General features: G+C 51.0%; 3 protein-coding genes across 4 annotated transcripts; all 3 read right to left on the bottom strand.

Annotated features, from left to right (window-relative positions):
- Positions 1–21,739: 21,739 nt before the first annotated feature.
- Positions 21,740–27,164, bottom strand: HLX (H2.0 like homeobox). The gene is made up of 4 exons (XM_004613059.2): positions 26,522–27,164; positions 25,600–25,779; positions 24,589–24,773; positions 21,740–22,506 (listed from the first exon to the last, which is right to left on the bottom strand). Exons 1-4 carry the CDS (start codon positions 27,096–27,098, stop codon positions 21,976–21,978), a joined length of 1,473 nt encoding a protein of 490 aa, XP_004613116.2. The 5' UTR covers positions 27,099–27,164; the 3' UTR covers positions 21,740–21,975.
- Positions 27,165–77,851: 50,687 nt separating this feature from the next.
- MTARC1 (mitochondrial amidoxime reducing component 1) lies at positions 77,852–98,504 on the bottom strand. Its single transcript, XM_004613020.2, has 7 exons — positions 98,203–98,504; positions 93,050–93,223; positions 85,317–85,479; positions 84,235–84,375; positions 81,777–81,838; positions 81,635–81,706; positions 77,852–79,344 (listed from the first exon to the last, which is right to left on the bottom strand). Exons 1-7 carry the CDS (start codon positions 98,472–98,474, stop codon positions 79,218–79,220), a joined length of 1,011 nt encoding a protein of 336 aa, XP_004613077.2. The 5' UTR covers positions 98,475–98,504; the 3' UTR covers positions 77,852–79,217.
- Positions 98,505–99,954: 1,450 nt separating this feature from the next.
- Positions 99,955–121,337, bottom strand: MTARC2 (mitochondrial amidoxime reducing component 2). 2 transcript variants are annotated; one of them, XM_055144769.1, is made up of 8 exons: positions 120,887–121,337; positions 115,824–115,997; positions 112,898–113,060; positions 112,033–112,173; positions 105,329–105,390; positions 105,184–105,255; positions 102,925–103,070; positions 99,955–100,948 (listed from the first exon to the last, which is right to left on the bottom strand). In XM_055144769.1, exons 1-7 carry the CDS (start codon positions 121,156–121,158, stop codon positions 102,947–102,949), a joined length of 1,008 nt encoding a protein of 335 aa, XP_055000744.1. In that variant the 5' UTR covers positions 121,159–121,337; the 3' UTR covers positions 99,955–100,948; positions 102,925–102,946. The 2 variants fall into 2 exon arrangements, with proteins under 2 accessions (XP_055000744.1, XP_004613115.2); XM_004613058.2 differs by having other exon boundaries at positions 99,955–100,970; positions 120,887–121,336.
- Between the last annotated feature and the right edge of the window lie 20,712 nt (positions 121,338–142,049).

The following is a 142,049-nucleotide window of genomic DNA, read 5'->3' as shown; positions in this document are numbered from 1 at the left end:
CTGGAAGAAACAGCATTTGTTTTGAAATGTAAAGGTTGGATGGGAAAGAATGCCAGCCGAATGGTAAGAAGAAAGAATAATTTATTATGAAGCTTGGGATGTCTTAGAAAAAAAAGAGAACCAGCATGCGATCTCAAATGGTGACAAATGTCAACCCAGTCAACACCAGACTCTTTGACCCTAGGAGCTAATAAGAGAGTATGGAGAGCTAGGCATAAGTCTTCTTACTGTGTGGCAAACATACTGAGACAACCAGGTGATGGCATTTAAGCACTGAAGTGCCAACCTGTAGAAACACTGCCTTTGATCAGGATTTTCGTCCAGGACAGAAGCTGTAGTGCAAGAAAGACCATCCTGACCTTCAGAAGAGGTAGAAATGTCTTTCTCCTTAGGCATGGCCATCATGGGCAAAAGGAACTCCTTGAAGACAGAGGTCATGCTTGCTCATCTGGGTGTTCTCTGCAACACCTGACAGCAGGGAAGAAATTCTTCACTGTGAAGTTCACGTCCCCACCTGGTTACAGTGAATTCCTGACTCCACTCACCACTCGACACCCCTTACTGTCCAATCTGGGATGTGCTCTGCCCTCTCTTTCTTTGAGACCTCTGAAGACACTTTGAACTGAAAAACATTTACAGTCTCAACCGAGACGTGGTTTCTTCCAAGAGGCTTTCTCCGACCTCACTTCTGCCCTCAATAATCCCTTTACCTTGCCACGCACTGTAGCCTCTGACCTTGATTCCGTTTCCTCTTGACTCTAAGTTCTGGGGGAAGAGGAGCAAAAATGTCCTTATTTGTTGGTGCTTTCTTAGTAGAATAGTTCCTGGAACATAACCCTTTTGTCCATAATAAATATAGGTGGAATGGACTCATCCTAAGAACCCATGCTGGGATGGTTGGATAAAGAAACTAATGGCATGTATAGAATACAACTTGGCTATTCAAAAGAAAATGAAATTACAACTTTTGGGACAACATGGGAGCAACTTGAGGTGATTATGCTCTGGGAAGTTAAGAAATTTGATTCATGTGTTGAATATAAATGGCCAATGTAAATGAACTGACAAAGTTTTCAATAATGATTATCTATGAACAATATGGCAATTACCAGAAAGGAAAGTGAAAGGAGCCAAAAGGAATAGGTGAAGGTGGGCATCTGGATGGGGTTATTACACTAGAATTTTGTTGGTGGGTGTGATAAGACTTCTGCACAAAAAGACATGTGAAATTCGGCTAGGAGTAATTCCTGAGTGCATGAGCCAGGAGTGACCCCTGTGCATCGCCAGGTGTGACCCAAAAAGCAAAAAAAAAAAAAGACATGTAAAATTGTGTCCCCAAATTGTTCAGTATTATACGGTAATGTTGTTTTAAAGTTTGTTTGAAATATATATAAATTAAAAAACATAGAGTCCATAGCTATCATGTGTCTATACATATATGTATGTATTTATGTATGTATATATGGGAAGTAGTGTGCTAGGGTGCTTCCCTTACAGGTGGCCAACCTGGGCTCAATTCCCAGCACCACCTATGGTCCCACCAGGAGTGATTCCTGAACACAGAGGAGTAAATAATTTTTCCAGGAGTAAGCCTGGAGCACCACTGGGTGTGGCAGAAAAACAAAACAAAAGCAAATACATACACACACACATATATACATATATATATATGCTTTCACATCCTTCAACAGCTCCTTTACATCACATATTATGTGAAGCCAAGAATTTCTGCATCACAATACATGAATTAAACATTTTACTTTGGGGCTGGAGCAATAATACAGCAGGTAGGGCATTTGCCTTGCACGCGGCCAACCTGGGTTCGATTCCCAGCATCCCATATGGTCCCCTGAACATCGCCAGGAGTAATTCCTGAGTGCATAAGCCAGGAGTAACCTCTGTGCATCGCCAGGTGTGACCCAAAAAGAAAAAAAAAACATTCTACTTTTAAAAAGGATTTAAGGGGGCTGGAGTGATAGCACAGTGGGTAGGGCGTTTGCCTTGCACTCGGCCGACCCGCGTTCGATTCCCAGCATCCCATATGGTCCCCTGAGCATAGCCAGGAGTAATTCCTGAGTGCAGAGCCAGGAATAACCCCTGTGCATCTCCGTGTGTGACCCAAAAAGCAAAACATATATAATAATAATTAAAAAATAATAAAATAAAAAGGATTTAAGCTAAAGAACCAGGGAGCTAGCTCACTAAAGCAGTGGCCAGAGCAATAGAGAAATAGCACAGTGAGGAGGGCCTTTTCCTTGCACAAGGTAGACAAAGGTTGAATTCACAGGACCTCATATGATCCCCCAAGTACTGGTAGGAGTGGTTCCTGAGCAGTCAGTGGTAAGCCCTGAACATCGCTAGTTATGGCACAACCCACAACAACCCTCTCCCCCAAAGAAGAGTACGGAAGCTAATATTTTACATACAGGAGACCAGGTTTGATCCCGGACACCATATGGTTTCCTAAGTAGCACAAGGATTGATCCCCTAGCTCTGAGTCTGGACAAGCCCCTGAGTACCAACTATTTCCCCCCACCAAAAAAGAGAAGGTTTAAGCTAAGGCTAACAAAATAACAGAAAACTCTTCTCCATGTGACTGGGTAGATTGAAAAGGAGACATCAGCAGAGGGGCTACTCTAGAAATTCCTGTAAAATGTCTAGAATTTCTCTCAGTTGCCCAGAACTCTGCCTTGCACACACCAATGGTCCTGGCTTGTGATGGAGATAAGCCCCAAATCATGCCAGCAGGACCCAGTGTGGCCAGTATCACCCCACCAGGCAGAGGCAAATATCTCCCCTAATCTCTCCTAATCCTGGGAGGATTCTGTTTTTCTCGGGTAAGCACAGGGCACACCACCGTGGAGGAGAAACCCATGAACTGGTCCAGGGCTTCAATGCCAAGGCCAGCCAAGGCAGACTAGGCCATGCACAACTGACTCATAGACTTGATTGTTTTGAAATGAGGAAATAGCTCCCCCCCACCCCACTCCTCTCATCTAACAAAAAGAGGTGAACCAACCAAGATTCAAGCAGTAAGGACTAATCCTTGAAAGACCCAGATCTCAGAGCTGCAACTAATGCCAGGGTAAAGCTCCACATGCTCCAGGTGATGCCGGGTTAAAAGGAACCCCCAGGCCATCCTAGACTCGGGAGAAAGACGTGAGTGGGCAGCTCTGGGAGGGCAGGCTGGCCAGGGCAGGGAGAGATAACTAGCTCACCTTGGGGCTGTCAGCCCATACTTTGGATGTGGCTCACAGAATTTTTAGCTCCAGATCCTCCCTCAAGGCAGCTGCCTTCTTCACCCCTGCCCAGTGGCAGCTGCTTGAGGTCCCCTCAAATACAACAGCCCAGAAAGTTCTCTAGGGGTACCTAGGAAGCATCCTCAGTGCAGGTGTTTTTTCCTATGTCCCCACTTCCTTCTCCAGTCTATCTAAATCATGAAGAAAAAAATTCTCTGCCTCCTCAATCATGAAGGAAAAAATCCTCTCTCCCCAATTCTCTTCTCTTATCTATCCAAATCATGAAGAAAAAAGTTCTATCTCTTCAACTGGATGCCAGAGAGTGACCCCCAGAAGGGGCAGTTGACCCAACAGGGCTAGAAGGTCACAGGCAGTGGCTCAACAGAAAGGTCTGTGTCAGAGCTGCAAGCCCCTTCCTTCTCCATGGGCTCACCATGTCCCGCACAGAAGTGAAAGCTTTGCTAGGAGTCCTCCCCAGTGGATAGATAACACATCCTTTGCTGTCACTTTGCCATGTTGCTCCTGCTTCTGCCTAAACAGCCCTGGGTGGTGGGTGGATCAGTGCAATAAGAGCATTTGGCAAAGAGCCAGCCGGCTGCTTCCAGACTTCTATCCTTCTGTGCTTCTTGCACCCGTTCTCCCAGCCCTAACTATCCCCAATCCCCTCATTCCAGATGTCACCTTCAAACATGGACCATGACCTTGGTCGACCTCTGCCCCCACAGGCCCATTATGACATCATTGCGCCTACCCTGTCACCACGGGGCTCACCAAGTCTGACCCCTCTCTATCGATTCGCCCGGAGTCATTTATCACCCGGGGGGTTGATCCCTCATGTCTGAGTAAGCACAAGACCTATTTCATCAAGACATCTGACACTTCCCTTTGAAGGGTGAACAATGACAGAACATATGGATGCCGCTACTTAACATCTAAAGCTGCCTGGTGGCCCTGAAATTGCCCGCCCTGGAGCCCGGCTCCGTCTCCCACTGAACAGACCTTTACCATTTTAACTCATTCATCAGCAATTCCAACTGCTTCGGTTGGTGCACTCCACATAGCTATAGTTATGTCATGCTTGGTTCTGGGGCTCCTCCCTCTAAAGTTCCTGGTCCCCACGCAAGGCCTAATCCAGACCTGTCATCCTTCCCTCTGATGGCCCCAGCAGCTGCTGTTTCTTCCTCCTTAGGACTGCGGTTGCCCGTGAACAGAAGGAACCCGCCACCTAATTTCCATGCTAAATCTGTGCGTGCATGATCTTTCCTTGAAACCGTAGCAGGGAATGGAGTCCCACTACCTCTTACACCAAATTGATTTAATGTCTTCTGGAGGAGGGAGTGAGCTCATCCGCTCTCGCTTTCGACTTCAAAAGGCCAACTGTCTCATTAACCTAATTGCCCGACTTTCAGGAACTTGCTTAAATTCCCAACTAATGGATGACCATTTCTGTCCAAACAAGACATTTTAAAGCATTCCCACTAAAAAGAAATTGCTCTCAACCATGACGGATGGACATCTCCTTTAGAGGATTATGACAATAAGGATGGTCGATTTGCTTCTAAAGCCTGAGAAATCTTTCCAAGAAAGATACAAGTGACAAATTTGCATAGATTACAAACTGGAAGCTGTTCTCAGGCATGGCAGTTTGAAAAGTTGGCCATTCAACCAAACTACACTGAAGTAAAATGACAATTTAATGTAAGTACCCTGAAACATGCATCCTTTATGGGGAGTGGGAAGGAGGTGGGGGGGGGGGGAATCCCTTCAGAAAAAGAATACTGCATTACCATCAGCCCCTATTGGCTATTCAACCTAATAAACTCACTCATGATAAATTTCTCGTCAATGAGGATTCCTTGCTGTGGCTGCTTCTGCAAGCTTCAGTGACAGTGCAGGAGGCAGGAGATTGAATTATTGGTTAGATTCATTTTATTGGTTTGAGCTTAGGGGGGCAGTGGGTTATATGAAAGATTCTTTTCATGTTTTCTTTTTTTTTATCCCCCTCAAGAAGCAGCTGGTTTTGTCTTTAGTTTCAAATGTCAATTAAAAAAGAAATGCAGGCACTCATTGGAAGGCAGGAATTTGTATGTAGGGTTTCCCCAAAACACCTGATGTCAATCCCAGTCCAGCTTTCCAGGAAGGAGTTGGTCCAGTCTCCACTGAGAGAAGGAAAAGAGAAGGGGGAGGGAGAGGAAGAAGTAGAGAAGGAGGAGGAGGAGGGGGGGAGGAGGAGGAAGAGGCATGGCATAAAAGTATACCCCTCCAAGAAAGGGAAGTGGGTACCAGTTAGGAAGTGACAAAAAAAAAAAGAAAAAAAAACTCTGAAACGTATGGGCCAGGTCTGGGTGTAGGCAGCCTGGCCCACAGTCCCAAGGGCTCACTTACCATAACCCAAACCAGGCCTCCAGGCCCCTTGCTGGGGTAAACTAGGTTTTAAGTTTCTGTCTGGATATGGCAGCTTTGGTATTCGAGGTATCCCCATTCAACTGTGAGGCTTCAGAACACTACAGGGTTTCTGAAGACAAGATATTCAGCAGAATTTCCTGCCACTGAACTGTTCTGGCCCAAGGAGAGGGGGCCTGGGGCTGAGTTCAGTGTGGTTGACTCCATGCCTAGGGTCCTATTACTCAGTCCCTTTCATGTCGTCCAAACAGCGCTTTTCTGCCTTTCGAAGCATACTAGGGATAGGAAAGAGAAACCTAAAGCCTGCTGGGGGATTTGGTCAGGGGGTCCTCTCAGGCTCTCTCCTCTCACCTGCAGGAACACACACACACACAGCAATTTGTGTCTGTGCACTGAGCAGCCAGCGTCTGTGTGAGAACCACCTCCAAAAGGTAATTGTCTGGGCTGTAACAATAGCATTTGCCTTGCATGCGACCGACCCGGGTTCAATTCCCAGCATCCCATATGGTCCCCTGAGCACTGCCAGGAGTAATTCCTGAGTGCATGAGCCAGGAGTAACCCCTGTGCATCTCCGGGTATAACCCAAAAAGCCAAAAAAGAAAAAAGGATTAAAAAAAGGACAAAAGGTAATTGTCTAAGATCATAATCTCAGCCCATGACTGGCAGCTGTCCAAGATTTCTGCATGCCCCTACCCCTCAGACTCCCCTCATCCTGCTGCTTCTCCAGATCCAACCTCCTGTCCCACTTCACAGGTAGTATACATGGGCAGAGACCAGGGCGAGGGCAGGGACAAGGCAAGAGAGCCCAGGGGGCTCCTCTTCCTCCTGCTCCCTCCCTCTTGGGACTAAGACACCTTTATGACCCTCCTCACTCCTGGATGTCTTCTGATTGCCAGCCCCAGGCTCTAACAGCTCCATTGCTTCTGCAGGAAGCTGAAGCACAATCCCCAAATCTAACCAGTTCCTAATCCCTGGAGCCTTATTACCTTTAGCACACATGGTTAAACAAAAAATCCTGAGACAGAACCCCGTGACAGTGAGAATACAGAGGCTATACAGAGGTTTGTCTTGTATGTGGTCAGCCCCAGCTCTGTTCCCAATACCTCATAATGTCCCCCTGAGCACCACCATGAGTGGTCTCTGAGCACGGAGATAAAAGTAGCTCCTGAGCACTACCAGGTCTGACTCAACTTCCCCAAAATAATTTATTTTAAAAAATAATGATGAAAAAGATTATCCTGATTTATCAGAAGAAGAGAGTGTCCACTAAATGCAACCACAAGCATACTAGCAAGAGGCAATGAGATGCTAAAGAAAGATTCTGGGAGCAGAGGAGCTAACTGGAGTGCCAGACACAAGCCCAGGACCATGGGCAGCAGAGGAGGCAAAAGAGGCAAGGCAGAAGGTAAGGGAGATTCTGCCTCTGGAGGTTCCAGAAAGAATGGGCACTGCTGAACCTTGAGTCAAGCCTGCAGAAATTCACTTCAGACTTCTGGCTGGAAGAGAACCAGCCTCCAGAAACAGGGCTTTGTGCCACTTAAGCTCCAAGTCTGAAGTCATTTGTGATGGTCTCTCTAGGAAGCTAAGACCACCCACCAAGCCTTAGACCCAGGAAGGCTATGGTTTACCAATGGTTATTCATTTCCTCAATTCTTGTGGGTTCCCTGAATCCTGTCCAGACTCCTCAGGACATAGGTTCCCTTGAAAAATACCTTTTCAGAAGCTGCTGAGGATATTTTCCGTTTCCTGCAGGATCTTCCCTAAAATATCTTTCTTGATTCCGAAAGGAATTTCAGATAGAGCTATAAGCTTAAGAATTAAGGTATTTATGGCGCTGGAACGATAGCACAGTGAGTAGGGCATTTTCCTTGTACAAGACCGATCCGGGTTCGATTCCCAGCACCCCATATGGTCCCCCAAGCACCACCAGGAGTAATTCCTGAGTCGAAGAACTAGGAGTAACCCCTGTGCATCACCGGGGCATGATCCAAAAAGCAAAAAAAAAAAAAAAGATGTTTAAAATACATAGATACACAGTACAGTAAGATTTTCTTAGCAAAAAGGTCTGGGAGAAAAAGAAAATAAGGATTAAAACATAGAGATAGATGTTGGTTTCTAAAAATGCATGCCATCTAGCCTTGAACCTGCTAAAAGTTACCTGAGCTTCTCAGTAACCATGAAATGACAAAAAGCATAACAAATTTTAGCTCACTACTTCTCAAACTAGTCTTGAACTAAGATTCCCTGGCTACCCTGTTAAGCATTTAATATCCAGTCATCTCCTCATGCTAGACCTACCAAACAGAACGGAGTGGAGAAAACAGTAAGAAAGTGAATGTTAACCCTCAGACAAAAACAGCATCTGCAAGATAAGATAAGGGAATTCATTGATAATGCTGAAACTGGTAGGGGGTCTGGGGGCAGGGGAATCGGGACATAGGAGGAGATCCACTGTCTCAAGAATGGAGATGTATCTCCAACGCAGGCTGGAAATGTGACTCAGTGGTATAGAGCACATATCCTGCATGTGTGAGGCCCTGAGTTCAATCCCCAACACCGGGGGGGGGGGGGGGGGGAAAGCATGTTAATCTGCCAATCCAATCAGGTCTTGCTTGGACACACTGGATTACATGTCCTGTAGTTGTAAGGGAGACCTTAGTACAAGCCAGACTGATCATGAATTGGATTCAAAGAGAAATGCTAGGATAAGATAAGAATCCCACAGAAAACAGAGCCCTATCCCTGATCAAACCATGTGTGCAGTCCACTTACCCTTTTCATTTTTTCAGTCATAAAGATCAGTAGCAACATACATTTGCAACATACATACAAATGGCCCTAGGAAGTGTTATATATAGTTAAATCAGTGGAGAAAGACAAACACCAGGTGCTTTCATTCCAATGAGACAAGTAAAGAAAACAAAGCCCTGAGCAACATAAACAAAATCAAACTTCTAAAATATAAGATCAATTGTGCCAGAGATATAACACAGGGGTGAAGGCACTCGCCTACGTGCTGCCAACCCTGGCTCAGATACCAGTGCCATACATGGTCCTCCCAGGGGTTACTCCTGAGCAGACCCTGAGCACCACCCACAAATAAATAAATATTATAAAACCAATTAGTAGTTACCACAAAGAAAGAAAATAAAGGGAGAGTAAATATAGTTAAGGCAGCTAGGAGAACGGGCACATATACACAATAATAGACACTTCCAGGCCTTTACTGGAGAGTTGTTGGTTGTCATTATGCACAGCTGAAGTGCATAATTTTATAATGGTCATTAAAAACATTTTTATGTAAGCAGTAATCTTTTTTCCTGGGTATGTTCCCTATTTGGGGGGGGAGGGGCGGTTGGATGACAAACTGCACCAGACTAAGCTTGTGCATACTTCTGGATCTGTGCTCAGGATCACTCCTGGTGGTATTCAGGGAACCATATGTGGTACTGGAGATAGAACTCAGGTCAGTGGCATGCAAGACAAGTAACTTACCCATGCTACTATCTCTCCAGTCCCTATTGGGTATGCACACTAGCTTTAAAAACACACTACACAGACACCTACAGAATAATATGTACTACATTGTATTCTCTGGCAATTTCCACTGAGAATTCATTTGTAGGAGGGGGAAATGCAGAAAGCAAATTCTTGGAGAGAATGAGGAGAAAGCTACCCAAAGAAAGCAATTAATTATCTTTTTTAACAGCTATTACTATTTGTGGCAAGTTTTTCCCTCTCCTCCTGCCAGCTACACCAAAGCCTTGCTAAATATTCTGTTTTTTTCAGTCCTCCTAATCAGAGGCTTATCCCTGGGTCTGCATATGCAGAGATGACTCTGCTATTATAGAAACAACCTCTCAAGCACTTCCTAGAAAATAACCCTTCAGGAATCCAAGGCATCATTCATTCTGAAACCCAAGAGAAGCTGTTATCTGGGAATCAGTCACTCCTTGAAACTTCCTTCCTTCCCAGGGTGTCTCCAGTGCCTAGTCTGGAAGCTGTTGTAGGGTACAAAGAGAAAATGGCACAGTCCACAAAACCAGGTTACAACTGGGGACTCTCTCTGATGGATCGGCACTCTCAGCCCACTGAGAATCACTGACTATTTGAATCACTGACTAATTGATTTCCAAACTGGAACCATTATGCCTCCTCCACCTCTCTCCAGAGTTCATTATTAATATCTATTGCCCCAATTTTATAATGGTTTACAAAAACATTTTATATTTCTACATCAGTTTTTGCATTTTATAAAAGCAAGAACCAATGCTCAGAGTGAGGAGAATGGTTCAGGGTCACGGGGACAGTCATCAGAGCCCACAAACACATCTGCACCCCGGTTTCAATGTTTGTCTCAAAGGTGTAATCTTTATTTGCCTTTTCTTCTTTTTTTTTTCTTTCTTACGATAGTACCAGGGATAGAACCCAGGCCAGACCCTAGCTTGGAGCCACATTCCCTGCCCCCAAAGCAGGATCTGTACTATAGAGGGAGAATCACAAACAGTGTTGGCCTCAGAATTTCTTTACAATCTTAACTTCTACTGAAGATGCTTGAAGACAGTGGTCCCAGGACTGTATCTATTTTCCACTGGTGCTGGGCAGTAGAACTCTAGGGATAGAAACTGTCTATTTGCTGCACCAACAGAACAACCAATCAACCATCCTCGAAGAGGTGAAATGGGCTGGTGGGACTAAGGAAACGTTTCACTTGAATTCATTTGAACATCCACAGAGAGGGAATACATGAATAAATTAATAGCCACAGAGACAGAGGACATGGGATTTTTTTAATGATTAAATATAAAACTGAAGCCTGTTTAAGACCCTTAGCTATGATTCAGCCCTATTTTGTTCTCTTAAGAGTCATTGAAAAGTCAATGACCTTTTATTTGAAAATAGTGTCGACCCCAGGGATATCTGAAATGTTCTCAGAGTCCTTAGGAGCCTGAGCCATGCTGTGAGCTTCAGGAACTGCTGAGACTTCAACTCTCAGATGCTGGGGAGGCTCGCGCTGTCACCCATTCGGATCTCAAGCTCCCTCTTCCACAGACAGTGACCACTGCCCAGAGCCTAGTTTGATATCTTGCTCACAGATTCAATCTTCAGAGGGAAACCGGAGGATCCAGAGAGGACCCCCAAGCTCGCCCTGCAGGGAGTGAATTTTCTGTTGGGGTGGGCGGGGGAGGTGTCCAAGTTCCTTAAGGCAGCAGAGACCAAATAGTGCAGTTGGAAGGAGAGGCGAAAAGTGAAATTCAAGCTGCTGGAAAGGATGCCCCGGCCCCTTCTCCCTGGAGTCTCCCACTTCTCCCCTCCTTCTGGCAGGCAGGAAAGGGGAGGCTGTTGTAGGCAGAGAGCAGAGGGCTTCAGAGGATCTTGTGGGGCAACTCAATCAAAGAACTTTTCTTCCCACGGACAAAGCCAAGAATATCTTAATGGCTTTTTCCTGATTGAGAAACAAATCTGTTAATGTATGGCCCAGTCTCAAAGCAGTTCTGTCAGACCTGCCTAATCTCTTTTTTTTTTTTAAAGTCTCAAACTGCCACAAATTTTCATCTTCTCACTCATGTTCCTGTTCATCAGACTTCCACTCCCGTTTGGTTTGGTTTGGTTTGGTTTGGTTTGGTTTGGTTTGGTTTGGTTACACTCCTTTTACCTGCTTTCAAAAAAATCCGGCACCTTAGTCATTGTCCCTGGTGGGTGGATTAGAGAAGCTAATACCTCGATGTGCAACTCCCCTCTGCCCCACTCCCCAGCCTGTAGAAGACAGCAAAAAATAACTGGAGGGCTGGTGTCTCCCAGGTCACCCCTGCACCATCTGCCACCGCCTCCCCCCAAACGTGTGTTTTAATGCATCCAGAATTTGGATTCCTAGAGCTTCCAAATGCGTTCTGGGAGAGGTTGGGGGGTTAGGGGCCCAACCGCTCACTCCCTAAATCAAAAGCGAGCAGAGGGTGAGAGGCCGGCGTCAGAGAGACTCACACGGACTCCTGCCAGGAGTAATTAGCACGCGGGGGCGGGTGGGGGGGGAGGTGCTGTGAGGCTGATCGCTATATGACTAGTATTTATTGCCTTTATTGCCGAGGCCACCCAGAGGGCCAACCCGATGACCTAGTCCGCGGCTCCCAGCTCTGTCCGCTGTCCGTGACTGTGTAGGACTAGCATAACACAGGGGCTTTCTCGGGAAAGGCAGCCAGCTCTCCCCTACCTGGCTTGGAGCTCCCCCTGAGGCCTGGGTTTCTTGGACCTTACCTATTTAGACCACTAAGTACTTGTTTCATGGATCAAAGGGGATAGATGTTATTCCCCAAAATTATTTGTCCTTCCAGTATTTAATTCAACTGTTCTGGCCAGGGTTTATTCACCTACATAATGGGAATAACGACTGCAATCCCCCAAGTGGGACCCGATAATAAGCAAAGAGATGGATAACTCACCTAAAGTTCTAAGAGTAGTGGCCAGCCCCAAAGGGCTGCAACTTTTACCTCGTGTAAATTAGAGGGGTGAAGAGGGGAGTGGGGGTGGGGGGTGGAAAGGAGGTGCAAACCTTTAGGCTAAACCACCCCTCCAGGTGCATTACGAGTCACACTCCTTGGCCAAAGTGCTGGCGACTGCGTTAGTAAAGGCGCCTGTCAAAGACGTCAGGTCCTACAGTTCCTTGAGCCGGTATGGAAGGACAAGGGCGATGGAGGTGTGCACCCTGCGGGGAAAGACGTGTGGGCGTGAGGTCGCGGCCGCCTAACTCTGCGCACTTGGGGCCACACAGCCCCGCGCTGGTCCTGGAATCCCGCCTCCTGCCCCCCACCACACACACACACACACACACACACACACACGAAGGTTAAAAAGCTATAGCATAGCGGGTAGGGCGTTCGCCTTGCCGCGGCCAAACCGGGTTCGATTCCCAGCATCCCATATGGTCCCCCCCAGCACCTCCAGGAGTAATTCCTGAGTGCATGAGCCAGGAGTGACCCCTGTGCATTGACGGATGTGACTCAGAAAATAAATTTAAAAAGCGTGGTTAGGGGCTGGAGCGATAGCACAGCGGGTAGGGCGTTTGCCTTGCACGCAGCCGACCAGGGTTCAAATCCCAGCATCCCATACGGTCCCCTGAGCACCGCCAGGAGTAACTCCTGAGTGCATGAGCCAGGAGTGACCCCTGTGCAGTCAGGTGTGACCCAAAAAGCAAAAATAAATAAATAAATAAATAAATATAAATAAAAATAAATTAAAAATAAAAAGCGTGGTTAAACGAAGGCGCCCTTGCCCGCCTCCACTCTCTCCTCCACTTCTGGGTGGAGAGATGAAAGTTCTAGAAACCGCGCACGCTTTCTCGGTGCTTCTAGCCCTCCTTTCTCTTTCTTGTACCACCCGGCCACCCCCAGGTCTGGCCTCCCAGTGGTTGGCAGCCTCCTCCAGCCCCAGCCTCTTCCGTCGCAGTCAACCCGAGTCCCATGGCCACCCCGGGCGGGGCCCTTGCAGAGACCGGTAGGCTGGGGACGCGGCCGGGCGTCGCCGCCTGGAGCTCTCTGCCAGCGGCCGCAGGGAGCCGCGCCCAAGCGCCGGGCCGGGCGCGGAGAGGCGGGGAGGCGGGGAGCGGGGAGGCAGCCCCAGAGCGCGGCGTCGGCGGCGGGGAGGGAATTTATGATCTGTGTACACTTTCTGGCTCCAGGAGCCCCACGCTCCGGGACGAGGCCCGGCTCCCACGCGGCCGGGAGCTGGGGCCGCAGGCGCCGAGCCCACCGACGGTGCCCACGAGTCTGCGCTCTGCGCGCTCCGGCTGTAAACGAAAGTCCGGGCAGAGCCGGGGCGCGTGCCCTGGAAACGCACTCCCAAACGCGGGCAACACCGCTGCAGCCTCCGAGCCCGCGGGGGCCTCTTCGCACGGCTGTCAACCAAGTCCACAGGACAGGGCGTCCCCGCCGCGCGCTTTAGCTAGCAGTGCAGCAAAAACTCATCCTGTTTGCCATCTACACTCAGAATACAAGTCAGATATTTGCAATAATGATCCAAATAATGCATTTTTAAAAAATAAGCAAAGTTTTTCCTTGTTTCTTTTGTTATTTCAATTTCCCGAAGCCAATCCGTCAGCAAGAATGCCTGGATCGAATTAGCCAGTCTCTACTGGAGATATTCGAGTGGACTGGAGTAACATTTAAGCCCTGTGACCCTGAAGGTTAAATGAGATACAAGTCTTGCTTGAAAACTGGGGGGCAGGGAGGCTGTCTTTTGTCATACTCTCACGTGCACACGTGTAGGAGATTTCAAACCGGATGAAGACAGACAGCGATCCTGGTAAGTGTTAGTAGTCATCCCACCTTCTGCTTTCAGGAAAAGCAATTCTGTGCGCCACACCCTGAGTGGTGGGGGAGATGCTCACTCCTATTCTATAGCAGATGCTGGAGAAGGTGGGGAAGAGCCAGCTGGAAGTAGAGGCTGGTGCCACCTCCACACATACACACTACCTCCATCTGCAACAGGAGAGCTGAAAGAGAAGGGGAAAAATTGGGGGGGGGGCGGTGAAGAAATCTCTCCATTGCTAAAACGTGTAGTTCTGGCTTGGGGATGCACCTCAGGGCACCTTCAGCTAGCTCCATCTAGAACCAAATACCCTAATCCAGTGTGTGGATGCCAGGAGTGTCCCTGTGTTGTCAAGGACGTCTACATGGCCTGAGTGTCCTCTTGGCTCCTCTGGGGAAGATAGCATCATTCACTATGCTTTGAGGTACTAGAAACCAGTCTTAGGAACCTCTCTACATCACCTGCCCTGTCCCCGTGGCCTGTGCTAGGGTCTACCTGCAGCCAATCCAGCCTGGCTCCAGGACCTCTTAAAAAAACCCTCTTGAAACCCTTAACAATGTCCAGAGCAAAAAAAGAAGGTGGAGGATGAAAAATAGAAAGACGTGGGTCCACCTGAGGAAGGAGGCTTGGGAACGTGCAGACCCAGGGAAATTAGGCATTTTGCTTTACAATGCAGCCCAGCCATGGAGGGCGTGCCCAGGCCACCTAAACCCTAGCTGGGTCAGCTACATAAAATTTTGACCGAGGGAGGTGTTAGGTGCCTTGTTTTCTAGCTTTTCAGTGCAATTTCTTGAACCACAAAATTCCCTGCTCAGCCAAGGAGAGAAGTCATTGACATGGTGGCCAGAGCGTACCTGTACCTGGAGTGTTTGGCTTAGACCCACCCTAGGAACCCCACCCGAGCGCTGCACTGAAGTAGAGACCAAGCGGAGGGAGGTCCAGTCCCAATGGCTGCTCTGGGTCCTGGATCTGGATGGTCCTCAGGGAGGCTGAAGGTGGAAGAAGGGAGAAAGACCCAGAAGGTCCAACTAGACCGTAGCTAGTGGCCAATGGACCCAGCCCTGCGAGCTCCAAAGGCAAGAGAATTTGCCTGCAGGGCTCAAGTGAGCAGGGAGGGTCCCCACCAGCTTGCCCACTCCCCAGGGGGTTCGGTGGGTGCTGACATAAGAAGCCCATATGTTCATCCGTTGGTGGCTTCATTCGTGCCTTCTCTACCTCTAGGTACTGAGAATTGTGCGGGGTGCACTTTTGATTTGGGGGCCATGCGTGGATGTGCTCAGGGGCTTATTCTGAGCCAGGCGCAGGAGACCATAGGCAGTTCCAGGGATCGAACCCAGGTTAGCGCGTGTGCGGCAAGCACCTTACCTTTCTCCTTCACTCCCCTCCCTCCCAGGGGTGCACTGTTGACCACATTGGGTGGTACCAAGAAATAAAGGGCTCTCTGGAACCTGAGCGAGGCTGAAAGGTCTGGTCCGGAATCACCTATGGCTGGCGGGTGGAAATGGGAACTTAAGACCCGAGTCCGGCGGGCGGCTCTGCGTGGCGAAGGCAAGGGGCGGCTCACCCTGGCCGGTCCCCTAGCCCGCCCTGACTGCGCTCGGCCTTGGAGCTCCCAGTGCCCGAGACGCTCAGGCCAACCCCAGTGGCCTCCACCTCATTGGGTGCGGGGGGGCGGAGCAGGGCGTGTTCCGGCCCCATTCAGGAGCGTCTTGGACCGCTAGCCTCGGAGGAATCGCTTGTGCCGCTCGCGCGCCAGGGCGGTTGCGCTCTGATGCGGGACCTTTGTGTTTCCTCAAGTTAGCTTCTCCCAAAGTCACCGCTCCGTTTGCTCCTGGTCTGGGTGTCCGCGTTTCTGCCGTGTTGAAAGTGTAATCCACGCGATCCTGTAGGTTCCGGCGAGCCCCTGATGCTGTAAATAACCACGAGAGCCGTAATTCTTGTGTTATTCGTTGATTCGATAAAAAGTGTGCGGAGCGCTTGTCGTGTGGCAGGCGCCTTGCTAAGGGCTAGAGTTTCTTCCAGCTCGCACAGAGCCCAGAACGGCCCTGGCCTTTCGAGGAGTCTGCTCCTTTGACAAAGACCGCAATAGGGTGTTTGCCTTGCTCGCGGCCAGCCCGGATTCATGCCCCAGCACCCCCGCCAGGAGTGATTCCTGAGTGCAGCGCCTGGAGGAAGCCCGAAGCACCGCAGGGTGTGGCCCCCAAACAAAGAGAAAAATAGGAGAAGGAAAAAGAAAAAAAGACAGTGCCATAGAACTCTTTCCATTTTAAGATCCTTTTCAATTCATTAAGAACTTAATGAAAGTGAAATGCTATTTTTTTCCTACACCGTCTGAAGAGCAGACAAACATTATTTCCTCCCGGAACCCCAGATACTTTCTTAAGGTTCCCTTAAACCGTAAGTGCCAGAAATCAGAAATCCCTTTTCCCTACAATTCCAAGGATAACTCCCAACCACACCCATGAGCATTGTGTAGAGTATTTGCTGTGTGTGCAGGGCACCGGGTGGTGTCCTCAAGTACCCCTATGAGCTTGTCACTTGCATGTGTCCCCCTCCCCATGCTCCTCCAATAGGTCCAAGTACTCTGGGCCACTCTTAAGGGAACCTGGGGACATTCTGACTGTCCTTCCTCTTGGAGGCTTTGGTTTCTTAGAGCATGAGAGTTTTCTTGCAGTTTTTTGTTTTCCAACTACCTAGGTTCAGAGAAATTCAGTAAACAGGGCAATGAGCAACTGAACAGATTGGAGGTCAGGGAAAGGTGGTTTAAGGGGTTGGAGTGTGCCCTATGTGGGCTGGATTCTGCACCACAGTACAGTTCTGGGTTCTGTACCCACAATAAGCTCCGTCACCAGTGGCCCCAAAACTAAAAGTCAACGAATATAGCCACATCTTGGCCATTAGTCCAAATTGGATGCTGTCCATCCCTCCCATATCCCATTTATGGACCACATACTCCTGGCAGCAGTTTGTGAGTTGTGGACCTCAAATTGTTTCTTCACTTACCTGCCAGGAAATGGAATGAAGTTAAACGGTTCCATTTCTCAAGGTCATGAATGGATGAATGAATGTGTTCCCATAATGGAGTAGTCAGGTATGTTCATTCTCATGAATTTTAAAGCCTTCTCTGCCCACTGGCCTCTTCCTCTGAAAGAGCCCACAGGGTCAGAGAATCCAGAGTGCCACACATGTTTAGGAGGTATCTTCACTGCCTCCACACCTCTCCGTACCTTGTCTGTGCAAAAAAACTGTCAGCCTGGGCTGAGGCTGAACCACAGGGCAGGAGGGAGGGAATCACCCCTACAAAATCCCCAATGTCAGCAACCACACACCATAGCTGAAAAAGGAACACAGGGAAGATCCCATAGGTGGTGGGTTGTGGCCCCAGCTGGGGGGATGCTATTTTCAAAACCAAATTTGCTAAGTAGGCTGCACAGAAGGAAAGACTGAAAGATGTCATGGAATTCCACGGGAACATTGATGGAGAAGGGCGAGATAAAGGAGGTGCTGCAGCTGAGGTCAACCACTTTAGAAAGTGCTTCTTGTACCCCTTCTAAAGCCATCAAGCCTTGGAATCCCATTCTCCCCAGAATGCTGCAGATAGGTCCTGTGAGTCCCACAAAAGCCCAGTTTTCAGTCTGTGGGAGGCAGGTGCTAGATGCCAATCCCCAGGGGTTCCAGCACTTCCTTTCCAGGGGTCCTGTTCGGAGGCAAAAAAAAAGAGCCTCCATTATCTCCTCCATAAAATGGGGGAGTCTAATGCACTGGAAGTGCTCATACCCCTGCAGGACATCTGCCCTTTATTTCTAAAGGCACCAGGATTTGAGATCACCTGACTATCAGAAGGACCCAGAAATAGTGGGGAAAGTGCCAGCAGTCTGTGCTTTGGGGGGCACTGCTCACCCCCTACACCCTCACACACCCCTCCCTGCCTGTGAAACAGTTAGAAGTTACTTGGAGATTTTACTATCCCTAAGCATGGCTGGGCCTGGGTCACCCGCAGTGAGGCTCTGAGGGAGCTGTGCACGTGAACTCCACTCTGCTCAAGGCTGGCACATCTCCTGAGTTTCAGAGGCCCCCACACCTGCCATCACAGTCCCCCTGAATGGCAAGACTTGCACCTTCGCAGAGGCCTGGGGTGTACACCATTCACACTTCTCCAGGCCCAAGAAAGGGACTCTAGGGACATGCATTTAGACCATCTGTCAAGTCTGGGGAGGCACTGACCTCACTGTACCCTGCAGACTCTTCCTCCTTAAACAGGGGGGTGACAGGCCAGTGCACATTCGTAGCAGTAGGACTAACCCCAGCCACCTCATAAACCCCCAAAGTATGTCTGAGATCTGCCTAAGCTTGGGAGAGGGGGTGGGGAGGGTGTTGTAGAACAGATCCAAACCCAAATGGGTTGAAGGCAGAGAGATTGAAGTTAACAACTGAAATGCACACACCCCCAGGAGATCCCATGCTGCTTGGTCCCACTCCTCCAGACCCAAAGGTTCAAAATCCTAGGATCTCCCTCCACATTCCAGGGCTAGGGATCCTAGAACACATGGGAGTGGGCATGAAGGACTCTGGAATTCCTTAGGCCCCCCTCTTGCTGAGAGTAATCTAGCACCCTACCCAGCACCCCACAAGAAAGTCTGGCTTGAGGGAGCAGCCATGAGAGATGAGTCTCTGAAATGAAAAATTATCCCCGGGCGGGGGTGGGGGGCTAGGCGTTAGAGCATTTTGTAACAGGACTGAATCTGAGCAACTCTTCCCACCCTCCCAGGCCCCAATTACTGGAACTCTTATCAGGGTTGAGAGAAGTAATGGGGAGCATCTCTCCACCAGACCAGATCAGCCTTGCAGATCCACACAGCTCTGCCTTCGTGGCCGCACTTCCCCCGCCCCACCCGCCCCCATGCCTGGTACAAGGTGCTGAGGTAGACAAACGCAGGCAAGGCAGACAGTGTTTGCGGGCTGGGGCACGCAGCCTGGTACAAGGAAAGTTTGAGAGAGCAGAGCCCAGTCCTCAAGCAGGCAGAGTCCGGCGGTGTGGAACTCCCGGCTCTGCTTGGGCTGGGGAAGAAGAAACTGGATTTGTGTGGCTTGGCCCACAAGGTGCCCAAATAGCAGTGCGCTGTTTCTCACGTGGCTCGGAGTCTGCGTCTCTTTGTGCTGCTTGTGTTTGAAGTATGTGTGTATGTGTGCGTGCGTGCGTGCGTGCGTGAGTGCGTGCGTGCGTGCGCGCGCTGCTGGCCCTCGGTTTGCAGGCCCTGAACTGTGTCTGAGTCACCTTGCCCACAAGTTTAGCGCCATCAGGACCCCTGCTCTGAGCAGAGTTGCTGGTTGCTGCTGGAAGGAAAGCGATCTTGGATGGCATTTTCGGGTGGGGGGCGGGAGGTGGCTGGGGGCGCAAATCCCCTCAGGTTGGCGGGGTAGGGCTCCATAACGCGCCCTCCCCCCAGGAGCCCCATCCCTGCAGACCCTGGCGACCCTGCACGCCCGCCTTTCTCCCGCGCCTGAGACACATCGGCCTGGCGTGGAGAATGTCTGGCAGCCGCGCCGCTGACGGATGAGCGCCAGCGGGAAGATTCCCGAGCAGCGCCTGGAGAGCCTCCGGGACGCAGACACCGGCCGCCAGAGGAGGAAACTTCGTTCCACGCCGCTCTCCTTCCCAGCGAGCTTGAAACCTCCGGGGCTGGGGCTATTCCGTTCCTGTGAACACGTGTAAGCACGCGGGAGGAAAAGCCCCGGTCGAATTTCGCCAGAGGATTTCAGAAAGGAAGGTGGGCTGGAGAAGAAGGAATGCGTCCTGAGAGCATTGAGGGGTGTCCCATCTCCCACCCCATGTGCCCGCCAGCAGCTCCTCGGAGTCCTCGAGTCTGGCAGAATCTGGCCAGCGTCAGCCAAGGTCTCTCACCTATCCTCAATTCCTTACTGCCGCGGAGAGATGCTTTGGAAACCTGGGACCCAGGTAGAGCAGGGCGGCTGCGGGTTGGGACAATGGTTGGATGCGGTTTGCAAAAAGCAACAGCACTCACTCCTCTACCCTTTTCTCCATTGCTGCCCCTCACTGAGCATAAATACTGCCCTGAGGTCTCTGCAGTACAAAAATTGGGTTTAAATGCGTGAAGATTCCTTGATCTTGGGACTTCCTGGTTTCCAGATTTTCTTTAGGGGGCTCAGGGAGCGCTGATGGGACTGAAGGGAACCAGTTTCCATAAGGAGGGCTCTGCATTAGCGGTAGCAGAGCCAGTGGAGAGCTGGGAACAGTTAACACAGCCAGGGGCCAACCATAGTCGTGCTGCTCCCAAAACTGGCTTCACATTTAGGGATAACAGCCTACTCACTGGAGCGTCACATCTGAAGTCTTCCTAAGCTTCAGACCTTCCTCTGCTTTTGCCCGACCCTGACAGTCTCCCCTCTCCCAACGATGCACATTCCTCTAGGGATTCAGCTGGAGGCAGGGAGGTCAGTTGGAGCAAGAAAGTTATGCCTCCTTTCGGGAGGTTTGGGACTCTGGGATTTGTTTGCCCAGGCATCTGGCTACATCAGACTGGAGAAGGCTAAAACGGGGCCCTCAAGTCAGCCCTTGTGTGGAACACAGGACTTTGAATGTGCGCGATCTGATGGGTCCCAGTGGGGTTGAAGCTTAGTGATGCCTGGAGCCTTCCTCACTCGGCCCAGGGGACCTCACTGACCTCGGCATGTTCTGGGTCACCAACTCCACAGCCCACTTTAAGTGACAACTGACTCCCTGTGTAGATACTGGGCCTGGAAAAGCCCCACGCCCATGCCCCAGCTTCAGTGTCAAACACAGAGGGGATCTGATTTGCCGCCAGGGTCTGTTTGTTCTCAGAGCTTCCAAAATAGCTTTGTACCTACTCCGTGGACCACTTCCTACACTGGAGGATTAGGAGACTGGGAGGGGTCGGGTCTGGGTGAAAAGTTTGACTCTGCAATTTTTGAAGTCAACCAATCTTCAACTGTGGTGATAGACAGATTAGCGACCTTCCAGCTGCAATAGAACAAGGGGATCACTTCTCAACTTTTCCTCCAAGGATCAGGGCAAAAATTGCTCAACCCTGCACTCAAGTGGCAGTCAGTCACCAAGCTGGACTCCTACCAAGCTGTACAACTTACCAAATTGAACCTGGACTCGTGTTAACTGGGAGGAGGTGGGGGCAGTTTTAGACCCCTCCCTAGCCCGGTATGGGCCAGGACAGTCAAACCTTTCTGACACGTGATTGTTTTATCAACTCTCACAGGCAGATAGATGGGGTGGGGTTTGAGGGGACACTGCTTCAACCCCTACCTCATGAAGGGGGAGTGGGGTGGGGTGCTGCCTGGCAAGGTACCAAGCATTGACCAGCTCGCTGCTACCCCAGGCCCAACATCACTGAAGCAGTACCACCCCACGGAAGTGGAGTGTGCATTACAAGGCACTGTCCCTGAAAGAGCCACCTCCCCTCCAGCTTGCCCGGCTGACTCCATAGCCAACTGGGGACTGAACTAAACTACACACGTGAGCCTCCAGGTCACGTCTAGGAGACCTTTGACCTGCTTAGCGCAAAGCATCCCCAACCCCTACATATGCACACAGTAACTCCGGTTTAAGCTCTGGTGGCTCCTTCCCAGTTACTGCCAAGGGTAGTTTTGGGACTGGGGCATCCTAGATCCAGTTTCAAACACCTCCTCAGCCCAGCTAGCCAAGCGGCCTTTACAAATCGTAGTAAACGTTTTATTTACAAATATGAGGCGTCCGAAGTGCAGCAACGTCTTGGCACCACGACCCCTGGTGCGCGAGAATTTTTCGTAAAAACACGTCACAGTGTGAGTGAGAGGCTTGCAAGGGGTGAGGGGTGAGTGTTCGGTGGGCATTGGGTGCCTCGGCCAGGTACGGAGACCCCCGCCCCAACTCTGCTCGGCGCAGTGAGGGCTGCACCCAGGGGTCTGCGCGGGCCCGAAATCAACGTGCCTGCAGAGACGCCCGGAGGATGCACAGCGCCGCGCCTTCGGTCAGCCCCAGGCCCCTGCGCTCCTGTCCAGTCTATAGACCGCCGAGGGGTGCCTGGGCGGGCTCGGGGCTTGGCGGGGCGCTGCTGGCGGCGGGCTGCGGCTCCGGGAGCAGCTCGGCCGCGCCGCTACTTAGGCTGCCGGAGGCCCCCGCGCTGGAGCTGCCGCCGCCGCCGCCGCACCCGCTGCCCAGGCCGCCGAAGCCGAAACTGCCGCCGCCGCCGCCGCCGCTGCTGCCGCTGCCGCCGCTCCCCGCGCCGCCGGCCGCGAGCAGGGCGCCGGACGCCGGGGCCTTGATGACCGTGGTCGGGGGCAGGGCCCGCTCGACGGCGGCGGCCTCAGTCCGCTCCGTGTCGCTGGTGGCCAGGTCCAGGGACTCGGAGTCGCTGCTCTCGCTCTCCGCCTCGCCCTCCGAGCGGCTGGGGCTCCGCTCCTCCGCCTCGCCGTCCCCGGCCACCGCGCCGCCCGACGGCTTCTCGCCCGCCTCCTTGTCTTTGTCCTTTTGGGCCTGGGCTTCCTTGGAGTGCCGCCACTTCATGCGCCGGTTCTGGAACCACACCTTCACCTGCGCGCCGCCGCCGCCGGGAACAGCAGAAGGGACAAGGAGATAAGGCACGGGCTCTCGCCCCAAACCCACCTACGCCGTCCCCAGCCACCACCCCACCCCCGCCCCGCCTAGCAAGGAGGGCGCGCACCGTTAAGCACCCCACCCGCGCCCCCTGCGCTGCACCTTGACCCTAGACCTGGGGCTGCGTGAGGCGCTGGGCCCTGGAGAGGGTGGCCGGGGAGAAGGGAGGGATGCTGGCTTAGGGAAGCCCACTAGGGCCGGCTCTCAAATTGCCGCACTACCGCCGGCAGCCTGAGAGTATTCTTGAGGAAATACGCTTCTGTCTCCAGCACAGAGGAAGGACTGCTCCTCTCAATGGATTTGGGGGTGGAGGGGTGGGCCACACCCTGTGATGCTCAGGGTTTACTCCTGGCTATGCTCAGGGGATGATACGGGATGCTGGAGATCAAACCTAACAGGGTCACGTGGAAGGCAAGCGCCCTACCCACTGCACTATCACTTCAGCCACATCAATAGATGTTTCTTAATAACGCTCTTTCAGGAGCTCCTGAGAAATCTGATGTAAATATAGACCACTCACCCAGATGGGTTCGGGTAAACTAAACATGGTGCACCCAATTTCAAGACTAAAAAAAAAAAAATCACAATCCTGCTAAACTGGTCCTCCTCCACTGCCACTCTTCAAGGGAGTCCCTACAAAAACAGCACATTTTTAAAGAATCATGGGAGCAGAGAAGGGATTGGAAGGTAATTCGTGTGGGGGTGGGGGGGGTGGGAGGGTGTCACACTGAACCTTCTGTAGCATTTCCTGAACAGAAATACTCAAACACTAACCTAAGGATCTGCCCCAAGCCCAGGACTGAGGGAGCTCCCAGCAGGCCAAGAAACTGCAGGAATTAAACCTGCCCGTAGTGGAGGAAGGAGGTGGCGGTGGGTGCGTGGAGGGATGGGGAGGAGAATGGATATAAATATATATATGATCCCCCTGAGGAACCCGAGGGTTCCACACAAACTCCAGCCTCCCTTTTAAAAATAACATCCACAGGGGCTGGAGAGATAGCACAGCGGGTAGGGCGTTTGCCTTGCACGCGGCCGACCCGGGTTCAAATCCCAGCATCCCATATGGTCCCCTGAGCACGGCCAGGGGTGATTCCTGAGTGCATAGCCAGGAGTAACCCCTGTGCATCGCCAGGTGTGACCCAAAAAGCAAAAAAATAAAAAAAAAAATAACATCCACAGCTGGTGGAGGACTTTGCTGGGGAGGGGACCATGTAAGGAAGACAAGGTGCAGGTGGGGGCCCCGAAGCCCTTCTCTGGGCACACTCAGCAGCCAGGGGGCTTGCTAGAACAGGTCCCCTCAAGTTTTCAAAAATCAGAAGGGAAACAAAAGCAGAGGTTCTCTCTTGCACTTAAAAAGAAAATAATTGTAGGCAGTCTTTTGTTGTTGTCTGGGAGAAATGTTGGGGCTGCAGGGCCAGTGGAATGACTGCTGGCTCGGCGCCCTCCAAGAACATCTTTCCCCCTCCTCCCCCTCAAGGCCACAATCCTCCACCCTGGATTCTGTTCCGTGTTTATGCTGCTTTGGAAATGATGGAAATGCAACTGACTTCGAGCACTCCAAGAGGACTCCTCATCCTACAGGGGCTAAGTAATTCTGTTTGAAATGATGTTTTCACTTCCTCACACTGCGATTTCACAATCCAGCAGCAGGAGGAGGGAGGGGGGAGGAGAGAAGGAAAACACGCGCGCGTTCACACACACACACCAACAATCTCTTAACTTTATATTCTGGTCTCTTCTGAAATAAACTGCCTCCTATGCAAATGGCGTTACAGTTAAGTAGTACATTATTATTATCTCCCATGGCCTGTTTACTTTCTCAGCGGTTCTTTGGCCTGTTGGCCAAAATAAACACGCAGGGCCTATTGACATACATCTTCGGGGATGGGCCTCTGTCTCTGTTGCCTTGAGTTGAGAAATCCCCCAGGTCTCGTGAAATCCAAGACTCTCCTTCCACAGTACTAGGAGGGGAGATGGCTTCGGAGAGGTTGTGCGTGGGCCCAGCCCCTGACGGCTTACCTGCGCGTCGGTCAGGCCCAGCATTGCCGCTAGCTGCTTTCGGTCTGGCTTGGTCACGTACTTCTGAATCTCAAACCTCTTCTCCAGGCCTTTCCTCTGCAGGTTGGAGAAGACTGCCCGGGACCAGGAGCGCTTCCTCTTGTAGGTCTGCGGCATGGTGTCCTTGGTGAGTACTGCGTAGGGACCTGCGGCCAGAGAGAGCCCACGGCCCTGTGAGTGTCCCCTGCCATTGCTGCCCGTGGGCCCTGGGGCTCACTACATTGCAGCTGCTGACAGGGTTTGGGTATGTATGTCTGTGTGTGTGTGACTATCAGGAAAGCTCTTAGTCACTTAGGGCGTGAGTGAACAGTAGGCAAAAGGCCTGTCGGCTTAATACCGCCTAAAACAAATTCCTGAACATCAGGAGAAGAGGTGAAAAGTGGCCCTTGGGATCTAAATAATCAAGATGACAGTTTCTCTCTCTCTCTCTCTCTCTCTCTCTCTCTCTCTCTCTCTCTCTCTCTCTCTCTCTCTCTCTCTCTCTCTCTCTCACACACACACACACACACACACACACAGAGTCTGTGTCTGTGTCTTTGCATGAGTGTACATTTGCCTACATGCCCACTGGGGCAACCAACCTCTTAGGGCAAAACTACTAAGGTTACCCCCAAAATGTGTGCCTGTAGATTAGTAAATCTGTCTGGACACTGCATACTCATCACACCCTTTCCCTGATGGTTAAGAAATGTGCCCCGCCCCAGTCCAAGCACTTTTTAGCTCCCCTATACCCCCTTTCCACCCCAAGCTCTCTCCAGAGGGTCAACTTCTTCACGGACTTGGACACCTCCCGGACCACTCGGGGATTGCCACACTGCCAGGAGCCTGTCCTCCCTACGGTTCTGGGTACCTCCTGTACCCGCTCTGATATTGCCACATTGCCAGGAGCCACCAAGGCCACAGAGCAGCTCCCTCCCCACCCCCACCCCCAGTTTCTCTCCATCCACCCTGAATATGAGAAGGGTTCCCTACCTGGAAATGTGTCTTGAAACTGATGCTGCACTGAGTTTCTTGGGTTGGAGCTTAGGGGATTCAGGATGGCTGAAGCCTCACTGATGGGCTCTAGAGACGCGAAGAATTGGCCGGTGGAAGGCTGCAGGCTGGGGAGACGAACCCCTGCAGGCCGGCCACTGGTGAGCAGGGACGTCAGATCTGGGGACCAGGGAGAAAAGCCCTTTACACCTGGGGAACTCCACACATGCCTGCCTTGCTCCTCTCCTCTAGCCCTTCTCCTCCCCAAGGTTCTCCCCAAGTGCAGTCAGGAGACACCCACTCTCCTGACAGCTACCCACGGGCCAGAGCCCTGTACTGACCAGCATGCCCTGTCCTCCTGACAGCAAGAAAAGAGCTTCGAATTCAGACCCCAAATGAAGTCCCTATCAGGCACTTTCAAAAGCCCCCACACTGCACCCCATTAGAAAGAAGCCCCTCAGTGTTGGGGGAGAGGGGAGTGTCAGAGATGATTTTATCTACATTCCTTGGGTGAAATTAGATAAAGGGGTTATCCCTCAAAGCGCTCTCTCCCTGAGCATATAGAGTCTCTCTCAGCCTCTGGATACGCCATCAAAAGGGGGCGAAAAGCCCGCTAGAGCCGTTTGGCAAATATTTGCGCCAACCGTTGCAGCGAATATAGATTCTCTGGGGATTATTTGGAAAGCGGCTGGCCCCGAAGCCGTTTTTCCTTTTTTCCCCCCTTTAAACTTAGAGCAGGTGGGTTTTAAACCTAGTGCGTGGTTGTCTTCTTACAGTTAAGTGCCTCTCCCGCACATTACCCATTTGTCCTTAATCATAAAAGCACTCGGAGGCACCCCAGACTGGCCCGGGGATGGGGGCTGAGCGCGCCCCGGGACAGGCTCGGCCCCGCCTGCCGCCGTCTCTCGCCTCCAACACCTACCTCTTAGCGTGTTGCCTTCCTTGACTTTGGGGTCAAATTCTGCAGACAGAATGCGGTCGATCCCAAATTTGAGGTCCTTGCTGGAGGGCGCGGGGACCGAGCCGCTCTGGTGGGGGTTCGGAAGCCCTCGGGCCGGGGCCGCGGAGGGCTGAGGCTGCTGCGGGGCGCCGGGCCGGGCCGGGGGCTGCGTTTGCGGCGGCTGCGGTGGGTGATGGTGGTGGTAGGCGGCGGAGAGTGGGGACAGCCGCGGCGGGAAGCCTGCCGGGACTTCGGAGGGCGCCACCACCGGCGTGGGCCGAAGCGGGGACCGGGCGGCCGTCTGGAAAGAGGCGTGCGGGTGAGCCGAGCCCAAGTGCGCGGTGAGGGCGGCGGCCGAAGCCCCCACCAGTCCCTCCGGAGCCGCCCCCGGCTCCCCGACGCCGGCGTGCAGGATGTCCGCGATGCAGAAGGAGGGCTTCTTGACGGCCGCGGGGTCCAGCGGGAAGGAGCAGCCGCCCGGGCCGGCCGAGGAGCAGTACGCGGCCGACCAGAGGCTGAAGTTGGAGGCGTAGAAGGGAGCCAGCCCGGCGGCGAACATCCTGGCGGGCGGCGGCGAGCGGCCGCCGCGGCCTGGCCGGGCCGGCGCGGAGCTCGGGCAGGGGCGCGCCGAGTCCCGCCCCGGCGATCGGCTTTCGCTTCTCGGCCCGCAGCCGCCCCCGCGAGGCCCGGGCCGCGCTCGCTCTCGGCCTCGGCCCCCGGCGGCGAGCGGGGGGCGCCGGGGCCGCGGCTCGGCACACGCCGGGGGAGCCGGGGAGCCGGGGGCCAGGCGCCGAGAAGAAAAACCCAAACAGCCCGGAGAGCTAAATTTAAATCAACAACAATAATAATCCGTTGGTTACAAGGAGAGGGAGGGGGAGAGAAAAAAAGTAATATGAAGGGGAGGGGAAAAAAAAAAAAGAAAAAAAAAGTCCTCTCTAAAAACTCCCCAAGTTTTGGCAGGAGCTGGCGAGTCAGACCCGGGGTAGGACCTCGATCCGCGCGCTCATTGGCTGTCCTGCTGACCAATGGGAGCCACGAGTGGAGGGGAATTGGGAAAAGTGGGGCGTGGCCCGTCCCTCGGCCACGCCCCGGCCACGCCAAACTGCCGCTGCCGCGTGGGCCGAGCCGGGCCGGCCGCTTCTCTCTGCGCCGCGCTGGGGCCCGGGCGCGGCTCCCCGAGATCCCGACCCGCCACGGGCTCTCGCGCGCCCACCCCGAGCCCGCAGCGCTCAGCACACAGCGCCCCTAGAGCGCTCACGGGGGCGCGGGCCCGGGCGAGGCTAGTGCTCCCCGATTTATCGAGGTGCAAGCCTGCTTCCCGGATCGCGCTGGCCGACCCCTCGGCGCGCACCCCCCATCCTCCGTCGTTCCATCCCTGGGGCTAGATTTTCTTTCTTTCCTCCTTTTATCCCGAGAGTTCTTGATCTCTGCCAGGCGACATCTTCTGCGGGTGGCCGCCCCTGGCCCACGAGACCCAGTCGCGAGCTAGTGCGCCGCGGTGCCGTGGCCCCTACCCATGTCAGCGCCGCGCGCCGCGAGCGGTGCAGACCATCCTCCGGGGGAGTGACGCGGTGAGCGCGCGTGAGCTCTATCCCCAGCTGTCACGCCGTGACAGCTTGAACTAGCGACTTTTCAAACAAAATAAGACGGATGTCTCAGAACGTCTCCCCGGAATCAAACATCATCCCGCCACTCCCCTACTCCATCCCAGAGGGATCAAAACAAGCCGAGGACGACGCCCGCGCGGGCTAGCGCGTCGGTGTCTCCCCGGAGCCCACACCTAGCAGAAAATGTCACCCTCCCTCCACCGCCCCTTCCCCGATCACGTGGGGCCCGTTGTTTTGCAAGTGCCCGCAGGAGCAGATTTCCAAGGGTTCCATGCGGCTTTCAATTCGGCCAGCTTCCCCCGGGAAGCCGTGGGCCTGGTGGCTGAGGAGGCCGGCGCTGCCAAAGTCTCCGCGGGCGCGGAGAACGTTTACTGCGAGCGTGGGCTGAGGGTGGTGGAGGCGGCGCTCCTGCAGCACCACTATCTCTATTTTTAAAATTCGTTCTCTTCTAAATTATAGTCAAGAATGGATTTCCCCGTCTCTCTCCCAAACAAACCACAGGCCACCCAGATAATCTCTTCTTGCACATTTTCAGGAAGAAAATAAAATAATAATAGTAATAATAATAATGAAACCACGAGATCTTTTGTTTTCGATGACCCTAATCAGCCGCTCTTAACGGTGTTTCTGTGATTCTGTGACATTTCTCCCCTTGCCCCCAAATTTTCAATATACTTTCGATATATCTTCTGGGGTGTGTTTTTCTGGTTTTACTTTACTTCAGCACGAAGACGGCTTACTACAGAAAGCCAGGACGGCAAACGAACTCCGGAAGGCAGGATCGGGGATAATTGTGTTCATTTCCAGTGGTGTCTAGTCCTGGCTGTGGATGCTGTCATTTTAAGCTTTTGACTTTCTTCTGGAAATTCATCAATCAGAAATCAGTCACTTCCGACCTGTGTGCACCAAGATCTCTACCCCACCCTCCACCCCGCCCCTCTCTTTCGGGTTTCTAGCCTGTGTCTTGCATCCTGGGCAGAGGTATTATTTTCCAGGATAGGAGGCAGCATGGCTGTGATCAGTTATCGGAGTGATTGGAAGGAGGACTCAGGAAGACCAGTCCTGTGTTCAGACAGAGAAAAAGGAGTGGCAAGAACAAGGCCCCCTCAAAGCATCGCCGGAGCCTCCTCGAAAGATTTAAGGGGGAGGGAGGAAGAGCGGAGACATGCAAAGGTTGAGTGAGGACTTTGGTGACCTTCTGGTGGGCAGGCTGGGGAGAGTCATCAGCGAACCCTCCTCTCCCTCTCGGAAGAACTGTCGCTTCCAATTCGGTTGTCTTCCAATTGCATGGCAAACAGTCCCGAGGCGGCCCGGGTTCTGAAAGAGCCGCCTTTCATTCCCCATCCCCAGACCTCCTGAATCTCGCCCACCCGGCTAAGACGGGGACCCTAGATGGTGGACGCGGGCCACAGACGCCCCCGGCATTCCGAAGTTCCACGTTGCGCAAGTGAGACCCTTCGAGGACCGGAGCTCAGGGTTTTGGGCGGCTGCACTCGCCAGACCCCCAGGCTCTAAATTGCAATTCGGTGCGCGCACCCCTGCGCGCTCCACGGCTCCCGGCTGCAGCGCCACCCGCTTTCGCCGCGAGCTCTGGAGGGGAAAGGCGGTGAGGAAATCCTCCAAAACGGCCCTCGGCCTCCCCCGCATCCCCCAACCCCTCTCCAGGCCCAGGCCGCGGCGCCGGCAGCCCTTTGCGAAATTCAGAGGCCCCCGGACTCGCCTCCTCTTTGCTCCCCACCCCGCAGACCCAAGAAGGCGGCAGGAAACCCTGGGCTCGCCGGGTTCAGGTCATCTCCTGTTTTGTGATGGGCTCAAACTCGGACTAAATGAGCGGATGTGCCTGCGAGATTGGTCTCAAAATAGAAGCGGCCTTAGTATTTTAGGATACTGCCGAAATCCTTATTTCTTCCGGAGAAAAACTCTATAATGACTCCTAGCACTTCCCCTTTCAATATTTGTGCGACTTTATCTCCACCGACAAGTTGCTCGGGTGACGCAAATCCGCCCTTGTGTATTACAACTACCAAAATAAATGCACGGAAATCAATTCCCTTCTAGCAATGAAAATATAAATATACAGCTGCGACTTTCCCCTTTAATCTTTGCTTTCCGAGCGGCTCCTGGCTGGGGCGAAATGAACTGCAGTGGAGCTATTGAGCCGCTGGGGCGGCCTGAGGGCAGAGGGCTCCGGGGCCTGGGAGCTGCCGCGGCTCCCGCAGGAGCGCAAAGGGCCCAGCAAACCCGAATTCACTTGAGCTTCCTTGGGGCGGCTGGGCTGCGCCTCGGGGTTGCTCGGTCGTAAAGACATCTAGTCCGAGGCTGTGTGGAGGCTCCCGCAGATTACCGCCCACAGTTAGCGCTGCGGAGTCCTCGTTGGTCCGAAAAGGTTAAACGTCTTTGAAGAGGCCACAAGGGCCTGATCAATTCTGATCAATGCTGGCGACTGTCTTTAGTGTCTAGAGCCTCTTCTGGGTAAATAGCTAAAACCCGTTCACATTCCGGACATAGACAAAGCCAGACAAGGTCTGTTTCGTAAGTAGGAACCTGGATTGTGAGGATTTCAGATTGAGAGGGACTGAACCAGAGGTGAATGCATTGGCTGGAGTGAGAGAGGTCGCCCCTCTCTTCAGGACACCCCTCTGCCCTCATACTTAAATCACTGGTGCCAATACTTGTCCGGAACCTGGGCTTGAATCCGCAGCCACTGACCATGTGGAGTGAACGCTGAGCTTTGCTGCTCACCGTACTCCGACTCTGCTAGGGTTCCAGCGACACAGACCTGGGGCTAAACCAAGTGGAGGAGAATGGATGAGCAGGCAACCCCCCACCCTGCTATTTAAAATGTTCTTTTAAGCTAGGCATTTCCTTAGTTCACCCCAAAAAAGAGGTGGAAATTCAGTCTGAAAGAGAAAGCAAGCTCGTTTAGCCAGCTAGTGAGTGAGTATTTGCAAGATTTGCAAAGTAGGAATCTGCTGTCTTTGGCTTGGATTCTGCCAGCTGAAGATTAATAGTGCCAGACCCGCTGTTCAAAGGAGCATTTCTGTTCCTTGTGGATACTAAATATTAGAGTTTAGGATTCTAAAGAACTTCCTCTCTCTCCCTTTCTCTCTCCCTCTCTCTCTCCCTCTCTCTTTCTCTCTCTTTCTCTCTCTTTCTCTCTTCTCTCCTCTTGCTCCAACTCTCCCTCCCTCCCTCCCCTAGGATTATTCTAAGTAGGCCACAACTCCCTTTTCCTGGAGATCTTAATTATTTCAGAACTAAAGAAAGTTTCAGCATTTTGAAACTGTAACCGAGGGCAGAGGAGATAAGCAACACTTAGATCAGAGTATGATCCCCCAACTTCTTTTTGTATTCCTTTATCCCATTCCCCAGACGTGGCAGACCCAGACTCAAGAAAGTAGTGACTTAGTCCTACCCTTGCCTTCTTGGACACAGAGTAAACTTCAGAACTCCGATAGTTCATTGGGTCTCATCTCACTTGCTCATTCCACTCACAGTTTCTCTAATATATGCTTTCCCCATTTGCTAGGATATACTCATGACACGTGCATACACGTACCCCCCCCCTTATGCACTATGTCTTACACATGCAAACACACACACCACACATAAAATCTTAAGATGGGGAGAAGGGCAAGGCAAGCAGTTTGGTGTTGCTTCTGTTTCAAAAGTCCTGCCTGTCTCTCCAAATTGTTTTGATATTCATCCAAGAAAGCCCTTGACCTGTTAACACTGAATAGTCTGACCCATTGATTTCAGTGTGGCACACTGTAACACAGTGAAACATAGTTCACTGCATATATTGGCAGTGATTTTCTTTCCCCAGAAGACTAAAACTGGATCAAAAGTCCAGCTTTAACCTGTAAGATATTGAGCAAGCACTTGATTCCGCAGGCTTCTGTTTGGTAACTGGCATTAGCTTTGCTTACTGCATCAGCCTGCCAGAAGTTGCATTCGTCACCTGGATTATTCAGATTGAGTAGCTCAGGTTTTGTTTCTAGTGAATAAGTTAAATTTAAGGAAAGATAAAGATTCTTAGATAAGAGTCACATATTGGAGACTACACTGGTGTTGAGAGGAGAAGAGGAAAGTCTCTCTCGAAGCAGTTTCTTTAAACAAGTGAGCCAAACTCAACTTTCCACTGAGATAAGTTTCTCTAGGTAGAGTGCAGGGTCAGTGGGCAGAAGTGGGGACTTGCAGCAGACTACATCTGAAGGGAGAGAATCCCAGAGCCCTTGAGAGGGACTTTGCAGACTGAGTGGAAGCTTGGACCCATATCCCAGATCCCAGCGTGCATTCCTGCACCCTACCAGAATTGGGCCAGCACTGGGTTAAAAAGTCCTGCCAGCCTTTTGCAGCCCCTGGGCCTAATAACCTCTACTCCATCCCTGCCCAAGCTCCTAGGACCAAAAGTTGGTTCTCTGCTGACACCTGCTGGGACATTGCTACATTGCCTCACAGTGTCCTGGTGGGCCAGCCACCTGGTTGAAATGGATGCTGACTCTTCCCAGGCTTTTGAAAACTGCCTTGGGCTGGCAGCTGCTTCCTTCCATACTGTGGACAATATGGAAACGTCTTGTGCATGGTGTTTAAATTCACCAGACAGGGTAAAGGAAACTAAGCCTTCAAGCCCTAATCCTTTACTCCATGCAGAGCTCAAGGCCAGCTGGCACTGTGAATTCACTTATTCTTGAAAAGCAGCAAGGGCGGGAAGGCACCAGCATGTTTCCCATCCCTCCTGAGCTTAGGGAGTTGATCTGATCCTCAGGTGGGTTAAGTGTCTTGCCCAGTTTATTTACCTAAGGAATGATACTACAAGCTTTTGTCTCTTCAACAGGACAATAGCATTAGGCCTATTCCTCCCTCTTTGGGGAGGTGGGCCACACCCACTAGTACTCAGGGGTCACTCCTGGTGGTAGGGGACCATATATGATGTCAACAACCTAACTAGGTTCAGCTAGTCAAGGTGCAAGGCAAGGACCTTAGCACCACCTGGGTCTCTTTTGGAGGGGGTTTGGGGTGAGTTAATTCAGAGGGTTCTCCCTGCTCTCAGTCAGAATAGGCATTAGTTTTAAGCAAGGGGCTGGAGAACAGAACTTATAATTCAGAGATTGTCATTGCCACACGATTAAGCACGGGCTGCTCCATGGCCCCATCCTTCACCTGTGACATAAACCATCAGGACAACACAACATTTCTCTCCCGGAGGATTTCTTTCTGGAGGGGAGGCATCCACTCTGAATCTGTGTCTGAACCTTTGCACTGTGCAAATACCTGAGGAGCCATTCTGCAGGAAAATAGGAGTACAGCCAAAGCCACCAGCTATGGCAGACATGTGGGGAGGAACATGTGTGCCTCAGACACAGCTTCCTTGGCTTTCTAGAGGTTTCCTAGGACTATCTTCTCTGCCCACTGGCAGTAGCAAGGGTCAGAGTGGAGCCAGACGGGTCTCCATGCCTGGAGCCTACTGCCCTCTTGCCCTCACCACCGCTCAACAGCTGTTTAGTAATGCAGCATTCTAATGAACTAAGCTATATGCCTGCTTGAAGCTCAGAGTTGGTTCATACCCACAAAACTGTGTCAATGTTATTTTAGGTGCCTACAGGTATTTTATGGCCAGTGGCTCTTTGGGCTGTATCTTTAGTATTAAAACTATTTGTAATGAGAGTCTTCATGCATTGGAGGAGACCAGAGTCATAAAGAATCAGAAAGGCAAGACCAGGTTCAGGGAAATGAAGAATTTCAGTGGTACCAGGTGGGATCAGCTGTGATCACTGTTCACTCAGCTCAGTTAACTCAGAGACATTATGTTGCCAAGACAGTGATGGGCCCTGCCCAATCTGAAGCTGAGATAGTAAGGTGGATGGGAATGACAGGAAGACTGAGCATTTGGAAGAAGATATAGCATATCTTCCAAGACTTCCTCTTTTTTTTTTTTTGGCTTTTTAGATCACACCTGGCAATGCACAGGGGTTACTACTGGCTTTGCACTTAGGAATTACTCCTGGTGGTGCTCAGGAGACCATATGGGATGCTGGGAATTGAACCTGGGTTGGCCGCGTGCAAGGCAAATACACTACTATCACTCCAGCCCCAGTCTTTTTTTTTTTTAACTTACAAAAAGATTCATTCATTTTTCATTCACAAAAACTTTGGAAGTTTTTAATTTTTTTCACCTTTGTACTTCCTTTATTTTTTATTTGTTTATTTTTTTAAATGAATCACCAGACTGGAGCAATAGCACAGCCAGTAGCGTGTTTGCCTTGCACACAGCCGACCCGGGTTCCATTCCTCCGTCCCTCTCAGAGAGCCCAGCAAGCTACCAAGAGTATCCCGCCCACACGGCAGAGCCTGGCAAGCTACCTGTGGTGTATTCGATATGTCAAAAACAGTAACAAGTCTCAGTGGAGACGTTACTGGTGCCTGCTTGAGCAAATCGATGAACAACGGGACGACAGTGCTATAGTGCTTACTGAATCACCTTGGGCCACAGTTACAGATTTCAACACAAAAGTTACAAACTTTAGTGCTTACGGTTCAGTCGTACAATGATAGAGTGTCCATCCCTTCACCAGTGCCTATTCTCCACCACCAATGATCCTGGTATCCCTGCCACCACTCCCACTCCTTTCCCCCGCACCCCCACTCCCTGCTTCTGTGGCAGGGCATTCCCTTTTGTTGTCTCTCTCTCCTTATGGGTGTTGTGGTTTGCAGTAGAGGTATTGAATTGCCATCATGCGGTCTGTAGTGTACGGCATTTCCCATCCCAAGCGGGCCCTCCAAGCACTTCATACTTGGTGGTCCCTTCTCTATCTGAGATGCCTTTTCCCCCTGCATGTGAGGCTGGCTTCCAAGCTGTGGAGCAATCCAGCAATCCTTCTGGTATTCATCTCTACTTTACTTGGGTGTAAGTCTCCCATTCTGTTTCTTTATTTCTTTCTCTTTTTTTTTTTTTTTTTTGCTTTTTGGGTCACATCTGGCAATGCACAGGGGTTACTCCTGGCTCTACATTCAGGAATCACCACCCCTGGCGGTGCTCAGGGGACCATATGGGATGCTGGGAATCGAACCCGGGTTGGCTGAGTGCAAGGCAAATGCCCTACCTGCTGTGCTATCGCTCCAGCCCCCTCCCAGTCTGTTTCTTTATATTCCACAAATGAGTGCAGTCTTTCTATGTCTGTTCCTCTCTTTCAGACTCATTTCCCATAACATGATGCTCCCCATGTAGATCCACTTATACGCAAATTTCATGACTTCATCCTTTCTAACAGCATAGTATTTCATTGTGCAGATGTACCAGTTTCTTTAACCAGTCATCTGTTCTCGGGCACTTGGGTTTTTTCCAAATTCTGGCTATTGTAAACAGTGCTTCAATGAACATACAAGTGCAGATGTCATTTCTAATATATATATTTTTTGCCTCTCTGGGATATATTTCCAGAAGTGGTATTGCTGGGTCAAATGGGAGCTCAATTTCTAATTTTTTGAGGGTCATCCATACTGTTTTCCAAAAGGGTTGAACCAGTCGACATTCCCACCAGCAGTGAAGGAGAGTCCCTTTCTCGCCACATCCACGCCGACACTGGATGCTTTTGTTCTTTTGGATGTGGGCCAGTCTCTGTGATGTGAGATGACATCTCATTGTTATTTTGATCTGCATCTTTGTGATGATTAATGATGAAGAGCATTTTTTTTCATGTCCCTTTTTGCCATTTGGGTTTCTTCTTTGAGAAAGTTTCTGTTCATTTCATTATCCCATTTTCTGATATGGTTGGTGTTTTCTTCTTATAGAATTCAGCCAGTACCTTGTATGTCTTTGATATCAATCCCTTATCAGATGGGCATTGGGTGAATATCCTTTCCCACTCTGTAGATTGTCTTTGTATTCTGGTCACTGTATCTTTTGAGGTGCAGAAGCTTCTTAGTTTAAGATAGTCCCATTTTTTTAAATCTCTGTTTCCACTTGCTTGGTCAGTGGCATGTCATCTTCGAAGATACCTTTAACTTCATTGTCATGGAGGGTTTTGCCAACCTTGTCCAAGACTTCCTCTTGAAATGGTGCCTAGTAAAGAATATATCGAGTTGGGATGTGTCTGGAATTATGTTCTGTCACAAGCTAGTGCGATATCACAGTGGTTGGGCTTTCACCTTTCACGCGGCCAACTGGAATTGAACTGACCCAGGTTCAATTTCTTCGCCCCTCTCGGAGAGCCCCGCAAACTACCAAAAGTATTGAGCTCGCGTGGCAGAGCCTAAAAAGCTACCCGTACATCAATTGGATATGCCAAAAACAGTAACAATAAGTCTCTCAATGAGAGAGGTTACTGGTGCCCGCTCGAACAAATCGATGAGCAACAGGATGACTGACAGTGACCCATCACAAGCTGGTAGATGGGATACCTATGAATCATTTCATTATTTAATTCCTGTGCTTTATGGTTTTATTATCTCTTATAGCTGCTTTCTTCACTAGAAAACATGAATGAAACATGCCTGGCTTCCTCAAAATGTTGGTTCATTTTTGAGTTTATACTTCTGAATTTGGGGTGAATTCTTTATTGGAAGTTAGGCACACGTACATATAGCTGCTACATTCAAGCTGGGTCTTAACAAAAGCACAATTTGATGATTTGGGATTGTCATCAGATTGTTGGCAATCTGATGGGTTAAGGCAAAGGGGGTATGGAATGTTGAAGAAGGCAAAGGGAGTATGGAACAAAACTCTTATACCCTCCATTTGTAGAAAGCAAAGTGCAATTAGTGTGCATTTCACGTTCACTTCTAGATAAGGAAAAGGAATCAAGCATATGGAGTTCTCACCCATTGTGTAAGGGCTCCTGGTGATGGAAAATAAAATCATCCCAAAACAAATGGCCCTTTCAAACCATCAGCTTCCTCCTTCTGATCCTTCAGGAACTCACTCGACTATATATCATGTTCCTCAAGAGTGTAGTAAAAAAAGATTTGTTATTTTGAAGTCCATTAAGCTCAATAAATGAAAACAATAACACAGAAGGTTCAACTCGCAAGAAACAACTCAGTAAATGCTTAGACAATAACTTCAATAACACCATTGTGAGATATAACTATTTTCACAAAACCAAACTACTTTTTTATAATTCCACTTACTATTTTGCTGCGTCAAGTAATATAAAGTGAATTATCTTGTGCCTGTTAAGGGAGCAGAATTGGGGAGTGAGTGGGACAATAGTGGAGGGACGGTCACTCTGGTGGTGAGATTGATCTTGGAACACTGAATGCCAGAAATAACTGTATTATGAACAACTCTGTAGACCACAGTGTTTAAATAAAGTTAGAAAAAGGAAGAAGGAAGTGTTATTTCAAGAACAGTCCCGTTTCAGACGGGAAATCATTTTCCTAGCAACTTCTCATCTTTGTTGGGAAAACATGTGAGCTTGAAACAAATGGAGATCCTCTGGTGACTCTTTGGACATGAAAGAGGTGAAGAGCTGACACACATCCATCCCATTCAGGTCCACAAGCTTGAGAGTTTTGTGGAAAATTTCCTGACTACTTATGTGCATCTATCTCAATCTCATCTTATCATAGAAAGTTGAATTCTTGGGCTTAAAAGATAGTAGAGGAGGGAAGGTGTTTGTTTTGCATGTAGCACCCCAGTTAGAATCCCTGGCAGCACCTTTGTCCCTGGGATGAGCACCCACAGAGGTTACTCCTGAGCACAGAGCTAGGAATAGCCTCCTGATGACTGATGCCAACATCTTGCAATATGTGTACTGATGAGGTGCCAAGTAAGACTCCCTTTGCAAACTTCAAAACTTTTTCATTGCTTTATCATAGGTGTACAACGCTATAGAATTTCGGGGGCATAATTTATACCACTTTACACCTTTGTACATAGAGAGAACTCCCCAAAATTCCAGTGCCATTCCAGCACCAAACCAACCTCTCTGCTCCTTATTCCTATCTCCCCCCTTTCCCTGTGGAAACCTTTATTTTTTCACCCAGATCAGGAGTTCATTTTATTGTTTGCCGCCAATTGTGCAAATTTCACTATTATCAAAATTTTTCCCGAGGGCTTTAGAGTTTTTGTTAAAAAGCAAGGACTTTGTTTATTTTCTTCACTGCTCATTGTTTTCACTTTGCATAGTACTTCATAATATGAATGTAGTGATAAATCACTTTTGTGCTGGTAGGCATTTGCTAGGTTGCTAGTTTGTTTTCTCAAAATGATAGCAAATTAACTGTGCTATAGGCATCCTTGTGTGTTGGTCCTTATGCACTGGTTGCTTGAATCTTATAAAATATATTCCCAAGAGTAGAGAAGCTGGAGTAAAGAAGTAATATGTGTAATGTGTGTGGTGCATCAGTACATATACACACACAAGGAGTATATAGATAGAGATATTATAGTTAGAGATACAGATGTCACTGATCCTTTTACCATCCGCCAAAGGGTATGAATGATAACTCACTATTGTATTAACTTGTGTCTCCCTGACTTCTGGAGAGAAGGTCCGGTGCTCCTATTCTCACACACGGTGGATTATGGCAACTTTTCCTTAGCGCGGCTTAAAGTGTTGAAAACACAGAACCTCTTCATGTGCTGTTTTAACAATATGCCCTGCCTGGAGGCATCCCATACCCAGTGCCCTTCTCAGCAGCCTGTAACTCTGGTAGATACACATGCACAAAATTTCTTGCCCCATTCTCTGTGTTGGGCTGTTCATGATCAGAAACCATTGAGTGATTGGGGACTGTGGCCAATTCACATGTGCAAATAGGAAAGAAAAAAAAAAACCTCCTCATTGGAAAACAAAGTGTTTGATACCATGCTGGATTTGGAAACTACTCAACCAACCAGGTATACTTGGGAAAACAGGACCAGAATAGAAGACACCTGGGCTCACCTCCGGGCTTGTCCTGAATGAAAACATCCAGGTCTTGTTTTCTCATTGTAACTGCTACCAAAGTCCCAACTTCAGCTCCACTTGGCTCAGAGCAAACTTGTCTCAGCTTCCAGTGTTTCTTGCTCTTCCTAGCATGCCCCATCCCTAGTCCTGCCCTCTCTCTGGCATTCTCATTCCTTTCCCCTTCCTTCTGTCTCCAGTAGTCACATGCAATGGAGAATTCCACAGGAAAGGTGTGTCTGAAGAAACTGGTAAGTAGATTTGTTTTCACTTGGTCCATTTCTCCCTTTGAAGCAACAATGGTTACAACATTCCGCAGGATTCCAGCAGACAGCCTGACACATCGACATCTGTGTTGACCACGTGTGCTCTTGCCTCCAAATCTCCATCCATCACCAGCTGCCTTCTATGAGGCTATGATTTTTCCCTTCCTGTAACTGTTCTTTCAGATTATTGTCTAAAAGTTTGTGCCTGTTTTGTTCATCCATTTCATTTGTATCTTATCTACTGTATGTGAGGAAATCATAAATTGTTGGCTTTCATCTGGCTAATTTCAATTCGCATCATCCCCTCAAGGACCTTTTACATTGTTGCAAATGGCAAGATCTCAGATTGTTTTATAGCTGACTTATACTCCATTGTGTACATATACTATACATTCTTTATCCGCTTGTCAAACCGGGAACCCTAGGGTGATTCCATTTCTTGGTTCTGATGAGTATAACTTTAACAAACATGAGTTGCTGTTTTCAGATTCTTCTGGTAAGTATCCATACCTGAGATGCATGCACCATATGATATTTCTCTGAGGGATTATATTATTATCTCTGAGGGATGCTCCATACTGTTTTTCCTAGGGGCTAAACCGTCTATGTGGTTTTCTTTTTTTTTGGTTTTTGGGTCACACCCGGCGATGCACAGGGGTTACTCCTGGCTCATGCACTCAGGAATTACTCTTGGCTGTGCTCCGGGGACCATATGGGATGCTGGGAATCGAACCTGGGCCGGCTGCATGCAAGGCAAACGCCCTACCCCCTGTGCTATTGCTCCAGCCCCAAACCGTCTATGCTTGCATCAACAGGGAATGAAGGTTTCCTTCCCACCCCAGTCTCACTGACACTTGTTGCCCTGCACTTTGGGGTAACAGCCTGAGCAGAGTTTACAAGGCTGTGTTGCAGACATCATTGACAGCCAGTGGCCTCAGTGCATCCCAATCTGCTGGGAGATAAAAGTTTTCAGCAGCCCCCTCCCTCCTTTCCTCTTCCAAGGCACAGACAATGTACTCATCAGGGTCATGGAGAAGCTTCTGCAGTCCTTGAGCCTATGGACAAGCTGCCAGGTTCATAATCTCCCTGTTTCTCTAAATTGATAGAAATAGTGAGGGTCATTGCCAGGACTGGGCAAGCAAGTGCAGATATGATCCCACTAGATTGGGAAGAAGGGGGAGAAGAAGAAAAGTGAGGAGGAGGAAAATGAAGAGGAAGATGGAGAAGAGAAGAAAGTACATAATCCTGTAATCCTGATGAAAAAAGTTAGAAGGCTCCACTTCCTAATTGGTTTCAGGTTGTACTACAAAGTTACAGTAATCAAAGACAGATAATAGGCCAATGGATTGAGGGCACAGAAACTGGGCGTTACACTGGTCATCAGAGTTCTGACAACAGTGCTACATCAATTCAGTAGGGAAAGAACAGCCTTTCCACAAAGGGTGAGGGACAATTGGGTATTCATATGCAAAAGACTGGAGCTATTACTTTAACTCAGAGCATACACAAAAGTCATCCAAAAGACTGCAGAGATTGTCCAGGGGTTAAGGTTTATGTCTTGCATGTGGCTGACTCCAGTTTCATCACCAGAACCATGTGGCCCCCTGAGCAATCCCCAGCACCACAAGAGTTGAATAGCCCCAGGTGTTCAGCCCTAGCACGGGACCACCAGGCCCTGCTGACTGAATATTGCTGAGAGAGTTCTGGAGCCCTTGAGCCTTGCCCCCACAAAATGGGCAAGGGATTTTAATAGACTTGTCTCTAAGAAAATAAGCACATAACAAATAAGCACTTGAAAGGATGCTCAGCATCATTAGTCATAAGAAAATGCAAATAAAAGGCAATGAGATGTTCCTTTACATTGACAGGAATGGCTAAAATGGGGAAATGTGAAAGGAATAAGGGTGACAGAAAATGCGGACAAGTTAGGATCCTCATTATTTACAGATGGGGCTGTGACATGTGAAGGCCACTTTGGAAAACAACTTGTTCATTTTTCAAAATGTTAAAAATATGACCAAGTGATTCTTCTCCAGGTACTTACCCAAGAAAATTCAAAATAGAAGATCATGCATTGACATACATTTCTGTGAATGTTCACAGTATTATTTGTAATCCAAAAAAGGGAGAAACTGAAATTGTATTATGATGAAGTTAACAAGCAAGTAAAAAGCAGATTGCATTAAAATATCAAGTGAAAAATGATTTCCCAAACTGTGCAGTGAGCAAACCATCAGTTAGATTCCTACAAAAAAGAAAAACATGACCAGAGACAATGGGCTGCAAGTGGGAAAGGAGCATTAAGGAATAACACAGGAGGTAGAAGACCTGGATTCCATCGCACAAAGAAAAGATAAACAACTGGGCATGTTTAGCCCCCAAAGGGAAGTGGGAACTATGCAGAGACATAATGGCTCTCTTCTTTGGTCATATATTTGAAAAGTATCCTTTACAAAAGAGTGGACTGATTCCAGGTCTTCAGATTGAGAACTGGGGACATGGAGAGAAGGCATTAGTAGAACAAATGAGAGAAAGGTCATCTAAACGCAGATTTCAGTTCAGTGAAGGGATATTGAAAAGAAAGAATTAGTTCTTCTTTGCAACATCTTTATCACCAGAAAGAAGCTGAACAAAGGCCCAGAATGTATGTGGCTCAGGTGGTAGAGCACATGCCTAACCTGTGGCAGGTCCTGGATTTGATCCCCAGCAGGACAGGACCCCACTCCAACTACACACACACACACACACACACACAGAAAAAAAGGGGGGGAAAGGTAAGGAAATGAAGGAAGGAAGGAAAGAAAGAAAGAAAGAAAGAAAGAAAGAAAGAAAGAAAGAAAGAAAGAAAGAAAGAAAGAAAGAAAGAAAGAAAGAAAGAAAGAAAGGAAGGAAGGAAGGAAGGAAGGAAGGAAGGAAGGAAGGAAGGAAGGAAGGAAGGAAGAAAGAAAGAAAGAAAGAAAGAAAGAAAGAAAGAAAGAAAGAAAGAAAGAAAGAAAGAAAGAAAGAAAGAAAGAAAGAAAGAAAGAAAGAAAGAAAGAAAGAAAGAAAGAAAGGGAGAGAGAGAGAGAGGGAGGGGGGGAGGGAGGAAGGGAGGGAGGGAGGGAGGGAAGGAGGGTGGGAGGGGAGGGAGGAAGAAATGAAGGAAGGAAGGAAGGAAGGAAGGAAGGAAGGAAGGAAGGAAGGAAGGAAGGAAGGAAGGAAGGAAGGAAGGAAGAGAGAAAAAGAGAGAGAAAGGAAAAAAGGAGTAATATTAGTAGCTAAACAGTACTTTTTCTGCTTCCAGGCACTGCTTTGCAGATATATCATTGAAACCTTTAAGGCAAGTTCTTTACATGTATAGCATTTAAACCTTGTGCAAAACACCAGAAGTCATTTTAATTAATATAGTCTTTAAATGAAATTTGACAATGCCCTTCATAATGTATTCTGCAAAAAAAAAAAAAAAAACTACACTCAAAAGTATTTTCCTTAAAAAAGATTTTTTTTTTTTGGTTTTTGGGCCACACCTGTGGTACCAATGGCTCACTCCTGACTCTGCACTCAGGGATCACCCGTGGTGGGTGTCACTGCCACTGTCACTGCCATCCCATTGCTCATCAATTTGTTCGAGTGGGCACCAGTAATGTCTCTCATTGAGAGACTTATTGTTACTGTTTTTGGTATATCCAATATGCACGGGTAGCTTGCCAGGCTCTGCCGTGCAGGCTCCATACTCTCGGTAGCTTGCCGGGCTCTCCAAGAGGGGTAGAGAAATCGAACTCAGGTAAGCCACATGAAAGGCGAATGCCCAACCGCTGTGCCATCGCTCCAGTCGATATGTATGTATATATAGTGAGAGAGAGAGAGTATCGAACCCACACAGCAGAGCCTGGCAAGCTACCCGTGCGTATTGGATATGCCAAAAACAGTAACAATAAGTCTCTCAATGAGAGACGTTACTGGTGCCCACTCGAACAAATCGATGAGAAACAGGATGACAGTGACTATATATATATGTATATATATACATAAATGTGTATATATATGTGTGTATAAAAGCACACAAGGCTCAATCTCTTTTTTTTTTTTTTGCTTTTTGGGTCACACCCGGCAATGCACAGAGGTTACTCCTGACTCTGCACTCAGAAATCACCCCTGGCAGTGGTCAGGGGACCATATGGGATGCTGGGAATCGAACCCGAGTCAGCCGCATGCAAGGCAAATGCCCTACCCGCTGTGCTATTGCTCCAGCCCCCACAAGGCTCAACCTTTAACAACATGTTAGTGATCTCTTATAAAAGGGCTTATTAATGGCCCTGGATGAAATAAAATAATCACACTCTTTTCTCTGAGGATACTTTTTCGTAGGATTTTCAGCAGTTTTTCGTAACAACACAAAATATATTATTTCAGTTCTGTTTTGGGACAGGGATTGGGGTTTGGGATGGAAACATCTGAAATATGGTGGTGGGAAGGTGTAATGGGGGTGGAATTGGTATTTGAATATTAAATGTAATCAAATATTGTAAACTACTTTATAAAATAAAAGATATTTTAATGCATTTTAAAGCCTGAGAGAAGGCAAGGTGCTTGCTTGGCATGTGATAGACCTGGGTTCAATACCAAGCACCACATATGATCTCCTGAGCATCATCAGGAGTGATCCCTGAGCACAGAGCCAGAAATCATGCCTGAGCACTGTTGAGTAATTATTTAAAACTAAAAAAATTATCAAGGTATTGTTTTGTCCACCCATATCATAAGCTTGATAGTTTCCTTAAAACTTGTAGCACACTGGGGCTGGAGTGATAGCACAGCAGGTAGGGAGTTTGCCTTGCTCGAGGCCAACCTGGGTTCGATTCCCAGCACCCCGTATGATCCCCTGAGCACTGCCAGGAGTAATTCCTGAGTTTAAAGCCAGGAGTAACCCCTGTACATCGCCAGGTGTGACCAAAAAAAGCAAAAAAAAAAAAAAAAAAAGACCAAACTTGTAGCACTGTGGGGCTGGATCGATAGCACAGCGGGTAGGGCATTTGCCTTGCACATGGCCAACCTGGGTTCGATTCCCAGCATCCCATATGGTCCCCCAAGCACTGCCAGGAGTAATTCCTGAGTGGGTGAGCCAGGAGTAACCCCTGTGCATCACTGGGTGTGACCCAAAAAGCTAAAAAAAAAAAAGACAAAAAATCTTGTAGCACTGTAGCACTGTCATTCCATTGTTCATTAATTTGCTCAAGTGGGCACCAGTAACATCTCCATTGTGAGACTTATTTCGGTTTTTGGCATATTGAATATGCCATATTGAATACGGGTAGCTTACCAGGCTCTTCTCTGTGGGCGGGATGCTCTCGGTAGCTTGCCGGACTCTCCAAGAGGGACGGAGGAATCAAAATTGGGTCGGCTGCGTGCAAGGCAAACGGCCTACCCACTGTGCTATTGCTCCAGTCCAGTCCTTAAAACTTATTTCTAAATAATTTGATTTACTTTAAACCCAAGAGTTGGAAGGAGGGGCTGGAGCTATAGTACAGCAGGTAGGACAGCAGGACAGCTGACCTGGATTCAATCCCTGGCATCCCACATAGTCCCAAGTATCGCTATGAGTAATTCCTGAGTGCAGAGCCAGGAGTAATCCCTGAGTATCACCAGGTTTGACCCCAAAAGCCAAAAGAAAAGAAGAATTAGAACAATTTCAAAGATCCTACTTTTTATTGAGGAATGCTGGTTTACAAGACTAGACATGTTTTGGTGACAGTTTACAGCCCTGTGAAGAATATGCTCAGGGCTCATTCCTGGCAGTATTCACAGTACCATGTGGTGTTAAAGTTCAAACCTGGGCCTCCTGAATGCAAAGCATATACTCCACCTGTTCCTTTTTAAATACTTTGTTCATTTTTATTTGCTCTTTATTTTGAAAGTTAATGTTTTCTCTGTGGCTCAATATATGTTTAAGTTATGTGAATGTTATAAAAAATAGTATTTGTTGGGCTAGAGAGATAGTTTAGAGGGTAGGGCTCTTGTCTTGATTGACCCAGGTTCAATCCCCAACTTCAAAGATGGTCCTCCAAGCACCCAAGGCATAATTCCTGAGCATAGAGCCAGGAACAAGCCCCAAACATCACCGGGTATAGACCCCCCAAAATAGCATTGTTTTGTTGAATACTGAGTCTTACTTATCCATTAGATATATATATACACATATATACATATATGTACATATGTATATGCTATTCAACTATTATTATATTGCTCCTTATTTTTACATATTATACTTTTTTGTGCATCTGTATCAGTTCCTCTTTGCATTTCTATTGGTGTTGCTTTATATATTTTGAAATTATTAGATGCTGCAGTAATAAGTACCAGGATTATTTTTTAACAAGTATGAATCTATTTTCATTTTTCTTCGAATGCTAGTGTCTAAAATTATTTTTGATCTCATATTAATATTCTAATATGATCATACTTTGATTTAATTTAAATGTTTAAATTGTATCTTAGTTGTATGTTTCAGCCTTGAAAAGAAACTAAAGTTTCGTTTAGTTTCCCAACATCCCAACATCATGTCGGGATATTAACTTTTCACTTTGGTTTTCCCCAGATGTAGTATTTTTCCTTCCAGACACAGCTTAAATCTGGATTGGGGGGTGAAAAGGTAAGACAGGTTCAAATGCTTGAATTGCCATCTCGACTTGGCCTCTGAATATTATTCCTGCATTGTGTAAGGTGGCCGGACTCCCCTCCCTTACGTCAGTCTAGAGATGCAAATCACACATGGCAACTATTGTGACCCCTTGGTCAGGTCTCTGTGGTCTGAAGAAACCCTTCCAAAGTGAAGATCTACATGCTTTCTAGTTTGCTGATGAGTAGGTGAGTAAGAAAATGGTAGTGGGTGTGGAATTGTGGGAATAGGCTTGAGGCTTAAATGAACCCATTTTGAAGATGTTTCCCAATTTTTAATTATTGAAAAGACCACGCTTTCTCATATTTTAAGGCTATGTGACTCAATCAACAATAGTTTGACAGAACCTTACTCTCTTGATGTGGATGACAAAATATACAAGCCAGTTCCGACTCATGGGAAGCTTAATTTTTGGACAGAGCTAAAAATATTCATGAAGCAACCTGTTTCATGAAAAACAAATCATAAAGCAAGAAGGTCTTAGTCAAGTTCTATTTGGATAATTTATACTGATAGGGAATGAATGGACGGATGATAGGTACAGTTTTACAACATATCTGTTCTGTATATAGTATTGTAAGTTCTAGAACTCATATGTACATATATATATTTCACAAAACTTTAAAGCGTGTCTTTAAATGGAATGAATGGAATGCTGTTTCTTGCTGGAAATTCCTGTACACACTTCCCATTTGACAATCATGAATGGGCATGACACCCAAAGCATAATTTATACTAACGGACCATGTACAGCCAATGAAATTTTCGTACCACTCTTTTCATTTAATTTATTGTTTTCTTTTTTTTCTTTTTTTCTTTTTTTTTTTTAGTGAATGTGTATTTAACCTATTTCTTTTTGTTTATGGATGTCTCTCATCCTGGTGACTACCTTAGTAGGTTACTAATAAGAAGGGTAAAGAATTCTTCTGATCTTGAAAGAAAGAAGCCAATTTTTTTTCTCTTTTTTTTTGAGGGCCATACCTGATGGTACTCGGGACTTACTCCTAGCTCTGTCCTCAGTGATCATTCCGGGCAGTGCTTGGGGAACAGCCAGGAATCACACCTGAGGCAGCCACGTGCAAGACAAGCACTTTGCCCACTATACTATCACTCCGCCCCGAGAACACACTCTTGCCTCAGGAGTTTATCACTGCATTCTTTGTTGTCCTAATCTTGTTCTGCCTCTTCTTTCTCTCCTCTCCTTTCCCCTCTTCCTCCACTCTCCCTCTCCTGCCTAGTCTGATAAAGTAGCCCCAAGGCACTCTCAGCAAGCCTCTCTGCGGGCCTCCCCCTGGAGCGATTAGGTGGCTGTGTCAATGCCTCTGATGCCTATTTTTACACTCGTGTTTGTCCGGACTCTGACGTGGTTTATCACAGTCTCTCCAAAGGCCTATTGTTCAGCCCTTCAAGAAGAATGTTGTTATATTGACTACTAGTGCGTCAGTCCGGCTGCCCCTGGAGGGGCTCTTGGATGGAATTAGATAATTTCCATTAGGCGACCATGCATTATTAGTCCCTGGTGCCAAACTAGAGAATGAGCCAAGCTGACTATTTCTGGCCAGGTTCACCTCAGGAAGGAACCTTCTCGGCTTTAATGGGATTTTGCTATTGTTGGTCGCCTTCCGTTTGACACCAGGCCAGCCCAGGGTTGGAAATTGTTTAGAAAGCTGCATGAAATATAATAGAACCCCAGCCATTTGCTGAGGCACATTTTGAAGAAGGGAAAAAAATATATTGTCCTTGGCAGACAATAATTTAAAAAAAAAATTGTGGTAACTTGAATCTCTGACCATATGCTTCTTGCAACCAGTTGTGTTTAAAAACTCCCTGCTGGTATCAGAGAATTTCACACTGAAGTGATAATCTCTTGTAATATTTATAAGCATCTTCATTGTGGACCCAGCTAGATATTTAAATATTTAAAGTCAGCAGGGCCTTCAAGGCTGAGGCTGCCTGGGGTGGGTGGAAAATGAGGAAGAAAGGAACCAAGAGAACATTCCAGACTCACACAGTGTGGGTACAGTCATCAAATCCCCTGAAGTCTTTGCCCTGCTCTCTAGCTCACACCTTTCTTTTTTCTTTTTTTTTTTTTAATGAAGAGAGTGTGAGAGAAGAAAAAGAAATACATGCTCAAGAGAGAACATAAGAGAGAACATGAGAGTATAGGGAATATTATCTGCCATGGAGGCAGGGGAAGGGTAGAAAAGAGGGGTTTACTGGGGATATTGGTGGTGGGGAATGTGCAGTGGTGGAGGGATGGGTGTTTGATCATTGTGTGATTGTAACCCAAACATGAAAGTTTGTAACTATCTCACAGTGATTCAATAAAATAAAGAGAGAGAGAGAGAACATGAGCTTCCCCAAAGTGGAAAAGGCCTAGGTCTGGGCCTTGGGCTGTCTTCTGAGCAGAATTTACCTCGGATGTAGTAGAGGATAATAGGAACAAACTCCTTTCCAGTTTGAAGGACAGTCTCTGCCCAGACTGGTGGGTTTTGTCCTTGTTTCATTGCTGATTTTCTTCATTCTGTTGGCTTCCCAGCACAGTGGACTCTGCAGCACCCATTTGGGGATGGGGGTGCCATTGAACCAGTCAACTATGAAAATTGTTACCAGACATGTTTTTTAAAATATTTTATTTTAGGGCCTGGAGAGATAGCACAGTGGGTAGGGCGTTTGCCTTGCACGCCGCTGACCCGGGTTCAAATCCCAGCATCCCATATGGTCCCCTGAGCATGGCCAGGGGTAATTCCTGAGTGCAGAGCCAGGAGTAACCCCTGTGCATTGCCAGGTGTGACCCAAAAAGCAAAAAAAAAAAAACAAAAAAAAATAAAATAAAATAAAATATTTTATTTTATAAGGTAGTTCACAATATTTGATTACGTTTAATATTCAAACACCAATCCCACCACCATTGCACCTTCCCATCACCGTATTTGGGATGTTTCCATCCCAAGCCCCAAGTCCTGTCCCAAAGTGCAACTGAAATAATATATCTTGTATTGCTTGTTATGAAAAACTGCTGAAAATGCTACAAAAAACTATCCATAAAAGAAACAGTGTGACGATTGTTCTATTTTGGCAGAGGCCATTAAGACTTTCTTTAGGATATCACTAACATGTTACTAAAGGTTGAGTGATGTGGACTTTCGTATATATATCTGAATATATATATGCATATATATATATTTCCCCCTATGATTGGTTGCCATGGACTTGACTTTTTTTTTAATCTTCCAGGCCCTGGTAGATGCATGTAAATGAAAACATTTTTTAAAAATCCCCCTCAAAAACAACCAAGGCAGGGTCTCATTGGACAACCTTTGAAAAAAAGTCATCAAATTCCACCTATTAGAGTTTCTTGCTTGAACTGAAATGCAGTTTTCTGAGACTACTTAGAGATAAGATCTGTGAGTTGAGAAGTTGATACCATCAATTGACATTTAGATGTCCTCAGACTTGTTGCTTCCTCTCAATTATTAGGCGTTAGCCTTGGTCCTTTCCTCTTTTGCTCTTTCAATAAATAATATGCACAGCTAAATCTTGACTGTCCACAACAATAGGGGAGAGGGGAAGTTAAGATCATTAAAAGCTAATCACTACATCAATTGTAGACATAAATATCACCCTTTTCCCATGAAATCTGGGAGAGATACTGCAACAGAGCCAAAATGGACAGACAGTGATAGATGTCTCCCTCACACGATGAGATGAGATGTGAAATTCCCACATTTTTAAAGCTTATAGATAAGCTCAGTAATCCCTTAGTTCCACCTAGATAGGAGGTCCTGCCCCGGTCTGGAGAGCGAACACATTCACAAGCATCAGAAATAACTTCTACCTGGAAGGAGAATTCTAAGCTATCCCAAATGACATTTCCCAAGTGTTATGTGTCCTCTATCTTCCTGTCCCCTAGTGTGTGGACAAGATCTGAGAATGGGGTAGGCCATCTGTATACTTCCTATAGGCAAAAGAAAGAGATTTTTCAGATGTGATATTTGATCCCTTAAAAGCAAGCTCTCAGAAGAGAGTGATGCAGAGAGTCTCTTGCCAGCATGCCTGGCTGTCTTCCCCGGGGCCCCTAGGAGGGGATGGTCTCCAGCTTCCCTCCCCACCTCGAGCAGAGCTCCCGGCGGCCGAAGACCACCAGAACCTAGCTACAGCCATGCTGGAGGCCTCTTTCCACATGTTCAGACAGGCCTCATGCATGAAGGTACCGGCAGAGGAACCCAGGTGTGTGTAATCCCATCAATGGCCAACATCCAGAAAGAGACTTAAAAACAAGCTCTCAGGCAATATCTTTAGCCTACTTCTCCCTCTGGGAGAAACTGGCAATCTTCTGAGAGTTTCTTGCCCATATGGGACAGCCTTGCAAGCTTCCCATGGTGTATTCATATGCAAAATCCAGTAACAAGCTGGATCTCATTCCCCTGACCCTGAAGAGCCCCCAGTGCAACATCGTTAGGAGGGCCTAGTCCAGATAGACTTCTAAGATCTCAGGGAAAGGGTGAAATGAGATGTTACTGAGCCCTCCCGAGAAACCGGTGATTATCGGGATTTTGTGATTTCGTGATATTTGATCCATTCTAAGTTCATTCAAGATGACTTCAAGTGATCTGACTTGATCAATGAAAAAACTAGGTCTTTGCTCTGGAGAAAGTCATTCAGCTCAGTCTAGTGTTAGAGTAAGGAGTAAGTAACATAATCCAAGACAAAAGCACTTATCCCCTGCAAGACAATGCTGTTGTTAGTTTATATTGTTGTTGTTGTTGTTGTTGTTGTTGTTGTTATTGTTATTATATCCCTGAACTCCCTTTTCCCAATCTGGGAACTATCACCTCTTTCATGAGACTTACACGGTCTCATGTACTATGATTAGATTTCTCATATACACAGATACCTGTTAGTAAGCAGTATATGCCCATCTTTCCCTTCCTTTCCACCTCTTTTTTCTAAGGTGAGGGCCATGACTGACATGCTTCAACAATCAATCCAAAGCTCAACCATTGCTTTGATTGTAGAGAATCAAGAACAGACTTAAATGAACTTTCCATTGAACTGAGCAGAGTTGCTCTCGGGTAGAAGCTAATTATGAACCCCAATAAACAGTAGTAACTTTGTAGGCTCACTCAATTCTTTCTCATTGGTAGATCAAGTCAATCAGCTCAATTTTTCTCTAGCCTTGCTTGAAAGGCCACCCATCTAGGGAACCCGAGGTTCCCTGGGGTGGGAAGTGGGGTGGTTCAGTGGCAAAAGCAAAGTAGCATTTGCAAATGTGATGCCCCGAATTTAATTCCAGGTGCCATCCAGTCAAGTGTGTGGTTTTAGGTCCTGGCAATGCTGCTAACAACCCCCCTGACACACCAGACATGTAATTTCCAGCACACAGCAAGTGTGTACCAACCCTGTCAATAATGTGGGCAACTCCTAGCAAGCAGCACAACTTAAGATGAGTGAGTGCTCAGACAGGGAACCAGAAATGCTTACTCCTAGAGAAGCAAGTACCACAGCGCCCCCTGGAGACTCATCAACTAGGGTCCAGCTAAGGTGTGCCACCCTGATCATTGCAACAACAGTGAAGGGAAAGGGGGTGGGGGAAGAAAGATGCCTGCACACTAGGAGTCCACACTATTGATCAAGAAACCCACTGGGCAATTATTTTTAATATAGTCACCATGAATTACAAAGGCACAAACTTATTCATGATTGAGTTTCAGGTGTACAATGTGTCAACACCCATCACTAGTGTCCATGTCCCTTCACCATTGTCCCAGATTTCTTCCCAGCCCCTAGCCTACCTGTATGGCAGGCACTTTTTTTTTTAATTTTAGGCACTGTAGAGTATTGTGCATAGCACTTTACCTCCTTTCAGCACCCAGTCCTGGTCCAGAAGGACCGACCATGTACCTCTATCATTGTCCCCTTGGTCCCTTTCCTGACCTATGGCCTCTCACCTCCACAATGACAAACTTCCGGACTGGAGAGATAGCACAGTGGGTAGGGCGTTTGCCTTGCACGCAGCCAACAAGGGTTCGATTCCCAGCATCCCATAAGGTCCCCCGAGCACCGCCGGGAGTAATTCCTGAGTGCATGATCCAGGAGTAAGTCCTGTGCATCGCTGAGTGGGAACCAAAAGCAAAAAAAAAAAAAAAAAACCACAATGACAAACTTCCTACCACAGACCAATTCTCCTCCTCTTCATTTTTGTTGCCTTCAGGCATTAGTTCATTCTCTACTGTGTTTCTTTATATCCTGCCTATGAGTGAGATCATTCTGTGTCTGTTCCGCTCCCTCTATCTCACTTCACTCGGCATGAAACTCTTCAGATCCATCCACATAGCAGCAGCTTGCATGCTTTCATCTTTCCTTATGGCCTAGTACTCCACGGTGTATATGGCCCAGAACTTCTCTATCCAGGCCTCTGACACTGGGGTTGTTTACAGACGTGGGTAATTGTGAGCATGGATTTTCTGGAAACACATGTCCCAAGTCAGTGCTGGGGCTGTGCAAAGCATGAAGGAGAAGCCAGCTCCTTGCCTGCAAAGAGCTTCATACCATGACTGGGAATGGGCCCCTCACTCCTACAGCATCCTGCTCAGACCCTCACGTCTGGGGTCAAGGGAGCCTCTGAGGGCAGCTGCTTGCCATCCTCAGCCACGTGATCCTTCACCTAGGTGAGGCCCATTACCCAGTCACCCTCCACCCCTTGCCTCCCCTCAGCGTTGCCTCTCAAGGGGTCAGATATTGATTGTGACCTGCCCGGTGGGGCGGCAGAGAGAAATAACTCATTGAAAAGGCTGCAGAGGAAAGGCCTGCAGATCGGGCTCACGGCTCCCCCTGCACTCCATTCATTTTCCAGGAAAAACAATTCAGATGGGAGCTATAAAAAGAACAGCCGAAGTTCCAAGCCTCTCTCCCCACCTCGGGCTGTTTGTTTTCTGCCAGGACCCAGGCACTGGCTGCCTTCATCACAGCACATTTCTCATCTGTTCTTTTCTTCAAGCTGGGTCCTTGTCATTGTCTCCTGCCCAGAAGCGTTTGATAAGAATCTAGCTGAGCGGCACTAGGAAAATCCGCTCTTCAACAAAGCAGCCTGCCACTGCGCCCCCGCACTTCAAAGCGTGTTGTCTATCTTATTTTTATTTCATTTTATGTTTCAGATGTCAGAACAATGAGATGTACATTCTAGACAGTCTGCGGAAAAACAGATTTCTTATCTGTGACTACGGACAAAAGAGTAATTTATGCAATGACTGGTCAAATGGCTTTAAATTTTCTGTCCTTCAAATGAATGCAATAAGCACAGATTAGACTCATAAGGAGAAAACAAAGGGCGGGGAGGGGGGGTTGCCAGTCGATTGCTACAGGCCCAGTGTCAGGATGCTGGCTGATAGTGGGTGGGGGTCAAGTGGGTGGGGGAAGGAGTGTGGCCTGGAGCCCCTGTTCCCTCCAGACAGTTTGGAATACCTGCCAGGTACCTTGGGAAAGGCTCTTAAGTGGTAGGAACAGGAGTGGTGGGGAATGAATGTCAAGTTCAAGGGCAATTTGATCCTTCTCGACACAGCTTCAAAACCAGGAAACCATGGAGCTCCTTCAACAGATGAGTTAATAAAACAAAATTGACTGCACCGTGGATCCCAGGAATTAAGATGCTGCTGCAGGGGCTGGACTATAGTGTGGTGGGTAGGTGCCTACTCTGCATGCGGTCCACCTGGGTTCATTTCCCACTACCCCATATGGTCCCCCAAACACCTCCAGGAGTGACCCCTGAGCACAGAACCAGGGGCAATTCCTGAGCACTGCTGGGTGTGGGCAAAAGCAAATAAGAACAAAAAAGAATAGAGGGAAAGAAATCGTGCCTGAAATGGTCAGTACATATGCATTGAGGGGAAACGACCCAAGGAGCTTCTTGTGACCCATCACAGAAATAGGCCAAGAGTTCTCAGTAAAAATGAAGAAAAGTGTGTCTTCTAAACCGTTCTCATGTCACAAACTAGCCCTGGCCTTCGGTGGTTTAACACTCGCTCCTGGGGGCACATTTCCTGGGCCATCCCTGGAGAGAGGGAGTGTTCTGTCCTATGTGTGGCGGGGAGGGATGGTTCTTAGTCCACAGACACTGTGTCTTTTCTGTACAGAGAGATGAACAAATTCTGAGGTTAGGAAGCTTTAAGGGGACTTGGAGTTTCTTTTTATCTCTTACAGGAATTTTTGAACACCAGCAGCAATTTGAATTAAACATATCTCTCAACCCACATAACATTATTTGTCTCTTCCTTTGTTTCTTTCTTCCTTTTTTTTTTTGGTTTGTTTTGGGGGCCACACTTGACAGTGCTCAGGGCTTACTCCTTGCTATATATTCAGGGATCACTTTTGGCAAGGCTTGAAGGATGTAAGGTATGCCAGGGATCAAACCTGGGTTGGCCATGTGGAAGGCCTTACCCCCTGTATTATCTCTCTGGGTCCTGCATTTTCTGACTTTAAAGTATACTCTAGATCTATAGTAATATGACCTGTGCTGTACTGAAATAAAGACAAAATCTCAAACCAACTGAAGAGAATTGAAGGCTCAAGCCCAAGTCCTCAAATTTATAGTTAGTCTATGACGAAAGAGCATGGTACATGAAGTGGAGAAAAAAATCTCTTAAACAACTGATGCTAGGAAAACTGGAAAAGCATGTGTGAGAAAATTAAACTATACATAAATCTTATCCCATACACAAACGTTAATTCAAAATGGATTAAAAAACAGAATCTACAAAATACAGTGAGGAAAACATGGGCATAACTCTGCAGAATATAGGCAATAGAAGTCTATTTACTGATTTTACTCTATTGGCAAAGATAACAAAATCACACTCTAAATATGTTTTTATAAAGCTGCTTCTTTAACAGACAACAGCGGACCTGCTCTTTTGCCTATTAAATTAATATATTTACATTTGTGTTACTTATTGATATGTTGTATTTAGCTCTACTATTTGCTCTCTGCTTTCAATTTCTCGCATTTGTCTTTTATTTCCCATCTTCTATTAAGTTAAATGAGTATATTTTATTATTAATTCCTCTATGGTTTTTTAGGGCTGGAGCAATAGCACAGTGGTTGGGCGTTCGCCTTTCAGGCGGCCAACCTGAGTTTGATTCCTCCTCCCCTCTTGACAGCCCGGCAAGCTACCGAGAATATCGAGTCTGTGCGGCAGAGCCTGGCAAGCTACCCGTACGTATTGGATATGCCAAAAACAGTAACAATAAGTCTCTCAATGAGAGACATTACTGGTACCCACTCAAACAAATCGATAAGCAACGGGATGACAGTGACAGTGATGGTTTTTTTAAGCTTTCCCTTCTTATATTTTTTGCTAAGCAGTTGTAGAGATTACAAAGTTTGCCTTCACTAATCACTCAGAGTTAATATCGCATGAAACATAGCAAAGATTTTTCTGTTATGCACATCCAACCTTTGTGTTCATTTTACATACATATTACACCTCTATCTATTACAAACTTCCAAATAACATTCTACAATTTTGCTTTAAGTAAAGGTGACAGAGGAATGTACTTGCAATGCAGCTACTAAATTCATGTTTCAACTCTTAAATTTTTCAGATACAATGCTTACATTTGGTTCATATTCCTAAGTTATTGCTCTTGCTGTATGCTTCAAATATCCCACATTATGGCTTTGAAGATATGTATTAGGTTTCTTTTACATTCCTTTTCCTCCCAGTTCATGAATTCTTCTTCCCTTGGTATAAGTTTTTAACTTTTATTTCATTCTTTCTTTTTTTCAAGCTCCTATCCACTGGATGCTTCAATATTTTATGTAGATTTAATGGCTTCCAAGTGAGTTGGGGAAAGAGTGTGCTCTTTGCATTTCAGAATGATGTTACAGTTCACTGTACTCATCACGCAGTCCCCCACTGGCCGTCTGCTGTTTCGAGGAGTCTGTGTTCATTGACAAGTCCAAAGCATGGAAAGGTTGTTTGGGTGAGAGATTACTCAGAGGGGTCAATCTATCAATTTCTACTTATCCTCACAGGCAAGTCTGGGTTCTTACCCCATTACCTTTGGGATGCACTTGTATCTTCCTGCTTCATAGGCTTGTGTAGTGATTAGTGATTCGCCCCAATACATATGAAGGAAGGAGAGAAATCCCAATTGGAAAAGCACTTTCTGAGTATAATGCTTATACCTTACCCAGGGTCCTCTAGAAAAACAAAACCAATAGAAGAAATAATAGATGATAGATAGAGATATTATAAGGAAATTATTTGTGCAGTATGGAGGCTAGACTATCTCAGGGTCTGCAATCAACAAACCAGAGACCCAGAAGAGCTAATGTGAATGTCTTATCACAAACTATAAGCCTGAGAACCAGAAAAGCTGGAAATGATGAAAATTCCAGTCCAGAAACCAGCAGTCTTTTTTGAGAATTTTGTTTCCTTTTTTTTTTAATTGAATCACCATGAGATAGTTACAAAGGTTTTGTGATCAGGTTTCAGTCACACAATGTTCCAACACCCATCCCTCCATCAGTGTGTATATTTCCCACCACCAATATTCCCTGAACCCTTCCTGCCACGTGCCCCCATCTCAGCTGCTAACTTCTATGACAAGCAATTTTCCTCTCTCTCTCTCTCTCTCTCTCTCTCTCTCTCTCTCTCTCTCTCTCTCTCTCTCTCTCTCTCTCTCTCTCTCTCTCTCCCCTCTCCCCCCTTTTGGGCATTATGGTTTGCAAAACATATACTGAGGGGCCATCATGCTTACTCCTTTACCAGAAGCCAGAAGAAGAGCTGATATCTATTCGTTTGCACACCAGAAAAGAGCAGTGTTCGGAGGTGGAGAAATAGTACAGGGGTTAAGGCACTTGCCTGGCAAACAAATAGATGCCATTTTGAATCCCCAGCACTATATATGGTCCGCTGAGTCCTGCCAGGAGTGAACTCTAAGCAAAGAGCCAGGACTCAGGCCTAAGTATCCCTAGGTATGACCCAGATCTTTGCTTCTCCAAAAGGAATTATAACACCGAGACTCACTGAGTGATGATGATGCATGCGGAGTGTGCATCTCGTCCCAGAGGGAAAGGATGCTTTAGAGTCAATACTACCGAGGTGGTGGATTTCAAAGGGGAGAACCTCACATACCTTCATCCAAATCTCCCTGGGCCTCCTCCTTTTACTCAAAGCCCTAGTTAGAACACGCTCCAGGGTGATGGAAGGGGCCAGTGTGACGGCTTTAAAAGCAAACCCGCCTGACACCCTGATAAATGTGGCAAGCACCACAGTGCTGTTAAAACCTGTGCTGGACTCTGATGTGGTCTGCTGGTCTTTCCTGTTGTATTTCAGTATGTTTAAACTGTTCCCTTGGAGGTCAAGGGAGAGGGAAGGAGGTGAGATTTCCAGTGTACCATGATTCATCCTTGGGTCCAGAGAGAGCAGAGGCCTGGCCTCTCCGGAGAGGGAAGCGTGCTTAGCTTTGTTCTTCGGTTTCTTAATGTTTTCCTCCTGCAAGGCTAGGTGGTCTCAAATGAGGGAGGGAGCTGCCAGAAATCACAGCCTGTGAAAAACAGAAATAATTTTGGATATCTTCTAAAACTCTTCATTTCAGGGGGAAACTGACACTCATATGGGCCCTAGCTTGCTTGGGACCTCAAGTTGCAGAGGTGGGTGAGAAGTCGGGTGAGCAGATGCTTCAACCAATAAATTTTCCTCTATCCTAATACTTCCCACAAATACTGACCAGTCCCCCCAGGGGCCAGAGCAGTAGTACCGTGTGTAGGAAGGTTGCCTTGCACATGTCTGACCCGGTTTTGATCCCCGCATCACATACAATTCCCAGAGCCAGGTCCAGTGACCTTGAGTGCAGTCAGGAGTAAGCACTGAACACCACTGGTTGTGTTCCCAAAATAAAATAAAAAACTAAAACAACCAAAAAAACTAGTTGTTCCAGGCTCTTAGCTGCTAGATGAAGTTAAACTACTAATCTTGACTTTTTTTTTCATCTTAACATAATTTGAATGAACAAATGACCTTGATTTTCAGAAATAATATTCATTGTTATTTATTTCCTTGGTTTTGCTTCTTTTTCAAATTTTTTATTGTGGATTGTTGGTTTACAAAGTGCATGTTTTAGGGGCATAATTTCATACTAATCCACAACCCAAATACTGATACCCCTTCTTCACCTGTCCTCTGGTATCTCAGTTTTGTGGCCAGAGCCCAAGGCTTTGTTTTCATTTGCCTTTGTTGCTTTATTTTCCACACGAGTGAAATTGTTCCATATTTATCTTTCTCCTTCTGACTTATTTCACTTAGCATAACCCCCTCCTGTTCCATACATATTGTCTGTTGCAAATGGCAAAATTTCAACTTTCTATGGCTGAATAATATTCCATGGTGTACATAAACCATGTCTTCTTCATCCACTCATCTGTCTTTGGGCACTTGGGTTGTTTCCAGAACTTTGCATGGCAAATAGAGCTGCAATGCACATAAGTGCATATATCTTCTTGGATTAGTATTTTTGTGTTCTTTGGATAGATGCCTAGGAGTGAAATGGTTGAATCGTATGGTAGGTCTATTTTTAATATTTGAGAAATATGATTTTGCTCCCTTACATTAATTTTTTCTCCAGGAGAAGGGAAAAATAGAAATAAAGTAGTCAGCAAATCATAAATTTCCAACCAATGTGTTGGGTATCACGAAGGGTGCAAGGGACCCGGAGAGCTCAAATGAGCCACTGAACCCATTCGGTCTTCGTCACATCATGCCATTCCTGATTGACAAATGTGGTCCATCTCAGTTGTGTGTTTCCCTATGTAGAACCAGCTCGTGGTAGGTGAAGAATCACAGAAATAAGTGAACACAGAGATAAGCATGACATGTTCTATAAATGCCACATAGCATGTCTAGAAGATCCAACTTGACACATGCCATGATTTTCAAAACCTGAGCCACGGTTCCTTTATTTTATTTTTTTTTTAAATTTTTTATTGTGGAAAGTTACAAAGTTACAAATTTTTCAGGTTTAAATCTCAGTTATACAATGCTCGAATACCCATCCCTTCACCAGTGCTCATATTCCACCACCAAGAATCCCAGTATAGCTCCACCCCGCCCCCTCACACCCCAAACCCCCCCACGCCCCTAGTCCCCCCACCCTAAGCCCCCCCCCCCGCCTGTGTAACTAATAAATTTCACTTTACTTTCACTTTGATTGCATACAATATTTCAACAAAACTCACTATTATTGTTTGGAGAGTCTCTCCCCTAAAGTCAGACCTGCTGAAAAGGAAGCATTAGATAATTTGTTTTCCATTGCTGAGGATGAAGAGGTATGAGGTCGAGTGACCACACTTAGCGGCCTCTCAGTTTTGGGTTTCTGTAATTTAGTATTTTAGTAACTAAGTCCAGAGAGATATCTGCCAGAAGTTGCATCGTTGCCAACTTGTACTTCTCAGTTACATTATATTCCACATATGAGTGCAATCTTTCTATGTCTGTCTCTTTCTTTCTGACTCATTTCACTCAACATGATACTTTCCATGTTGATCCACTTGTATGCAAATTTCATGACTTCATGTTTCCTGACAGCTACATAGTATTCCATTGGCCACAGTTCCTTTAATGCAGCGATGTCCAGCCCCCATGGAAGGTCAGCAGAATAACTGGTTTATTATTTATTATTATTTATTATTTATTATTATTATTATTTATTATTTACAGAAGGATTCGCCAGAAGTCTGAGTGTCGCAGGCCTGCCTGTCGCGCTGCATCCTGTGCCCTCACCCAGGTCACTTCTCCACTTTGTGTTACACATGTGGGTCCCACGGGCACCTCGTCCTGCTCTAGACCAGCACAGTGGTGGAAAGCCACGTGAGGGAGAAGCAGGATGAGCTGGGGGAGCTGGGAGAGGCTTTCTAGAGGATGGGGCAACTTGGCAGCGAGTCTCCTCCTGACATCTATTCTGGTACCCTACTGTGATCTCTGGGGCTAATGAAGACCTTGCCTTTCCCTCCTGAGGAAGGAAATTTGAGTCAACGCTAAACATTCTTGAAGCTCTTTTTTTTTTTTGGTTGGGGGGGTGGGTTTCAGGGAATGGTCAGCTGTTCTCAAGGCTTATTCATGGCTCTGTGCTCAGGGATCATGCCTGACAGTGCTCAAGGGCCCGTATGTGGTGCCGGGAATCAAATCCAGCTCAGCAAATGCCTTCCTCACGATCTTCTTTTCAACCTAATTTCTTGAGGGTCTGGGGGCTGCAGAACGAATGGCCTGGTGTTGAGTTCTTGTAGGAGAACCCGGGGTTGCTGTTAGATTTGTAGGGAAACCTTATCCCCGCCATCAGTGCCCATGTCCTCATTTGGAGAAACTGAGGCTGAGAGCAAAAGGGCCTTGACCCAAATTGCCGTCACCATGAGCCGAGACCAAGCCAATCTGTTTCAAGCCTGCCAACAACTCTACCAATAAATAAAGAAAAAGAGGGGGAGGGAGACAAGGCGGGTGGGAAGTGAGGTGCTGTGAAAGCAGGAAGCGACCTGCGTCTAGAGGAGCAGGAACTGAGGGTCCAGAGGGGGTACCCGTTGAAGCATGAAATGTGTTTCTATCAACCTATTTTCACGGCAGGGTGTGGAGAGTGGGTGCTTCAAGTCCCAAAGAAATGTTAGGAAAACTTCTATTAAATTCTAGCCTCCCAGCAGTCCCTCTCACCATCCGCGTCTGCAGCCAGGAGGACTCAGCCATCTGCCCTGCTCCCCCAAATCCTGACGAAATCTCCCAGGACATGCACAAAGCAATTAAACCTTATAAAATTGCTGGCCCCGCTGCTGAAAAACCAGAGGCATCCATGGGAGGTAGGTGGGCGGGGACAGTCTCCAAACCAAGGCTCCTGTGCGCACTCATCCCCACCACTTCAGCGACACCAAGGGCTGACTCACCACCTCACAACACCCATCTCCAAATAATTTCAGGTACCAGCCACCCTACTGGTACCCAACACCCAACACAGAGTGCTGGTGTTTTTTTCACTCAGGTGGGCAGTTTCTACCACACAGACTTCCGGAAGCCCCCGAAGCCCTGCCCACCATCCCCGTCTGCCGTCTTATCGACATTTTGGTCCAGACCGTAGATCTAAAAATGACACCTTCTGAAGCAACAAAAAGCTTAGTAATTCTTAGACAAGGACTTACCAACCCTGCAGATCTATTAATGTTCACATAAAATTATTTTTTAGATCTATTGATATTAATATTGCAACATTGTTATCACATATATTTTTAATCCTAGAATTGTACTAACAGTTGCCTTTTCTTCTACACTAAATTAAAACATTTAGAAAAATAAAAATTCCAATCTTCAAATCAATCTGAGTCACAGAAACTGTAATAAACTCTGGGAGTATCGTTTTGTTGGGGGTTTCCTTTTGGCTGATCATAAAAAGAACTAGGAGGAATAATCAGGATTGATAAGTGTAACCAGAAAATGGATAAATTATGATGGTTTCAGCACTGCCTCTCCTGTTGCGTCAAGAAACTGGATTCAGGGGCCTAAGAGATAGTTCAGTGGGTGGGGCACTTGCCTTGCACACAGCCAGCCTGACTTTGGTCCCGAGTCTTACCAGGAGTGATGCCTGGGGCAGGGTTAGGAGTAAGCCCTACTACCTAGCACCACGTATGATTCTAAAGCAAAACTTTAAAAGAAAATGGATTGTTGGGGCCAGGGAGACAGCACAGGAGTCAGGGGTATTTGCCAGGCACACGAAAGGCCCCAAGTTTGAGCCCAAGCAACTTTTTCCTTGTATAGCTCTAGTGTCCCCAGCCCACCTGACTGGGCTCAAGCACTGAGCCTGACTTGGTTGGCTGAGTGTTGCTGGCAGTGAGCCCTGGGTCCTCTGAGCACTGTTTGAGAGCCCCATCCCACCTCCACACATACACACAAGGAGGGAAAAATACTGGAGCCACAGGAGGAGGACTTGGGAAGGGGGGTCCACGGGACCACACCGGACTGCCCCAGGCTTTAGGTTCCTGGGAGTAGCCCACTGAGAAGCCCTGTCCACTCGGGACTCGGACGTCGCCCCTGCCCTGTTCCAGGGCTTATTCCCAGGGTGCAGGAAAATACTGCCTCAGCCCCGAGTCGTGAAGTCTCCACCAGCACCATGCACAGAGCCAGAAGCCCGGAGCATGGGCTCCAGTGCCTGCGGGTCTGCGGCTACTTTGCTGGGGACCCAGAGACAGAGCAAACGTGTGAGAGACATGGAGGAACCCACTTCCAGATGGCACCTGGCCCGTCCCTCCCACTTATGCAGTCATTTAGAGGGCGGGAACACAGCAGGGCCGGGACATGGGCCTGTCTGGCAACTGAACCTGCCCCTCCATCCCAGCAGCCCAGCCCCCAGCACAGAGTGGCTCAGGACTCCGCCCCCCAAGCAAGAAATAAGCAAAAATTCATCACACACACACACACACACACACACACACACACACACACACACAGAGCACAACCAAAGACTTACTTTGTTTTCTGAATTTTTTTCTTTTGCTTTTGAGTCACACCTGATGGTGCTCAGGTCTTCCTCTGTGCTCAGGGATCACTCTTGGCGGGGCTCAGGGGACCCTATGAGGTGCTGGGGACAGAGTCCAGGTCAGCAGAGGGCAAGGCAAGGGCCCTGCCCTCTGTACTATCTCTCTGCGCCTGAATCTCACTTTAAAGTGCCTTGACTTGGGATGTGCCCCAGAGAGCAGGGAGGGCCCCATCGCCCCCACCAGGACAATGGAGGAACTGCAGGGCCTGATTTTTCCCAAGAGCTGTGAAGCCCTTGAGGAGGTGGGGGGAGGGGGTGCGGCACAGTGGGAGGGTACACTGGAAGCAGACAGTTAGCACTGGGACTCCAGGAAGCAGTTTCCTGTGCACATGCCCTAGCACCCCGAGGTGGCGGTGGCTGTCGGAGGCCAGAATGTCCCCTTTAGCAGGCAGCTAGTCCTGGAGACAAGGTGAGCCAGCCTCTCGTGGTTCCTAGGGGTCCCAGAACGGAAAGTGTCCCAGGCCAACAGCATTGTTCTCGGTCCACAGTGACCCCCAACACTGGTCCCCTTCATGTGTGGGTGTAGGGGTCCCAGCTGGCCCAGCCTGGTACTAACTGGGGGGAAACGGTGGACCTCAGCCTGGGGACCCTGTCCGAATCCCCACTGTGGGGGGGCAGAAGCAAGCCCAGACCCCCCAAGTCAGGCTCCAGGCATAGACCCGGAGGGGACAAGCCACGGAAGCTCCTTATCTCTGATTGCTTCTCCTCCTGCTCCCGCTTCTGCTCTGTGGCCAGCCCTGCCTCCCCGGCCACACTCTGCCTAATAAGCCCCATACTTGCTGCCCCTTGGCTCCCAGTATTCTCTCCTGCAGGCCCGGCCCAGGGGCCCAGGCTGTCTTTGTCACCACACAGGATTGCCGCCGGCTGCAGTAGCCTCATGGCTGCTCCCTCCCTGCTCCCTAGGCTCATGGGCTGCTCCTGGAAGAGAGGTTGGTTCTAAACAGTCCAAGAGCAGGGCTGTCAGGTGACCCCTCAGCCTCTCCCCCCAGGCCTTTTGGCTCCCGTTCTCAGTGGGGGACACAGAGGCAGGGGAACAGCAGATAAGAGGGGGAGCAGGGCGAGGCACTACAGCTCAGAGAGTAGGGCTCTCTGAGTCTGCAGGGCTGGGGCACAGAGGCCCCTTCACAGGCCTCCAGGTGCTACCTGAAGGGCTTCAGTACCCCTGAGGGTCCATCCCAGACTTCACACCTCAAAGAGACCAGAGTTCTTGCTCTCTTATTGGCATGTTTTGTGCATTCAGAAAAGGGTCCCTACCCCACCAAAACCCCCACCCATAAGCAACATGCTCAGTGAAGTTTGATCAAGTGGACATACCAGGGCAATCAATGGCCAGATCAATAAGTTACACCCTTCCTGTCCATGTCCCCCTTGGTCCCACCCCATCTCCTTCCCAGCCTCTGCCCTGTCACCACTGCCCTGACCTCTAACCCTGAGAATCCCTTTTGATCCTCAGAGTTTACGTTTAAGAAGCTGGATTTCAGGGGCTAAGAGACATAGCAGGGATGAGGCACTGGCCTTCATGTGGCTCTGCTTCCATCCCTGGCACTGCATATGGTGCCCTGAGCTGTGCCAGGAGTGACCCTGAGCACAGCCAGATGTGGCCCAAACTCCCCAACCCCCTGTGCATGCGCGCGCACACACACACAGATGCGCGTGTACACACACCACCACCACCACAAAACAAAAAACACATAAGAGGAGCCAGAGCGTCATTTATGGGATATTAAAAAAAACATAGTATGTGGCTATTACCCATGGACAGTAGAAATGAGAGCCAGGAGGACAGTCCCATGCTTGGAAACTTGTCACAATTGGGGGCATGTGGAAGAGGGCAGTTAGAATAGAGAAGGGACCACTATGACAGTGACAACTGGAACTGATCACTCTGGAAAAGAATTAAGTACTAAAAGTAGGTAGAGGTATATACATGAGCCTTACAGTACCTGTACTGAAAACCATAGTGACCAAAAGGAGACGGGGTGGAGAGAGAGAGAAAGAAAGAGAGAGGGAGAGGGAGGGAGGGAGGGAGGGGGGGAAGGAGGGAGGGAGGGAGGGAGGGAGGGAGGGAGGGAGGGAGGGAGGGAGGGAGGGAGGGAGGGAAAGAAGTGTCTGCCATAGAAGCAGACTAGAGGGAGTTGGGTGGAAGGAGGGAAACAGGAGACATTGGTGTTGGGAAATGTATACTGGTGAAGGGAAGGGTGTTTGAACTTTTTGACTTAAACCCAATCATGGAAAACTGTTTATCTCATAGTTATTTTTTTTTCTTTTTGGGTCACACCCAGCACTGCTCAGGGGTTACTCCTGGCTCTGTACTCAGGAATTACTCCTGATGGTGCTTGGGGGATGATATGGGATGCCAGGGATTGAACCTAGGTCGGCCGCATGCAAGGCAAATGCCTTACCCTCTGTGCTATCACTTCGGCCCCAGTTATTTAATTTTTTAAAAAAAATTTAAGAGGGATTGGGTCAATTGTACAGCAGGTAGGGCATTTGTCTTGCACACAACTGACTCAGGCTCAATCTCCCGCATCCCACATGATCCCCTAAGCCTGCCAGGAGTGATCCCTGAGTACACAGCGAGGAGTAAGTCCTGAGCACCACCATTATAGCCCCAAAACAAACAAACAAAAACCACGTAAGAAACTAGATTTGGGGCTGACAAAATAGTATAGCAGGCAGGGGACCTGCCTGGCATGCAGCCCACCCAGGCTCAGGGGTGCCCAGCACACCATATGGTCCCTGAGCACCACCCGGAGTGATTCTGAGTGCAGAACCTAGAGTAACCCCTGAGCATTGCCAGGTGTGGCCCAAAACAACAACAAAAAGAAACTGGATTCTGCAAAAACAGATTAGCTCAGTACAAGGACACTGAGAGCCCAGAGACCAGACGACACACTGGGACAACTGAGGAAGACTCTGACAGTTTAAAACAGAGAGAGGAAAAGTCTCTTCCATTGACAGTATTGGGAAAACTCAACAGCTACGTGCCAGAAGATGAAACCAGACAACTATCCCACAGCATCGGAAAGATAAAACCTTAAACCAAAGTGAATGGAAGACTTAGGTCTAAGACAAAATGCATAAACTGTGTAGAAGAAAGCTTGAATGATAAGATCCTTGAAATTAGTCTTAGAGATTTTTTGTTTATTTGTTTTGGGTTCATACCCCGTGGTGCTCAGGGCTGACTCCTGGCTCTGCACTCAGGGATGACTCTTGACGGGGCTTGGGGAACCATATGCAGTCCAGGGGATTGAACCCTGGTCTGATCCCAGGCAAGGCAAATGCCCTACCCATTGTACTATCGCCGGGTCCCTAGAGATGGGTTCGAAATTAGATTCCAGTGCCAACAGATACAAAAGTAAGGATAAACAAATGGAATTATAACAAACTGAAACACTTCTGCATGCAATGCATGCAAAAGAAACCTTCATTGAAACAAAAAGGCATCTACTGAACTGGAGAAGATATTTGCACATCCAAAGCCTAACTTGGGGTTAACATCAAAATAGACAAAGAACTCATAAAACTCAACAACCCTATTGATTAAAATGTGAAGAACTAAATAGACACTTTTCCAAAGGAATAAGCAGATGGTTGATAGGAATGTACAAAGTTGTTTTTGTCCCGAAGTATCAGGGAAATGCAAGACAAAGCAGGGAGCTCTCACCTCACACCTGTGAGTGCAGCTGTTCTCCCAAAGACAAGAGGCACGTAGGCGAGAGGATGTGACAAATGGTGAACCCAGACAACGTACCCTGCTGGTGGGAATGTGAGTTGCTGCAGCCATTTGAAAAGCAGTAAGGAGATTCCTCAAAAAAATGAAGGACAGCAGGGTCCAGAGCAATAGTACGGTGGGAAGGGCATCTGCCTTGCCCATGGCCGAGTTGAGTTCTCTCCCCAGCACCCCATACGGTCCCCAAGCCTCACAGGAATGATCCCTGAGCACAGAGCCAGGAGTAGGTCCTGAGCACTACTGAGTGTGGTCCCAAAACAAATACACACACACACACACACACACACACACACACACGGAAATAGCAGACATAGTTGCTCGTGAGCACAGGTACACGCAAAACCTCGGTTGACTTCTGAGCTCTCTGCCTGATGTCTGCTTCCCAGCACCAGACAACAGCACCATTTTTTGTTTTTTGTTTAGTTTTGGATTGGTTTCATTTTTGTTTTGTTTTGGGGCCACACCAGGTGGATCATTCCTGGCAGGCTCAGGGGACCCTATGGGATACTAAGGAGGGAACCAGGGTCCACCACGTGAAAGGCAAACGCCCTCCCCACTGCGCTATCACCTCGTTCCTAGCAGCACCTGAAGGCCGGCTGCAGCTCACTGAGACCATCTTGCCCAGGAGAAGGTGCCCTTTTCTAAGAACTCCAGCAGGAAGAGAAATAAGGGGAGGGGAAGAGTGCGTTGCCCTGTCAAAAGTCTTCCACCCTCCAAGCCTATGGCTTCCACTTCCACTCACACCGTTAACCTGGAAACTCGTTAAGACTGGAAACGCGGCCAGCGGGAGAAAGCTGACTCACTAGCTCTTGTTCCAGACTACTTCCAACCTCACGTTCCAGGGTTCGGGGCTGCCGCTCACATCCCATAGCCAAATACACACACATGCACATGCGAGTACACAGAGACATATGCACACACACAGACACATGTGTACACGCATACAGACACATGGATATGCCTATGCACATAGACATGCACACAACACACATGCGTGCATGCATAGACACATATGTGCACACACATAGAGACACAAAGTACACACAGACCACACATAGACGCAGAGATGCCCAAATACATGTAGATCTACATATGCATTTACAGACACATAGAAACTGATAAGCACATGTGCGTGCACTTGCACAGAGGCACACATGCACAGCCACACACAGAAATGGACACAGAGACACACTGCAGGCACACACACCACATCTCCTATTCCAGTCCACGGAGTAGCCTGCGAAAGGATATGCACGCCATTGCTTAGTCTCGCTGTCTTACCGGGAGAACGGGCTGCTAAACAGAAGCACTTTGATTTAACATTCATGTTCAGAAAAAAAAGAAAACCCAGCAGAAACCAGACTGAGTATCCAAGAATGTAAAAACATTTTCTTAGACTCCCAGAAGCTCCATGCCACAATGCCCCAAGTTGGGAAAAAAATGTGCCATTTCATATGTTTATATCAACATCTGATTTAATATTATACAGTTTTGCTTCATCACAAACCAGAACAAATACTTTGGGATTTATTACATCCTTGTACTCAGACTTAAGTAATCATAGTTAATAATGTGGCCATTCCACGGCCTAGGGAGAAGTCTTGTAATTCTTTGGGACCTAAGATTCCTTAGAGGCAGGTTATTTTCAAGAAGGAGTTAAGGTTTTAAGCACTCAATGAAGCTTGAAATTCATCTTTTCCAGTTCACATGAGAAGAGTAGCCTCTGCAGCGGGGCTGTGGGGGAGACAGCACCCCCGAGAATGGTCCTCTCCAGCAGCCCCCGCTCTCGCGGCTTGAAAGTGAAAATAAATAGTGAGCTGGGATGCAGCTGGTGACAGAGCACAAGCCTTGCACGTCTGTGGCCCCGGACTCCATCCCAGCAAAAATAACAATGACAAATAAAACCAACAACAAAAACACGTTATTGGCTTTCATGTTCTTTCTGTTCTTGATGCTGTGTTTGGGGCCTCCTTCTGACTGAATCATTAAGTCACTAGTTGATTATGAGTGAGAGGAGCAAATAGGCTTATAAGACATTCTTTCTCGCTTATTACCTACACAGACCTGAGTTTACAGTCTGTGCAGTTAATCACAGTCAGTGGGAATGCAGATGGGGTGAGCCTGAAGGCACTGGGGGTAAGAGAGAGTGTAGGAGAGATAAGTCAAAAACAACATTTAGAGTGGGTGTGGGTTCAGGTTCGGTAAGTCTGAATATGATTAGGGTGTGAACTTAGTAGGGTTCACACTGCTCTTAGGGTAATTGTTAATACAAGTGAAGTGTGAATACACTTAGAGTAAGTGTGAATGTAGGTAGGGCATATGTAAATTCTCTTAGGAGAAGTGTGGATGCAGGCCTGGTGAATGTGAATACCCATGGGGTAAGCATGAGAGCAGATGTATAAGCATGAGTGCAAGGGGGTAGGCATGAGTGCAGGGGGGAACATGAACGCAGGGGTGAGTGTGAGTGCAGGGGTAAGTGTGAGTGCAGGGCTAAGTGTGAGTGCTTTAGGTAAGCAGGAGGGCAGGTGAGTACTGAGATGCATTTGCAGACTTTCACAAATGTACTGGCCTCCCTGGATCAAGAGAAAGAGAAAAAGAGAGAGAATAAAAGTGCCCACCGTAGAGAAAGGCTGACATGGGCCGGGTTGTGATGGGAGGGAAACTGGGGACACTGGTGCTGGAAAATGTACATTGGTAGAAGGAAGGGTGTTGGAACACTGTATAAACAAAACCTAATCATGAACAGCTTTATAACGATCTATCTCACAGTTCGATAATAAAATCTTTAATTTTTTTTTAAATAGCTGTTTTCTTACTGACAAAAGTTAAACAGGAAGAGTGAGTCCTTCTTTAGGAATTTTTGATTCTGCATCCTGGTGTTGAACTGATCCACCACCTGTGTGGACAGGAACAAGCTTCTCCCGGTCAGTGAAGATCCCTTCGGCCAGACTCCGTAGAACCCCACCTCTGCAGGGCTGACAAGGAAGAGGCAGAGGAGCAGGGCGCAGAGGCTGAGCCCACAGTCGCCAGGCCGCTCTCCCTACTGAGAGGGACCCAGAACAAGGAACACACCTCCACTGGTTACATTAGCTAAGCTGGATTAAGACACTGAAGCAGCTGGCGGCAGTTATCTCTCCTTTAGAATTCTTTAGGTTTTTGTCCTGTGGGGCCACTGTATGTCACCATTATACCTACAGCCAAGTAGACAGGGGCAGGCATTTAGAAGGAGGCAACCTCCCACCCCAGTACCAGCCTCTAAGCCCCCATAGCCCTTCTGGCTCATATGGTTTTTGTGTCCTAAGGGCTGAAGTGGGTCAGAGCATTCCAGAACGTTCTTCCAGGCCTTCTATAGTCAAGACAAGAAGATCCTGTGCCTTCACTATTTTCTAGCTCCATTTTCAGCCATACAGCATCTCAGTGGTGAGAAAGGGATATCCATGATATTGTTGTTTTATTGTCTGGGCATCCCAACAATAAAACATCAGCAGTGAGATGCTCTACAGGTGGGCATAACTCCCCTCAGTACCAATAACGGGGCCAATGAGAGTACTAAGTCCAAAACTGCAGGTTAAGTTTCCAAAGAAGTAGTTGAAACAAGAAATTCGAGTCTGGGGCTAGATGTTCCCATCCTCAGTCAAGACTGAGCTCAACGACATTCAGTCTCAGCTAATGTTTGGGTGGAGCTGGGTTGTTGGTCACCGTGGGTGGGCTGTCTTTCTAGGAAGGAGCCCAAACCCTGAGTCCAACTCTTTGATGCACTTTTTTTAAAATGAGCATTTTACATAATGGTAAAATACACACACCTTAAAATTTACCCTTGGGGCTAAGAGAGATAGTATGTGAAGCAGAGCTCTTGCCTTGCATGTTTGATTTTCCACACCCTCATATGCACCCCCCCCATAAGTCCCGCCAGGAGTGATCCCAGAGCACAGAACCAGGAGTAAGACCAGAGCATCACTGGGTGTGGCCCCAAAATAAATACATATTTACATAAATTTTACTCTCATGACCCTTTAAAAATATCGAGGCCAGGGACTGGAGCCATAGCACAGTGGGTAGGGCTTTGCACTCGGCCGACCCGGGTTTGATTCCCAGCATCCCATATGGTCCCCTGAGCACCGCCAGGAGTAATTCCTGAGTGCAAAAGCCAGGAGTAACCCCTGTGCATCGCCAGGTGTGACCCAAAAAGAAAAAAAAAATCAAGGCCAGTAGCTTTCAGTACTCCGATGGCTATAGAACCATCAGCAGAATTCATCTTCAAAACACTTGTCAGAGTTGCAAAACTGACATCCTTCCCTGCTTCCTCCCAGCCCTTGGCCTCGCCACCTTCCGAATACGACTGTCTATGGCAGTTACTGCCTGTGCATGGAACTGGACCAGATTTGTCCTTGTGTGTCTGACATGGGCCACTCAGCACCATGTCCTCAAGCCTTACCCATGTTCCAGCTTCTGAGTCAGAGTAATATTTCAGGGCACGTATAGACTACATTTTCTTTACCCTTTACCCATTCACTCATTGCAGAAGGCTTGGGATGCCCCCCCACACACACACACACTTTTGGCTATGAGAAAGAGTCCTTGAATGTGAGCCTCCTTTAAAAATAAATCAAGGGGCAGAGATACAGTGTGGGGGTTCAGGTGCTTGCTTGCCTATCGCCAACACTGGTTCGATCTCAAATACCACATATAATCTCCGAAGCACAACCAGGGGTCACTCCAGAGCACAGAGCCAGGAATAGGCCCTGAGCACCACCAAGAGAGAACTAAATCCCCCCACCAAAGTCAAATCAGATAAAAATGGGTCACAAGTCTAAGTCACACAAGATTGTCACCGTGTTTTCCTCAAATCATGCAGTTTGGAAAACAACTCCAGCCCCAGGCCCAGAGCAGTCGTCCAGGCCAAACCAAATCTTTCAAGCCTCAGATGTGGCACTGCCGGAGACCACAGCAGACACCAGCAGGAAGGTTCTTCGCAGTGGAAAGAGTGAACGGTCTTCTGTGCAGGTCCATAGATCATTGCCAGATGACCATAATCCACACCGAGGTTAATTACAGCGCTGTGTGCGCCATATCTCGGGGGATGGATCAGTGCTGTAAACAGTCTGCTCGCTCCCAGAGCAACCCGGGGGTGTTGCTGCCCAGAATACATTTGTACGGTTCACTATAAAAACATTATCAGAAGGAATTTCTCCAAGAAGGATTTATCTTCTGCTGGAGATGCTTTAAGCTCGGACGCCCCGTGGAGGGCGAAGCCTTCTGAGCACAGCAGAACAGAGAAAAGCAGTGTTCGATCCCCTCACGCCCGCCAGCTCATGCCCAGGACAGGGCCTGCCAGCATCTGGATCGCCAACTGGAAGGATGTCAAATGTCAGACACACGTTCATGAAGGAAACAAGATATCGGGGCAGTGCGCTGAAGGTGGGGGTTAGATTGATTAAGACTGTTTTCATGCAGTATCAGGTCAGAGACTTCGCATGGCAGGTAGGGTGCTGGCCCCTGAGTAATAAGTCAACCTGGGTTCAATCCCTGGCCCCGAATACGGTCCCTAAGCACCAGCAGGAGTGGTTTCTGAGCACAGAGTCGGGAGAAAGCGCCAAGGACAGCTACAGGTCGTCCCCAAATCTAAAATAAAATAAAGTGCAGGGTAGTGCAGGGAACTGTGTGTCAGACACGCATTGCTAAGGTGTAAAAATCTTTATTTCATGCCTTTTTTCCCCAAAGTCCTGTGAGCAAAACAAGAAGAATATGGCTTTAAGAACTAGGATTCACCCCACAGGCATTAATAGGGCCCAGAAACTATGTGAGCAATCTCATTTGACATCCCTGAGACATTTATATCTGTCCAACTCAAAACCAGCAGGGGAAACATGTTAATTTTCTCAGCCTTTTGATAGCATGGATACAAGATCTCTTAGCCCCACCGAAAGCTCCAAATATATTCTATAGGACTTGAGCAGCCTTAAAATATAGACGAGCATTTATCTTGGCCACATTAACGAGATCTGTTTGACCAATACATTTATATTAATGATGACTAAGGGCAGATTATGGTCGTTAAAATTTGTCCTTGGGACATGAAAACACTCCTCTGTCATTAATACATTCTGTAATATAAACTATTATGTCAGGTCAACATAAAGGGTAAAAACGTTCCTAAAGTATGCACACATCATTTTTTAAAGCAATTGAGCCTAATGGAATAACAAAGGTCATCATAACAAACCATTACAGCCTTGGTCTCCGCAACTCTGACCACAGAAGAATCTCCAAGAAACGCTCATCATTCCTCCAATGTTATGGCATCCAGACGACAGGAATGGCTCGCAAATGACTCATACAGGCTCAGATCCTCAGTAGCTATGTGAGCGCAGGACGATCAATTATTCATGTGTTTACAAAGAGCTTTCCTGGTGGATGTTAACCAGAACTGCCTGCGAGGAAGAGCTCCCCAGCTGTCCTCACCCCTAGGGCCGGAGGAGCGAGGCCCTGCCCCTGCCTCTGCTCTACACCAGGTCAGCGCAGTCTCTGAGACTTTCTCGGGTGTCAGAATATCCATCAGAAACAGCCATGACAGCACAACCTGCTCCCCAAGGTCTGGGCAAATCCCAGGCAGGTGGAGGGGGACTGGGGGTAGGAGGAAGGAGAGAGAGAGAGAAAGAGAGAGAGAGAGAGAGAGAGAGAGAGAGAGAGAGAGAGAGAGAGAGAAAGGGTGGGAGGGAGGGAGGAAGGAAGGGAGGGAGGGAGGGAGGAGGGAGAGAGATGCAGGCTAGACTTGGATGGCACCAGCTCTACTGAGACTTAAAAAAAAGTCAAGGATGGAGTGATGCGTGCCCTGAAAAGACAGACAGAGGCAGTAGTCTTCCTAAAAGAGGTAAGAGCTCCAGGGAAGGAACAAGAGTATGACACAGGACTACCACGGATGGGAGAGATTCAATTGGTCAATATAAAAATATGGAAACTTGGAAAAAATATATGGGAACTTGGATTCCCCCCCCCCATCAAAATCAGCCTCGTGGGGCTGGAGAAATAGTACAGCCAGTAGGGTGCTTGCCTTGCATGAAGCTGACCTGGGTTTGATCCCTGACCCCACAATGGTCCCCTGAACCCCGTCAGGGAATGATCTCTGAGCACAGAGCGAGAAGTAAGCCCTGAGTCATTGTGGCCCCCAAACAAACAAACAAACAAACAAAAACTAGGTCACCTTTCCGTGCTCTAAGAAAAGAAAAACATCACTTGTTTGGCCATGACAAGGACGGAGCTAGAGGGGATGGTGCCGCGTGAAGAGAGTCATGAGGAAAGGGGAGGGTACAGAATCGGCTCCCCTCAGTGGGACTTGGAGATGCACAGCACGGTGGCAACAAAGGGCCAAAGCAACACAGCAGGACTGATCCTTACGGCTGGTGTTCTGGGGTCGGGGCTGAAAGGGAGGAGTCCGGGCACCTGGGGAGGCAGATCTATAGTCTGACAGTGGTCGTGGTGTTGGATCATGTGCACAGAAACCACAAGTGACAGTATTTTACTCACAATCCCTCCATCAGTAAAGGCAATTTTTTTCATTAGCCTTGCAGGAAGTTGCTGGGCATTGCCGTCCTTGCAGGGAGCCAAGCTGTTGTAGAGTGGGCGGCCTTCAGCCTATCCCGGTGAGGACGCGCAGGCACTGCTCTCCCCGGGCTCCTGGGGGCCCCAACAGGCCCCTTTCAGCTGTGTCTGAGGATAGACAAGGGGCTAGAGTCAACAACGGATGCCCTGGGTGTGTTCATAGATTCATTCCGGGGCTGGAGAGAAAGGGCGTGGAGAGGTAGGGCAGCGGGTAAGGCTGGCCAGGGCACAATCCCCCAGACCCAATGGTACAAGCACTGCCCCGAGTGCTTCTTGAGCACAGAACCAGGAGTAAGCCCTGAGTATAAAGGGTGTGGCCCAAGCCCATCATCATCATCGTCATCATCATCATCATCATCATCATCATCATCATCATCATCATCATCATCATCATCATCATCATCTCTCAGTTCCCAAAACCGTGGCGGTGCTAAGTGAGATGCTTCTTTTCACTGCACTGTGCAACTTCGTTCACTGGCTGCGTGATTCTGGGGCAGTGTCGGGAGTGAAGTCTGTTCTCAGTGAGAGGCAAACGTGACAGAACAAAGCCTTGCTGGGGGTCGGGGTCAGGGGGGCGGGCGGCACCGTTGAGAGGGAAAGCAGGTTGATAAAAGCCATTCCGGAGCCCCTCCATGCGGGGGCCGCCCGCCCGACCCCTGCAGAAACGCTGGCCCGCTGCGGGGCAGATGGTCTCGGGCCGCTCTGCCCCCGCCCCGCCCCTCCAGCCTGGGTGCGGGAGAGGACAGTAGCCCGGGGAAGCTCCTCCACGCAGCAGCCTCCCGGGAAAGGCTTCCTGCGACCCACCAAGGAACCACTGGTGCAGAGCCGATGCCCGAGCTGGGGACAGCGCGAGCCGAGGCAACCCCGCGCGGTTGCTGCAGACGCTCCCGGGTCCCTTCTGCAGGCGTCCGAGCGCCCCCTGCTGGTGGGCATAAGAAACAGGCCCCAGAGCCTCTGGTCCCTGGGCGGCTGGAGGTTGCTGCTGGTGGCCAGGGCTCGGTAAGACGTGAGGGCCGGAGTGCTGACCCCACCCTCCTGGCTAGTTCTGCCCCGAGAGGCATAAGGAGCTTCTCTTCACCATCACCGATTGCTTCCCAGGCTTGATTTCACGGAAGAGTTCTGGACCCACCTGCCAGTCACCCAGCTGGACTTAGGGAGCCACTCTCCCCCCACCCCCAACCCCAGGGGCACAGGCAATGCCCCCTCCTCCTCCGCCTCCCCCCACCCCCCACCGCGTGTCTGTGAGGGGCAGTGAGACAAGAGTGACTGGTCCACTGGTGCGGGAGTTGGGCTGCGACACAATGCAGGGTCCATGAGAAGAAGAGGAAAGAAGTTCCTCAAGGCCTGCCCCCAGCACTGTCATGAGTGAGCACCAATCCAGGAGTAAGACCCAAACACTGGGGGCTGGAACGCTAGCACAGCAGGTAGGGCATTTGCCTTGCATGCGGCCAACCTGGGTTCAATTCCCTATATGGTCCCCCAAGCACCGACAGGAGTAATTCCTGAGTGCAGAGCCAGGAGTAACCCCTGTGCATCGCCTGGTGTGACCCTCCCAAAAAAAGGACCCAAACACTGTTAACCAAACCAAAATAAAAGAGAGATTAAGTCTTCTTTTTCCCCCCATAGAAGGGACCATGTGGTGCCAGGGGTCAAACCCGGGGCCAGCAGCATGCAAAGCAAGAGCTGGGCACTGAGCTCTCCTCTTAGTCTCCTTTTCCAAAATCCCCAGTGCTGGGGGTCATCACCCAGAGCGAAGCCCCCACTCCAGGGCGATGTCCAGGCCCAGCCTGGCCACCACCCATAGCCCCCAAAGGAGGCTTCACTGGGCCAGCAAGGGCCAAGTTTCCGGGACCCACACAGCCAGTGGAATTCTGCGCAAATATTCTGTTTCCAGAGCAAACGGGCCCTCAGCTCTGCCTTGCGCTGCATTAAATACGAGATAAACACGAGGGGACAGAGTTTAAATCTCAGTGACAGAAAGCTTGGCGGTGGCGCTGAGATCTGAGAGGTCGCTAGCCGTCCCTGGCTTGACAGGGCTTTTCCCCACGCCGAGCAGAAGGGGGGAACTGAAGAGGGTCATCCTAGATGTCAGGGACAATGGAGTCAGTCACCGTAAGCCTGGGCCACGGACAAGGTCTCTGGGAATTAGCTGTGACAACTCAGGAGGATTTGCATCCGGAGCGCGAGGGCCTGTGCACCTGCTGTGCACTCCAAATTCAGAACTGCTTCCGCCCCAGGTTCAAGGAGGAATGGCCATGACCCCAGCACCTCACGGTCCCCAGAGCACAGGACCAGGAGGAGCCCCGAAGCAGAGCTGCATGAGGCACAACCCCAGCCTCTCAGATAGCTGAAGATCAGGTCGTGGGCATCCGGTCGCCTGCAAATTTCCAGTTCTCAGGAGAAGCTGCCCCCCACCACGGGGTGTCTCAGCCCAAGGATGAGCTGCTCCCACACGGCAGAGGGCCCCGCGGTTTCCTAACTCCGGGGCATCTGCTCAGGTGCCTCAGCCCTTCATATTGCTACTGGCCGAGCTGTTTTTCTCTCTGACTCTAGCAGCGTCTAGGGTAGATCTGCAGGGGTAGAGGAGGGCTCAGTGTCCGTGTCCGTGTGAATGCTCCACTGCACGCCAGCAAGCAGAAAAACACACCCACATCCATCAGCCACCCGCAGAAGGCTCCCCCCCACCCACGCCTCTGCTGAACGGCTCCTTCACACTGGCCGAGTGGAAGTGTGTGGGGCTTTGAGGAAAGAGGCTGCTCACCAGTCCTCCAGAGATGTCTGCTCCCCTGTTCTGCTCCACTCCGCTCGGGTGGGAGGGGGATGGAACCCACTTGGCTTTCTTGTAGGGGGGGAGGTTATTGTTGTTGTTGATTTTTTTAAAAGTTTTTTTTGTTTATTTCTGTTTTAGGGCCACACTCAGCAATGCTCAGGGATTATTCCTGGCTCTGCTTGCTGGAATATTCTTGCCAATGCTTGGAGGACCATATGGGATGCTGAGAATCAAACCCAGATCAGCTGCGTGCAAGGCAAACGCGTCTTTGCTGTACTATCACTCCATCCCTGGGTCATTGTGTTTGAGCCATACCCGGCAGTGCTCAGGATGTGCTCCTGGCTCTGAAGAATCACTGCTGGCAGGGCTCTCGGGACTTTATGGGGGGAGGGATCAGCAGAGTATAAGGCTGTTGGATATCATTGCCCCTTTTGTGATTTTACACATAAGGCAGGTGCTTTTTTTTCAGTTTGAACTCAGGGAGTTTATTGAATGATGAATGAAATTTTACTGACCTTTTGTTAATTTTTTTTTTCTTTTTGGGTCACACTTGGCAATGCTCAGGAATTACTCCTGGCTTTGCACTCAGGAGTCACTCTCAGCGGTGCTCAGGGGACCATATGGGATGCTGGGAATCAAACCCGGGTCGGCCCCGTGCAAGGCAAACGTCCTACCCGCTGTGCTATCGCTCCAGCCCCAGGACAGGCACTTTACCCAAGAGCTCTCTCTCCAGCCCCAGAATTCTTGGCCCACTTACCTGAGTCAGTTTCCAAAGTGTGACTCTGTCTAAAACTGGCCAGCTCATCCTCCAGTTATTTATAGTTTTGAAGCATTTTTCTTAACTTTTGTCTACTTCCTAATATAGTCATGGGAAAAAATGACCAAAGACAGACTTCGTCAGATCTCAGAGTTCTATGATTCTGGAAGTCGAAAAATGAGATGCTGAATTCGGAGAAAACTGGCGTGGTTTCCTTTATTCTCCTTTGAAAAATTTCTAGAGAATTATTTTTAATCACACAATCATGTTCCTTCTCTGCACTCAGAATTGTTTCCTGCTCAGATTTTTTCCCCTTTTTTTAAAATTTTATTGAATCATCGTGAGATACTTACAAGTTTTAATGTTTGGGTTACAATCATGCAATGATCAAACACCCATCTCTCCACCAGTGCACATTCCCCACCACCAATATCCCCAGTATACCTCCCCTTTCCCACCTTCCCCCTGCCTCCATGGCAGACAATATTCCCCATACTCTCTCTCTACTTTGGGGCATTATGGCTTGCAATACAGACACTGAGAGGTCATCATGTTTGGTCCATTATCTACTTTCGGCACACATCTCACATCCTGACTGATTCCTCCAGCCATCATTTTCTTAGTGATCCCTTTTCTATTCCATCTGCCTTCTCCCCTCCGCTCAGGACGCAGGCTTCCAGCTATGGCCCGCCCAGATTTAAGGAGAAACAGCCAGTCAGAATACAGGAGTACTCTTGGCCAGGGTGGCCAGCTCCTGGTGACTTTTAGAAAACCAAATGCATAGGTCAGAGAAGCAGAAAACAGCAGGAAGCCACCCCACTTCCTTTCTAAAATGTTTGTAGAGCATTTGCCTCACATGTCCAACCTGGGTTCGATCCCCAGCACCCCATACGGTCCCCTGAGCACTGCCAGGAGCAATTTCTGAGCGCAGAGCCAGGAGTAACTCCTGAACATTGCCGAGTGTGACCCAAAAAACAAAACTAATTTTATTTCTAAATATTTTTATTTATTGTTAAACCTAAGAATTAGAAGGATTTAAAAGATTCTACTTTTTTACTGAAGAAAGCTAGTTTATAAGACGACATGTTTTTATGGGGCTAGAGGAGAGTATAGCAGGTGTAGCATTGCCTTACACGCAGCCCACCCAGTTCAACCCCTGGTATACCATACAGCAACACCGCACCACCAGGAGTGATCCTTGAGTATTGCTGGATGTGGCCCCCAAACAAAACAATCCCCAAAAAAAGGGGGGGTCCACAGAAAACTAGCATCTTTCCCAGTGGACAGCTCTTGAGTTCAGAAGTTCTCCTGGGACTCCTGGAGAAATAGCAAGGTGTGTTTCCAGCCCCACTCAGGAGGAATGAGTTAATTTCTAATTCCTCTGCCCATGTATGGGAGGAAATTCCATACATGGATGGAATGAAAAGAAACATTCCCGAACATTCGTCCGGCTCACCGGGCCTTGCTCTTTGCTGTCACCCTGGCCTGATGATTAAGATGATGGAGGTCAGCTCGTTGAGAGTGAACAGAGGAGAAAGAATTAATTGACAGCTGTAGTTAAGAGGAGTGCTCGGAATCCTTGCTTCTCTGCCATGTGACTTCCTGAAGTCCCAATAAGTCCCTCTGCTTTGGGTGCCAGGCTGCTGGGAGCGGTGAGACACCAGGAAGCCCCCCACACCCACCTCCAGAAAAAGCAAAAAATTAGAAAGCACAGATCTAAAGAAAAGGCAGAAGTGTCAGTCCCCTCCCTCCCCACAACACTGTGCTTTAAATGTTGGCACTTTTTTTTTTTTAAAGACACTCAGTCTATTCCAGGACAGAAGATTCTTGTTATTCGCCCAGCAGGTACACGGGGTCTCCCACGGTGATGGTTCCTGGGTTTTCCAGAACGAAATACTGCCCGAAGAGAGGTGATTTTCCATACAGCTTTTGCTCAGAAGGATCACACAGGCGGTAACTGGGATGGAAAATCCATGAGAAGTCAGGGGGCACAAAAGCCAGCGCCTACTCACCCGCGGGCTCTTCCCAGGGACGTCAGATGCCTCACACAAGCCCATCGCCGGGCTTGGGGCGGCCCCCGTCCCAGCCACCTGCCAAACAGCGCCCTCTGGAGTTGTGGAGAAGACAGCGCACAGGCTGCAGAGGCACAACCCGTGGCCACGCGCCCCCACCTTCCCCCGAAAGATGCTCCCGCTGGGCTCGGAGAGATGAGGTGCTCCCGACACTCAACCATCAAGATGCTCTTGTCTGAGCCGCCGCCTCTGTCTAGACCCACAGCCTGGCGTGGAGCCCCAGGCCCCCCTCTCCCTGCCCCCACTGCCACCTGCAGAGCCCCGAGTCCACTCGCCAGCCCCGGCACTTGACTTGCTTCAGCCTCGAGTCCACATCACACGGCCTGTGGTTTTCCCACCCCCACCCGCCCTCCCCTGCTGGACCTGCTGGCAGGGCTTGCTGGCACCACCCTCTGCGGCTTTCTTAAGTTTGGGTCAGATGGCATATTCCCGGGGCTCTGAAATGCAAAAGTTTCCCCCTGCCCAAATGCCCTCTTCTCGCCGCTGCCACGCAGGTCCACTGTGAGAGGGTATGGAGGTGCTGGTGTGGGTAGCACTGCCTCCAACCTGACCCTGAGACGGACCTTCTGGCCTCTTTATGGAAAGAAAGAAAGAAGAAAGAAAGAAAGAAAGAAAGAAAGAAAGAAAGAAAGAAAGAAAGAAAGAAAGAAAGAAAGAAAGAAAGAAAGAAAGAAAGAAAGAAAGAAAGAAAGAAAGAAAGAAAGAAAGAAAGAAAGAAAGAAAGAAAGAAAGGCTCGAACAGTAGTACAGAGGGTTGAACACTTGCCTTGCATGTAACCGCCCCAGATTTGAACCCAGGCATTTCTTATGGCTCCCCGAGCCTGCCAGTAGTGATCCTAGAGCACAGAGCCAAGAGTAAGCTCTGACCACTGCTGGAGGCACCACACAATCCAATCCCCCCCCCCCAAAAAAAAGGAAGGGATTACTGGAAAGCCAGAGTGATAGTATACAGCAGGTAGGATGCTGGCTATGACCTGGGTTTGATCCCCAGCATCCCCTATGGTCCCCTCCATGAGTGATCCCTGAGCACAGAGCCTGAACATAGCTGGAAGTGGGAAAGAGAGAAAGAAAGAAAGAAAGAAAGAAAGAAAGAAAGAAAGAAAGAAAGAAAGAAAGAAAGAAAGAAAGAAAGAAAGAAAGAAAGAAAGAAAGAAAGAAAGAAAGAAAGAAAGAGAAAGAAAGAAAGAAAGAAAGAAAGAAAGAAAGAAAGAAAGAAAGAAAGAAAGAAAGAAAGAAAGAAAGAAAGAAAGAAAGAAAGAAAGAAAGCTATTTCCAGACTGGCAAAACCCAGTTTCCAGCTAGACATGCTTTCTTAGAGGAGCGTCTGAGACACTTTCCATGTCTGATTCCTTGGGGCTGGAGCACGGCGTGGGGAGCACAAGCCTTGCTTGCGGCTGACCAGGTGTGATCCCGGCACCCCATATATTCCCCCAAGACTGCCAGGAGTGGTCCCTGAGCACAGAGCCAGGAGTAGGCCCTCAGCACACCAGGTGAGGTCTCCAAAGTGTTCCTGCAGCCTCGGGGATCAGACCCAGGGCCTCCCTACGCCAGGCAAGTGCCGGCCACCGAGCTACACCCTGGCCTGTGAGGAATCTGCGATTCTTGGCAACGGGTCACGGGTTCCGTGCCAGAGCCCAAGGACGTTCTGCAGCTCACGCCCTGCAGTGCCAGGCCCACAGGGTCACGTGGGGACTATGCGGGGTCCCCCGGGGATTACGGGCCAAGCCTGGCTGCCTCTGCCTGCAAGGCAAGCCCCCAGCCTGTGGTCTCCCCCTTTCTTCCCGCTCCTCCCCTCCTCTCTCTTTCCTCTCCTCTCCGCCTCTCCCTAGCCCTCCCCTCATTCCCCCCCTCCCTCTGCCCCTCCCCTTCCCCCCTCACCCCCTCCTTTCCCTCCCCTCCCCTCCCAGCCCACCCTTCTCCCCTCTCCTAGATAAAGGCAGCATATGGCAGATCTCCTGTCTCCCCCCCAACTAGCTTCTTGGTCTCCGCAAGGCCTTCACCACACCCGCTAGGGCTGGGGCACCACTCGGCCCTCAGTGCCCAGGGGAGCGTCTGTCCGGGAGGTCTGTGCAAGTCACGAACTCTAAACGGGAAGTGAAACTGTGCTCGGAGCGAGTGAGCAAGAAGGATCCAGGGGTCACCCGTTCAGTGCAGACTGACCAGGCCCCGACCTACCTCTTCAGGGTCTCCAGGGGCTCCTTCCTGCTCATGACCCCGGTGTCCGGGTCCACGGTGGTCAGGATGCACCTGGCACAGACAGAGGGTCAGGGGGAGGGGCAGCGGGGCCCGCCCGCCCTCCCTCCCGGGAGCCGCTCACCTGGAACAGGCCCTCACCCTCCTCAGCTCCACGGCCCCAATGAGAAGCCGGTCCCACGAGTCCTGCAGACAGGCAGACACCAGAGCCGTTACCCTGACGGGGTCCCAACACCGACACCCCTGCATGTTACCCTCACGGGGTCCCAACACCGACACCCCTGCCTGTTAGCCCTCACGGGGTCCCAACACTGACACCCCCGCCTGTTAGCCCTCACGGGTTCCCCCACGCTGACACCCCCGCCTGCTAGCCCTGACGGGGTCCTCCACGCTGACCCCCACACCAGCATGGACAGACCCGGAGAAGCCCAGTGGGCTGCATTCAGGCTCCACAGGCAGGAGAGCCAAAGAGCGCAGCTCAGTCCCAGCACTGCCTTCACGGCTCCTCTGGCACCACCAGGGAGGGCCCCAAGCACGGGACCAGGGGTGGCCACTGAGCATTGCTAGCGTGTGGCCCAAACAAGAGAAAGGTGACGTCAGTCCCTGCCTGTCCCCTCTTCTCTGCGAGGGAAGGCTGGGTCTCCAGTCACTGCCCCTGCCCCTGTGATCAAAACCCACTCGTCCACGCTGCCCTGAAAGACTGCCGGAGAAGAGCAGGGAGGGCCGGGGAGGGGGACTTGGGAGAAAGCGGGACCCAGGAGGGGCCTCTCTGCGCTGTGGGGAGCCCCACACCCTCCAGTGTGGCTGACATCCTGAACTCTGTGTGTGTTGGTGCTCAGAGATCACCCCTGGTGGGGGCCGGGAGACCAGATATGGTTCTGCCACCGGATCCCCCCTGAAGATAGAATCTGGGGGTTAAGATGCACCAGTTCCCTGTTTATCACCAGCCTTTGTCAAGGTTCAGGCTCAGTTTCATCCTGACGGTGAGAAACATTCTTGATACAGACAGGGCAGTTTCCGGCTGGGCGCAGGGCTGCGCGGCAACAACCTGTCCTGCATATATTTCTCCACAAGGGGGCACTGTGGTCACGAGGGAAAGATGCTGGCAGAGACCAGGATTGCGGCTGGGGGACAAATGTGCCTCTGGTGCATGAGACCCCGGGGTTCCATCCCCTACTACATATAAAACAATAAAATGGAAATCAGACATTTCCAATCCAAAAGGAAAGAAATAAGCATTGCAGTTAGAAAATTAACTTGCTATTCAAGAAATGTGTCGAGAACCTCTTCCATGTGCAATAAAAAAATATTGGGGACCAGATATTTTATGTCTTATTTATCCCAGCCTCGACAGCAGGGAGGGAGTCTTGGCAGCTCTTGGCCCAGGGTCCGTCCCAGCCCCGTACAGGGTCTCCTGAGCTGAGCACCACCAGGAGCGGTCCCAGAGTGCAGGGCCAGGAGCAAGCCTGAACCCCGAAGGGTGGAGCCCCAAACCCCAAATGTCAACAAACAAATGGCGTGGGGTTGGGTCCCAGACAAAGGGTGGAGTCCCACCCCAGGGAATGTGCCCCTGGGCAAAGAGGAGGAAAGAGAAAGTCCTATGGATGGATACAGATGAGCTGACCCACACAGGGACCCCCATCCTCACCACTGTCCAGGGGGGAGGGGAGCAGGGAGAGCTTCTCAGGAGAGGAAACTGTGATCTGAGGGTGAAGGATGAAGGGTGAGGGGGTTCCCGGGGGCCCAGAGCTGCCAGAGCCGCAGGAGGGTGAGGACTCCTTCTGGGAGTGACCAAGGCAGGGGGCTGGATGGCCCAGGGGGCAGCTGGGCCTTCTGAGAGCTTGGGGGAGGGGGGCCCCTGAGTCTATAGAGCAAAGCAGTGACAGAGACTATTTGTCACCCCCTTGCAGAGAGATGACGCCCCCCCTCAGGAGGGGCCAGAATGGGGCAACCCCCCCATAGACCCCCAGGGCCCAGACACTGGTAAAGGGGTAACCCGGGTGGGATGGGAGTGGGTGACCTGGAGGGAGGAGCTGGGGTGAGGACAGAGCAGCTGGGACTGTCTCAGTGGTGGGGGCACGGGGTGGGGGCGTGTCTGTGCGAGCTTAGAGGGGCAGCCCAGAGAGATCCCCACTGGGAAGCAGGGAGGACGGGGAAGGGCAAAGGGGAGCAGGGGCTGCAGCCAGGGAGAGAAGTTTCTGGAAGTGGCACCCATGGGTGCGCAGGGCTGTGTGGGGCCACTGGAAAGGGCAGGGTGCAGGCCCCCCACGGGGCGCTGGGCTGGTGGGGGTTTGAGACCAGAGAAGGGTCAGGGGCGAAGACGGGCTTGAGGGGAACAGAGAATGAACACCACCTGTCCCCCACTCGGCCGCCGATGGGCACCTGGGGTCTGTGCTGACTAGCAGGGGTGCGGCCTGCCTGCGCCCAAACTCCCACCCAGGCTGAAGGGAGCAAGTGGCATGGGCCGCGCTCCACTCGCCCAGTCTGGTGCTCAAACCAGACACAAACGTTGTTGTGTGAGCAGGGCCAGCATGCCTCAAGGACCTCGAGAAGGGGTCATGGAGGGGAGGGGATCCAGCTACCTCCGCAAACACCCCGCAGCCCGAGACGATGATGTTGGGTCTGAAGTTGGCGGCCTTCACTTTCTTGTCCAGCCTGGCGTTGAGATCCGCCAAGGATGCCTCGGAGAGGATCATGTAGGGGCTCATGTCCGAGTAGGCCACCTGCGGAGGAAACGGACACGAGGTGACCTGTGCTGCTCCGGGGTGGGGGGGTCATCTCAGGAGAGGGGAATGAGGCCCTGGGCCTCGGAGTGTCCCCCAAGTGGCCTCACCTTTGCAGGGCGCCCCGTCAGTCCACCTGTGCTTAACAAGGAGGATCAGGTCGAACAGTGGGGATGAAAATATTCGTGGGTCTGTGAAAATTTACCTTTTAGGCAATTCGCATATTAATCTAGTTTGGGGCGGGGAGGGGGCGTTTTGGCCACACCCGGCGAGGCTCAGGGTTTACTCCTGACTCTATACTCAGAAATTACTCCTGGTGGGTCTTGAGGGGACCATCTGGGATATCGGGGATTGAACCCGGGTCCACTGCATGCAAGGCTAATGCCCCACCCACTGCACTATCGCCCCCCCCCCCCAATCTGCTACTTGTGCAGCTCGTGTGTCTATTGACATGACCAGAGCAGGCCCCGTGCTCTCAGCCCGGCACGGGAGGTGACTCCTGCAGCCTGTTCTGGGAGGGCCTGGCTCGGGTCTGACACCTGCATGTGACCCTTCATGGCTGGGACTGAGAGCCTGGCGGGAAAGCAGGCCAGCTTCACAGCTGACAGTCCTTTGAGCACAGCGGTGGCGGCGGGCGACACCGGCTTGAAAGCAGGGCCCTCTGCCCACAGGTCCTGACTGACCGAGTGGCGGCACGTGGCGAGCCAGCTGTTCCCCAGGGCACGGAGAAAGGTGCTGGCAGGGAGCAGTTTGCAAGCTGCAGGCTGTCTCACGGGGACAGCAGCTGCGGGAGCGTCCAGTCTGGCCACTGTCGCTGGGGGTCCATCGGGTGAAAGGAGCGAGCAGGACAGGGCCTACTTGCTATGCTGCCCCATGGCGGGGAGGGTGGGCACCTTGCCAACCCCCAGGAGAGCCTGCGATAGACCCGAGGTTCCTCTGACCTGGTCTGCTGGCTGGAACGTGTCCCCGATCTGCTGACAGTTCCTCGGGAGCATGTGAGGCTCGAAATGCACCAGGCGGTAGGGCTGCGTGTCCAGGAAGCTGGTGATCCACTGGGCGGCCGCCTCGCCACAGTCCCGGCCCTGGATCTCCAGGCCGTGCACTCTGGGGGACAGTGGCATGGGAAACGTGGGGTCACCACCATGCCCCGCGCCAGGCAGGAGAGCCGAGTGGCTGCGGGCCTGCCCCGTCCCTTCCTTTCTCAGAGCGTGGCCCGCGTCCACCTCTGAAGGGAAGGGTGCGTGTTACACCGTCCCCTGCCAGGAAGGGAGCAGGACACTGGGGGCCGTGGCATGGAGAGACACCAAGTTTCCTGCATAAAAACGTTCTTTTGGGTCCGGAGCAACAGGACAGTGTGTAGGTCTCGTCTCGCCTACGCCCAACCTGGGTTTGATCCCAGGTACCCCATACGGTCCCCGAGCCCCGCCAGGAGTGATCCCTGAGCACCACAGAGCCAGGAGTAAGGCCCAAGCAGGGCCAGGTGTGCCCTAAAGCACCTCCTTCCAAGTTAAGTTCTAGGGGCTAGAGAGAGGGCACAGGGTGAACCTCCTGCCTTGCATGGTACAGACCCCGGTCACCCCAGAACCTCACAGGTCCCGAGTGCCACCGGGTGAGACCCTGGGTTCCTTGGGTCCCCGGGGTGGCTGGGTCTTCCCCAGCACCATGGGCCCACGCAGCCCCGAATGCTGGGAGCACACAGTCAGGAGGACCAAGTTATAGGCTTCCTGCTTCAGGCACCAGCTCAGAGGCTGTGGGAATATTCCTTCTCCTCCACCTCAGGCTCTTCCCCTACAAAACAGGTATAAACCCACCATGCCCTCACGGTGACTAGGGATTACCTGTACACAGCACCCCAACCTATTCACAGACTTGGGGTGTACCTGGAATTACAATGCCCCCCAATTAACGTAAGCTCTCTCTGCAGAGCTGCCCCACAATCAAATGCTTACATTTAGCCAATCAAAAGACTGTTCTCAAGTTGCACTGTAGCACTGTAGCACTGTGGCCTGGCTGTTCATTGATTTGCTCGAGCGGGCACCAGTAGCGTCTCCATTGTGAGACTTGTTGTTACTGTTTTTGGCATATCGAATATGCCACAGGTAGCTTGCCAGGCTCTGCCATGCGGGCAGGATACTCTCGGTAGCTTGCCAGGCTCTCCAAGAGGGATAGAAGAATCAAACCTGGGTCGGCTACATGCAAGGCAAATGCCCTACCCACTGTGCTATCACTCCAGTCCGCACTGTTCTCAGGTAATTATATAAATGAGTTAGCATAATAAAAATATATCAAAAATACTTCCTTTTTAAAAAACACATGTATGTATTTATTACTACATAATACTTTCATTTGGGGGGGAGGGGTCATCACATCCGGCAATGTTTAGGGATTACTCCTGGCTCTGCAGTTAGGAATAACCTCTGTCAGTGCTTGGGAGACCAGACAGGGTGCCGGGAATCAAGCCCGGGTTGGCCGTGTGCAAGGCAAGTGCCCTCCCCGCTGTACTATTGCTTGCCTCAGCCCCAGATTTCTGCACAAAATTTCCAGCTTCACTGATACAGATTTAACAGTGCATCTGTTTGAAGTGCCCAGCATGTAATAAACTGATATAATTGTGGAGTCTGAACAAATCACCGTGTAAAATCACCACCATCACTGAGCAAATATGAGATGTTCTCAAGCATATCTCTTTCTTCTTTTTAGAGCTTTCCCTGGTTCCGCTGGGGGTGGGGCATCTGGGGCTCTCTCAGCAGTGCTCAGGGGCTGTTCCTGGCTCCGAGCTCCAAGCCGAGGGGCAAACAGGCAGGGAAGCTCCTGGTCTCCTGCCCCCAGCCCCGGCACTGCTCCCAAACAGGCTCTCTCTCCATTTCCTCTCCGCCTGTAGCTTCTCAACAACAGTGCTCTGTTCCGATGATTTCCTCCAACCCCTCTTTCTCCTTCCCTTTCCTTCTCTGATGTGGTCGTTCAGAGCCAACCCCCTAAACCAGCTTCTTGCTTCTGCTGTTGTTCTACATGATTTTTTTTTTCCCCACTTAACCCATTTCACTCTTCAGCTCCAGGTCTGCCTGGTTCCCTCTGCACAGCTGTCTTGTCCGACTCCTCTCCCTGTTCCCTCAGACCCCACCGGCTTTCCTGCAGTTGCTGATTCTTTCTCCACGTGTCTCTGAGCTGGATTTCTGGGGAAGTGCTGGCACCCTGGAGTGACGCAGCTTTCTGAGCTTTCACACGCTCTATGGAGCTTGTGTTGCTTCCTGACACCGGGTAGAGGTCTCCCACCTTTGCTAGCCCTCCTAGACACACACTCGCTTCCCAGCGCACTCGCTTTTTGCGCCCCCTGGTGACGTGTTTTTTAATTTAGTGACTGAATTACAAAATTATTCATGACTGGGTTTCAGGCATACAATGTTTCAACACCGATCATGTCACAGTGTCCACTTTCCTCCACCAATGCCCCTACCCGTTTCCTCCCACCCAACATTCGGCCTCTGGGAGATTTACAGTACTGTTGCTGATAGGGTTTCATACATCACACTTCACCACCTTTTAGCACCCCTCCCTCCTCCTGGTTGGACACTTCCCTCCATCACCCTACTATGTTTCTTTATATCCCACATCAGAGAGGGATCTGTGTCTGTCTCTCTCCCTCTAACATCACTCAGCATGATACTCTCCAGAAACACCCAGTAGTAGCAATTCGCATGCTTTCCATCTGTTTTATGTGCCTAGTAGTGTTCCATTGTGTATGTGTACCATAGCTTCCTTACCTGTACTTGGGTTGTTCTCAGGTTTGGGCTATTGAGAACAGTGCTACAGTGAACATAGGCATGAAAATGTCTTTTCTGCACTGTGTTTTGGGGCAGATGGGGAATGATCTGAGAAGTGAAATTGATTGGTTATATGGAAGCTCGATTTCTAGTTTTTCTGAAGATTCTTCATGTTATTTTCTAAAAAAGGCTGGACCATGTGGAACACGGTGACAGATACTGGTGCAGATAAGACTCAACCTTGCAAATGAGGGAAAAACAAGCACTAAAATGTGAATCTGTAACTGTACCCTCACTGTGACTCACCAATTAAAAAATAAATAAATTATATATAAAAAAAAAGGAATCACTCCTGGCGGTGCTCAGGGACCATATGGGATGCTGGTGATTAAGCCCAGGTCGGCCATGTGCAAGGCAAATGCCCTACCTGCTGTATATTACTCCGGCCCCAGTAGGTTGTAGTTTTTAATACAGAATTCTCACTCTCAACACAGTTTATTCAGGCTTTTTTCTATTAAATTGCTTCTGTACCTCTGTTCAGAAAAAAAAAAAAAAGACTCAACCTTGCAAAGTGGCCCAGAAGCAAAGCCTCATAAGAGGGGGTATCTGGGCAAAGTTGGCAAGGACAGGGCATCAGCCAGCACCAGGTGTCCCGCCTTGAGCCCCACTCGACCTCCTGATCACATGAGCCCAGGACCCAGAAACTGCCATGCATGCTTAGCAGGTCATCCTCACTGCAGCATCTAGCCTTGGGTGGGACTGGACCAGGGCAAAGCAGAGTTGGAGAGGTGATAGGCCAATAGTGCTGAACTTTCTCTAACTGGACCATCCCTTTAAGCTGAGGCCCCCTATAAAATATGTGTGTGTTTGGCAACAGTGAATCACCATCAGCTGCTCCCAGAGGGTGTTTCTCCACGCGCCCATCCTCCTTCACCCCACATCTGCCCCGACCCAGTGCACAACACGTCCAGGCATGTTGGGGACAAACTGTTCCCCAACAGCATAGCTGACACTCCCACCAGCAGTGAATGGGGGTCCATCCCCCCGACCTGCATCCATGCCAACATTGGTTGTTTTCATTCTTTTTTTTCCCCAATGTATTTATTCAGCCATTGATTACGCTGGTTGAAGGTTGTTTTCATTCTTATTTGATGTGTGCCAGTCTCTCTGATATGAGGTGATATCTCATTGTTGTTCTGATCTGCATCTCCCTGATGGTCAGGGATAGAGATCATTTTCTCACGTGCCTTTTGGCCATTTGTACATCTTCTTTGAGGAAGTTCCTGTTCATCTTTTCACCCCATGTTTTGGTGGGGCTGGATTTTTGTTGTTGTTTAGGTTTGGATTTGTTTGGAGAAGCCACACCTGAGGTCCTCAGAGCTTACTCCTGGCTTCGCACGCAGGAATCACTTCTCGTAGTATTTGGGGCACCATATAGGGTGCCAGTGATAGAATCTAGGTTGGCTGTGTGCAAGGCAAACACTCTACCCACTGTACAATTGCTCCAGACCCAGGGGATTTTCTTCTTATAAAGTTCTACCAGTGCTTTATATATCTTGGATATTAACCCTGGCACCATGTAATGCCACCAATGGCCAACATCCAGAGACTATAAAACAAAGCTCCCGGAAGCAACATCTGATAGCCTAGTTCTCCCTCTCAGAGAATCTGACAAGCTACCGAGAGTTTCCTGCCCACATGGGAGAGCCTCGCAAACTCCCCATGGCGTATTCATATGCCAAAACCAGTAACAATGCTGGGTCCCTGACCCTGAAAGAGCCTCCAATACGGCACCACTGGAAAGGATGAGTAAAGAGAGGCTTCTAAAATCTCAGGGCTAAGACGAATGGAGACGTTACTGAGACCACTCGAGAAATTCGACAATCAACAGGATGATGATGATGATGATGATGATGATGATGATGATGATGATGATGATGATGATAATGATTAACCCTTTACCAGATGAGTGATGGGAAAATATTTTCTCTCAGTCAGTGGGATGTCTTTTGTATTTTGGTCATTTCCTGTGAGATGCAGAAGCTTCTTAGCTTAGTTCTATTTGTGTATCCTTGCTTCTGTTTGCTTGGCCACTGGCATTGACTCCTTAAGAGTGGCTCGATAGCACAGCGGGTAGGGCATTTGCCTTGCACGCGGCCGACCCGCGTTCGATCCCCGGCATCCCATATGGTCCACCAAGCACTGCCAGGAGTAATTCCTGAGTGCAGAGCCAGGAGTAACCCCTGAGCATCACTGGGTGTGACCCAAAAAGCAAAAAAAAAAAAAAAAGAGTGGCTCTAGCTTCAGCGTCACAGGTATTTCTGCTTATATTCCTCAATGTAACTTGTGGACTTAGGAATTATCTCAAGGTCTTTCATCAATTTTGATTTGACTTTTGTGCATGATTTAGAAAGAGTGCTACTTTCATTTTATTGCAGTGATGAACCAATCTTTTCAACACTACTTGTTCAAGAGGTTTTCCTTGCTTCATTTCATACTTTTTGCTCCTTTATTGAAGATTAGCTGTCTATAAACCTGAGGGTCTGTCTCTGGTTTTCAATTCTATTCCACTGATCTCCAAGTCTGTCCTGATTCCAGTCCCTCACGGCGTTGATTACTACAGCTTTGTAGTACAGTTTGAAGTTGGGGAGAGCAATGCTTCCCATCTTCTTTTTCCCTGGGATTTCTTTAGCTATTTGGAGGGTAGGGGTGATGATTCCATAACTGTTTCAGGAATGTTCAATCTATTTCTTTGAAAAAGAAATGAGTATTCTTTTGGGGACTGTATTGATGCTCTGGGGAGTATTGCTGTTTTGACAACATTAATCTTCCCAGTCTATGAGCAGAAGATGTGCTTCCATTCCTTTATGTCTTAATTTATTTATTTTAGTTGTGTTTTATAGTTTTTCTTTGAATAGGTCTTTCAGCTGTCTTGTTAAGCTGATTCCTAGGTACTTTCTATTTTCTTTTCAAAAAGAAAAAAATTGAGACCCACATCCCACCACCACTGCCACTGTGTTAGCTCATCTACCAGCCCCGTCCCAGAGATTCATAGTTAAATCTCAAAAGAAGTCAACCAGCTGCAGAAATGTCTCAGACACCCAGTCCCGCTGAGACCCTCATGGTGATCTTGGGAGGGAGTGGGCCACGTTTCTGCCCTGCCAAAGGTTAAACGACTGCACGCACACCCCAACAGCTGTCACCACACTATGGCCAGACTCACACCTCACAGCTGAGCTCCACAGAGGCCAAATGCTGACAGTTTCAGGTACACCAGGGTTGGTTTAGCTGAAAACTCTGGACCATCTTCCAGAGTCACTTCTCAACCCTGCCACCATGAAAACTCACTGCCCAGTTAAATGTTCTGGACTTTTTTTTTGGTTTTGGGGTCACACCTGGTGATGTTCAGGGGTTACTCCTGGCTCATGCGCTCAGGAATTACTCCTGGGGGTGCTCAGGGGACCATATGGGAAGCTGGGAATCAAACCCGGGTCGGCTGCATGCCCACTGTGCTATCGCTCCAGCCCCTGTTCTGGATTTTTGACATCCCCAACTCTACAATACTGACATCCTAGTAGGAGCACACCAGATTAGATGGGAATGTAAAGTAGAAGCCAGCTAAGCTCAACTAACAAAAACATTAACACAGCAGGTTTAACTTGCAACAACAGCACTGTAAACCCTCAGACAAAGACTTAGTGTCCCAATGGCAAGATACAACAACTTTCAAAAATAGTTTTTCACTGAAATATTTTTTGACCTTTCAATTAGCCATTTAGTGATAACAAGCAATATAAAATAAATTATTTGTCGGCCTGCTGTGGGGACAGGCATGAGGGCTGGCTGGGAAAATGAGACAATGAGGAGGGGCTGGAGTGATAGCATAGCACATAGGGCATTTGCCTCGCACGCAGCCAACCTGGGTTCTACTCCTCTGTCCCTCTCAGAGAGCCCCGCAAGGTACTGAGAGTAACTTGCCCCCACGGCAGAGCCTGGAAACCTACCCGTGGCATATTCAAAATACCATAAACAGTAACAATAAGTCTCACAATGGAGACATTACTGGTGCCCGCTCGAGCAAATCAGTGAACAACGAGATGACAGTGACAGTGACAGTGATGGAGGGAAGGTGACAGTGATCATGGGCTTGGGGCTGGAATATTTAATGCTCATAATAAATCACCGTGAACAACTTTATAAGCCACAGTGTCTAAATAAAGTGGGGGGAAAATCTGAGGCACCAATTAATCATTAAAAAAATGATTAACAAGATTATTTATTATTACTTAAACCCAATTATTGAGTTTTAGTCCGACGATGTTCCAGCTCCATATCGACCACCTGAGCCAGCTTCCCTGCACCTCCGCATCAAGCTCTTCCAACCCCTAGCAAACTCCTTTTTAAAGAAGTGTAATTATTAGAGTGGAGGCTTACAACTCTAATAATTACACAGCACAGGTTTACAGCAGTGCTGATTCCTATGGTTTAGATGTAGGACATTCTCACACGCCTCCCCTTCCTAAGTACCCAGGACCCTTCACCAAGGTAATGTTACTTTGTCACCAACTTAATGTCACTTTGTCCCTCTTCATCCCTCCCCCCCACCTTGGCATTCTCATTTCCGTAATCCCAGGCCAAGGGCTTGCCATCATTTATTTCGTCTGTTCCCTCCTCTTTTGGCTCTCCATAGCACAGATAAGCAAAACCATGTGTATTTTTTTCTTCTCCTTCAGAACTACTTGCCACTCTTCTCTATATTCCCCCTGCAGCTAGAACCAGGCAGCGCTGGTCTTCTGCTGTCTGAGCCTTCCGGCTGAGGCTCCCAGAGGATCCCCTCAGCCCCCTCCAGTCCCAGCCCCCTGCAGGCCTGCGTCCCCGGAAGGAAGGCCGAGGAGCCCCCCACCAGCTCTTACCTGCAGGCGCGCAGGGCGTTGGTGCTGGGCGTCTTGGCGGGCAGGCGCAGGTCCGCGGTGTAGGCGGCGCTGAGGGTCAGCGTGTCCCCGTCACAGGTCAGCGAAATGAGCACCAAACGGGGCTCCTGCCTTGCTGTCACCATGTTCCCCTTCTCGTTGATGACCAGCCAAAACCTGCCGTTTTCAAGACAGGATATCTGCGACATGTGCAGACACCCGCAGCCCGGCCCTGGGGGGTGGGGGTGGGGGGGTTGAGGTGGGAGCTACCAGTGGCTGGGGGAATGGAGGGGGGGCCGGGAACTGTCTGTCCTGAGCAATCAGGTCAGAGCACAGCAGGTAAGTTCAAACTCAGGTAATGTCAAAGGTCTTAATTCTCACTCTAGCATCTTACTGTGTTTTGGGTTTGGTTTTGTTGGCAGCGGTTGGGTAGTGGAGGTCGGCTGCGGGGGGGGGGGAGGGGGGGTGGGCTGGGTCCCTTGGGGCCGGGAGGGTTCTCATGAGGGTTCTCACCTGCGCCCCTCTGGGTGCCCCAGTGAAAACAGCCTGGCACGGAGTCCACTGCTGAGATAGACCCGTGAACACAGCGCAGGAGTGAATGAAGTCCCACAGACCCCAGATAATGCGGAACTTTGTGACCTTGGACTCTGGACTCAACAGGAGGGAGGCAGAGATCCTCTGCCTGCTATCCCCCAATCTCAGTTACTCTGGCCTGGGCCAGATAATCTCATCAGCTGCTCCTCCCAGAAGGGAGTATAAAATGAGGCCCCCAATGCCTCTGCACAGCCGCGGGAATGCTGAACGAGCAGGAACCAGAGGCAGCTATAAGACTTGGGGTTCCGACGAGTGCTTGCAACCATGTATGCGGACTGTGAACTAAGCTTTTGCCCCACGCCGGCTAACTTTAATCGAGTGCTTGCAACCATGTATGCGGACTGTGAACTAAGCTTTTGCCCCACGCCGGCTAACTTTAATCTCCCTGGATTTAATTACTAAAATACAGAAATTGTAAACCGCGCGGCCGCTACTGCGGTTTTTTATCTCTTCATTCTCATTTTTTATCTCTTCATTCTCATCAGTGGAAAACTCAATATCAAATATTTCCTTGTCAATAGGGCTGTATTCTTGGGGGATAAATTCCAACAAAAATAGTGAGCCTGTGTTGAAACTCCAACAACAATAGTGAGTTTTGTGTTGAAATATGGACTGTAATCAAGGTAAAGAGAAGAGTGAAATTTATCAGTTACTCAGGCGGGAGTGGGGGGTGGGGGTGGGAGGCATACTGGGGTTTTGGGTGGTGGAATATGGGCACTGGTGAAGGGACGGGTGTTTGAACATTGTATAACTGAGACATAAGCCTGAGAACTTTGTAACTTTTCACATGGTGATTCAATAAAATAAATAAAAATAAATAAATAAATAAATAGAATGAGGCCCCCATAGCCATGCCATGGACTCCTACGCCAGGCGGTTTTCACTCGAGGCACCCCAGAGGGGGGGACGGGTGAGAACCCTCCCAGTCCCAAGGGACCCAGCCCTGGCAGCCAACCTTCACTACCCAACTGCCTCCATGCTCTAGGCCGCTTTCCGGACACATTATAAGACACTTCCTACCCATTTTCCATAATTACCACACCATATTTGATGGAGTCCAGACAGTAGGCAATAAATCATAGAGATTAATAAATATTATATATATTATATATCTTGGATATATATATGTGTGTATATATGTATACACACACACACACACACACATATATATATATATATATATATATATATATATATATATCTTGGAGAGTCTGGCAAGCTACCAAAAGTATCCCGCCAGCATCGGCAGAGTCTGGCAAGCTACCCATGGCGTATTCAATATGCCAAAAACAGTAACAATAGGCCTCATTCCGCTCACCCTGAAAGAGCCTCCAATAGTTGGGAAAGACAAGTAAGGAGAGGCTGCTGAAATCTCAGGGCTGGGAGGAATAGAGATGCAACTGGTGCCCGCTCGAGTAAATCGATGAACAACGGGATGACAGTGATACAGTAATACAGTGATTTGTTTTGTTTGGGACCCACATCTGGTGATGCTCAGGGGTTACTCCTGGCTCTGCCCTCAGAAATTACTCCTGGCAGTGCTCAGGGGACCATATGGGGTCCCAGGAATGGAACTTGAGTTGGCCACAGGCAAGGAAGTGCCCTACCTGTTGTACTATCACTCCATGCCCACACCCCAGCATCTGTTAAGTGACATCTGCAGAACACGCAGGACCCCTGGATGGTCCAGAAGGTCCAGAAATAAAATTGTTGGTGCTCTCTCCATCCCAATCGCCCAGAAAGTCCATCCTTCTCACTGCCCTAGGGGATGACAATGGTCTTTTGTTTGTTTTGGCCAGGGAGGCCGGGCTGCACTAGTGGGTGCCGGGGACTATACCTTGCTCTGTGTTCAGGAGTGACCCATCAATGCCTGAGCTCCATCAGGCACTGGGAGTCTAACTGTGGCTGGTGGGATGCGAGCCAAGTGCCATCACCCTGGCATTATCTCTGTGGCCCAACAAGAATCTATGTAAAGCCCAGAGGGTGCTGCAGCCTGCAGGCACAGGGTCTGCTAATCCAAACAACAAAGTGCACTGTTGGCTGGGCAGAGTAACATGCCAACACCACCTTCAGGAAAAATTCTGTCTCTGTCCTCAGGGCTGTGAATTTTAGAGTTTGTTGAAAGGTCCCTTATCCAGGTGGACAATGTTTTTTCTGGCTCAGGAATCCTGATCCAGAGATGCCTCCCAGAAACCAACAACAGAAGACAAAGTCTGTCTTTCCTCCTGCTGAGCAGCCACGTGTGGGTGCGCTTGGTTCTTCTTTCCAAGCCAATGACCCAGGAGGGAAGGTTCACTTCCTCCTGTTAATTAGAAGCTTTCGCATCTTTTACATACACTTTTTGTGTTACAGGAAGACAAAGCAACTTATCATGGTGGCTGGTACAAATGCGCTCATTTCTACCAATTATAGTATTGACACAGGGACAAAGGGTTAGGCAGAGTTCTATTAGAGAAATACTGACCCCAAAGAAAAGAATCAGCGAGATGAGAGATGGTGAGGAGTTACGGCAGAGTTTATGACCAGCCCCAGTTTAATTCCCAGAACCTCAGAATGTCCTGAAAGCATCACCAGGGATCACTTCTCACACAGACCCAGGAACAGGCCTTGAGCAAGAACAGGTGTGACCCCCACACCCTGGCCTCCCCGCCAAAAAAAGAGAGAGAGAGAGAAGAAGAAGAAAGAAAGAAAGAAAGAAAGAAAGAAAGAAAGAAAGAAAGAAAGAAAGAAAGAAAGAAAGAAAGAAAGAAAGAAAGAAAGAAAGAAAGAAAGAAAGAAAGAAAGAAAGAAAGAAAGAAAGGCTCGAACAGTAGTACAGAGGGTTGAACACTTGCCTTGCATGTAACCGCCCCAGATTTGAACCCAGGCATTTCTTATGGCTCCCCGAGCCTGCCAGTAGTGATCCTAGAGCACAGAGCCAAGAGTAAGCTCTGACCACTGCTGGAGGCACCGCACAATCCAATCCCCCCCCCCCAAAAAAAAGGAAGGGATTACTGGAAAGCCAGAGTGATAGTATACAGCAGGTAGGATGCTGGCTATGACCTGGGTTTGATCCCCAGCATCCCCTATGGTCCCCTCCATGAGTGATCCCTGAGCACAGAGCCTGAACATAGCTGGAAGTGGGAAAGAGAGAAAGAAAGAAAGAAAGAAAGAAAGAAAGAAAGAAAGAAAGAAAGAAAGAAAGAAAGAAAGAAAGAAAGAAAGAAAGAAAGAAAGAAAGAGAAAGAGAGAAAGAGAAAGAAAGAGAGAAAGAGAAGAATGACTAGTACTAGTACGGGGAGATGGAATGTCATAGGACCAACCAGAAGATAACCATCCCCGTGTTCCTCCCTCCCCACCCTGTCTGAGCTCCCTGCATACTTTAAGCCCACTGAAATGCCTCCCATCCACCCAGGCTTCCTACCCACCCACAAGATGTAGAGCTTACTTGCCCTGCTCCCTTCCTTCTACTCCGGGATAAAAATCTCGTCTGGACCCTGCACAGAGCACTGTCTTCTGCTCTGAGCGCCCTGTAGCAATATGAACTCAGCATGGCCACCTGGAACAGACATGGTGACGTTGCTCCTCTCGCAGACTCCACCCTATAAACCATGTCATAAATTGGTTCTGGATTGGGGTGGGGGCTACACCTGCAGCGCTCAGGGGTTACTCCTGCTCTGCACTCAGGAATCACTTTGGCCGTGTTCTGGGGACCGTATGGGCAGCTGGCGATCTAATTCAGGTCAGCTTCGTGCAAGGCAAGCGCCCGACCAGCTGGACCATGCTCGGCTCCCCGTGTCATAAATTGGGATCCTTGGCATCCTTCAGCCCAGGGGCATAGCAGGCGTTCTTCCCAACAAAAACTGCTCTCTGTCTGTGGGATAGAGTGTGGGGGGGGGGGGGGGGGGCGGGGGGGGGGTGCTGCGGTGTAGGTTCTAGACTAGAAGTGGCTGAGAGGCAGTAGGGAAAGGAAGGAAGGAGTTTCAAGCCTTTCAATGCGGCCAGGTCCCCACGCCAGGACCAGAGGAGGCCAAGGGTAAGCTGGGTTTTGCAACCTGGTTGAAACCCAAGGGTTGGGCAGACGGGCTGCACCGAGAGCACATTAAGAAAATCACCGTTTACAAAGCTGCGGAGAAAGCCGCGTCCGGCCCCGCTGCCCTGCGGCGCCTCCGTGCAGAGGTGTGTGTGCCCAGGAGAATGGCACGGCGTCGGCGCTTGTACGCCGCAGGTCACTTGGGCCGTGACCCCGGCGGCGGCGGCGGCGCGGTCGGGCACCGCGCCTGCGTGCGCCTGGCCGCGGGGTCTCCTGGGGCGTCACCCCGCAGTCTGCAGAGAGTTGCTGCAAAGAAGGCGCAGGGGCCGGTGCCTGAGCGCCGCCGGGACAGGAATTGGGAAAGTTGGCTTGCGCGCCAGCAAACTCTTAGGACGTCCTTGCCCAGGCGTGCACGATCCGGATGGAGCCTGGGAGGGGGCCGTGCAGCCCACTCGGCGGACGGCCGTGTCCTCGACCCCCACGGGCTGCCCCTGGAAGGCCAAAGCCCTCAGTCCCGCAAGCGCCCCTCCGCGCGCGGCTGCCGTCCTACCTGTCCCGCAGGTGGCCGCTGCGCAGCCCCAGGGCCGTGCACTCGGCCTCGTTCACCCGCACCCCCTTGCACGACTTGAGCGGGTAGATGCTGAGCTGCGCCACGGTGCCCACCTGCTGCCGCCGCCGGCGCCGCCGGGAGCGCGCGCGGCGCCAGGCCACGGCCCCCAGGGTCACGGCGGCCACCCCCAGCGCGGCCACCCCCAGCCAGCGTGCGCGGCCGGGCTCGGGGAGGCCCAGGCGGGCGAGCGCGGTGGAGCCGGCGGCGCCCATGGGCAGCGGCGGGAGCGCGCGGCCGGGTGTGCGGGGCCGCGCAGGGCCGGGGCCGCGGGGGAGGCGCCGCCGGGTCAGCGCGGCCCTGGGCTCGGGCCAGGGGGCGGGCAGAGGCCGCTCGGAGGCCCGGGTGGGAGGCGGCGGCCCCACCCGCACCGGATCTTCGCTCGCGGCCACCCCGCCCGCCGGGGCTCGGCTTCCCCGGGAGCCCGCGGGGAGCAGGGCGCGGGCCGGGCCGGCCGGGGAACTCGGAACTCGGGGCCCGGGGGACCCCGGGGAGCGGTGCGGACGGCGGCGGGGGCCGCCCACCACCCCTGCAGCGCGGTCTGGGGCGGCTGAGGAGCCCCTGGGCCGCGTCTCCCCCGCGGGCCGGAGCTCGGGGCACGCCCCGCGGCGGCCGCCTTGGGTTTGGGTTTGGGGGCAGGGCCGGCAGCGCAGGGGGCACTGCGGGCGCTGCGCTCGGGAATCAGTCCCGGCCGGGGCCTAGGACGCCGGGATTGGACCTGGGCTGACCGTGCGCAGGGCGAACGCCCTCCCCGCTGTCCACAGCTCAGGCTCCTGGTGGCCTTTCTCCGTCGGGAGGCGTGTCCGTGGCGCTGCGCCCGTCTAGGCTGGTGAACGGGCCGCAGAGTTCCGTGAGCAGCCCCATACCAGACCTAGACGTTATAGCTTTTGTTTGTTTCTTTTTTTCTTTTTGGGCCACACCCAGCGATGCATAGGAGTTACTCTGGCTTTGCACTCAGGAATTACTCCTGGCGGTGTTCGGGGGACCATATGGGATGCTGGGAATCGAACCCGGGTCAGCCGTGTGCAAGGCAAACGCCCTACCCGCTGTACTATCGCTCCAGCCCCCTAGATGTTATATTTTCTTTTTCTTTCTCCTCCTCTGCCTTCTCCCTTTCCTCCCCTCTTCCAACGTCTCCACCTCCTCTCTCTGCTCGTCCTCCTTCTCCTCCCTCCCTCTCTTCCTCCTCCTTTATTTCCTCTTTCTCCCTCTCCTCTGACTCCCCCTTTCTCTTCCTCCTCCCTCTCTTCCTTCCCCTCCTCCTTCTCCTGCTTCCTTATCCCTCAAACCCAGGACCTCACACAAGCGAGCAGCGCTCTGACACCAAGCCACATCCCGGCTGGATTCAGAAACACCTTCTGTTCTCCAGGTACCTTTTCATATTGTTAACGATTGGCTGGGAACTGAGTGTGACTTTTCAAGGTTGTCATTATTCCTGAAACTCCCTCACGGTTTCGCTCTCAGCTGCTGGGCATGAGGTTCATTTCAGCCCCCAAAGCCGGCCAAGGGACAGCTGCCCCTCAGTGGCCTCCGGGCATTGCCAGGGACTCAGTGGGCATCTTCAGTGCCCCCATTGAGGGCAGGAAGTCCACATCACTTACTGCTTGAGTGTACCAGCAAGCGGAGCAAGAAAGCATAAGGAACAGCGAAGGATAGTGACTGAAGATCAAGCACCAGACTCAGGAACCCGAGAAGCACAATCAAGAATCACTTTTATTAATGTCAGAGCAACAGCTGGGGCCTGGGTGTCCTTCATTCCCGTAGTAGGCATTGGGGCAGGGCAGGCCAAAGGGTCATGGCCCTTCGTTACAAACAATTCTAGGCAGCTAGAAGATATGCTCTCACTCCCTCCTCCTGCCATTCCTGTTGTGAAAATCCCATCCTCAGCCCTGTCTCCCGTACCCTGCACCAGCTCAGGGGTGCCCCAACTCCCTTGGATGTGGCTTAACTGAGGAGTAATTGAATATACGAAGCAAGGTTTAGTCAATAATTTCCAATTTCCTACTCATACACAACCTGACCCATAATGGGGAAGGGAGGGAGTGGTGTCAGAAGCTTTAGTGGAAAGTCCCCCCTCTGTGATATGTTAAGACACATCAGAAAACCTTCTGCTTCTCACTTGGCCACAACACTGGATGGTGAGTAAATACAATATGGACACTCAAAGCTCTTCTTTGTAGCTTTCAGTTGATTCTTTATACACTCTTTACGCCTCAATGTCATTGGCAGGTCTTGGAGAAATGGACGAGCTACAGGAACATGTGAGATCTTTTTTTTTTTTTTTTTTTTTTTGCTTTTTGGGTCACACCTGGCGATGCTCAGGGGTTACTCCTGGCTTTGCACTCAGGAATTACTCCTGGCAGTGCTCGGGGGACCATATGGGATGCTAGGAATCGAACCTGGGTCGGCCGCGTGCAAGGCAAACACCCTACCTGCTGTGCTATCTCTCCAGCCCATGTGAGATCATTTTCTAGGCAATACTAGTTATTTAAAAGTCTTCATTACCCACCATCTGTTCATCTCCTTATTCCCAAATCACCTCTAAGCCTTTTCTTGCATTCATTTGAAGCATGCATAATTCCAACAGAATCAAAAACAGAATCTTCATGTCTGAGGCAAAACTGGTCCACGGCTGACAAGACGAGCAGCTGTGCGCAAGCTGTCCCTGACGGGCCTCCGGGCACCGGGCCTAGAGCAAGGATGAGCATCGCCTGTTAGGGGCCGAGAGGTAGTACAGTGGTGAGTGCTTGCCTTTCCTGCAGCCAGCAGAGGTTCAGCCCCCAACAGCCCACATGATCCCCAGAGCCCCCTGAGTGCAGGAGTAATCCCTGTAAGTGGCCAGGTGTGGCCCCCAAACAAAAACAAAGCCAACAAAAAAATCTCAATTATTGGACTATTTTCCCTCCAGTCACGCACCACACAAACAAACCAGGCAAGTGTTGAGGCTAAAATGCAAGGAAAAAAAGCTATGTCCTCTGCCAAACAGCCGAAGAGGCTGCCCGTGAGGACCAGATCTCCACCAGCTTGGCAGCAGCTGCAGGGACGCCTCTGAATGGACAAGTGTGGGCCCAGCTGGGAAAGACCCTCTGAAGGCCAGGAAGACAGCACACAAGGGACAGCGCTGTGCGCAGCTGACCCTGATGTGATCCCTGGCACTACACATGGATCCCTGAGCAGAATCGGCGGTGATCCCGGGACACAGAGGCAGGAGCGCCACCAGGAGTGGCCCCCAACTACATAATAAAAAATATTATTTATATTTTAGGCCCCCTCCTAAAAATATGAATAATAAATAGAAAATGCCTGAGAATGGCTTGTCTTTGTTTGCATATTCTTGTTTTTTTTGGGGGGGGTCATACCTAAATGCACAGGAGTCATTCCTGGCTCATGCACTCAGGAATTATCCCTGGTGGTGCTCAAGGGACCATATGGGATGCTGGGATTTGAACCCGGGTTGGCTGCATGCAAGGCAAACGCCCTACCCGCTGTGCTATCACTCCAGCCCCAGTTTGCATATTCTTGAGTGGAATTCTTACACAGCGGGGAACCTCAACCCAGTTCTACCCTTTCCAAGCAACTGGGTGGGGGAACTGGTGGGGAGTGGGAGCAGGGATCTGCTGGGACCGGCTTGCTGAAGACAGAGATCTCTGAGAGCAAAGAAACAGAGTGACCCAGCCCCCAAGGTCAGGACACGGGCCAGGAGCCATAGCACAGCAGGGAGGGCACTGGCCTTGTGTGCAGCCAAACTCAGGTTCCATCCCGGGCATCCCATATGGTCCCCGGGTCCGGCAGGAGCAATTTGTGAGCACAGAGCCAGGAGTAACCCCTGAGCAACCTCCAGGTGTGGCCCAAAAACAAAACCAAAAAATGGTCAAGACACTCGGCGGGCCAGAATGATAGCATAGCGAGGAGGGCATTTGCCTTGCACAAGGCCGACCTGGGTTCAATCCCTGGCATCCCCTATGGTCCCCCGAGCACTGCCAGGAGTAACCCTGAGCAACGCTGGGTGTGACCCAAAAAGCAAAAAAAAAAAATGGTCAAGACACAAACTGTTCATTCTCCCCATCTTGCAGTCCCAGCAGCAAAATGCAAACCACATACAAAAAGTCAGCCCAGGAAAGTCTTCAAACTCAGTGTCAGCAACCAGAAATCCTGCTTAGCCATGGTGCCGAAGGGCAAGAAAGTGCACGTAATCTGTCCCTCAAGGGTAAGAGGAAGGAAACTGGAGTCTGAGACTTAATTTGCTGTGATATCTGAAGTCTGCTCAGAGAGTCAGTCTCTGGGTGAACTCACTGACCATCTGGCCTGAAACCCACCCGCCCTAAAATTGGGCTTCCCTGTCCTCTTTAGAACCCCTCCTTTGGGAGGGCCACAGCCAGCCTGATCGGGGCTCACTTGAGGCTCTGGCTGTCGGAGCTCAGAGGACCCTGTGCGGTGGGGGATAGAAGCCGGGTCCGCTGTGTGCCAGGCAACAGCTGCCCTGTACCTCCCCTTCTCGTACTGCAGACAAGACCGATGCTTGGGGGACTGAGTCCACCATCGTCCAGCATCATTGTTGCTACTGAAGCACCCTGCCCCCTCCCTCCCCACATGGATCGTGTGATTGACCCCAGAGCATCAGTAAAACCGAACTTGTCAATGGCAACAGACTTCATGGCGTCTTACCCATCATCCCCGCGGGTGGCCGCTACACCATCCGGTACACAGGGTCTCCCACTTTCAGGCTGCCTATTTTCTCCACTGAATAATAGATTCCAAAAAGAGGGGACGACTTGTAGATGGACCTCTCAGAGGGATCACACAGCCGGTAGCTGAAAGAAGCAAAAATCCACCAGCAGGGCTGGAGCGTTAGGGGAGGGGAGGGCACTTGCCTCACTCGCGGCTGACCCAGGTTTGATCCTGAGCATCCCATAAGGCCCCCACTAGCCCCATGGGGAGTGATCCCCCTGATTGTAGAGCCAGAACTAAGTACTGAACCCTGCTAGGTATGACCCAAACAAAGAAAAATCCATCCATCAGCAGGCACCAAAAGGGAAGAGGTCTGAGAGAGCTATCCCCAGATTTCAGCATTTTTGTACCCAAAGCACACATCCTCTCTAAAATCAATAGGGAAGGCTGTGAGCAGTGTAAGCTGTAAATGATACCACTTATTCACAAAGTAGCTGTCGAAGAGGGTGTGGGTTGCAATGCGCAGAGCTCAAGGGCTCAAGAGCGCCCCCTAGTGTTGATCCACGTGTGATGCAGGGGATGGAACCAGGGTGGGCTGCCTGGGGAGGGAAGGCCTTAACCCTTGTAGTCACTCTCCTGTCTGTGAGAATCTAAACCACTTTTCTATGGCTCCCAGCAGAGGCCAAGAAGGAAAAGTCTGTTCGCATTACTTAAATAGTTGGCAAGGCCGGAGTGATAGTACAGTGGGTAGGGCATTTGCCTTGTATGTGGTCAACCCGGGTTCAATTCCTGGCATCATATAAGATCTCCAAAGACTGCCAGGAGTGATCCCTGAGAACAGAGTCATGAGTAAGCCCTGAGCACTGTCCAGCATCTCCCCCTCAAAAAAAACCTCAGACAAGCAAATGCTTGGCTTCTCTGGGCACCCCAGACTCACGACCCTCAGAAACAAATACAAAGTTCCCTGCTCTCCGGTGCCACCTGGAACATGCGGCTAAGCACCCAACTTTCCAGGGGCACCCACTCTCCGGCGCAACAGCATCAAAAAGGTTAACCACATGCCTACATAGGGTTTCTGGGCCATGGATATGGGGGTGAAGAGGTGCCAGGCAGGCAACATCTCCCTGATCGTGAAACGGGCAGTGACCGTTTCTCCCGTAGGAAAAGGATAAACGTTTGGGGAGGGAGGGTGAAGGACTGACAAGGACGGTAATTAAACGCTAAAAATGACCCACATGCCAGACCCGGGAGCCAGGACACACGGTCGGCACAAGCCCAGCACCTGTGAGGCCCCGAGTTCAATCCCTGGCACGGAACAGCACTGCAAGCTGGAGGAGTGTGTCCTGTGGCCGGGCCCAGCCCACCAGGCCAGCACCTCCAGGGGTAGCCCTGGCTCCACAGGGCACTCTGGCACTATAAAGACACTAAAAACAATCTGCACTTCGGGGTCAGAGTCTCAGGACTGGGGTTAAGGCATTTGCCCTGCAAGCAGCCAGCCTCGGTTCCATGCCCATTTTGATCCCCAGCACCCCAGCACAGACCCCCGAGCCCTGCCAGGAATGATCCCTGAGCACAGAGCCGGAGAGAGCCCTGAGCACCATCAGGGGTGGCCCCAAACACAAAAGCAAAAATAGCCCCAGTCCTTTGAATTGCATTTTTTTTTTAAAATTAAAGTATTTGAGGTCTTCATTTGGGGACACACATGAAGAGAGGATGAAAAAAACACTGATCAGAGACATCAAACTATTTCCATCAGAAACAGATCTGGAGCTCTGCAAGATCCACAGAGAAGGGGAAGCACAGAGGCCCTGCCCACAAGCTGACGGGCACATGGGCTGATACACTTACGATCACACGAGCCAACAGGCACACGGGCTGTAGGGCACACGGACTGATGGGTACACAGGCTGACAGACACACGGACTAATGGGCACACGGGCTGACGGGCACACAGACTGACGGACACATGGGCTGACAGGCACAGGAGCTAACGGACACATGGGCTGACAGAAACACTGGCTGACAGGCACATGGGCTGACAGACACATGGGCTGACGGTCCCACGACTGATGGGCACACGGGCTGACAACACACGGGCTGTTGGGCAGACTGGCTGATGGGCACACTGACTGACGGGTACACGGGCTGATGGGCACATGGGCTGATGGGCACACGGGCTGATGGGTGGTAGCCAGAGGCCGGGTGCCAGGGCTCTCTCAGGGCTCCCGCTGGTGATCGCGACGGGCCCCAACCCACCTCTTCAGGGTCTCCAGAGGCTCCTTCCTGTCGATCACGCCGGTGTCCGGGTCCACGGTGGTCATGATGCACCTGCCACAGACATGCATGAGGCCGAGACCAGGCCCTGCACGTGGCCACTGCAGGTGCCGCTCCCACAACTTACCTGGGACACGCTATGGACTTCTTCATCTCCACGCTGCCGATGACCAGGTCCTCCCAGGTGTCCTGCGGGAGAGAGAGACGCCTCAAGGATGACCCTTCACTGGCTTCCGAGGCCAGAAGTGCCCCTGCGCCCAGCAAGGGTGAGAGCAGGGCTGCCCGAGGCCGGCTGGCACACTCAGCGGGGAGCCCAGCTGCACACACGGATGCCCACTCTGACGTGCCCATTGCACAGCGCACTAGCAACCAAGCTGTGGAGAAACAGAGACACAGGCAAGAGCCGCACACACACCACTCTCACACTCACGGCCTGTTAGCAGGCTCTGAGCGACAACGGGTGGAGCCTTTGTCCAGGATCCACACCGGCACGAGGCTCTGGAAGAAGGGACCTGCCTACAGGCTCCACGCCCTGCTGACAGCGATGACTGGGTACACACACTCACACACACACACACACACTCACACACACATACACTCACACACACACACACTCACACACACATACACTCACACACACACACACTCACACACACATACACTCACACACAGACACACACACCATACACAGACACACACTCACAGACACACTCACACAGACAACACACTCACACACACTCACAAGACACACTCACACAGAAAACACACACAGACACACACAGAAACACACACAGACACACTCACACACACACCACATTCACACACACACTCACACACACAGTTACACACCACATTCACACACTCACACTCACACACAGACACACACTCACACACAGACACACATACAGACACACACACCACACTCACATACACACTCACACAGAAACACACACACTCACACAGGCATACACACAAACACATACTCACACAGACACACACTCACACAGACACAGACACACACACACACACACTCTACATGCACCAAATTCCTACACTGCACCCCTTGAGTCCCCCAGCCCTGCACACGCAGCATGCACCGACACCCTCACTGCTCCTTCCTGGGCCCATGACAGTCACCGTGACCCTCCAGGGTGCATGGGGGCCGTGCCCAGCTCACTCCTCCAGTCCTCGCCTGCAGCCCAGCAGAAGCACCGAGAACCCTCAGTGAACACTCGTGAGCAGCACGAACGCCCCAGCAGCCTGGCCAGAGCGCTTCCCTGCAGGAAATAAGTTCCCTTCACTGAAGTCAGTGTTTGTGTCTTGGCCGAGCTTCCTGCACGTGGGGACTAACAGAAGCTGCAGGAAGCTGAGATTTACTGCCGATGGCCGTGGCTCGGCCTTCGTGGACTCTGAGCATCACAGGGCTCGGCGCGGGCAGGGAGGAAGGGAAACAGCCCCTTTCTGCTCTGCTATGAGAACGTAAACACGGCGAGGTTTCTGCAAAAGCAATTAGGAAACATGTACAGAGCCTCCAGAACGCTGATTTAGCACTTCCCAAGAATAAACTTACAAGGACAGGCAAAGACTGTTTTGACAAAGCTGTTGCTCATTATTATTTGTAGGAGGGAAAGATGGCAAGGAGCCAAAAGGCCAGGAAAATGCTTGCACAGTGACTGCTGTGGCAGGGAGGCCCCTGCCCACCTTCCAGCTCCTCGGCCCTCACTGCGAAACTGGGCAAATCTCTAAATCCTCGTCTTCCTGAGCGATAGTGCAGAGGGTAGGATGCTTGCCTTGCACGCAGATGACGTGGGCTTGACCCCTGGCATCCCATAGCCCCCAGCCCCACCAGGGCTGCTCCCTGAGTGCAGAGGCAGGAGTAACCCCTGAGCATCTCCAGGTGTGGCCCCAAAACAAAGCAAAATAAATCCTTCTTGGCATGCTATGTCCACTTTGAGCCATCGCAAGGTGGGGGAAAGGGTGTGAGCCCGGTGGGGGACCACACAGAGCTTCTCCCAGATCCACCTAGGGTTGACTTTCCATCCTTCGCCCTCTCTCCCCTTGTCCCTGAACCTCTGGAGTTCCTGAGACAGAAACAGCAGGGAGTAGGCACGAGGGGTGGCGGGTGATGACCTGGAGTGAGTGCACACCCTCTGGCACATCTGGAGAAGCTCCGACTCTCTGCCTCGCCCCCTCCAGCCAGGCCGAGTGGCATCTACTGTTTACATCTTTTTTTTTTTTTCTACATCAAACCTGGCCAAGGTCCTTGCTTGACACTCCTACCAAAATGTCAGGGAAGTAGATCAGGGAAGTAGGCAGGTAGGGGAGGCCCCAGGGCAAAGAGTTGTGGGGAATAATAAAACCAACTGGCCCTGATGCTGCCAAGACCCACCCCTGGGCCAGGAACTAAGGCTGATAAGGCCTTTCCCTGGCACCAGCACAGAGGAGGCTGGACCTTCCTCCAAGAGATGCCCAGCGGGAACAAAGGTCAGGAAGGAATGTCAGGGAAGACCCCCAACTGCCCCCGGCCCTCGCCCTTGGCAAGCGCCCTAGCAAAGGACCCTAAACCCCCGTGGCGGGCAGGTTGGGAGAAACCCTAGAAAAGTCAACTTGGAACAAAGACGGCGCGTGCACATGCTCCCCCAGCCAAGGGCTCTGCAGTGCGCGTGTACGACCCGCGTCTCCCCTCTGGAGGGGGGCACTTTCGTACCTTCAGACTTGAACACTGGGTTGTGAACTGGGGCTCTCTCCACTCGGGAGAAGCCCATGTTCTCTCTTCTCTCTCTGTCTCTCTCTCTCCCCTCTCCCTCTCCCCCTTCCTCCCGACCCCGGACCCCACATCTTCAGTTTCAAATAAAACCTGCCTTTACTTCAAAGCCCATCTTCTGAAATTCTTTCCTGTGAGTGTGAGGCGAGAACATGGGAGTCCGGGTCAGGTGTAGGGTGGCTCCTCCTCTCCTGCGGGGGGCGAGGTCACTGCAGACTCTCACAGTCCCCGCTTCCCAGCCCCTTCTGGGTGGCAGAGGGGGAGAGAGAGAAAGCGGCAGATCTCGACGCTGCCACCTCCGTCCTCCCCACCTCACCTACGTCCCCCGGGGAACCCCTCCCGAACCAGGGGTGTCTGGGGGCGAAAGGAAAGCAGGAAAGGGCCCACACACGTATGCCCTCGAGCTACCCACGCCCTCCTGGAAAGTGCTGTCAGGGCTGAGCGTCAAATAAAATGACACGAAAGCGGGGCCAATATCCCTCATGCCCAAGCTGGTGTCAGTTCTTCTGGTTTTGATGGACTTGGCAGCCCTGCTCCTCCGGGGGGCCAATGCCCGGTCCCTGAACCCCTCAGTGAATGCCAGCTCAGCACTCTTTGGTGACTCAGGCCCGGAGGAGCAGAGGAGGGTCTGTGGCTCAGTCTCCCTGACTCCCAACAGAGTACAGAACAGACCCTCCCTGGCCACACACTGGCGTGGTAATGGTGGGCAAGTGACTCAACCTCGCTGAAGCTTTGTCTTCATTTGAAAAAGTGGCATGAAAACATGACTCCAGTGGTTATTGGACACTTTCCACTAGGCTCAGGGCAAAAATGTAATTTAATGTTATAACCACCGATAGCACCACAGGGGACATTTCCTTGCACGCCGCAAGCTTGGGTTCGATTCCTCTGCCCCTCTTGGAGAGCCCGGCAAGCTACCGAGAGTATCACGCCCACATGGCAGAGTCTGGCAAGCTACCCGTGGCATATTCGATATGCCAAAAACAGTAACAACAAGTCTCACGATGGAGACGTTACTGGTGCCCACTCAAGCAAATCGATGAGCAACAGGATGACAGTGATACAATAACAGTGAACCACCAAAACTTGAACATACCCAATACTGTGGGGGGGGGGGGGGGCGGGTGGTGTGGCTCAATGGCAGCCACAGATTCATAGGCAAGAGGCCCTACATTCGATTTCCAACAGTGGGAGGGAAAAGGTTAATCCCCATCCTCTCGAGAGTTCCTGGGACAGCTCATAGTTAGGTTCCAACACCCACTGACTGGGCGCTGGCCAGTTTTAAATAAAATCAAGACTATGTTCAAACAAAAGCTACCAGCATAATCTATACATAGACAGGCTAGGAGAGTTCTGCAAGATCAAAATGTTGCATAGGATGCTGAAATGATGGTACAGCAGGGAGGGCATTTTCCTTGCACACAGACAACCCAGGCTCAATCCTTGGCATCTCACATGATACCCTGAGCACCCCGGGGGACAATTCTGAGCACAGAATTAAGTATCACCAGGTGTGACCCAAAAACTAAACTAAAAGAAAAAAGGGGGGAAATGCTGTTTATGTTATATCCGGGGTGTTTGTGTGTGTGGTGTGTGTGTTGAGAGAGAGAGAGAGAAAGAAAGGAGAGAGAGAGAGAGAGAGAGGTGAGAGTGAGCGAGCACAGAGAGCTTTGGGACACAATAGGAAATGTAACTTCTGTAAAAGAGGTATATATATGTAACTTCTTTCAGCTGGTTTATATGTATATATGTATATATTAGACATATAATGTGCTAGCACCAATCCCACCACCAGTGTCACCCCACTGGTGTTTCCAATTCCCTCCCTCTCCCGACTGCCATCTTGACAACACACTATCCAGTGTGGTGGTTGTATTTTGGACCTCATGTCTTTGGTGCCACTGAGTCTGCATTTGGAACTAGAGCTCCACCACCCCCACAAGGCCCTTGACTCCTTCGTCACCTCTCTTCCTCATCTTCTTCCCCGTCGGCTTCTTTCCTCCTGACCTTCTCCTCACTGTTCCCTGGGACTCTGAGTTTTAAGTCTGAAGAGGATCAGAGGGAGTCCGGTCCTTCCCAGATGCTCTGGCATTATCCCCCTTCCAGAGCGCCACTGCCCGTTGGCACATTGTGTTTAACCAGCAATGAGACTCCCAATGGTGCCATTTCCCCTGGGCTTTCTATTAAATAGGGGGACGATGGGCAATTGTCACAATGAAGAGTAAACTTGAAAGACTCCGGCAATCAGAGTTTGCGGGAGTGAACCCTCACGCCACCCCTGTTTTGTACAAGCGCTGATTTAGTCCTCAACTTCCCCTCAGCTCCGCCTTCATTCTTGATCTCTAGGTTGTCATCAGGGCTGTTGGCACTTCAGAAATCCCTGAAGCCAGGCAGAGATTAGCCCCGGGATAGGGCTTCTTATCAAAGCACCCCAATAAATTCCTTTTGTTTTTTTACTTTTTGGGTCCACGCCTGATGGTGCTCAGGGGTTACCCCTGGGTCTGCACTCAGGACTTACTCCTGGCAGTGCTTGGGGGACCCTATCAGATGCCAAGGATCGAACCCAAATCGGCTACGTGCAAGGCAAATACCCTACCCATGGGCTACGCTTCAGCAACCCAATAAATTCCTAGCTCAGCCCAACCCAGCTTAGGAGGCTGCAGCATTGGATGGTGACTATGATTTGCAGAAGTTGGGCCTTCTGAAAGTTGCAGAGGATGGGGTGGGAGAGACGGTGGAGCTGGGAAGGAGCCTGCCACACATGGAGCCAACTGCGGTTCCATCCCCAGCACCCCGGAGAGTCCCGGAGCCCCTCCAGGTGTAATTCTTGGCCAGGTGCAGCAGTAAGCCCCGAACACTACCGGGAAGACCCCAAATGAACAAACTCATGTATTTCTATACATAAACAGTGAACTACCTGAAACATCAATTACGAAACCTGCGAAGAGTAACCTAGAAGGATCTGGCACGCACAGCCCAGGGGTGCTGGGGCTCAGGCCTCGGAGAAGCACTTTCCCTGACGCTAACTGATTTGACGTGAGGAATGATCCGAGCCGGACAGGCCCCCAAAACACTCTGCTCCCAGGGCCAGGAGCAAAGCTGAGGAAGCAGTGAGGCGGCCAGGTCCCGCCCGGGGAGATAGGCAGCATTTGTCCTTTTGGCATCTGTGAACGCTGCAGTTCTGCCTCCCCTCATCACACTGGCCCTGGGGCAGGCCTGAGCCCATGAAAGCTCGCGCGTGGGGTCACCCTGAGCCACTGCTACACAGTGCCCTCCCGGCTCCTTCTCTGGGGCAGGAGCGCCTGAAGCCCTGGGTGTTTCTGCTCAAGTTTCTCTGCCTTTTTCACAGACATTCTGGACTCTGCAGTGTGGCCGGGATACTGTGGCCTCTGCAGGTATTTGAGGGTAAAAACTAATCATAATGGTCCTGGTCTCCTGATTCAATCCATCAAAGACTCCAAACTACTGGCAGATGCCCCTCCTGCCCCGCACCCCCGGCCCAGCTACACCTACCCCTCCTTTTCCCCCAAGTTTCCTGCTAAAGAGCCTCTCCCAGGCACCCCCAATGTGACACTGACTTAGCATGAGACATAACTGGGGGCCAGAGAGATAGCCCAGTGAGTAGGGCACTTGCCTTGCATGCAGCTGACTCTAGTTCAATTTTTTGCACTCCATAGGGTTCCCTGAGCACCACTGGGAGTGATCCTAGAATCCAGAGCCAGGAATAGGCCCTAAGCATCCTAGGTGTCACCCCCACACCCCTCCAAAATCTGAACTACTGAGACAAAGAGATAATCCAGGAAGTAGGATGTTTGCTTTACATGCGGCCAGCCCAGGCGTGTTCCCTGGTACTGAATATGTTTCTCCCAAGCCCTTGCTAGAAGTGACCCCTGAGCACAGAGCAAGGAGTCTGCGATACACAAAGTAGAATTGGTCCTTCCCGCATGACTCCGTAGCCGCTGACGAGACCCACAGGTGTGGCCTTTGTCATGCGAGTGGGCCCCCAGCACACCTCTGGGTCTGACTGCACTGACGGCCCTGAGCCACACAACAGGGGCACCGCTCACCTCCTCGAAGGCGTCACACCCCGTCACCACGATGTTGGGCCGGAAATGATCCATCGTGGCCTTCTTCTCCAGCCGGGAGTTGAGGTCAGCCAGGGAGGCCTCCGAGAGAATCATGACAGGGCTGCAGTCTGGGTACGCCACCTGGGCCGAGAGCAGAGCCGTCACTGCGGGACCCCACCAGGCACACTCACATCTTGAACCCAATGCCACAGATGGAACCACAGAAGGGGGACAGGCCCAGGACGCTCGGGAGGAAAGTGAGCCCAAGGCACCTCCCAGGCTCTGCGCTGAGCAGCATTAGCTGGCCCTCGCCTTCCTGTCCCCACCCCGGCACCCGCTCATTCTAGGAACCGGTTCTCTCCACTGCAGGCATTCGTGTTCCACATTCTAGCATGTGCCCGGCACAGTTCTAAACAGGAAAATGCACGGTCCTGGCTAGGAAGGAGCCTGCAGCTGGGGCGAGTGGAGAGAAGCTGCTGGCATTTGGAACCTGGGTCTCCCTGAAGCACTGGCGGGCTGGTCTTAGGGCTCACAACTGGCTTCTGTTATCTTAGGAAACCCGAGTTTAGCCTCTCTCTTCTCCTTCCTGGCAGGGTTTTCTCCAGAGTCCCCCTCTGCTAGGACTCCCTTCGGCTTCTGAGTCCGTGGCGTCTCCCATAGTCTATACCCGGCCTGCTGAGTAGCTCTCGGCTTGAAACCCACTTCCATCTCCATCCCCAGCGAGTGTTGATTGCACCCTCATCAGCCCCCTGGGCTATTCCCATTCTGTCCTCTGGGGGGCGCCCGAGAAACCCTCTTGGCCTGGGGGGCTGCGGCAGGAAGGCAGAGCGCAGGGCTGGTGGGCGGTGGCCGCTTGGAACCATACCTGGTATTTCTTCTTGATAGCAGGGAGGATATCCTTGGAAATCCTGCCTTTCATGTTCTTTTCGAACTGGACCAGCCGGAAGGCTCCCGTCTTCAGGTAGCTGGTGAACCACTGAGCCACCTCATCACCACAGTCCCGGCCCTGAATGTCGAGGCCGAATATCCTGAAAGAGGGGCCGGAAATGATAGGACCACGGGGAGGGCACTGGCCCTGCATTCGGCCGGCCCGGGCTAGATCCCCAGCACCCCTGTCTCCTGGGCCAGCCAGCAGTGACCCCTGAGCCCAGAGAGATGGGACAGCGAGTGAAACGTTTGTTCTGCACATAGCTGACCCAGCTTTGATCCCCAGCAGTGCACAGGGGTGACTGAGCACAGAGACGGGAGTAAGCCCTGAGCACATCCAGCGTGGCCCAGAAGCCAAAAGAGAGGAGACTTTAAGCATCTATTTGTTACTCAGGAACTCGTAGGTAAGTTGAATGACAAAAGGGAGTAGCTAAAGGACGAGGAACAGAAACACACTTGGCACCTAACAGAGGAGACGTTTCCTGGGTGGAATCACCAAAGTAACATCAGACAGATGAGTAGGAGAAAAAAAAGAGATTTAATTGCATGCACCGGAGAAGCCACCAGAATGTAGATTCAAAGCCAGTGAGGAAATTGGGACCCGATCAAAAGGGAAGGTCGAGGGCCCTGGAGTTCAGGGGAGGCAGTAACCAAATAGAAGCTCTATCATGACACACGGATTCTGCCACAGACCGATTCTGCCACGGACACAAGATTCTTGGCTAAAAAGATCATTTCTCATAAAAAGAAAAAAAATTCCAATTCTGCGAATAACCCCATGTTCATTCCTCGAGGTAGTTAAGGGAACAGTCAGCGTTTCTCTTCCGAGCCTGCCTGGCCTCCCCTAACTGAGAAAGAATCCGTACGCCAGTGACACGTGGCTGGAAGACTACCTGGACACCTGGGGGTGGCCCACTCCTCACGGCTGACTTCGGGAGGAAGTGATCAGGAGAGCACCTGGAACTCATCACTGAAATTCTTGGGCTGTGCTCCCAGTCACAGGCACATTTATCCATGAACTGCACTCTGTACCAGTATCCCGAGGTAACAGAGCCTTTTGTGAAAGAAAGCCGGGCGGGGGGGGGGGGGGGAGGGGAGGGACAGTCTTGCTTCAAAGGGAGCTATTATTTCATTATAAAGAATTAAATGGAACTGCTGTGGCTCTGTCCAGATTTGCGGTCATTTATGAACCCTCAATTCAGCTTCTCAGACAATAAGCCTGTACGCTTTTGTAATAATTAAAACGCCCTCCTCATCTATAATTGCTGCTAAAAAAAAAAAAAAACTCTTATTTAAACACCACCGACAGTATTCTGCCTGTTCAGCAAGCTGACGCACCCTACAGAGAAACTTGGTTCGTGTCCATGACAAAGCACACAGACGGGCCACACCACGTCCACTGAGCCCCTGTGTCCTCTGATCCGTGGACAGAATGAAGACTTTGAGGGCTCGAGAGATAATGCAGGGATTATGGCACTTGCCCTGCGTGTGGTCAATCCTTGTTTGATTCTCAGGGCCATGTATGGACACATAGAGTCCCCAGGTCCCTGAATATAGAGCCAGGAAGAAGGAGGGAATGAAGGGAGGGAGGGACAGAGGAATGAAGGGGAAGAAAGGAAGGAAGGAAGGGAGGGAGGGGGAGAGGGAGGGAGGAAGGGAGGAAGGGAGGGAGGGAGGGAGGGAGGGGGAGAGGGACAGAGGAAGGAAGGAAGGAAGGAAGGAAGGAAGGAAGGAAGGAAGGAAGGAAGGAAGGAAGGAAGGAAGGAAGGAAGGAAGGAAGGGAGGGAGGGAGGGAGGGAGGGAGGGAGGGAGGGAGGGAGGGAGGGAGGAGAGAGACAGCCTCTCTCTGCTCTTTGAGGATTCACTTTTCCCTCCCCGGTGCTCAGTCACATAACCAAGGCCAGCAGCGGGCAGTCCTGAGTCCAGCCTGGCCTCCTGGCCTGTGAACAGAAGCCACCACCACCACCTCCCAAGCCAGATGAGAGAAGGCCCCGAAGTGCTGTTCCGGGGGAATGAGAGCTGCTCTGGTTTGGGCTTGGTCCCTCCCCTCTCTCTCCCTACTTGATGCTGTTGCTATTTGGAGGGGGTGGTGCCTCTCGGGGGTCACACCCTTGGGGGGCATGAGGGGAGACTGCAGAACCGATGGGTTCGTGCCCAGCACAAGTCCTGGGATGGGGCTCACAGCCTACCCTCAGGCAAGATGCGCAGCCCCGACAACTGCCCTGGGCCCGGCGTGGGGCTTCAGGCTTCAGGTCTGAGGGATTTGAGCCCAGGCGTCTGGCATGGGAAGGTTCTGGGTCAGGACACCAACCGTGGCCCTCCTCTGGGCTTGGGGCCATTCGATCCACGTGGCTACATGCGGACAGTGCTCAGGAGCTTACAAAGGGGACCAGAGCATCCCAGGAATAACCTCTAAGCCTCTGGCACTTTCTGATACATGGGTGGAGACCCCTCACCTCTCCACATGCCGAGTACAAGCACTACAGTGACCCTGGTGTTACACCAGCACACCGCAGGGGAGATAGGGGACCCCCAGACAGGCAAGAGCAGAAAATAGGGGGGAGAAAGGAAAGGAAGAGAAGAAAGGGGGACGAAAAGCAAAGAAGGAAGTGTGGGCTGCAAGCAGGTAAGAGGGTTGCCTTGCCTTTGACTGACCCAGGCTCAATCCCCAGCACCCCATACACCCCATGAGCCTGCCAGGAGGGATTCCTGAGCACAGCCATACGTGCCCCCCAAGAAAAGGAACGGGGGAGGCGAGGGCAGGGAGAAAGGAGGGGGCAGAGGAGGGTGGAAGGAAACGAGGAGTGAAGGGAAGCCTCTTCTCCCTGGGGTCCCCGTACACCCCCTGCCTCCCAGCAGAGCACCTGCAGTTCTGAACCGAGTTGGACGAGGGCAGCTTGCTGGGCAGAGCCAGCGGGTCCATGCCCGGGGCGCTGAGGACCAGGCGGTCGCCCTCGGCGGTGATGGAGACCAACACCAGGCGGGGCTCCTGCCGGGCGGTCACCGTGCTTCCATCTTCCTTGATCACCAGCCAGAACCTGCCGAGAAAGCAAGCAGGGAGCACTCAAGACCCCTCCTGGCGCCCGCTGCCCCCTCCTGTCCACTAACTGCGGACTCTGACCCCACAGAGCTCTGGGCAGCCTCTGCGGGGACGGGCCTTGTTCCACGTCTCCCAGGGGGCCTGTCGCCGACCTCGGGGAGAGGCACTGAAGAGCAGGAAAGCGACTGGGGTGGTCTCGTGCACCACAGGGCGTAGATTTGGAGTCACATCAGCCAAATGATATTATCACTTAAAAAGCGGGGCCCAGAGGGAACGCTCCTGTCTTCCAGGGCAGCCGCTTCAGTGCAACTGGATCTCTGGCACCACATGTGGCCCCTCAGCACCGCCAGGCGCCACTCCTGAGCACTGTGGGGTGGGGCCCAAACCTCCCCAACTAGAAGTTCTGCCTCCTTGGAAATGCATGCTTCAGCCTCACTGCTCTGGGCCGTGTCGGGATATGATGAACGGCAACAAAAGGCCGGAGACTTTCTAAGCACGTGGGCAGCACAGCAAGGGCCTTTAGAATTGGAAGGAGGGTGAGACTGCAAGGCGCCTATCTCAGGCCCCATGAGAGCCATGTGCGACACCTGGAATAACGCACTGAGGACACGGAGGCACGGACAGCTCAGGGCCTGCCATGCTGCTCGGTCTCTGCTGAAAGTCCCCGATTATGCAGCGCCTGCTCAGGCACTGGGCTGAACTGTCCCTTCCCTGCAAAACGCTGAGTGGCCCCCAACTGCCCACATGGGTGCAAGGACACGGAGGGATGGGACGGGAGGTCGGGGCGAGGGTGAAGGTACAGTGCTGTTGCCTGAACTGTCAGGGTCGCTCCTGTCCCCAGAGCTGGTGACACATGGCAAGGCAGGTTGCTTCGCTGCTAAGGTGTCTTTCTCAGTGTCTTTGTCACCCTGAATTGTCTGGCCTGCTCACCAGTGGGCGAGGCTGGGTGCAGCCACCCAGACTCCCTGTCCAGAGCCTCTTCCAGTCTCACCCTTGGGTGCAGAGTCCCAGGGGACCCTGTCCTGGTGCATCCCTGCCTGTGCCCTCCACTTCCATCACGGAGGCTGGGGGCATGGGCAGGCATCCAGCTGGCGGTCACAAGGCCTATACTGTCCTTCTGACACCCTGGGATGGAACTTCTCACCTCCCACCCACTCCCATTTCACCCTAGCTCCCAAGCCCACCAGTAACCCGGATCTCCTGTGCCACAACCAGAGGTCACAGCAAGGAGAGGCGCCCGGACTGACGCCAAGACTCTAAAGGCAAGTGGTGACCTGCTTGCGGCCTGAAAGACCTGACAGAGGCAGCCGCCAAGGGCCAAAGGTCAGTGTCCGAGGCGGGGGCGGGGGGGGGGTAGGGGGTGGCGACTGCCCTCTGACTTGCCCCCTACTCGGGGAGGCATGTTTTCAAGCCTGGCCTGGAAGGAACAGTCAGCTTTGCCCATCAGACCCGAAAGGACAAAGCCTTTCCCAGGCCACGGATCCCACCCTGTTCTGCAAAACTCAAAGCCAGAGGCTGAGTGAGAGTGCAGTGGGCAGGGCACTGGCCTTTCATGTGCCAAGCCCGGGTCCATGCATCACCAGGAGTGACTCCTGAGCACTTCCAGATGTGGCCCCCACGCAAAAACGCAGTAACTCAAAGCTACTTTGGATGAACACAGAAAGCGAGCCAGATGGAGGAGGGGTCCGGCAGCAGCCTGGGGCTCCGAGTCTCCCGGAACAGGGGAGGCAAGGCAGCAGGGCCAGCAGGGCTGGGAGAAAGGCTCTGGGGAACTCCAGACATGCTCAGGGGCCACGTCTGATCTGTGCATGGGGGTCGCTACCCCCATTACCCAATCAACCCCAGTCTCCTGCCTACAAAGCACATGCTCAGCCCTTGGCGTGATCTCTCCAGCCAAAAAACTCATGTTCACATGGACAGGTTGGCCTGGGGACTGTGCTAGATGGTGTCTGGCAAGGGGGAGCCCCAGCCCCGAGAGTAGGTGGCAGAGGAACTGGAGAGGGAAGCGTGCCCAGGGAACTCACAGTGTGCTGGAGTAAATCAAGGGCGGCTTCAGAGAGGGCATGTGCAGATAACGGAGTATATCAGGAACAACTTTGTAACTGTGTATCTCATTGTGATGCAATATTAAAAAATAAAAGGAGCATGTCAACTGGAGGAGCTTTGCAAGGCCCAGGGAACCCCAGGAACTCTGCTCCCCGGTGGTGGTGGCAGTTGGGCAATGCCAGCCCTCTGCAAGTGGACTTCAGACTCCACCAAAGTTCAGGGGCCCTGGCTACATGTTCACAGACAGGCCTGGAGGCTGAATACACGTCTCCAGATGTCAGAGCCCAGGAAGATGAGCTGCTTCTGAGAACGTTTCCAAAGACCCTAGCTCTGTCCTGCAAGCAGGCACAGGGCTTGGAGTGTGGGACTCGAGGCTCTGGTGGGGAGAACAATGCAATCACGTCACAGAGGTCTTTCCTGCTTGCTTTCCGGGTCTCAATTAACCTTGAATAAACACAGCCCAGGTTAGATAGGGGCTCAGAGATCATACGTTCAAGCTTTCTCTTTTCCATATGAAAATGAAGAGAGGAAGACTCCTACAACTTAAATTCCCCTGTGGCTCTGAATCTCCCATACAACTATTTCCTTTCTCTTCCTTCCTTTCCTCCCTCCCCTCCTCCCTCCCTCCCCTCCCCTCCCCCTCCCTTCCCTTTCCCCTTTCCTTCCTTCCTCCTTCCTTCCTTTCTTCCTTTCTCCTTCCTTCCTTCCTTCCTTCCTTCCTTCCTTCCTTCCTTCCTTCCTTCCTTTTTCTTTCTCCTTCCTCTCCCTTTCTTTTTTTTCTTTTTTTCCTTCTCTTTTGTTTTTTTCTCTTTCTCTTTTACTTTCTTCCTTTCTTTTTTCTCCCTTTCTCTCACGACTGAAGTGCTCAGGGCTTCCTCTTGTGCTCAGTGATCACTCCTGGGGGTGCTCATGTGGCCCAACGAATCAAACTAGATTCAGTTGCTTACAAGGCAAGAACAATAACTTCTGTCCGATCTCTCTGGTCCCAGAGCATCCTTCCCGATCACACACTGGCTTCATAGAACAGAGGTCCTGCCACAACAGAGATCCGAATTCTAATCCCTCCAGCACTTCATGTCTAACAGTGATCTTGGCTCCAATGCTTCCTTGATAGATCCAGCTTCCTTGGTTGCAAAGTAGAGAGCCAGACCATGATATAGTTATAGGTGTAAGTAATATAGCCAATCTCCGTGGCAGACTTAGCTTAGACCTATATTAAGCACTGAGTAACGGTTTCTTCCATTCTCCCTCCAACACAACTCCCCCACCCCACCCCATGCCAAGCTGTGGAAAAGTGGATCCAGTTTCACTGAATTTAGGATGCCCACAAGGAGCAGACGTGCGAAGGTCAAATTCTCGGGGGGCAAGAGGACCCAAGAAAATTCAGAGAGGAACTGGAAATCATTCTGGAAAAGGCCTCAACCTTGGGGCAGAAAATGTGGCTGAATGGGAGCATGTGCGCCTTGTACATACAAGGTCTTGAGTGCATCCCCGCAATGGCAAGATGCCCAGAGCACTGCTGGTTGGCCTGAGTGGCCAGCAAGACCCACTGGGCTTGAGCTTCGCTAGGAATGTGGCCCCCACCTCGAAAAAACCCAGGAATCTTTGGACCAGAGAGGTAGTACATAAGGTAGGGCACTTGGCCTTGCATTCAGCTGACCCAGGTTTGATCCCTGGCACCCCATATGGTCCCCTGAGCCCGCCAAGAGTGATCTCTCAGCTCACTCAGCTCAGAGCCAGGAATAAACCCTAAACACTGCCGGGCATGGCCCCAAAACAAAACCGCAAAGAAGCAGCCAGGGTTCTCTTGAGCAGTGTAAGCATGAACCTCCCCCAGCTTGGGGAGGGCGTGTGGAGCCCTGCATCTTCCCACAGGAAGAGTCTCCAATCCTCACACTGCATAAATCCTGAACATCTCCTTCTTCTCAATAATCCCAGATAAACCCCTTTAATCCGGGGCAGAGAATCACCTGGGGGTAGATTTCAACACCTAAGCAAACTGGCTTTGCTCCTGGTAATTCTGATCCCTCAAATCTAGGCTGAGAATCACAGGAAATTAAAGTTTTTTAAGTAAACTCAGGACACTGCCCTCAGGGATGCAGGGAAGTGGTGAGTACCCAGGGGGATACAAGGGCTGCATGGCTACAACAGATACAGCATGTGAGGTCTGCTGTTGGGGGGCATTCCCCCAAATTTATTGGGGGGCTGGGCCACACCTAATGGTGCTCAGGAATCTCTGTGCTCTTGGTGGGGCTCAGGAGACCATATGGGGTAGTGGGGTGAGCTGCGTGCCAGGCAAGCGCCCTCCCCGATATCCTATCCATCTGGTCCTTCCCCCAAATCCCTTCCTGGGGAGCCCTGTGCCTCTGGAGGAGGGGCACACCATGCCATCCTTCGCCCTTCTCACACTCATTCACTCTGCTGACAACAGGCGCCGGCTCTGCCAGCTCTCCTAGGCCCCTTTCCCATGGTCGAGGGTGCCCAGCCAACTCCATGGCAGCGTCCCGGAAGGCCGCCCAGCTCGTCCTGCCCGCTGCACCCATGGAGTTGGCCTAGACAGCAAGTTCAGAGGCAGCAGAAGCCTTGGCTAGCGCGCCCAGACCCCCGCTGAGCGGATGCCAGGTGTCGTGGGGAGAGGGACAGCGCGGGGAGAGGGACAGCGCGGACCGGCTCCCTTTACACGCTGCAGAAACCGGACTTGCCCGGCCCGCCGAGGGCAGGGGCTGCCACCAACAGCGTGAGACGGCGGGCGGCGGCCCCCTTCCTTCTCCGGCCCGGGGGCCAACCCTCGCCTCCCCGGCCCACGGCCCGCAGGTCCTGCGCGCGCGGCTGCCGTCCTACCTGTCCCGCAGGTGGCCGCTGCGCAGCCCCAGGGCCGTGCACTCGGCCTCGTTCACCCGCACCCCCTTGCACGACTTGAGCGGGTAGATGCTGAGCTGCGCCACGGTGCCCACCTGCTGCAGCCGCCGGCGCCGCCGGGAGTGCGCGCGGCGCCAGGCCACGGCCCCCAGGGTGACGGCGGCCACCCCCAGCGCGGCCACCCCCAGCCAGCGTGCGCGGCCGGGCTCGGGGAGGCCCAGGCGGGCGAGCGCGGTGGAGCCGGCGGCGCCCATGGGCAGCGGCGGGAGCGCCAGCGGGCGGGCGGGCTCGGGGATCGGACGCGCTGCGGGCTGGCCGGGCGCGGGGAGACGCTCTGGCTCGACCTCGGGCCCCCGGGAGGCGGTCGCGACGCCCCAAGCCCGCGGGAGAAGCGCCACCTTCTCCGGGGTGGCCCCTCGCGCGCACTTCCCTTCGTTCCCTTCCGGTTCCCGACCGCCACCCTCCACCCCACCCCACCCCCGCGCTCTTGGCAGCCCCGACGCTGCCCTGGGCTGCCGGCCGGGCTGGCACCGTCCAGGTCAAAACTTTTCTTGGCGCCAGCTGCGTCCCCCCAACACCAGAGCCGCCGGGGAGCCTGGCGCGAAGGGCGCCCCCGCTCTAGCCTGGCTTGGGGGCGCGGGGCAGGCTCCTGGCTTCTCGGAGAAGCCGACCCTCCCGAGGGCGCTGCCCGGGTGTGCGGGTACCGGGCTCCTGCTAGGACCCGGGCGCCTCTCTTGGCGCGTGGACTCCCGGCGGCAGCGGGGAAGGTCGTGGCCACCGCCTGGTCCCTTTACAGCCTGCCCCTTCACCTGCGGGCGACGCAGGTCACCGGTGGATCTGAATAATGCTTCTCTTTGTTAGTTTCTGGATAAAGAACCCTTTTTTAAAAAAAAAAAAGTTTCAGTTAAAATGAAGCTCTTTGGGCGGGGCCGGGGCAGGACACTTGGAGGTGCTCAGGGGCTGTTCCTGTGTCGGTGCTCCAGGTGGTGCACTGCGGAGGATTCAGCACCAAGGGTCAAACCTGGCTGGAACAGAACTCACACTTCCCCCTGAAGCAGCTGCTGCCCAACTTTCTGGCCGATTGTACCAGCGGGCATCAGAACAGCCTCTCCTTGGTGGTCACTCATGTCTTGCTTTACCTTTCACAGCTCTGTGCCTGCAGTTCGTCCGCATTCCCCTGACCACGGCGCAATCCCCAGTACCACATAGGATTTCCCCAAGCACCACCAAGGTGAACATTTTTGGATTTGGGGACCACACCTGGCAGTACTCAGGGCGTACTCCTGATTCTGTGCTCAGGGATCACTCCTGGCAGGGCTCAGCGAATGAGAGGAGGTGCTGGGGATCAAACTAGGCTCAGCGCTGTGCAACACAAGTGCCTGATTATCTGCACTCTCTCTGGTCCCAGGCAGGACCCGTGGTATCTAGCTCTGATACCACGGGGTCCCCTGCCCCCACCAATCTGGCGTCCTTTGGTTACTTGAGCATCCAGAGGAGAACTCAGAGGAAAGGGGAGGGTTCACACCACTAGGGTCCGCCGAGCGCCACCTGTGCACCCTGGGGCTCCTGCACCTTTGGCGTCACAGTACCCCTCAGGCCCAATAAGGGTGGACTGGAGAACCCAGGGCCAGGTCTCCTCCTTAGATAACGAGGCACCCCCCTGAGCCCCCAGGAGCTGCACAGATGGTGGCAGAGCGGGGCCTTCAGGTGGGGATCCCAGGAAACTTGGCTATCCGCTGCCAAATGCAAGTTCCTGATCTTCCAGACGCCACGTGCTCTGAAGACAATGGGCCGTTGTGGTGCAGGAAAGCGACTTTCGTTCCAGCGGGCTGAGTGCTACACTTGGTCCGGCTTGGGCCTTTAAAGAGCTCTGATCTCCACAGGCATCTGCAGGCAGTGAGGTGAGGGCAAAGGCCAATAGAGGGAGGGAAGGCAGATAAAAGAACTGTGCTGGGGAAGGAATGTGGACTTTGGCCTGAGCACAGAAAGACAGGCATACCATTACTTGGCAAGGGAGCCTGGGAGGAATGGAAACTTCCCCTGTAAACAGGCTGATAATCTTGTGCTTTTTAGCTGTGGCATTACATGTCCTCCAAATCCAAAGATAAAATGTTTTTAAAAACTTTGGTGGGAGGGGCTGGAGAGATAGCACAGCGGGTAGGGCGTTTGCCTTGCACGCGGCCGACCCGGGTTCAAATCCCAGCATCCCATATGGTCCCCTGAGCACGGCCAGGGGTAATTCCTGAGTGCAGAGCCAGGAGTAACCCCTGTGCATCGCCAGGTGTGACCCAAAAAGCAAAAAAAAAAATAAAAATAAAAAAATAAAAACTTTGGTGGGGGGCACACCAGCTGTGTTCAGGGCTTGTTCCTGGCTCTGTGCTCGGGAATCCCTCCTGGTGAGTTCAGAAAGCCATATGGGGTGCTGAGGGTTGAATCTGGGTCAGCTGCATACATGGCAAGCGCCCTGCCCACTGTACCATCACGCCAGCCCCTTTGACTTTTTATTCATTTATTTTTGGTTTTGGGGCCCCACCCAATGACAATGCTTAGGGGTAACCTCTGGCTTTATACTCAGGAGTCACTCTAGGTGGTACTAGGGGGACCATATGGAATGCCAGAGATTGAAGCCAGGCAGGCTACATCCAAGGCAAGAGCCCTACACACTGTACTGTCTCTCCAGTCCTTCCCTGAAAAAAAATTTTCTATTTACATACAAACAAATCTAGGACCCAAGCAACTTGCTCCAGAGATGGCTCTGGGCTTTGCAATAGGCCCTTTTGCTGGGCCACTCCAGCTGGGGGCAAGAGCCGTCCCTCTGCCTGCCCACTAGGAGCCCCAGTGGCCATCTTCTACAACTCTGCAAAAAGCTCCAGGCACGGGTGGTGGCGGCGGGAAACGCCAGGTCTCACAGGATAGGGGAGGAGTGAGCCCTTCTCCTCTCCCCTCCCATGGGACTCTGAGATGACGCCACACCAGGCCACCATCTACTTAAGCTCCCACACAGCCATGATCCAGAGACACACAAATGAATCTCGAACCCGAGCAACTTGCTGAAGCAATCTCTTCAGACCCTAATTATTAAAATTTTAGAATTCCTAGAGCTCACGGCCGCTCTTGCGGCTGCACAACATTATATTTCGTCCATAACAAGCAATACAAAACACATTGTCTAGCATTGCCTTTTCGGCAGGTTTGAGGGATAGTGGGACTGGACACAAATATGGAAGGTAACCAAAGTAGAGAAAGAGAGTATTGTGCAAATTGTCTGCCACACAGGCAGGGGGAGGTGTGGAATCCGGGGGTTTGGGAGGCAGGTACTGGGGACTTTGGTGGTTGAAAACGTGCACTGGTGAAGGGATGGTTGTTTGATGACTGTATGATTGAAGGTCAAACATGAAAGCTCTGTTACTGTACCTCACAGTGAATCAATAAAAAACTAAAATTAAATTTAAAAAAATAAGTAAAATGTTCTATTTTGAATGTTTCCTCCCATATTTTTGATCGAGACCTCCTAGTTTTTATTACTGTGGAAAGTTTTTCAAAAATCCACATAGAAAGCAAAGACACTAGAATAAGAAATGAGTTAACAAGATAGTTCTTTTTTCCTCCTCGTCATGTATATTCATAGTTGTGATTTTTATGCTTTCTTCCAAGAGCTTTCTGTTACCCAGACTGTTCCTTGTTTATGTGTCAGGACTAAATATTACCCCTGTTTCCTCGCTTCCACGTGAGTCCAGCGGTGTGCAGCCCCGCCTGGCCCGGGCTTGTTTTGTTTGGCTTACACAGTTGGATTTGTTTTTCCCAATAGGGAAGTTTCTGACTTGTGTTGAAAATCAAAATTATCTGGTGAAGTAAGAGATATATTCTGCTTTCCTGCTTTAATTACGTGCCTACTACACACAGACACACACACAGACACACACACACACACACACATGTACATGCATCCCATTAGAACTGCGGGTCTCACTCCAGGTCTCACCCTTCCGAGGTTCAATTCTGGCCTTGGCATTTGTCCTGTGTGTGTGTGTGTGTGTGTGTGTGTGTGTGTGTGTGTGTGTGTGTGTGTGGTGAGTGGTGTTTATGTGTGTGTTTTGTGTACTTCCCTAGCAGCTGCTCCTGAGCCCCACCAGGGGGCGCTGCGACCGCGCTGTGGAGAGAGGGGTGGGGACGAAGGGCCTAGAACAGTTCTCCCAGGCGGCCGGCAGGAAGCCCTCCTTTCCTTCCTCAGGCTGCGTCCCAGCACAGCTCCCCTTGGCCCAGCTCAGTGAAGAGCCAGGATGCCGAGCCACTTGCAGGCCAAGTGTTCCGAACAAGACGGGCGGAAACCAGGCCCCACACGGGCCCTCAGCCCTAAGAGGACAATCACCTCGGGCTGTCAATAGGGTCGCGGTGCCTGCTGACTCGGTTGCTTGCAGCAGGCTGGGCAGGAAGCAGGGTCAAGCGTCTGCTCCTGAGCCAGCCTGGACAGCTCAGACCCCGCCTGTCCCCAGCAGGAAAGACTCAGGAGACGACATGAGGCCTGGCAGGGCCCAGGGGTGGCCTGAAGAACCAGATTGGCCTGTGTCCATCCCAGCCAGGAGCCTCAGGACCAGGCAGCCTGACGGCCATCACGTGCCCCTGTGTCTCTCGGACATGGCGAAACCCCGGCTGATAACTGATGAGTAGACGTTCAAAGCACTGTGTCGGGTGACCGCTGCTGTGGCCTGATACTGGCCCCTGCCCCGTCAGCCACCTTTCCTGGGCTGCATCTCCCGATCTCCTTCCAAGGCCGGGACCAGCAGTCTCCGCACCTTTGACCCGGAGGGTTCCGCTCGGGTATTGGGGCATTTCTGTGTTTATTTTCCTTGGCCGCGGTCGGGGATGTGGTTTTCCGTCCTAGGAGCAGTGAGTCCTGTCCCCAGAGAAGGATGAAAGCTAAGCGGGACAACTGGCCTGGGAGGGAAGGACAAGTGTTTGCTTGGGGCCACTCTTTTCCAGACAAGGCCCCTGGTCCTGTGCTGTGCCCCACCCTCCCTCTCTCGCCCCCCAAAAGAGCACACAACGTGTGTCCTCAGCCAAGGCTAGTCCCGTGTCAACCTCCCCTTCCAAGCTCCCTTTCATCCTCTTTATCGTTTCCTTTTTATTATTATTAATTCACCATGAGGTTCAGTAACAGAGCTTTCATGTTTGAGTTTCTATCATACAGTCATCCAACACCCAGCCTTCACCAGTGGACATTATCCACCACAAAATCCCCAGTATTCCCCCTCTCCCCATTCCACACCTCCCCCTGCCTGTGTGGCAAACAATTTGCACAATACTCTTTCTCTACTTTAGTTACCTCCGATATTTCGAGACCAGACCCATCACCACTCATACCTGCCGAAAAGGCAATGCTAGACAACGTGTTTTGTATTGTTTGTTTTGGATGCAATATAATGTTGTTGCTCTGAGAGTTTAAAAATTTTAATAATTAGGGTCTGAAGGGGCCGGGGCGATAGCACAGCGGTTGGGCGTTCACCTTTCACACAGCTGACCCGAGTTCGATTCCTCCTCCCCTCTTGACAGCCTGGCAAGCTACCGAGAATATCGAGTCTGTGCGGCAGAGCCTGGCAAGCTACCCGTATGTATTGGATATGCCAAAAACAGAAACAATAAGTCTCTCAATGAGAGACGTTACTGGTGCCCGCTCAAACAGATCTATGAGCAACGGGATGACAGTGTCACTGTCTGTGACAGGGACAGGGTCTGAAGAGATCGCCGCAGCAAGTTGCTCAGGTCCAAGGTTCATTTGTGTGTCTCTGGATCATGGCCGTGTGGGAGCTAGAGTAGGCGGTGGCCAGGTGTGGCATCATCTCAGAGTCCCATCGTACCTGGAGCTTGTCGCTGACTTCTAGAAAACGGTGGAAGGACAGCACCTGCCGTCATCTGGAGCACCCCGGGGAAACGGCCCAGTGCAAAGTCCAGGGCCATCTCTATCTCTGTAGCAAGTGGCTCGGGTCCGAGGTTCGTGTGTATGTCTCTCTCATTTCTTGGCTTCTTTATTTGACCTGTCAAGGTGGGCCCTGGCTGATCAATATCCCTTGGCACAGCCTCAGCTACAATGTCATGTCCCATTGAAGAGATTTGCTTTCCCTACCTCAAGTTCACCACCAGACAGAATTCCCCCCATTCCCTTCCCGTGGCTGCTGTTGCCATGATGGCCGGGTCGTGGGGGCCATCACACACTTTGTGGTGGAATTGGACATCCCAAACAGAGGTGCCAGTGGGGTGCCGCTGGGCGTGTGGTCTGGCACAGGGGGTGAGCCTGTGGCTTTGTGCCTGCTCTGCTACTGAGCTCTGCCAAGTGCTTAGTTCACTAATTCAAGGTGCACCACAAAGTGGTACTTAGTACCTTCACCTCCTCTACCTCATTCCAGAATCTTTTGCACAAGGTAACATTTTTCCAATTCCTCCCTGCCCTGCCATGCCCTGGTACTTTCTACCTTCACGGATTTGTCTACTGGAATGTTTCCTATCAATGGAACCAGACAACATGTGGCTTTGGTTGGTGGCTGTGATTTGTTTCAGTTAGCAACGCTTTTAGGGTTCACTGTGTAATGGCCTCAAAAAGTTCTTCACTCTGTCTTGAAGGAGAATAAAATTCCATAGTATGTATATATCAAATTTGGTTTGTCCACTTCCCCATTAAGCCTGATGACTGAGGCGCTGTGAATATTCATGCACATGTCTCTTGCATTTTTGCTAGAGTGGTGGCGGAGTCACTCAAATTTCAATTTTAACTTTTTTAAGTCACTTTTCATAGTGGCCCAGATACCACCCCATGAGCAATATCAGAACTTTCTTTGCCTCCTCCTACCCCCCCCCCCCATTTATTGCAGTACAATTGTCATAGAACATTGAGTTTATTTGGGGGCTTGAGATTGTGAAACAATTGCCTTCAGAACTTTAATTCACAGCTATCATGGCATAGAGTTACCACTTTTTTCTTTTCTCCGATAAGAACTTTCCAGACAATCCTTTCAAAGTTCCCAAAGACAACACAGCACAGTTAAGGATAGTCCTGTGTGCTACAGGACACCCCAGAACTGATCTGGACATGCGAGACTTCTGCCCATGTTATTCCTTATCACTGAGCTCCTAAGTGGCTCCAGGTTCAAATCTCTGGCACCACATATGGTCCCCAGGAAGGGTCACTCCTGAGCACAGGGCCAGGAGTAACCTCTGAACATGCACTGTGTGACCCCAAACAAACAAGAGTCCAATAACCACACAAATGAACGGGGTGGGTACAAAACTTCAATGGAATAAGGAAATGGCAAATGGTAACTCCAGTCCAGAGGGACCAGATTTACAGGTATCCCTGCTTTTTGCAAGTTCCTATAGCACCACTTCACTTTCACAAAAGACCCAGAGAGCTGACACTTGAGCAATAAGTGACCTTTGCAAGTCACAAATATTCTTTAGCCATGAGTAGGAGGAAAATCCACCTAAGTGGATTCATGCAGTTCCACCCTCATTTGTGCAGTTCACTCCTTGTCCAACCCTTGTTCAAGGTTCAGTGACCACATCTGCCCCAGTTTTTCTCACCAGGAAGCCAGCAGACAGGTAGTTAGGGGGCCCGGCTCAGGACATAATAAAACCAAGAAGGGAATTTGAAGAAGTTACTCTGTCACCAGCCCTCCTAGAATCATTGCCAGCACCCACTTGTGGACACAGGAGCTGAGATCTGGTAAGCCTTTAACCGGGTTCCGGGGCAGGCAGGACCCCCTCAGAGAGAAGCTCCCGCAGGAACACAGCCCAAGCAAGAACACAGAAAAGACCTTGAGCTGCCCCTTGCTCTCCAGCTCGGCAACTGCCCTCGCAACACACTCTTAACCAGGTAGAAGGCCGCACCTGGGGTCAGTTTGGGAAAAGTCAATAAACTAACGAGGACAGAGGACGAGCGGCCTGTGTGCCAGCCCATGCTGCCTGCGTCCAGGATTGGCCGCACAAGGGCCAGCCGCCTCCCCTCTGGACACGTGTGCGCACCCTCAGTTCTCTCCACTCTGGAGAAGCCAGTGTTCTTGCTTGAATGCGTTACTCTCTCTCCCTCCCTCCCTCCCCTTCCTCACATCTCTCCATCAGACTGTTTTCCTCCGGTCTTCTCCTGCACTGCTTTCCCGTGCTGGCAAGGTGATGGGCCTGAAAGGCCAGGGTGACCGACTTCCCTTTTTCTGCAAAGAGCAATTCCCCACTCCAGCCTGAGTCGGCAGCTCGCCGGGAAACGGATAGTGGGGCTCATCTCCCATGCCGCACAGAGCAAGTGGGCATCAGGTGCAGCTTGACAGCGGCCTCCTGGGGTGGTGAGATGTTGAGGTCTGCACCGTGCAGAGGCTCATCGCATTCCGCCAGTCCTAACTCTCCCAGGCATCCTCAGGGCGGCTGGTGGATAGGGAGAAAGCTATGATAGATTTCCTCTCCAGGCTTCTGCCTCTCTCCTTCCCACGTCACACAAGTCACAGAGAGCCTCCAGCAATCCAAAGAGACCTTTGTCTTTATAACAAGATGAAAGGTGAAAATCACATTCAGTATTGGCTTTGCACCAAGGAATTAAAAAGGCAGTGCATGCCACAGGTAAAACTCCCAACATTTCCCCCGGGAATTACTCTTCCAGGCTGTTTATTATAACATTATTGTATGTAAAAATGCCATTGCTAGTATAGCACTCCTGCTTTTACTGCGTTAAGGTTATTTTAGTCTTTTGTGTTATTTGCTATGATTTTGTAGCAAATATTTTTATTTGAGGGCACATTAAAATTTCCTCATACCTGAGCCAGAGTACAGAGTACAACAGATGGAATCTTTACCTTGCTTACAGCAGACCTAGGCTAGATCCCGGGCACCTTATAGTAATTGATTCTTCATTTATGCCATTTCTAATTAGGAAAACCTAGATAGGCATGTTATAATCCTAAATAGTGGGGAAACCCACTGATGTGGCTCTATTAGTTTCAAGCCATCTAGATTTCCAAAATTCTATTACTAGTAATAAGTATATATTATAATGATGAAAGAATCAATCTTCAAACTATATTAAATATATAAATAGTACAAAATATATTCTACAATCACAATGCAATGAAGTTTGAAAGTCAATACCAGAAGGAAATTTGGGAAATCCACATGCTATGCACCTAAAGAACAACTAAATCAAAGAAGAAATTATAAGAAAAATTAGAAAAACACCTTGAGGTGAGTAAAAGTGAAAATACCATATGTCAAAACTTACAGGATAGAATAGCATTTAGTTTTTAACTGTAATTTATACACTTAAATGCCCATATTTATATGTTTTGGATTCGAGGCCACAGTTAGTGGTGCTCAGGGGTACTCCTGGCTCCGTGCTCAGGAATAGCTACTTGAGGGCTCAAGGGACAGTATAAGGTACAGGGGTGGAGCCCAGGTGGCCCACAAGCAAGGAAAGTGCCCTGCCCACTAGACTATTTCACCTGCCCCCAAAATGCCTACATTAAAAAAAAATCTCAAATCAGTAACCTTAATTTCTACCTTAACACTGAAAGAAAGAAGAAAGTATTAACCACCTTCAAAACTTACCACAAAGCTCCAGATTAAAAGGCACTTTTAGTATTGGCAGGAGTTCAGTGGAGCATATTTGGGAATCCAGAAATAAAACCTTCCATTTAGGTTTAGTAGAATCATTTTTTAAATTTTTTATTAGTGAATCACCATGAGGTACAGTTACAAACTTATGAACTTTCATGTTTGCATTTCAGTCATACAGTGATCGTTTATCCATCCCTCCACCAGTGCCCATTCTCCTCCACCAATGATCCCAAGGTTTAGCAGAATTTTGACTAAATCATTTTTTTTAAAAAAAAGAAAAATAGAATTTCTTTTTTTTTAAATGTAGGAGTACCACTATTTATTCAGCCATTGATTAAACTGACTGAACTGGGCATGAACTCCACATTACTTTTTTAAAAAAAATTTTAAATAGAATATCCGTGAGATAAACAATTACAAAGCTGTTCATAATTGGGTTTCAGTCATACAATGATCCAGCACACATCCCTCCACCAGTGCACATTTTCTACCACCAATGACCCCATTTCCCCACTACCATTCCCCAACCCCTCACCCCCTACCCCTAGCCTTCCTCTATGGGAGACACTTTTCTACTTGCTCTCTCTCTCTCCTTTTCCCTTTGTGCATTATGGTTTGTAATACAGGTGCCAAGAGGTCATGGTATTTGTTCAGGGAATTCAGTATTTTTATCAGGATGGTAAGGCTGGAGTAGCTTTTCAATTGGGTGGCAGCTTTGGGGTGTGGATGTGACTGCTGAGACCTCCGGAAGTACAGGGAGGTGGGGGAGAAATCTCCCCTCTGACTGGAGATTTCAGTCACAAAATCCACATACCAGAATTTTCAGCAGGTTATGTCTGGGTGAGATCCGTCCTGAGACAGTAGAGTCAGGCCAGGGGTATGACAGTGATTTTGGTTTTTTTTTTGTTTTTTTTTGCTTTTTGGGTCACACCCAGCAATGCACAGGGGTCACTCCTGGCTCATGCACTCAGGAATCACCCCTGGTGGTGCTCAGGGGAACCATATGGGATGCTGGGATTTGAACCCGGGTTGGCTGAGTGCAAGGCAAACGCCCTACCCGCTGTGCTATCACTCCAGCCCATGACAGTGACTTTGGATTGTGGGAGCAAGCAGCTGCCAGGGTTTCTGCTTGGGTGGGCACCAGACTGACCTGCCATCCTTTGATTTACCCCACTCTGTTCAATCATGCGCGGGTCTGAGATTAACTGCAGCTTTTGATCTCTTTCGAGATTTACTTATGGGTCTCTGAAGCAAGGCTGGCAGTAGACTTTACGGGGTGGTGCTGGAGTTGGATAGTGGAGGTGACTGCCAGTGCTTCTAGGAGTGTTGGAAAGTGGGGGGAGGTAGTCCATCCCAACTCTGAGAAAGCCTGGAGATTTCAGTTACAAAACCCGCATACCAGAATGTTCAGCAGATTATATCCTGGTGAGGTCATTCCTGAGATGATGGAGTCAGATTATGGCTGGGTGAGATCCATCCTGAGACAGTGGAGTCAGGCCAGGGGTATGATGGCAATTTTGGATTGTAGATGCAAGCGGCTTCTGGGAGCTCTGTGTGGCCAGGCCATAAGGCCAACCTGCCCCCCTCAACTTACCCTGGTTTGTTCAGCCATGCATGAGTCTAAGATTACCTGTAGCTTTTGATATCTTTTGAGATTTATTTATGGGTCTCTGAAATAAGGTCAATAAATGAGCTTGTATAGCTGAGCCAGAGGTGGTTTGTGGGCATGGTTCCCACAAACCTAACTTTTGGCCAGATCCCAAGTTGTTGGCCAAAGGCACAGTGGCACTATCAGGGTATTAGGACGTCTGAAGGCACCATCAGGGTGCTGATGGACTCGCCGTGCAGGTACACGTTGACCTGCTGGCTGCACCATACCCCCTTGACATAATTTCCATAACAATTCTATTGAGAGAAGAGAAGCCACAGAATATTCCCCTTAACCAATGACAGTGGAGCAGTGGACAGGAATCCTTGAAAACACCCTGTGTGCCAACATGGACTCAAAACAGACCAGAGAACTCAATGCAGATGTTTAAAACTGGGGCTGGAGCAATAGTACAATATGGCGCTTGCCTTGCACGCAGCTGGCCAGGTTGCTGTGTTCTAGCCCTGCTGGGTTACAAAACTCCAGGCACTTTCTCTCATTTTGCACATTTTCCTTTCAACTTCTTGGCGATGTCCTTGGAAACACATTTTTAATCTGAATGAATCCCGTTCTATTTCTTAATCTGTTCCCTTGGTCCCCGGTGCCTTGGTTGTCATCTCTTAGCAAGGCTCTTGCCTAACCAAAAATCATAAGGATTTGCAGGTTTGTTTTCTTCTAAGAGTGTTTTTTGTGTGTTTTGTTTCGGGACCACACCCGGTGATCCTAAGAGGTACTGGACTCAGGAATGACTTCCGGCAGTGATTTAGGCAGCCATATTGGGGGCCAGGGACTTGAACTGGGGTCAGCTATGAGCAAGGCAAGAGCCTTCCCTCCTCTTTTTGTTTTCCTCAGGCCCTCTTTTATCCCATTCAAACCTGTGACTAGGCAGAAACCAACAGTGAGTGTGACTCAGACATCAGCCCACTCAGAAACCTTCATCTCAGAAGGGTCTGGAGACACCCTTCCTCAGAGACTGTGGGGGAAGGAGGTGTCTCCTCAGGGCTGACCACCAGTGAGTGTGATTCCAGAGGCCCCCTGAGTCGTCCCTGAACTCTGCTTCCCCAGGGGAGCTTTTCATTTCCTTTCTCCTTTCCCTAAAACAGGATTAGCCCTTAATTGACAACTCTAAGGGCTGGCAAGCTGGAAATGACTGTTCAGTTCTCAGGAGGAGGGGGGTCCCGGGGATCCCCTTGCTAGATGGACCCTTTCTCAGTCGGAAAGCTGGAGGCAGCAGAGGCCCTCAGGGGGAAGAGGGCGGAGCTGGCGGGTCAGCAGTGGGATTGAGTAACCAAAGAATCGGCTCTACAGGCGCGCCCCTAAGGCCCTGGAATGTGCCTTGGACAGACCCGGAGTGTATGCCGGAATCCCGGCAGCTCCCCTTTCCGGAGAAGGCCAAGGTCAGGGACTGGGGACAATGACAACAGCAGTTCAGGAAACTCGCTCCAGGGGCAGAAAACCCCAGGGCTGGACCTGCTCATTATTCTCCACCATTGTGCGCATTAAACAAATAAACAGCCTCTTGGCCTTGCTCAAAGGCTCTGGCATTCTTTGTTTCCCCGCCCCTGCTGATTCCGGCAGAGGGAGAGAATTCTGGATGCCTGTTTTCTTCACCCCTCCTCCACCGCTGCAAGTCCCCTCACTTTCCTTTGCTCTGTGGGGCTCCAGTGAGCCCCGGGATCTTTCCTGTAGGGCCCTCCAAGAACTCAGCAGCTCCCCACCCCACCCCACTCCACCTCAATGGCACTATCCTGTCCCATCAAGAATCATGGGAGCAGACCCTCGATATAGGACGGGGTGAAGGCGCTTGCCTGGCACACAGTGACCCCAGTTCATTCCCTGGCACCACAAAGGGCCCGCCAGCACCAATTCAAAGTACCCCCTGAGCATAGAGCCTGGCATAGCCTACCCCACCCTCCCCCAAAGTAAAAATTTAAAAAGTAAGTGAGTGGGAAATAGTTTCATACTCAGTCAAGTTAGGGCAAAAAAAAAAAAAACAAACCTGTTTATGTTTTGCCAGGAAAAAATGGTGAGTATGTAAGAGTGAGAAACACACGTGTGTGATTACGCATGCACATAACCACATGTGGCATGTGCAAAAAATAGTGGCAGATGTATATTGGGTGGGGGTTAGGGAGGGGAGCTCTTGTGAGGTGCCTGGAAACAGTTATGAGGACCCTGACTTCCCACGGTCCATCTCTGCCTCTCAGCTTGGGTCCCATATCCCTACAAAGGCTTTCTCAGTCCAATCACAGGCGAAAGAATGTCTCCCCGGAAGAGGTGGTCATACTAACCAAAAATACAAGCCCAAGACAGTGTTTTGGGGGGGAAAAATAGTGGACTGGAGCGATAGCACAGCGGATAAGGTGTTTGCCTTGTACAAGGCCGACCAAGGTTCGATTCCTCCATCCCTCTCAAAGAGCCTGGCAAGCTACCGAGAGTATCCTGCCTACAGGGCAGAGCCTGGCAAGCTCCCCATGGCGGATTCGATATGCCAAAAACAGTAACAGCAAGTCTTGGGGCTGGAGCCAGCGGGTAGGGCATTTGCTTTTCATGTGGCCGACCGGGTTCGATTCCCAGCAACCTATGTGGTTCCCCAAGCACCGCCAGAAGTAATTCCTGAGTGTTACTGGTGCCTGCTTGAGCAAATTGATGAACAACAGGATGACAGTGCTACAGTGTCTAGTTGTAGAGCCTCGTCTCTATTCTGAGCGGCAGGACGGGGCCGGGTGATTGGATTCCTGGGGGACCTCTCTCTGCCCCCTCTGCCAGGCTGTAGCCACACTGGATCCCCTGAATCTAACTTGTGTGTGTGATTTTAATCTTTGAGTGCAGGGGATCCACGTCAGGACTGTGCATGTGCCCACCCCCGAGCCTGACAAGCTGCTTCCCTCTCGCACGTGCCTCCTTCAAACCCTGCTCTCCTGCCTGGAGCCCCCCAACCCCCGCTGGAGGCCAGAGTCCCCGCAGAGCTTCTGCCCTGTCTTGTCCATTCCTATGTCCCAGCCCTAGGATTTGAGTCTCTGGGAGGCTGGGGCAGGACCCCGTGCCGTGGGGGTGTCCAGACCCAGCCGAGACCCGGGGAAGTACCGGGGAGCACAGCAGGGTGGACATGTGCCAGGAGGAAGGAGCTGCTGATGCACGGCCTGGTCCATTCTCCAACACTCTAAGGCGGTATTGGCATGTAGGGGGGCGGCGGGGAGAGGAGCAAACACCCGCATGTCTGCCCCCAGGCAGCTGGGAGCCCCAGGTATCCCCCAGGTACTGCCCAGGCACCTGGTCGCCAACACGGGCTGTCTGCAGAGTCCTCCCGGCACCCACCAGTGTCCCTTCACTCAGCTACTCCAGCCCCCCCACCCCCATCCATAAACCCGAGCACGAAGCTGGGAGCTCCCCCAGTCAGGCCCTGCCCTCTCAGAGTTGCGGGGGAGTGTGGGACCCCCATCCCAAGCCACTCAGAGAGGAGTAAGGGCAGTGTGGGGTGAGCGGGGAGCAGAGAGGGGAGTCTCACTTCCTGGGCTGGTATCTGCTCAGTCCCCCCATTGGGAAACGGTTGTGGGGCCAGCCTGTCTGTTCACAGGCTGCAGAGGGGTCTTCCCACTCACTCGACAGGCAGCCGCATGCTGACTTCCCGACCTTAGCAGGCCCACGGAGCTGCTGGGTCCCAGAGCCTTCCCTGGGGAGCAGGAGCCATCCGGCAGGTCTCTGGGTCGGCCCCCAGTCCCCAGGCCTGTCAGGAGCGTCTGCAGGATGAGGTGTTAGGACAGGGGGGAAGCTTATTGGAAAGCAGAACAGGAAGAAACTCCCTGAGGGGATGGGCTTGGTAGAGACCAATTGTGGCTCATTTGGGGAGTTATGGGAATCCCGAGTCTTCCGTGGTAAGTGGTAAGAATGTTACAGAGAAGAGAGGATTTTACAGCTTGGTACTTTAGGGCTAGTCTGGGACCTGCTCTGTGATTACCTGACCGTTTGCCTGGTAGTATCTATTATCTCCGTCTTGGTGAGCCGAAGATCTGGGGTACAATCTACAGTCTCGGGAAATTGTTCACTTCCCCTTCTCAGAAAGAACCCCGGGGATATTTAAAATTACAGAATGGAGACAGATAAATTGGAGCTGCCAGCAGCAGCTGGCCAGGGGAAACTGAGGCTTCGTCGTTCCCTAGTGCAGCCCCAGTGACGGTGCTGTCCCGCCTGCCCCCTCCCCTCTCTGACTCTGTCCCAGTGACAGCCACAGGGCAGCCCTGCTGGCATCCTGCTGCCCAAGCTGCCAGCGCGGCCAGGCCTGCACACTGGCCATTGCCTTCCAGGTTTGTGGCTCGAGGGGCATACCTGGTGGTACTCGGGGCTTCCTCCTGGCTCTGTGCTCAGCATCATTCCTGGCAGAATCTGCTGGACCGTATGCAGTGCTGGTGATCATGGCCAGGTTGGCTGCGTGCAAGCAAGCACCTTCCCCGCTGCCCTGCCTCTTCCAGCCAGCACAGTGTTCTGCAGGTGAGCCAGGCCAGGGCAATGACACGGGGCTCTCTGGGCCTGCTGCAGTGCGGGCCGGGCGCACCCGCGCTGCTTGCTGCTTGCTCACTGCTGCTTCACCTTGGCCATAACACCAGAAGCAAAGACCTCTCTGCCCTCAAGACTCAGCCCAAGGAGGTCTCTCCCCACTGTGGGGCGGGGGCATGGTGCAGAGACCCTGGCACCGCAGTCTCCCCAGTACCTCCGGGTCTAGCCAGGAGGCCCTCCAGGATCCAAGCGTGGAACCCCCAGGCCCACAGAGTCAGGGCTGGGTATCACGGGGAGAGACCCCGGGCTCTGAAGCCCTGTATGGGAGCCCCTGCACGCCCCCAAACAAGTGTTAAAAAGCCTGAGAGAGCAGCAAAAGAGTTAGGGAAGACACCTGCCTTGCTCGGGGCTGACCCCTAACACCACCAGGGGCCATCATATGGTGCTGGGGACCAGTGACCGTCAGCTGCACAGCCGCGTGCCAGGCAAGTGGCTACCGCTGGACTCTCATTGTGTCTCCGTTTTTGGGGGTGACTTACACTAGGCGATGCTCAGGGGTTGCTCCTGGCTCTGCACTCAGGAATCACTCCTGGCAGTTCTTGGGAGACCATCTGGGGTGCTGAGGATCCAAACCAGGTTGGCTGCTTGCAAGCGAGTGCAAGTGCCCTCCCCGCTGTACTATCACTCCTGCCCCTCTGTCTCCTCTCCCCTCTCTCTCTCTCCTCCCCCTCTCCTCTTCCCTCCCTCCCTTCCTCCCTCTCTTTCTCTCTTTATTGCTTTTGGGGCCACACTGTGTGATGCTCAGTGTTTACTCCTGGCTCTGCACTCAGGTATTACTCCTGGAAGTGCTCAGTGATTTTTTTTGTTTGTTTTATTGAATCATCGTGTGATAGTTACAAGCATTCATGTTTGGGTTACAGTCTCACAGTGATCAAACACCCATCCCTCCACCAGTGCACATCCTCCACCACCAATATCCCGGGTATACCCTCCTTCCCTCTCCCCCGCCCCCCCCCCCACCGCCTCCATGGCAGACAATATTCCCCATACTCTCTCTCTACTTTTGGGCATTATGGCTTGCAACACAGACACTGAGAAGTCCTCATGTTTGTTCCATTATCTACTTTCGGCACACATCTCCCATCCCGATTGGTTCCTCCAGCCATCATTTTCTTAGTGATCCCTTCTCTATTCCATCTGCCTCCTCCCCTCTGCTCAGGAAGCAGGCTTCCAGCTATGGAGCAATCCTCCTGGCCCTTGTATCTACTGTCCTTGGGTGTCAGCCTCCTGTGATGTTCTTCTATACTCCACAAATCAGTGCAGTCCTTCTATGTCTGTCCCTCTCTTTCTGACTCATTTCACTTAGTGCTCGGCAACTGACCCTGGGTCAGCCATATGCAAGGCCGGCACCATCCCCCGGTATCACGCTCCAATTTCTACATCTTCCTCCTTATCCTTCTTCCTTCCCGTGAACCCCGGATCTGTGCAAGACACTGGGAGCCCGTAGCAGGATGGGCGCTCACAGCGGACCGGAGGCAGTGGGAGCTCAGACTCGCACCAGCACTCGGCAGCAGAAGCGCCTGCTCCCCTAGGTGCTGAGATCCAGGAAGGTGACCTGGAGGAGGTGTTCTGGGGCAGAGCCTGGAGGGGGGAGGGGGGCTCAGGACTGGCAGCCCTGAGCGGGGACAAAGGCCTGGGGGCAGGGCTGAGCTTCCTGGCAGATCCTGGCAGCCTCTGCCTGGGCTGGGGGGGGAGCGCTCAGTGGTGGGCAGAGGGGGAAGCGACTGCTATTGTTCCTGCTTCCTCAGAGGGGGCGGGGGCACTGCAGCCTATTGTCAGCGCGACCTTGGGGCCCCAGCTCAGTCCGCCTGGCAGAGGGTAACCCGGCCCTGGAAGAAACGAAAGATAAGCAACCATCAAAGGCGCTGTGGGCTCTCTGAGGCCCAGGGCACTCCCGGTACCAGCCGAGGGGCCTGCCTTTGGCTGCAGCTCGACATGCAGCCCCTGACTCCCCGACTCCCCACTTAGTGCTCCAAGGGCCGAGAGCTGGAAGATGGGGAGAATCAGTCCTGGGTGAACAGAAGCCGTTTCCCACCCCCAACCAGGCAGGACACCCTGGGCGTCTCTGAAGACCCCAGGGCCAGGCCTTGGAGGAAGTCTGGGCTGTCCCCTGCCGCTGGCCTGTCTGGGAGAGCTCCTGGGCACAGCTGCCCGCCTGCTGGGAGAGGAGGTGAAGCCGACTGAGAAGGAGGAAGGGGGGTGGAGTCACAGTACAGCAAGGACGGTCCTTGCCTGGACCCGGGTTTGATCCCCAGCATCCCACAGGGTCCCCAAGCATCTCACCAACAGGAGAGATCCCTGAGGGCAGAGCCAGGAATAACCCCTGAACAGGTCCCAGTATATCCCCTTCCCCACAAAAAAGAAAGGCAGCGTGGAAAGAACACAGGGCCAGGACACAGCGCCGATCAATCTGTCCCTGCAATAACCCCTTGTTTTAAGGAGCAAATATTGAACATAAAGGGAAGCGGAGACTCTCTCCCTCTCCCTCTCCCTCTCTCTCTCTCCCTCTCTCACTCCCTCTCTCTCTCCCTCTCCCTTTCTCTCTCTCCCTCTCTCTCTCTCCCCCTCTCCCTCTCTCTCCCCCCTCCCTCTCCCTCTTTCTCTCTCCCTCTCTCCCTCTCTCTCTCATTTTCTTTATCTTTCCTTTTTTTTTGAAGTATCAATCTTCCAGATGAAGATTTTATTTGGAAGTGTTGAGGAAGGGGCAGGAAGGAGGTAGGGAGAGTCACACAGTGCTCACAAGAGAACTCAACTGCTACAGAATGACCAGGGTTGCCCCAGGACGTGGCCCAGCATTAGATGCTGAAGTCAGAGGCACCTCAGAGGGCAGAAGCTGCCCACACGTGCTCAGTCTCCACGTGCACCTCTCTCATTTCCTTAACCGTCCGGTGACCCTGCTCCAACCCTGCTCACTCGGGGCTGATCAGAAGCAAACCTGAAAGTCAGTGCCCACGTGGGAGACACCTCCTCCATGAAGACCTTGTGGCACCCACTTCACACCATCACCCCAGACACCCTTAGGCTGGGTCTGTGGTTTCCTCTCACCACTGGACCTTTTGGCATGCCTGTCCCACTGCCAGAAACCCTTTCTCCCTTAGCCTTAGGAGTTTCTGGGGGCCCTCCTGCCATGCCTCCTCTTGGGGAGCTCTCCCAGGACATGAGAAGGGCCCTCTCTCCACTCCCAAGGCCCTGGACCCCCCCCACCCCCCCCCCACACACACACTTGCTTGTCACACCAGCTCATAGTTGCCCGACACAGGGTAAGTGGCTCTGGTTCCATCTCGGGCCAGGCTGACCCCTGCTTACCGCAGAGACATCAACCGTCACACCAGGCCCCGCCACACTCAGCTGCTCCTGTCTCACCCCGCACCTGACGCGGGTGAGCTCCTGTTCTCTCTTCTGGGATCAGGGAGGTGGCAACTGCTGCCCCGGGTCACGCAGGATGGATGTCCAGGTTTGTGAGTGTTGGGGGCAGAGGAGGAAGGACCCAGTGGGCCCTGCGGGAAGTGCGGGAGCTCAGAGGCCTCAGGGAATTGCTCCCAGAGCCTGGCCTGAGGCCACACAGGGAGGCAGGGGAAGCCTCCCGGGCCTGAGCGTGTGGGAGGCCCAGCCAGCCCCAGGAGACTGGACCCTAAAGCGCCATTCTGCTGTTCTTCAGAGACGGATGGGCAGGCTGAGGCCACATTCCCCTCAGTCCCGTCCTTCTCCGGGGAGGCTGGCAGCAGCCCCCGCCACGCTGACTTGCGCATGACTCTGTGCATCCTTCCCTCCCCCCCCGCGCCCCCCCAGCAGCACCACACACAGCAGATGCTCAGGATGTGAACCAACATCTGAGACCTGTTGGGGGTCATTTTTATCTGGGGGGGCCACACTCTCCCCGGCTCTGTGCTCAGGAGTGGCCCATGGCGGTGGGGGGAGGGGCGCGGGCAGAGCTGGGGGTAGAATCCAAATCGACTGGAAGAAGCCACCTGCCGGGAGAGCATCTTCCCCACCTATGACCCCTCGAACCCAAGCCGAGACAGCCCGCAGCCCGGAGGAGTCTGAGATCTGCATTCTCACGGATTCTCTTCCTGTGAGTGTGATCACACAAAGCTCCATGGTGCGGGGCGCTACTCACCTCAGCCAGAGTGTAACACCTCATTACTATTATTATTATGTTTGGGGGCCACTCCCTGCAGTGCTTGGGGCTTACTCTTGGCTCTGCACTCAGGGATCACTCCTGGTGGGCTCGGGGACCATACGGTATGCCAGGGATAGAACCCGGGGTGGCGGCATGCCTGTGGTACTATTGCTCTGCCCCGTTACATAACAGCTTCTTGTGCCAGCCTTGAGCACCTCTGCACAGATGGCCTGTACACGATGAAAGTCGTTCAGCCTTGACTAAGAAACACTGCTTCTGTGGCAAGGCTGGCCTTAAGGACATTGTACTCAGGGAAATAAATCAGATGCAGAGAAAGATGAATGCCATGTGTCTTCACTTACATGTTCATCTAAATAAAAATCCAGACTCATAAAAATGGTACAATGGGGGCTAGAATGAACGATAGTATAGCAGGTAAGGAGCTCGCTCTGCATACAACTGACCAGAACATGTCATCGATCTCTGGAGTCCTGTTTGGTACCCTGAGCCCACCAGGGGTGATCCTTAAGCTCTGAACAAGGCTGAGTATGACCCCAAAATAAACAAACAAGGCAAAACAGTGATTACAGGGGAATAGGAGAGAAGTTGTGTAAGGGCACAAACTAGTAGCAGGTAAGTTCTGGAGCTCTACGTCATGGTGATGTAGGCAGGCAGGTGGAAGACCCCCTCCCTTAAGGCAAGGCAATGAATTTCCTGGAAAATAATAATAGCAATAGCCCTGAAGTTGCAAAAAGCCACTTTTGCAGAAAACAGGAAAGAAGGCCTGATAAGACTCACCTGGTACCAGCAACAGACCCAGAAAAGGCTGGACACCCTGCTTCCCCCCGTCCCCCACCACACACACAGAAGATCCAACAGAAACAAAAGGCCAGGAAAGGAATTTCATAGAAGACCATCACCAACCCCAACTGTACCCACCTTGGCAACCTCCCTAGCAATGGGCTTTTACCTAGGTAGAAGCCCCACGTGGGGGCAGGTGGGGAAAACCCTACAAAAGCCGCCTTGAATAAAGGAAGGGCACGCATAGGCTGCCCAGGCCCATATGCTGCCTGCGCCACACGGCCAAGCACGTGTGGTGCCCGAGCACGTGTGCTGCCCGCATCTCCCCTCTTGAGATGTGTACTTTCATGCCTAATGCTGGGGTGTGTGTCGGGGCTCTCTCTGCCCTTGGAGAAGCCCAGGTTCTCTCTTGAGCACGTTACTCTCTCTCACTT

This window comes from Sorex araneus, chromosome 7 (assembly GCF_027595985.1).
Source record: "Sorex araneus isolate mSorAra2 chromosome 7, mSorAra2.pri, whole genome shotgun sequence".
In the NCBI taxonomy this organism is placed as follows: domain Eukaryota; kingdom Metazoa; phylum Chordata; class Mammalia; order Eulipotyphla; family Soricidae; genus Sorex; species Sorex araneus.
Note: the sequence above shows the minus strand (reverse complement) of the source record. Positions and strands in the feature narration are given on the sequence as shown.

Excerpts from the sequence above, each read along its gene's own strand:
- HLX (XM_004613059.2), bottom strand. The coding sequence starts at position 27,098 with ATGTTCGCCGCCGGGCTGGCTCCCTTCTACGCCTCCAACTTCAGCCTC. Across the intron at positions 25,780-26,521 it reads GGAAGGCAACACGCTAAGAG|ATCTGACGTCCCTGCTCACC; the intron begins GTAGGTGTTGGA and ends CCTGGTCCCCAG. Across the intron at positions 22,507-24,588 it reads TGGGCCTGACCGACGCGCAG|GTGAAGGTGTGGTTCCAGAA; the intron begins GTAAGCCGTCAG and ends GGCGGCGCGCAG.
- MTARC1 (XM_004613020.2), bottom strand. The coding sequence starts at position 98,474 with ATGGGCGCCGCCGGCTCCACCGCGCTCGCCCGCCTGGGCCTCCCCGAG. Across the intron at positions 85,480-93,049 it reads AACGCCCTGCGCGCCTGCAG|AGTGCACGGCCTGGAGATCC; the intron begins GTAAGAGCTGGT and ends ACTGTCCCCCAG. Across the intron at positions 81,707-81,776 it reads AGGGTGAGGGCCTGTTCCAG|GTGCATCCTGACCACCGTGG; the intron begins GTGAGCGGCTCC and ends TGTCTGTGCCAG.
- MTARC2 (XM_055144769.1), bottom strand. The coding sequence starts at position 121,158 with ATGGGCGCCGCCGGCTCCACCGCGCTCGCCCGCCTGGGCCTCCCCGAG. Across the intron at positions 113,061-115,823 it reads AACTCGGTTCAGAACTGCAG|GATATTCGGCCTCGACATTC; the intron begins GTGCTCTGCTGG and ends CCCCTCTTTCAG. Across the intron at positions 112,174-112,897 it reads CTATCAAGAAGAAATACCAG|GTGGCGTACCCAGACTGCAG; the intron begins GTATGGTTCCAA and ends CTCTCGGCCCAG.